A 121,896-nucleotide genomic window follows, 5' to 3' on the forward strand; every position below is an offset into this window, starting at 1 on the left:
GAGCTGTGAAGACTGTGGTCATCTAAATGAGATGTCCTCCATGTCCTCCACAATCTGACAATGTAGGACAGGACAGTAAGGACCTCCTCCTCCTCCTCCTCCTCCTCTTCCTCCTCCTCCTCCTCCTCCTCCTCCTTCTTCTTCTTCTTCTTTTTGAGACAGGGTTTCTCTGTATAGCCCTGGCTGTCGTGGAACTCCCACCAATGACCAGGCTGTCCTCAAACTCATAGAGACCCACCTGTGTCTAACTCCCTAGTGCTGGGACTAAAAGCATGCACCACTGCATCCTGAACAATGAGAACGTCTTAATCATTGGTGAATGACAGTTGACTTGAGGAAGAAAAGTGGATTTTGATGGTTGTGGTTTTGTGTGTGGCATTTATGTAACTTTTCAATGTCACTGATCCCTTACTGCTCTTTCTTTCTTTTGTTTTTTTGTTTTTGTTTTTGTTTTGTTTTGTTTTGTTTTTTCAAGACAGGGTTTCTATGTGTTACTTTGGAGCCTGTCCTGGAACTTGCTTTGTAGACCAGGCTGGTCTCAAACTCACAAAGATCTGCCTTCCTCTGCCTCCTGAGTGCTGGGATTAAAGGCATTAACTGCCACCACCTGGCCCTTCCTGTTCTTTCTAACATCACATCTCTCTTTATTTTCTCTTGTAGCTGTCACTACCTCTAAACAAAATTTTCCAATTTTTCGTCTATTTATTTGATTTTCTAACATCTATCCAGACTCTGAACTGTAATCACCATGATTTCAGGTCCCCCCCACTGTTCTGTTCACCATGTTCTCCAAAACCCAGCACAGGAAAGGTATTGTGTAAACACAAGTTGGACAAATAAAGACTTAAACCTCGTGATTTCATCTTACCAGGAGGTAGTAAATATTGAAATGAGAGTCAATGTCATGTTTCCTCAAGTCATGGTGCTTTCCCGTGGTTGGCTATGATGCTTGAGTGAACTCTATCTGGACTTCCATTTTCTCACCCATAAAGGAGAAAAGCAAAGGCTCCCTCCTAGAAGTGGGTCCATAAATGAATGCCAGCACCAACAGTGGAAACTTCTTAGGTGATTTCTATATAACGGCATGCATTCACTGCTCTTTTGTTTGTCTGCCACAGATTCCCCTCTCTGTCTGTTTTGTGAATTGGGTTTTCCTCCACCAAGAATGTCAACATTATTAAAGAGGATAAAATATCACATCGTTTCTGTTGAATGCGTTGTTAGGGAGGGAGTCCTTTTCACCTTCTAGACTCAGAGCTTAGGCCCAGATGAGCATCCTTGGCTGACAGCCTCTGAAGCAGCAGAACTGGTGGTCAAGAACAATTTACATTTCTCCTCCACTTTCAGCAGTGGCAAGATGATACTGAGCTCCAGCAGTTTGGACTTTTTCAGTCTATCAGGGATATTATCTGGGAGTAGGTGTGGGGATTTTGGACACTTAAAGAAAAGATTGTCTGCAAAGAATGTGAATTATAGAATGTGTGCAAAGAAGAGAAACAATATTTCAAGCCGAAAGGAATTTGTTCGTTGTAAGATTACAACTCAAATAACACAAGGGCAGGAAAGAACATGTATTTGAGTTCTACTTGAAAGTTGCATAAGTTTAATCTTGAAAGTTAGCTTTGGCTAGGAACGCAGGATCGAATTATAATCAGAGCAGCTTGCAGTCATTTATGTCCTATGCCTTGAGACTGAACCCATGCAGTGTGTGGAACAGATTCCAGAGATGGTGTGAGTAGCCAGGCAGCCTCTCTAGATGATTTTGTCAGAATTTCTGGCTTCTGGGCTTAGCTCTGCTACTTGTCTGTGTAACCTGGGGTTCACATCTCCACCCATGTTCACTGTCCTGAATGGACTGTGGACATTAAATGGGACTCACCCAAAAGACCCACAGAGAAGATTAAGTAGAGTCCATGGTGTTCAGTCATAGTAAGCTTTCAGTAAGTCTTAGCCACTGGTTATATTAAACTGTAAAGTCCATGAAAATATAAGAATATTGTATCTTCACTTTTGTCCTTCAGGGTTTTTATTTCAATGGGGAATTTTTACAAAACATGAAATAATTAAATTAATAACTATTCACTGCTGAACGTCTTTTCTTCCTGAGTTTGAGGGCTGGAGGAACATCTCAGCAGCGGAGAGCTTGCTTAGCATGTGCAAGGCTTTGGATTCAATTTCTAGCACTGGCAAAGAAAAACAAAACAAAACAACAACAACAAAAAAAAAACAAAGAAAGACGTTTTTGATGAAATCATGGAGATTACTTAATATTGTGAGACAAAGTAAAAAGCAATTCTAACTCATCCAGCACAACTATGGACAGTTTGTCGCCATGAGAAATGCATGTGTCTTGAAGCCACAGGTGTCTTAGAGCTGCTGGTATCTTGGCAAGGTGGGGAGAAAACACTGAGTCTCATTTCTAGTTACACTGTGGAAATTTTTCCTAGCCTTGAATGAAGAGTTGGGAAGATAAGGGAAAGAAAACCATCAACCCCTCCACACATCTTGTCTTTGACTGTAGAATTGTTTTCATTAAAGGTGTTTTATATTCTTGTATCTTGTATCTCAGTCTTCTTCTTTATTTAGTGTCCAAACACCAGCTAGCTGTGCCTGCCAGGCTGGAGGAGGAAGCAAGATGTGTGCCTATCCAGACTTCTGATAGGACTTCTGTAGGATCTCTGCATGAGGTCCTTCCAGGTTGGTGATGCTGTTCCACCCTGGCCGCTGATGCCAATCGGCAGTCTTTCCAGTATTTACAAAACCAGCTTTATCATGCTTCCAACCTCAGACATACTAAGGGCCCAGTATCTATCCTTAAGGGCTTTGGTCTCTGGCTCACAGGGCTCCTTATTCCAACCCAGAGGCAACAGCTCAAGCTAAGACATATCCCAGCAGCCCCTCTGTTTTCCCAGTACTGGAGACTGAAACTTGTACCTGCACATTCTAGGCAAGCGCTCTACCACTGATCTGTATTCCCTGCCCAGTTGTCACATCCCTATTATAAAGCCTTGGGTTTGGCCTCTCTGAAGCCCCTTCTCTAGTTATCTAAGCCCTAGTCTTTCAGCTGCTTCCTTCTGCCTCTCCAGACCCCACCATGGTGACTGCTTCTGGCAGTAGATAGCCACACGATATCTATGTGTTCTCTGACTTTTGTTTTTCATCCTTCAGTTTCCTGGTTATTGGCATTTCATGAAATTCTCTCTGTTAAGTGAACGCTGTGGCTTCCATCTCCTGTTACAGAACAAATAAATCCATTTTTCAAGAAAGCTTTAGATTTGCAAGTGCATTTTCTCAGCATGTACCTTTAGGCTTGTGAAAACAATCACATTTATGGATGACGCTAAAATATCAAATACAAGAAAGAGTAGCTGTTCCTAAGCAGCACTCTGTCTTGAATGATTCTATTCAATTTTATTTAAATATTGAAAAACAGAAAGTCCAACCTCACCAGTTCTAATCCAAGCAAATGCAGGTGGTTTTTTCCTCTGAGAAGTGCATTTTAAATTGAACCACATCTTGATCTGTTGTGCATGTGTGTGTGTTGGGGGGAGGCTGGCAGTGAGAGCAGGACCTATCCCAGGGGCATGAACTGGCTTTTTGGAGCCGATTCCTATGGTGGGATACTTAGCTCAACCTTGATACAGGGTTGGGGCTTGATCCTACCTCAACTTGGTATGCCAGACTTTGTTGACTCCTCAAGGAAGGCCTTACCCCCTCTGAGGAGTGGTTGGTGGTGGGAAGGGGGAAGAGGGGGGCAGGAGAAGGAGAGTGAGGGGGAACTGTGGTGGGTATGTAACATGAAAAAATAAATAAATAAATTGAACAACATGACTATGAGTTTGATGGGGTTTGGGGGCGGTGTGTGTGCATGCACCTGAGGGCCAGGTTAGTCCAGAAATTTCTCTCTGGCCCCACAGTTTCACTCCACTTTTTCACTGTATCACAGAACATTTCTCTGCTACTCCAATGGGGCAGAACTCCAAACTAATGGTGATCATACAAGGGGAATGAGGGGCAAAGGGCTGGGGTCAAGAACTAATGTCTGTGAAGTATTTTCTCCATTCTGGTGCTGCCTGTTGTATGCCTCCAAACGACCCCTGTTTATGTTACCCACATAATCATTTCACAGGTGAGTACACCAGGGTTCAGAGGCATTAAACAGCTAATCTGCTCTGAGAGCATTCTCAAAGTCAGATTCTGGTTCAGCCCCCCGAGGATTCAAATTGCCTCTTTCCTTCAGAAAACACTAAAGGGAGCCAGAGAGACAGCTTAAAAGTACCATGTAAGCCTAACAACTTGAGTTCCATTCAGAGAACTAATGCGGACAATCAGTTGTGGTGATGGGCATCTGTCACTCCAGATGGGAGATGGGAGACAATGAAGAAAATCACTCGGATATTCTGGAGCCAGCTAGCCTGGAGTACACAGTGTGGCAGAAATGAGGGGCACTCATCCCTACAAGAGGAAAGGCAAGGACTGGTTCCCGAAAGTTAGCCTCTGACTTCACATGTATATGATGGCATGTACACATGCGTGTGCATGCACAAACACACACACACACACACACACACACACACACACACACACACACACACACACACACACAAACAACTGCCTCTCAATTCTATCGACAAAGCATAGTGATAACGCTGTGAACGGGTATTATCTGTTGACCACGTAAATAGAAACCCAGTAGTTGTTTTATGCATTCGCATGGTCCTGCTCTCCCCATGCCCTTTATAGATGGTTCACTGCCTTCTGTCAGGAAAGCAGCTTTCAGAGCACAAGTCTCTGGGAACTTCAGAGAAAAATCAAGTACCTGCATGATACAACTTTCTAACATTTCTTCAGTGATGCTTGGCATACAAAGAAGCCTTCAGTAAAGACAGTCTGCTGAGCAAAATAAATATGGATCCAGGTGGAGATAAAGATGTCCCGGACATTTGGAAGAAGAACCACAGCTGAGAAGATGTCAGCACTAGAAACTATGATGATAAAAACAGAGAGATGGAAATAGCAAGGGCGGTGAGCAAGCCTTTGTCAGTCTCCAACCTGACAGTACTGCCTAGTAGAAGAAACACTGTTTCTTAATCTCTGCTTATTTCTCATCTTGAGCTTGACTGCGTCAGAGATTTTTCAGTAAAAGTGATTTTATGAATAATTTTACATTGATATGTGTGGGACAGATTTGAGGGAAAGGGGAACCAATAAGCGCTATGATACAATGCTCTATAATTCCTTATGACAGTTCCCAGAAGTGATTACTTGCTGCCAATGTGATTTCTTCTAAATATGATTTCTGTTTGGGGAAACTAGCCTGAATCGAAACTTTTGCTTATGTGTGTTTGTGGTGTACAAAATGTAAACACGTGTGTGCCAGTGTATTTGCCTGCAAGGGTGCAGATGAAGACCAGAGGTGAATATCAGAATGTCTTCTTCAGTCACTTCTTCAGCCTGTGTTTTTGAGACAAGGTTTCTCATTGAAGCTGCAGATCACTGTCTCAGCTAGCCTGGCTGGCTGGTGAGCTCCAGGGACCCTCCTGTCTTCACCATCCACCCCAAAGCGTGGGTGTTACTGATGCATATGGCCATGTTCAGCTCTCGTGCCAATGCTGGAGATCCAAATCCAGCTCCTAAGACTTACTCGGCAAGTGTGTTAACCACTGAGCTATCGCTACAGTGTAAGATTATTGAAATCAGCTAAGTGTGCCTCTAACACTACTTCTTACCATTGCTCTGCTTTTCAGGGAGCCCTGGCCATGTGCAGCCATCACCCACCCTATTCCTATCTCCTACTATGATAACTTGGACATTGGCTTCTGCTCCACACTTGGGCTTCTATCCCACCAGTTAACATATACTAAGAGTATAATGTACCCACGAAGTCACCAAGAAGGTGCCGAGATATGAGGGTGGCTAAAAGCTTATTGCTAAGTTATGAGAGCTTACAATGTTCTGTGCTCCTTTTTGTCACTTTCATCACTTTGAAGGATGATGAACAATAGTCAGTATTATGATATAAATGATACTAAACACCCTAAGGAATATCTGCTTCCCTAGAAAATCAAAATTCATCCCAATGGGAAAATTCCACTGATAGGTGGATATTTTAATAGACAGCAGGTAATGACAGAGAAATATGCTGGGATCATGATTTATATTTAAAATACCACAGAAGATTATTCATATATATTAATATCTATTTACACTTGTTAGTAATTGTTTATCCATGTTAACTGGATTCCACAAAACAGGGGAAACACCTGATACATTGCCAAGATTCACAGAAAGACAAGCAGAGAAGCAGATGGATAATAAGTAGACAGACAAATGCCATTGGGTATCTCGGGGACCTGAAAAGGAGGGTAATGGTAGACAGAGACACAAGACTTTGGGTTAACTTTAAGAATGAACAATTTTTATTTTCCCACTGCTGTTTACATATTGTTTAGCTAATTATAAGACATAACATTGCAAACATAACTTGAGCAAACAGACCCTTTGACCCCCTGGCCTTGTGGCCTTGTTTTGGCCAGAAGACATTCCTCCTAGGCTTTATCTCCTGCCTGAAGTTCTCCATGGTCACGGGGCCACATCAGGGTCAGGGTTTTGTGCTTGAGAAAAGAACTGCAGAGTATCTGGATCCCAACAGATGGATGGCCTACAATGATGGTAACATCTATAAAATCTTGTCACCTATGTACCTAAAAGTGTGAGAAGAATTGACAAGGTGAGTAGAGAAAACTAAAGCCAACCTTGCCAGAGATGCTGGAGGGCATTCTTGTAACTGCTGAGACTGGAAAAACAAAGGGATGATTTGAGATAAAATCCTAGACGTTTATTCTCATTGAGACAGCCAAGCATAGTGGTAAATGCTTTGAGGTCAGAGGGTCAGGTGTTCAAAGCCATCCTTATTACACAGAAAATTTAAAGGCCAGCTTGGCACCCACCCCCTCAATGTAAACATGTTTAATACCAGCAAGTATTGTAATACAGTCCTATCACTCATAAAAATCCCTGATGATATATCAAAATGATATTTATAGTTTAAAATGATAGAAAACTACACATATGGATGTAAAATGGAAATTAATGTACCCTCCTCAAATTGTTGTGTTGAAGAACTTAAGAGAACTGGCAATCAAACTGCAACATCTGTGGGTTTGGAGTCAAATTAATGATTTCAAAAAGATACTTATACTGTATTTAGGAGACTTAGAGCATTAGAATCAAATATTTGAAAGGAAATAAGCTAGGCTCAGAGATAAATAGTCCTTGATATCATATATATATATATATATTATATATATATATATATATATGTATATATATATATGTGTGTGTGTGTGTGTGTGTGTGTGTGTGTGTGTGTATGATATTTAAAAAGTTGTTCCCGTAAGATGGTGGTTATCAAAGATCAGTGGAGGGAGAGGCTGAAAATAGCACATGCTGTCCAGTGGATGCAATGATACAGTCAGGAAGAATTAATACTGGTGTTCAAGAGCAAAACGCAAATATGACATGCTTATATGTACTGTATTCCAGTTACATTTTTAACAGGAGACTTTATGTTAAATAATTGTCTTGTCCAATAGGTAGCCTCTGGGCACATATGGCTGCTTAAATTTGGATTTAAACCAAAATTTGAAAATCTTAAAAACGTTTCTTTGTTTGTCACACTGACTGCGACTCTCAAGAGCCACAGATAGCTAGCAGTTATAACAGAGAAACAGAATTCTTCCATTGCTGCAAAGTTCTATTAGAAAACACAAGGATTTGCACAGATGTGTCCACTGATGATTTTGTAGATTGGGATTTGCTGTAAAATCAACCAGTGGAGAGAGAAGTCGAGCAGGTAAGGATTTAAACAAAACAAGGTTGATCTTGAAGGACTGACCTTTGAAGTTCAGTATTGAGGAAGAAGGAATTATATAACCCTTTCTACTAACCATATATTTACATTTTTCCAGCCGAGAAAGTTAAGACATCTTCAACACTCTTGACACCAAACATTCAAGGTGTGGGGTACACCCTCCTATGAATAACCATTTTCTTTGGAATCTTTACAAAAAAATGATAAAATGGTCCACATGTGTATGTGACAACATTTTACATATTATTATTGATACTTTTAGCTTGTATGGTGTTCAGTACTTTGTGATTATTAAATAAAATATCTCAGAGAGCTTTTTATCACTCATATACATTCATTCTTTCTAAAGGCTACTTGATTTTACATTGTTTTGAAGTAGTCGGATGTGGATCAATGTAGAGAATGGATCGGGAGGCTCCTGAAACTTAAGTGGAGAAACCTCAAGTTACCTCCCTGAGAGCAAATGAATCTGAGTAAGTGGTTGACTGCAACTGAGAAGAGCGCATACCCACAAGCCTGCGGTTAATTGCGTTTTGGCAAAGCTATCAAGAACACACAATGAGAAAGGATTATCTTTTTAGGGGGATAATCTGTTCAGTAGATGGTGTTTGGGAAATGGAATATTCACACACAGAGAAGAATGAAAACAGACCCTTTTCTCACTCTTTATGCAAGAATAAGCTAAAAAAAAAGAGAGACTTAATCATAGGACCCCAAAATTAAGACTACTAAAGGAAAATGTATGGGGAAAGCTCTGAAAGATGGAAGAGATTTCTTAGCTATGACCCCAAGGCACCAACACTGTAAGCAACTATAGGCTAAGAGGATTACATCAAATGGAAAGGTTTCTGATGACAAGGAAAGAATTAATGATAGCACACAGATTTGAAGAGGATATATGTAAATAGTATTTCAGACAATGTTTATCACATCTAGAATATGCAAAGAACTCAAGAGCAAGAAAATAACCTTTAATATAGACAAAGGTCCTAAATGGCCATCTTGTAAGACAAAACATACAAATGGACAACAGTTATATGAAAAGCTACTCCACGTCTCTCATCACCAGAGGCAAGCGAATTTAAACCGCAGTGACTCTCGATGTATACTGGTTATTATTTTTTAAAAGATTATTAAAGATAATGTGGGAAAGGATGTGGAAAGGGGATTCTACACCGTTGCTGATCACATAAAACAGTGCCTTCATTCTGGAAAACATGAGAGCTCCTCAAAACACTAAAAGTAGAATTAACATATGACTCCGCTATCTCGTTATTTAGTGTGTCTCCAAAGTGAGTGGAACAGAAGGAATCTCCAGACTCAAATATTCACAGCAAAGTTATTCAGAATAGCTAATATACGGAAAACTTCAAGTACCCATTGATGGATGAATGGATTTATGTTTTAAAATGTTTTAAAAAGACATGCTTTCAAAATGGAATGGAATGCTATCATCTTTAAACAAATAAACAAAACAAATAGGACATTCTGTCATTTGTGGCATGGTGGACAAACCTAGATGATGTTATATTCAACTACACTGGGCATGGAGAGAAATCTGCATGATCTCACTTATATGAAAAATCTTAAGAAGCTACACTTATGTATTAAGTAGAGAGTAGAATGGTGGGTACCAAAGGCCAGTGGAGAGAGGAACTGAAAAGGGGTCACATTGATCACTGGGTACAAAGTTGGTTAGACAGGAAGAATTAATGCTGGTCACAGAGCAAAGCACTCTGGCTACAGTTAATAATGCAATAATATTTCAAATTGCTAAAAGTATATTTAAGTGTTTTCCCAAAGAAAGGATAAACGTTTGGGATGATGGATTGGACAGTTAGCCTGACTTGGCAATTCCATAATGCATATATATATATATATATATATATATATATATATATATCCAAATATCACATTTCATCTCATAAATGCATACAACTATTTGTCAATTAAAAATAAAATAAGTTTAAAAAGTTAAACTTAGGTGGTGTGGGGGAGTTGGTTCTCTCCCTATACATTTACATAGACTGCAGAGATTGAACTCAGGTCATCAGACTTACAGATCAAGCATTTTTACCCACTGAACCATCTTATTGTCCTAAAATACAACTTTGGAGATGGGAAAAAAAAAAAAAGCAGAAATACATCACCAGCTACAGTAGGTGAACGCTGCTGATTCTGCTCCTTAAGTATGAAGAATGAATGAGAGACAATGGGCGGGGGGGGGGGCGGGGGGGGCTGGGGGGGGAGAGACTTGTGTCTTTTCAGTTTGGATCAATCGCAATTCATAATGGGGCTAAAGGGAGTAAACCGATGACCACAGGCATCTAAAGTCAGCAGAAGGACGGAGGCAGAGACACTGGCAATACATTCTGTGATGGAAATGAAAAGACTGAGTGAAATGACCTCTGATTCTTCTGGACCTCTTCCCACCTCCATCTCTCCATCTCCGAGGAATACGCATATAGAATGGCACTGTTGCCAAGCCAATTCCATGATGTACTAGTGTGTGACGTGCCCAGTGCTTACACATGCATCCTTTGCAAACTCAGAGAGTGATGTGACTGGGGCTTCTGAAAGGTTATTTGGTGGAAGAGGGAAAGCCAGGAAGTTCTAATTGTTATTCTAATCAGCTACATCAGTGATAATGAAGGCCTAACCTGATTAGTGCAATGGGCATGAAAATGAGAGAACAGACTTGGGGGATACTTATGCTAATTAATTACTCTGACAAGATCCAAGGCACATAGGCCCACTCGGATTATCTCGCTGACAGATTGTAAAGGAGAGTGAGGAAATTTAAAAAATGAAACTAAGTATTTACAACAGAGAAATGGCTCGCTGTCAGGATGTTACACAACTCATGTATCCTGTTATTTCAATTTGCTTAGATTTCTGACTACACATGACTTCAATACCCCATGGCTTTTACTTTTAGATGTTCCCCACACCTGTTTCTGCATTCTTTAGCATCCGGATGCCTCTCAATCTGTCTTACATTTTAACTCCCTAAGAGGAAGTATGCTGGGTTAAAAGAAGTCATTAGCAAATATAGGATGGCCTTGCTTTTTTGTTTTTTGTTTTTTTGTTTTTTGTTTTTCGAGACAGGGTTTGTCTGTATAGCTTTGGAGCCTATCCTGGCACTCGCTCTGGAGACCAGGCTGGCCTCGAACTCACAGAGATCCGCCTGCCTCTGCCTCCCGAGTGCTGGGATTAAAGGCGTGTGCCACCAACGCCGGCTCAGGATGGCCTTGTTAAGGAGAAAATATTTCTACTCCCTTGTAGGATTCTTCTGAGTTGGATTCCAATCCTTCTTTAGCTTGGATTTTGTATTATGAGTAAAATTATAATCTGTTAAAGTTCAAAGTAACCTTTGGTTGGTTTCCACTGTTGCCAGGTGAAACTGCTAGGTGTCTATCTCCCAGAAAGTTTCCAGAATGATGGATTTATCACAATTTCTTCTTTACTCTTGAAGTCTAAAAAACTGAGTTTTAAAATGTGCCATGATCGTATACATCACTCAAGATGAACCACAAATATGCATCCACGGAGTCTAATATATGAAGGAGAGTGCCAATTTATCAATTTGCAATGAGTAATTTTAAGTTATAAGGACCTAAGTAATTGGCATGCAATTTACACCTTCTCTCCACTAGAAAGACTCATCGCATCTGCTACAAGAAGAAATATACAGTCAAGAATCCAAAAATTAAACTGAAAAGGTGGAAGCTAAATCCATTGTAAAAGAAAAGTAGAGATGGTCAAGACTGACAGTCGGTGACTGGAAGTCCCAGGATGAGAGTGTACAAAGCCTACAGAGAAACAGGTACACATGGGGTGAGAAACAATAGTTGACCCTCTCATGCAGCAGAAAAGTTTTTTGTGCTAACAGTAAGTATGCAGCTCTGGTAGAACTTGGCACTAGTTAATGAATAGTACAGAACATTGAGCAGTGAAAACAAAAGCAATTAGAGCTACAGGAGAAGAAACTTTTCAGTCATAGAAGACTATAGAGGCACTCAGGAAATGTGTGGAGCATACTTTTTTAATATCTTTAAGTCTCTGTTCAACAGCAACAACTGGTTGCCAGGTGGTGGTGGTACACACCTTTAATCTTAGCCCTTGGGAGGCAGAGGCAGGTGGATCCCTGTGAGTTTGAAGCCAGCCTGGTCTACAGAGCGAGTTCTAGGACAGCCAAGGGTACAGGAAAAAATCTTATCTTGAAAAAAAAAAACAAAAAAAAAAAAACAAGTGAACAAACAACTGGGACTGGAAAGGCAGCTCAGTTGGTAGGATGCTTATGCACAAGTTGGGCAACCTAAGTTCAATCCTTGGAACCCATACAGTAGAAGGAGAAAATGGACTCCTAAAAGTTGTCCCGAACATATACACACAACATGATATGCACATGTCTTCTCTCTCACACACACAGCCATAAAATAATAATAATAAGATAATAATATTATTAATAATAACATCAAAAGACATCATTTACAACATAATTGAATGATAAGTTATTCCCACAAACTCTAAAACACAAGTAAATGCAAAACTCCTAGAAGAAAATGCAGGAGAAAAATTCTGCAGTCTTTGGCATACACAAAGGTTCCTAATGATATAAAAAATCATGAACCATAAAAGATGGTTGTGAGCCACCAGGTGGTAGCTGAGAATTGAACTCAGGACCTCTGGAGGAATAGCCAGTGCTCTTAACCACTGAGCCATCTCTCCAGCCCCAACTTGACTTTTAATTAACAAAATACTTAACACTTGACAGAAAAAAATCAAAATATCCCTATGCCAGTAAGCATCTGAAAAAATATTCAGCATTATTAATAAAAAAAATTAACCTCAATAAGGTATGACTCTCCATTCATTAGAATGGCCACAATCCAACAGTCTGAAATGTTACTAGATGAAGCTCATTCCATTTTGGAAAAGTCAGTGTCTGAAGGTCAATGTTGGAGGAGAGAGAAAGGCTTTATTCAGAGGTCAATGGAGAGAGAACTAGAAGCTTTTGCTGACAACTCAACTTCTCGACTCCAGGGAGATGGGGGTTATAGACATGATAGGAACAATGAGAGAAAGGCAGGCCAGTAGAGAAAAGGGATACGCATGTCTTTTCGTGGATATTCCAGGAACTTGGGTGTCACATGCTGGCTGGTAGGTGTCTTTTATACTTGAAGGGTAAGGAGAAGAGACAAGGCAGGTCCAGGTCAAGTTAGCCTTGTATCACAGTTCTAGATGAAACATTGCTTAGTGGTCTACATGTCTATACACAGAAGTGACTAGACTCTGACCCAAACACAAAGGTATCTAATGAGTCAGACACAGTAAGAACGCAGAGATGCGAAGACTTTGCCTCTCACCTTAGTAAGCCCCAAATACCTGCAGGCCCAAGGAAAGAGCAGTTTCCTCAAAACTAGACTTCAAGTCCCTGAAAAACAACCTACATAATCTTTATCATCGTTACCTATGGTGTTACATCACAGCAAAGCTAGTGGGAAACCAATAACATATCCCCCTGCTGTGTAACACCCTTGTAGGGGAGGCTAAGCCAGAAAAGAGTAAAATTTTTCTTTTTTTTTTTTCATTTAAGTAAAGGGTAGCATCATTATTAAGCTGGGAGAGACAAGAAACTCTTCTGGTTGGGAATCTAAGAAGTATAGTATATCTATCTTGTGGGTAAAGACTGAGTTGGGTCTGTGTATACTGCTTTTGGAGCAGATGTGGAAACTATGGCAGGTGAATTTTCAGCAACTCATGAAAGGAGAATTCAGTCAGTGATAGAGAAGTCAAACCAAGATGGTGACCCTAGCATGTTACCATTCAAGAGGGAGGAATAGGAGTGTTATAAAAGAGAAGGTGAGAAAGAATAATCACAAAGATAGATGGGAAATTAGAAGGATGGTTAATGTAAATCAACGAAGCAAAGAGTTCCAAACCAGAGAATGGCAAGACAGGGTGTTCTGGGAACCACAATGAAGGAAGGAAGGCAGGACTTAAAATATCCATTGGATGTGGCCATTAGGTGGGTTCAAAAGACACAATGTGTTGTGTCAGAGCCTGCAGATTCAGATATGTGAAAATGTTTTATCTCAGTGACTGAAGTTCCTTAGGGCTGCTAAGGAATCCTACTCACAGATTCCATTTCCATATTGCCTAGTTTAATGACCTTTCTGCAATACGAAGGCTCTACTTTGGATTGTTGTGCTATGCATACTTGAATTCTAGAAGCTCAGCTATCAACCTGTTTTCCCTGATGTTCCTCACAGGCTGAAACATGAATAGAGTCTAGGATTCTCTGTTCAGAACAACAAACAAGTAAGATGATGCTGGGATGACAGTTTAAAGTCCACACTAATGCTTAAAAACTCATAACTGATGGCACATTATAAAAACTCAAAGTGTAAATTAACCCAACCTTCCCCCAAACTAGTGTGAGACTATATGTTTCTTCTTTTCTTTTTTCCGAAATAGTATATCTTTTCTAAAGTTTTCTTGTTGTTTGCTTCTTTACATTTATTTATTTTTGCATATAGGTCAGAGGATAACTTAGACAAGTTGGTTCTCTCTTTCCACTGTATATGTACTGGGACCAATCTCAGGTTAAGATTGGCAGCAGATTCCTTCACCCTCTGAGCCATTTCACTAGCCCCAACTATTTTCCAATTAACAATCAACAATTCTTGAGGTACCATTTCCTTGGACACCTTTTGAAAATTGTCTCTGAGGGACTAGATGGTTCTCAGCATATTCACGGCAGCTAACAACTGTCTCTAACTCCAGTTCTGGTAGATCTGATGTTCTTGCCTTCTTCTGGCTTCCTCAGGCACTGCATACACATGATGTGCATACATGCATACAAGCAAAACACTCATACATATAAAATAATTTTTTAATTCTGCACCTTGAGGGATGAGGATTATTTAATACTGGGACTGAGTAATAAATATCTGAATTGAATTTAAAGTGGGGCTGATTTGACTGGGGAAAAGGAGGAAGAAGTTATGAAGAAGGGAAAAGAGGAAGCCATGGTGTTGACATCAAAGGTTTCAAACCAGAGCAACTCTGTGTATGATGGGGATCTTACATGGAAGTCTTGAAGAATGTTTCTGGGAAGAAGAAGAAGAAAATGACACATGGCTTTGTGTAAGTTGAGGGGTCACATCGTGGGGAACATGGGGTCAAAAGGAACTGTTGTGTCTATGGGGTTAGTGTAGGTTGAGTCAGTTCATGTAGTGACTTTGTGACAGTCAGATGCTCTGGCTTGAATATGCTTTATCCTTTTTCAAATTCATGTTGAAATTTGGTTTTTGTTGTAACAATGTAGAGGGAAGATTGTATCATGGAGCCATGGCCCTCTTGAATGAATGAACACAGCTCTTACAGGACTAGATTATCTGCTGTAGGGATGAATAATTTGAAATGAAGCTGTGCTGGTTGGATTTTGTCAGCTTGACATGAGCCAGGGTCATCTAGGAAGTGGAAACTTCAGTTGAGAAAAATGCCTCCATCAGGTTGTCCTGTTAGTAAGACTGTGGTTCTTTTTTTTTTTTTTTTTTGATTAATTGACTGATTGATGTGGGAGGGCCAATCCACTGTGGATGGTGCCATCCTTGGCCAAGTGGTCCTGGATTATATATACATATATTAAAAAAAAAAAAAAAACAGGTTGAGCAAGCCGGTAATCAGTGTTCCTCCATGCACTGCTTGAGTTCTTTCCTCCAGGTTCAGGTTTTGAGTTCCTACCCTGTCTTCCCTCAGTGATGGACTGACCTGGGAGTTGTTAATGAAGTAAACACTTTCCTGTCCTTAGTTGTTTGGGGTCATGGCATTTATCACAGTAATAAAAGGCAAAGTAAGATACAAAGCCACCTCCTGTATTTATTGTTCCTCACACTCACTTGCATTTCTACTTTTCCACCCTGCAACACTGGATCAAAAAAGCCATGAATTTAGTAAACTTGCTCTCACTATAAATTATCCAGTCTCCATTAGCCCATCATAGCAAAGAAAACCCAGGTACACCAGATGCTAAGAAACCAGTGTTCTAATTGTTGTGTGATTATTGCAGAGGGGAATGTATAATGGCAAGAGAAGAGCTGATCTATGAGGAATAAAACTCCAATATCGGAATGTGATGGAGATAGTTAAATAAGCAATGAAAAATCTGAATGAGGGCTGGGAGATGCCAGTGTGGGTAAAAGTGCTTGCAACACAGCCTGACTTTGGATCCCTGGAACCCATGTAAAAATGGGACATAGTTCCTCTGACCTTTACATATAGGTTACAGCATGTGCACATCTTTATGCACCAACAGGTACAAACACATACACACAAATAAATGAGTACTCAAGAAAGACATAGAGGAGGGGTGTAATGATAAATCTTTCTGCCAAGCCGCCTGAGCCCCGCCGCCATGTGGGCGCCTGAAATAACATACAGAGTCTTATATTAGGTACAATACAGCTAGCCAATGACTAGGATTTCTCATCTGCTAGCTTAGTCTTAATTATCAACCATAATCATAAGACTTTATCTTATGGAGGACGCCGGCAGAATGTGTCCTGTCTTCCTGGGATCACATGGTAACTCCAGAGCAGAGAGCAGAAGGAAGAGGAAGAGAGCAACTTCCTCCTTGTCCCTGCTTATATCCTGAGTCTGCCTGTATGTCACTTCCTGCCTGGATCACTTTACTACATTTCCCAGAATCCTCCTTGACTCCTAGTCCCACCTAACTTGTTGCCTCATTGGCTGAACAACCAATAAGATAAACATATGCAGAATGACATTCCCCATTAGAGGGGGAGGAGGAGAGGAAGGGAGATGAGAGACAGACAGACAGACACACACACACAGAGAGAGACAGAGACAGTGACAGAGAGAGCTGAGCCATCTGGGACTCCTGGCCTCAGCTCTCAATCTCAGTGGGTCATTAATACCACTGACACTCATTTGATATCTCCTGGGTGAGATGGCCCGTCAGAGATATAACAGAAGTGACCACTTTCTGAGGAAGTCCTGGGTGAGCTGGTAGGGAACTTTAACAATGGATACCAGGATTGTAGGCCTGTATCTAGTTACTAGATTGGGAGAATACTCAAGACAGTTTGAAAGCAATATGTGAAAGTCAAAAAATCACCATTGCTAAGAAAAACTAAAACTCTTAATTAAGAGTGGAACCCAGCCTCTTTCAAAGGTCTAGGTCAATGCAGCAGCTGAGTTAATGGCCAAAGAAAGAAGAGAACAGGAAGCAGCAGACACAAGTAACAGATAGCAGGATAGGTTAGGACTGAATCTCTAAATGCCAGGCAAAGTTGGAGCCATGTGTGATCCCTTTCTATGATCACTTGGTTCCTGAAGCTTGGGGTAAGTCTGATGGAATTGTTCCAGCCAGCAGGAGAAAAGGAGGACAAAGGTGAAAGGAGGGAGACTTGGGAGTATCTCTAAGGAACTTGTGCCCCAAACGTCTGTCACCTCAAGAAGATGGAAGAAACCAAAAGGTACAACTAAGTCATCCATTAGGTTAGGCCCTCCTAGTGATACAGAAAGAGTAATTTCCTTGTGTTAGTCAGCTTCATCCTGGAATTTCTTTTAGGCATGGTCTGAACTCTGTTACATAGGAACAGAGAAGACAACTGACGCCACGTTCCAGGGTTGAGTCTGAAAAGTAAATGAGTCTCTGCACAGAAACAAGTCCATTTTAGACTTTATTGTGGCTTTTCAAAGCTGCACAGTCATTTAATTTTTTTTTTCATTTTTTACTGAAACAAAAGCAGACATGCAAATTTTCACTTGAAAAAAAAAATGTCAGCTGAGACACAATTGTGGTTCTAAACAATTCTAGAGAATGACTTCATGGAGGCATCAGATGTCCCAGAAGACCAATGTTTGGTTTCTGAGTCCCTATAAACTCAGAGTCGAGACCACCAGTGAGTTGTAATAAGGTTGTCAACTCAAACTTGGATCCTATTACTTGTCAGTCTTTCTGCTGGCAGGAACCTACTGGCATACTTTTTGAATTATCTAGCTTTCCTCTATGTCTGCCAAAAGGAAAATTTTAAAGGCTGAATTATGGTTATCCTGCACACAAAAAGTGAGAATGTGCCAAAAGACTAACTTTTTACCAAGGAACTGATAAATGTTTATACCCTTTTCAAAAGAGAACTCAAAGATACATACATACATGTGCCTAAGGAAACAATAGGAATACTGGAAACAATTGAAAATGACAGACACAAAACTAGATGAGAGTAAGTAAACAGATTGTCTCTCAGCTATCCAGAATTCACTTGCACATCATGAATTAGAATCACTTGAATTACTATTGGTTTTCTAAATTTAAAGCTACAAAGTAGTTCATAGACCATTTAGAGGCACAACCCTCATAGAATCCAATAACCTGGAAGGGGATATGCTAAGACTCCTAGTTGCTACAGTCTTCCATAATTCTTCCCTCCTTGACTTACCTTTGTGCATAGCTCTATTCTTTTTTTTTTAAAAAAAGATTTTATTTATTTATTTATTATGTATACAACATTCTGCTTCCAGAAGAGGGCACCAGATCTCATTACAGGTGGTGGTGAGCCACCGTGTGGTTGCTGGAAATTGAACTCAGGACCTCTGAAAGAGCAGCCGGTGCTCTTAACCTCTGAGCCATCTCTCCAGCCCACACAGCTCTGTTCTTATACCTTGTGATTTTAAGACTGTATCTTTGGCATTATTTTCCCATAACAGTGCCTCCTAGAAATTAACCCTTTTATGAATGTGGCTGTCCCAGTTTGCCAGATATTCTGCAAGATTGCTATTTTATTGATTGTTTTTTCCTTTTCTCTTCTCTTTGTGTGTTTGTTTGCAACATGGTTTCCTCATATAGCACAAGTTAGCTTGAACTCTGTGTGTGCTTCCTGCCTCAGCTTCCAGACTACTAGGGTTACAAATGTTTACCACCATACCCAGTATGATTTTTTTCTAAATCATTTGCCCCATATCTTCCTAGATATGATAAGACTGGTTGTGATGGTCCATGCACTGTTGCTGTACAACATCCTCTGGTTGCAAGCACTGTTAAAGAGGAAACTGTAGTAGACAATGGAATTATGTTGACAACAAATCTATTAGAAATAAGTAGCCATGCAATTCAGGAAGAGGGGAAGTACTGTGGCTGGGTGGAGTAAGTGAGGATTAGAGACTATTAAATAGGGTTAGCTACTTAGGAAATTATGATATGGTTGAAAGAGGAATAATGCCCTGGGAAAATAGGTATAGTATGACAGAGTAGTTTGACCCACTATGAAAAGATCAAGGGCTGCTGAGTACTCAGGGGAGGATATGGCCATCCTTAGTCATAGAATTCTACATTCTTTCCTTTGTCCATAGTCCAAACTAAACACAGAAGGTATGCGCTGTGGCACTTGGACCTGCTATAGAACAAAGAGTCTTTATAATGCATTACATGGCCTCTTGGCTTCAAGAATTCAGAAAAAAAAATGGGACTGGTATATCAAATTCCAATATTGTTTCCTTTAATGCCTCCAACTTTCAGCATCTGCCCTGGGATGGATTTCCTCATCATTTGTCTTACTGCACCGGATTTGGAATGAACTACAGCTAAACAAATAAAGCATCTCTCAGGAACACTGGAGCCAGCACAGAGGCCCAAGGCCCACCTATATATTGTCTCCAGTGTCTGGAGGACCACAGCACAAGTTCTTGAAAGTTGTAGAAGACCTGGAGTCAAGTCAAAACAACTAGTAACCAGATTTGTTTTACAGTCAAAAGCCTACCACTTGGACTTTGGGTTATAAGCAGAGGGAAAGGCAGTCATTTTACAATAAACCTTTTGTCCTAAGTATGTTCAGTGGAAGAAACTAAGTTCATTGGAGAGAATATAAAAAGTAGAAATAATAAAAAAAAGTCTAAAGTGATGGGGGATGTCCTTTTGCATATATATTTCTGTTATTGGTTGATGAATAAAACACTGATTGGCCAGTAGAGACAGGAAGAGAGGCAGGACTAGGAGACGAAGAGAATGCTGGGGAGAGAGGAGAGAGAGGCTACGAGGAGACACCTTGTAGAGACCGAAAACATAGGATGTGCCAGGCATTCTCCAGTAAGATAAGGCCATGTAGAAATACATAGATTCGTAGTTATGGGTTAATAATTAAGACAGAGCTAGCCAATACGAAGCCATAGCCATCAGCCAACACGAAAGTCCTAATAATTGCAAGGTTTGGCACTTGTAACAATTTCTAATTGTATTACTACCCTTAAAAGTGGTTCTGGGCTGGAGAGATAGCTCAAATGTGGAAAAATACTTCCTACACAAGCATGATCACTTGAGTTCAAATTCCCAGAACTTCACTATGTTTAAAAAAAAAAAAAAAAGCTAGACATATTGCCTGAGTGTTCACATCACAATGCTCCTCCAGGGAGATGGAAGACAGAGACTAGAGAGAACACACACACAATGGTTCTGATCTTCTCTCCCTCTCTCCCTCCCTCCCTCTCTCTCTCTCTCTCTCTCTCTCTCTCTCTCTCTCTCTCTCTCTCTCTCTCTCCTCCTCTCCTCCTCTCTCTCCTCTCTCCTCTCCTTCCCCCTCTCTCTGTGGGGTGTGTGTATGTGTGTAATGTTTTCCATTAACACGAAGCATTTTATTAAAATTCACTAAACTGGGAATGTAGTTCACCTAGTAGAGCACTTTCCTACAACGCACAGAGCCCCAGGTTCTCTCCCCAGCAGTATATAAATAGGCCTTGGTCACACATGCCTGTATAATCCCAGCACTTGAGAATTGTAGCCAGATGTATCAAAATCATAGATAGATTAAAATAGATAGATAGGATTAAAATCATAGAGATAGATAGATAGATAGATAGATAACTGCATAAATAAAGGTTAAAGACATCGTCTCTTTGGATACAGAACTCAAGACCAGCCTGGATAGAGATTCTGTAGAAAGAAACAAAGAAAGAAAGAAAGAAAGAAAGAAAGAAAGGAAACTATTTTTACTTTAAAAAATTACTAAAAATGGTATTTACATGAATAAATATTAGTCTGAACCCATATCTCATATAGCATTCACAAAATTTCATTCTATGTGGATCATAGCTATAATAAAAACTATGAGGCTAAACCATGAGGTCCAAGCACTTAAGCTAAAACTATGAAGACAATAAAATAATACCTTTGCAACTGAAACAAAGTATTTTTAGAACAAAAAAAGCCACTAATCATTAAAAAAAAAAAACAGGTTAGATTCACCAAGCTTTAAACATCCTCTTCACTGGAAAAGGGTCTTTTTAAAGATGAAAGAAAGAAATGCAAGTTGAGATGTAACGTTTTTCCATAGTAAAGTATTATAAGTACCCAAATGTGCTGAGTTATGTGGCAAATTGGAAGCTGACCTGCTATAGTGAAGTACACAAGAAAGGAAAACACGTTGTTCTATATAAACACTGTGTGGAAAATGCCATGTCTTGAACAAAACTATTTAAAGTTGGCTCCCTTACAAGCCCTCCAAGCCTGGAGGAACACCACTCCTGAGCCTGTGCGTGCCCCTAGACACTCCCCTTACACTGCCCTGCAAGATCTCTATTCTGTGGCTTCTCAGCGTCTTTCCCCAGCCATCCACCATGGTGGGTGGATGAAAGGCCCCAGCTAACATGGGGTTAGCTTGTTAAACAACTGCAATAAAGCCTCCTGCTGTTTGGGAAAAAAAGTTGGCTCCCTCAAAATAAAGGGAAGTAGCAGAATTGGAAGAATATAATATTTACAATTCATAGATCAAATGATTTGTATATAGAATGTATGGATGATTCTCTATAACAGTGGTTCTTACCCTTCCTTGTGCTGCAACCCTCTAATACAGTCCCTCATGTTGCAGTGACCCCCAACCATGAAGTTATTTTGTTGCTACTTCATAACTGTAATTTGCTATTGTTATAAATTGTATTGTAAGTATCTGATCTGCAACCCCAAAAGGGTCATGACCCGAAGGTTGAGAACCATTACCCTTGGGCTGGAATATGAAAAGGATAATCTAGTTTTGTCACTTGAATTCATTTCAGGGTGTGGTCAAGTAGTTGCAGATAGTTCTTAGATGAGAAGTGGAAGCCCGGCCTGGTCTATATATCACAAGCCTTAGGCCAGCCAAATGCTACATAGTAAAAGTCCCTATCTCAAACAAAACAGGAAAACAAAAACAGCAATCACAACAAAAGCCTGTCTTTTCTTTAAACTCTAATGAAAATGTCTTCAGGCTTTGAAGAAGAAAAGAGGGAAGGGGATGAGGCTGAGGAAGGGGAAGAGGAGAAGAATTGGGTGGATTAGTTTGCCATGAAGTAGAAGACCTTTGATGGGGGTGATGGGGGCGTCTACAGTCAAGGAAAAGAATAAAGAGAATGTCAAGGAAGAGTAAGATACTGGGAAAAATCAACTCAGTACACCTAAGAGTTGGATTTACTTTACTTTGGCTAAGGGGTCTCCACAGTGAGACCCTGTCTCAAAACAAAACAAGATGGAAAAACCACAAAACAAGCAAACAAACTACCTGTTTTGAGAGTAGTGGTTTTTGGTTGGAGGTGACAATGTCTCTCTCAGGACACTAATGATATCTTGAGCCATTTAGGTCTATAACAGTGTATTGTACAATGATGCGAAATGATTCTATCATATATCAGATGGAAACAGGGGGTGCTGTGAAATAAACATCCTACTGTGCTCAGGGATACCTTCCTACATAAACACACTTACCTGTCTCTGAAAGAATCACTCCGCCCAGTGTCAGCTATTCTGTCCTTGAGAAACCCTGAAGTTTTGAAAAATTGACCTTAGGCAATGATACAGGGAAAGATGTTGGATTTGGGCCATTTGTTGAATCCTAATAGAGCTTAAATACTCTTATTAGGATTCTTCATTGAAAAAAATTCATGAAAATATCACCTAAAATGTTGAAAAAGTGGAAGTTCTAGGCCTATAAGAGATAAAACTTATATGAACCTACTCTCTCAATTCTCTTTAAAAAATGTTTAGTTTCTGAATTATTTTCCCACACTTTGTGTAATGATTAAGTATTGTCAACAGAATCTAGAATCATCCTGAAGAAGGGTCTCAGGGCATGCCCATGGGGAATTATTTTGATTATGTTAAGTGGGATGAGAAGGTCCACTAATGTGGATGGCACCCATTCACAGGGCTGTGATTGTAGACTGTATGACATAAAAAAAGTGAGTTGAGTATAGGCGTCCATCCCTCTCCACCTCCTAGTCCTGGGTGGATGTGATGAGACTTCTGCTCCTGTGCCCCTGACTCCCCCACCATGATAGACTACACTTCAGAACTGTGAACTAGAATGACCCCTTTCTCCTCTAAGTGGTTTTGTCAGGGTTGTATTTGTCAGAGACATAGGAAGAGAAACTTAGACATTGGTACCAAGAAGTATGGCTGTTGCCGTGATAAATCTGACAACGTGGTTCTGAGGCCATTGACAGTTTTGTAGCTGGAATGTGGAAGAGTTTGAGATCCGGGGTTAGAAAACTACAGGATGTGGGAAGCTTTCATTGTTCTCTGTTTGCTGTAGACATAATAGGACCAGCTTAAAGCCCCTGCTGCCTTAAATTCATTGTCATTGTAGAGCTGTGAGCTAAAGTAAACCTTTCTTCCTTAAGTTCCTTTTTTCGGGGTATTTTAGTACAGTAACAGGAAAAGAAACCGAGACAGAAATAGAGATGGCATTGGGATGGTTGGTGTTAATTGTCCACCTGGCAGAATCTAGAATTCCCTGGGCACATCTGTGGGTGATTGTCTTGACTGTGTTGAGGTGGGAACACCTGCCACCTGAGGATCCGGAACTGCGTGAGATGGAGGAAGAGAGGTGAACACAAGCTCCCATCTCTGTTTCCTAACCACAGATCATGTGACCTCAACCTCCCGAGGTCATGACTTCTCCATCTCAAACTATGAAACCAAATAAACTCTTCCTTCCTTGGGTTACTTTTGGTCAGAGTACGTTTTTTTTTTTTTTTTTTTTTTTTTTTTTTTTTTTTTTTTTTTTTTTTTTTTTGCTTTGTTATTGTTTTGTTTTTCAAGACAGGGTTTCTCTGTGTAGCTCTGACTGTTTTGGAACTCACGCTGTAGGCCTGCCACTACTATGTGCCAGAGGTATTGAGGCACCCATGATGCTTAGGACACAGGGCCAGAGTTCATTTTCTGCCCGAGTCACACCAATCCTGCGGTCTCTGGCTCTCTCTTCACGATGCGTTTGAAGAAACTGGAGTCTCCCGTAGAATTGCAACAACCAATAATAATGGTTTTAATGAAGTAGAGATACGAAGGCAGCTGGTACCCAGTGGAATGGAAACCGAGCAGAGTCTTCTGATCTTGCTCAACTCGGTAGTGTTATCTACATCCTAAAGAGGATGGAGGAACGGACAGGATAAACAGATGGCATGCTTGTGTTCTCTTAAAAATTGTTCCACGAGACAAGGGAAAATCTCAGGTTCCTAGTGTAACTTCAAACATTTACTGAGCCTGAAATAGTTTGATGCATCTTGGCTCCATGATAGTGTCTTTGAACTTATACCCCGGTATCCATTCTTTCTCCCTGAGCCAAATACCAGTTTTTCACAGTTGCTTCCAGTCCCAGCTTTGTACTGGTACTTAAACTCGTTATAGTCTTTCAGGGATAAACCACAGTTTTCTATCTCTGGCACCTAACAGTCAAGATCATCTCAGGAGGGGTAAGCAAAGATCCATGCTATGCAGAGGCTACCCCCGCCCCCATTGATGTGATAGCACCTTCTAGAGCCCAAATGTGGTATAAAGCAAAGCCTCTCTGTTCACTGTCTCTCAGTCTGTCTTCCTTCTCCATCACAGTTCTAGGTGGCCAGATGGTGAAACTGAAACTTCTGGGCCCTGTAAATTGTGTCATCTTTATCCCAAACTCTTTATCTCTTGGCGGAACCTTAATGTTAAACAGAATGTGGAAGGGTAAATAAATATTCAGTTTTCCAATGAGATAATTTAACTGGCTATATTACTAATATTATTATGAATCATTTGCAGTTTAAAAGAAAATATATTGCTTCACCATTCATATTTTTTTTAATTAAGAGAATGGAGTACTGTGCATGTATTACATGCATTTATTGTGATTGTTATTTGGTCTTGTAAAATTAAAAATAGAAATACCTCCTTTATCTTATTCTGAAAAATCTTTTAAAATGGGGGTTTTTTGTGGAGCTGGAGAGATGGCTCAGTGGTTAAGAGCACTGGCTGCTCTTTCAGGGGACCCACGTTTGATGGTGACTCACAACTGTCTATAATTCCAGTTCTAGGGGATCTAATGTCTCTGTGGACATTTCATTCGCATGATCAACGCACATACATGTGGGCAAAACACCTACGCATATTGTTATGTTTTTATTTAAAAAGAAGGAAAAGAGAAAGCTTTAAGATGAGACATGTTGACTAGTTTATTTTATATGGACCCGGCAGAGTAGGGAGACTAAGAGAAGCGGAACAGGGGTAATGGCTGACCGCCATGGCCGGTCGCCATAGAGGCAGAGAGAGTGCATGGGTGAGAGAGAGCCAAGAAGAAACAGAGAAGGAGAGTAGAGAGGAAGCAGGAACCAGAGAAGCAGGAAAGTTGGGACTTTCAAAGGGAAGACTGGACATGCACACTGAGGTTCCACGCATGTCCAGAGTCGTCATGGGTGACCGGTGACATGGCGTTGACATAGCACGTTTTCTTGCGCATGCCCTAAGTATTGTCAGGGGGCGGGGTCTGTCTCTTAAAGAGGTAGAGCCGATCAGCGTCAAAGCCTGAACCTTTCACATATAACATTTTTTTAAAATTAGAAAAGGGAAAACAAGGATTTCTGAAGGACTTAAGAATTAACAAAGAAATAAAATAAGGAGACTTAGAAAAAAACAAACCTCTCACCCTAAGAACGGGGAGAACTAACTTAGAAACCTAACCAAGGTCACAATGACCCGAGTCCCTGGAATTTCCTACCTGGCAGCAATAACTCTCTTACAAGGCCACAAGACAACCTAACTAAATACCAAGCACTCTCAGAGGGCCACCCTGCTCTGGGTTCATGAAGATAAGAACAGACTATCCCACTGAGTCAGGAGACCATCCAGCCCCAAAGATAAGAGACCTCCAAAGGACATGTGACTCTGGTCACGTACCCAAACCCCTAAAAGCCTATGGTTTTCTCCTATAAAAGAAGCCTGCTTTTGAGGAACAGGGCTTCCTTTTTCTGTCGGACTGGGAGGCCCGTTTGCGCAAACGTCCCACAATAAACTTACCTCTTGTTTTTACTTCAGCTGGACTGGACATTGAGTGTTTTGGGGGGGACCATTCGATTTGTGAAGACTCCTCGATCTGAGGGTCTTTCATTTCCTGCATGCTAAGAAATGTCAGTTGAAACGTTTTTTTACCCCCTTGTAGTTAGAACACAAATGGAAACATTCATACGTTTTGAAGTAATTTTGTTATTGCTGCAAAAAAATTAAATTCCATGGATACATGTAAAAAGATGTTTCTCTCCCACCCACCAGTTTCCAAATAATCACTCAGAGGCTTATATTAATTACAAATGCTCTATCAATAGCTCAATCTTATTACTACTAGCTCTTACATTTTAAGTTAAGCCACAATCTTTATTTATGCTCTGCCACATGGCAGTACCGTTATTAGCGTGGCACGTTCATCCATGTACCGTTATTAGCGTGGCACGTTCATCTCCTGCTCCCTCTGCATCTGGCTAGTGATTCCTCAGACTCCACCCTTCTCATTCCCATCATCCTTAGTTTGGTCGCCCCACCTGTATTTCCTGCCTGGCTACTGGCCAATCAGCATTTCATTAAACCAATTTCAGTGACAAATCTTTACAGTGTACAAGAGGATTATTCTACAGCACATACATAGCCACAACCATCTTGGAAAAATCTTTTGTCAGCAGACATAAAACAGATTCCTTAAAGCAAATATCTTTAAATGAACTCCTGTTAATAAGAATAAACCAGCTAAGCCGTCTCTGTTTTAGCCATGACGAATTTACAATAGTAAAAGGAACATTGTCCCCCACTCCTTTGTGTGTCTACAATCTACAGCTTTTTGTCTTCCCTAACTCCAGATTCTCTGTTGACATTGTCACTCATCTCCTTACCTCAGATCCACCCCCAAACAAAAGAACGGAACAACTGAGACTTCATGAAAACCTCAGTTTTCCAAGCTAATACGGTGTGGAAAAGTAATTTTCTCAATGAAAAAAAAAATTAATCAAATTGAGGCTTGAGCAACATGACTCAGGACTACACATTCATTCGATTTATTCACTTCCTGTGACCCACGACTTCCTCTGTGTCAGTATTTATCCTTTCCTTCCTACTAACTCTGTGGTGTGTATTCTCACACGTTCAAGTTTGATCACCAGAAATTCAGCTCTTTGACATTGTTATCTTAAGTATACATCAATTTTATCCTGAATGAAAAGTTTCAGATATATACAAAAACATAGATTATACAAGAACCCTCTATTTATTTATCACCCCGCTTTGACAAGAGTCACTCAGAACTCTTACTTCATCTGTACCTCTGCCCACTTCCCTACCACCACCTTCTCCCCCCATTTTTTTTTTCAATAAAAGTTGGTGTTTGCAATTAGGTGTTGCTTTTGTCAATATAACCTACTTGGTGTTGTGTTGGTTCCTCTGTTTTCTATACCAGACCATACATCTTCGTTAGTGAACTTGCATTTTAACTGCTAGAAATTAGTAACTGTCACTTAGTATTTAAGAATACTGTAAGTTTATCCCATTATTCCTCCGACATCCGTGAATCCCCTTTATCGCTCGTCTCACTCTTAAAGCAAGGGTGTCACCTACTGGCCAGATTTAAAATGCGGTCTCCACACTGGTGATTTGAGAATGGCACCTATAGACTGGGATGTTTGAATGCTTGATTCTCAAACGCTGGAAATGTTTTGGGAAAGATTAGGAACTGTGTCACTGGAGGTGAGCTTTGAGGTTTCAAAAGGTCAGGCCATTTCCAGTTAGCTCTCTCTGCCTTCTGCTAGTGGATCAAAGCTATAACTCCTGTGCGGGTCTGCCTGTACCCTGTGATGCTCCCCCCGTGGTGGTTATGGACTCATCCTCTGAAACTGTAAGCCTCCAATAAACTCTTTCTTCTGTACGTTGCTTTTGCTCGTGGTGTTTTGTCATAGTAATAGAAACTAAGACATTGATTGAACTTAAAATTCTTAACCATATTGTCCCAGTTGGCTTTCTGTTACTATGATAAATACCATGACCAAAAGCAACTTGGGGAAGAAAGTGTTTATCTCATATTACAGTTTTGCAGAGGGATGCTAAGGCAGGGACTTGGGGCAGGGACCTGGAAGCAGGAACCGAGGCAGAGACCACAAAGAACTGCTGCTTACATACTTGCTTCCCCTGACTTGCTCAGCTACCTTTCTTATGCAACACAGGTCCACCTGCCCAGGGATGGACTCTCCTCCATCCATAAGCAATTGAGAAAATGTCCCACAGATGTGCCCACGGGCCAAGCAACAGAAGCAGTTCCTCAGTTTTGATTCCCTCTTCCCGGGCATGTCAGCTTCATCACTGACACTAACTATGACATGTGCCAAATAATTCCCCAGCGCACTGACTCCTTCTTAGATTAGTTTTAAGCACAGAGAAAGAGGGGGGAGGGAGAGTAGGAGGGAGAGGGGGAGCGAGTAGAATCACAAAGGAAACAAATTGTATGAAAACACTGTTGCAGCCAGGAGTCCATTGACTCCAGTTAAGAAGCCATAACTGCAAAGATATATTTATGGTTCCTGTAGAAACAACTCCTTTCTCTTATTTTGTGATTAAGAATTATTATTCCTGAAAGGTTTTGGGAATTACATTGTACATTGTCTTCACCATTGTAAATATTTTCATTTTTATAGATTTTTAAAAGGTTATTGAAGACATAAAAGAAGTTTCTATGCAATAAAAATTATCTACTTGGGCCCAGCAAGACAGCTCAGTAGGCAAAGGCATTTGCTGACAAAACTCATGACCTGAGTTCCATCCTTAGTACCTGCGTGGTAGAAGGAAAGAAATGACATCTTTCAGTTGTCTCGAAGTACACACACACACACACACACACACACACACACACACACACACTAATAATGTAGTTAACAGATTTGGAGAAAAATATTGGGTTATATTTCTAAATTCTTTGAATTCTAGAAATTGTGATGGTTTTGTCAAGGAGAAAAAGAAGACTCCATAGAGAAGCTGAGAAGGTTGCTCTGCAATGTTCCCGCTTCCCCTGCATGTTTTTGCCAGGCCTACAAAGGAGGGCAGAGTACAGATAAATGCTATTCTTTTACACCTCTGAACAAGGTCAGCAACTGAGGTTTCTGATAAAGTCCCCTAGGTGGACTCATCCCACTAGAGGGCACTGTGAGTGCAAGTCAGATGGTGCAGCAGGATAACCAGCCCTCTGGAATGAGGAGGACTTGAGCCCCTTCCTTATAAATAACCCCCTTGCTGGGCATTGGTGGTGCCCACCTTTAATCCCAGCACTTGGAAGGCAGAGGCACTGTGAGTTTGAGGCCAGCCTGGTCTACAGAGCGAGTTCCAGGACAGGCTCCAAAACAATACAGAAAAAATCCCGTCTTGAAAAACCAAAAATTAATAAATAAATAAATAACACTCAAGGAAAAGGTACACAAATGACCTCAGGAAGTGGAGAAGAGAAAACCAGAGGAGATAGCCACATTGCACAAAATTTTTCTACATTCTTATCCTCTCTCATTTAAATGCTACAAGTCCTAGTGGAGTAGGTTTTATTGTTCCCCATTTAAAACAAACAAAGAGGAATTTACTTTATAGATCTTCCTGAGTTCTTTAAGGACTAGCTGTGTTCAAGGTAGTTATTCTACAGCTTGAGACCTGGAGTTATTTTTTAAGGGGCAATGTCTGTCTGCTGAACGGTAGAAATATGTGACATCCTTGTGAAATAAATCTAATATTAAACCTGAGCTATTTGGGGATGAGTCATTATTACTCATTACTCCACCATAATATACTCATCTATCTACAGACCTGTTTAACTTCACTGAGAGCCAGGTGGGGTCACGTGACAAGGGCATCTATCTGGTCTGAGGTATTTTTCCAGAATCCAGGACTTCCCGGTATTAGTTCATTTTAGTATTCCACAAAACACTTCTCAGAAACTCCTCACATCCATCAAGTGCTCAATGTGCTTTTAAATGCAATTTAATTTAAGAAGTCAAATATTTGCACACTCATTCCCCCAAACTGCATTTCCTACCGATCAAAAAAGTATGTAATACCGCATGCCAGAGTTACAGACAAAATTCCCTGCCTTTGTGAAGCTTACATTCTAGAAAAGACAAATAATAAATATGATGTTAACGTGTGTGTGTGTGTGTGTGTGTGTGTGTGTGTGTGTGTGTGTTACAGTAGAAGATACAAACTAAGGAGATACAAGGAGATACACCAGACAGAGAGGGCAGGTAAGTTACTCCTCAAATGAGATATATGTATATTAAAGTTTGAGAAGTTCTGATATAAATGGAACAATGAAACATATAATGATACAGTGTGGGATAAAGAGTGGGAAGTGCCCATCTAATGCAAACCAGCTCTTCTGGTAAGCAAGGAAAGAGCCCCAAATCAGTTTAGGTGAGGGCTGGTAGAGCCTGACACTAACATACAGGTACAAGACCATAGCCCATCCTAAGCTTTGGGGGTTTTGTTTGTTTTTGTTTTTTGAGACAGGGTTTCTCTGTGTAGCCCTGGCTGTCCTGGAACTCACTGTGTAAACCAGGCTGGCCTCAAACTCACAGAGATCCACCTGCCTCTGTGTCCCAAGCACTGGGATTAAAGGGGTGCATCACCTGGCAGCATCCTAAACTTTTATTTATTTTTATTTTATTTATCATTCTATGTTTGTTTTTTGTTTTGTTTTGTTTTTGCTTTTTTTGTTTTGGGGGCTTTGTTTTGGGGGGGGCGGGTTCACGACAGGGTTTCTCTGTGTAACTTTGGAGCCTATCCTGGCACTCACTCTGTAGACCAGGTTGGCCTCGAACTCACAGAGATCCACCTGCCTCTGCCTCTTGAGTGCTGGAATTAAAAGGGTGTGCCACCAATGCCCAGTGTTTGTTTTTATTTTAAGGCAGATTCTCACTAAGCAACTCTGGCTGTCCTGGAACTTATTGTATAGACCAGGCTGGCCCAGAACTCACAAAGATCCCTCTGTGTCTGCCTCCCAGGTACTATGATTAAAGGCATGTAGCTCCACACTCAGTCCCAAGATTTTTTTAACCTTCTATTTTACACACGAGTGTGTATGTATTTGTATGTGAATGCTTATGTATATTAGTGTACAATTAGAAGCGACCTTGTAATTTTTAAAGTGCTTACAACGTAAGATATTTTGTTGCTATATCAAAAATAAACCATGGACCACAAAGGATATATCAGAAAGATTGCATTCACATTTAACCAAATTAAGCCTGTTTCTATTCCAAAAGTTTATGTATTACTTCTTAAGATAAAAATAAAAATCTAAAGCTCTCTCTGCCTCATATTCCTTAGTCATTACTAAGCTTTGCTTCCTGTGCCAAACACTGGGGCCCTTACGTCATTTCTTCTAAGCCTTGGCTCTGATTGCATCCATGGTTATAGATATTAAAGTTCCCTTCCAGGTTTCACTCTCTTTGCACTGGTGCCTCACCTCAGGCTTCTGTATGTAATTCCAGACACCTCCCATTCAACTTAGTTTTTTTGTGTCTGTGTGTGTGAGAGTGTTGTTTTGTTTTGTTTTAAAGTCCCAGGGGCCTTATCAAGAAAAAAGCAAGTCGAGAACTCTCTCTAGGCTTTGGTCACAAGATTCACCACTGAGATGCTCATTATTCAAAATCAAGTGGCCCCTTTGGAAGTAGGCAGCTGTCATACCACCTCATTTTGCACATACTGATATTTGCCATGGCTAGGAGCTTTGCAATTAGCAGCCAGTCCCACCTTTATAACATGAACGTGAGAGGACCCAGCTCTGAAAAGCATAATTCCCCATCCTTACAGAACCTCCTTCATCTCCATAAACCTGACAGAAATATCCACTCTGTCTACTCCGGATTCTTTCCCTAGAAGGGTACCCAGCATCCCCCCTGTTCTTTCTTCCCCACCTCACCCTTGACACAGTCTCCTTAATGAGCGGAAGCTCCTACAGAGCAGAGAAAACTATCTCCAGACAACTGCTCCTTTCTTATAAATGGTCCCCAAGGAAAAGGTACATAGATGACCTTGGGAAATGGAGAATAGAAGAAATAAACAGTCTCATATCAATTAATGTAAAGTTTTTCTGCATTCACACTTTCTCATATTTAGCTGCCACATTGACCCAGTGAAATAGATTTCATTGTTCCTCACTTAAAATGAACAATGGTCTGGGGAAGGGAGGGTGACTCAGTGCTTACAGCCTTGCTAGGCAACTGTGAGGACTGGAGTTGGAATCCCCAGAATTCACATAAAGACTAGGCATGCATGGCAGCCCACCTGTAATTCCAAACTCCAAAGGCAGAGATGGGGCCTTAGGGTAAACCTGATGGCCAGACTAGCCATATCTGACTTCTCTGAATTTGATTGACAGATCCTGCTGTGTAGAATAAGGTAGAGTGCAATCAAGGATTATTTCCTACAACAACGTTGGGCCTCCTCATGCAATGCAGTCACACACCGAACCCCTCCCCAACATACACACATGACAAATGGGGGAAAAGCATATCGATGTTAGATCGGAAGATAGATAGACATCCAGACAGACAGACAGACAGACAGACAGACATGGAACAAACTAGGTATCCAGCAAGATGGGTAAATACAAATACATGTGCTGCTACAAACCTGATGATTTGAGTTCAATTCCTAGAACCTCAAGGTAAGATCCATTCCTGCAAAATGTCTCCTGACCTCCATATGTGAACTTTGACACACACACACACACACACACACACACACACACACACACACACAATGGATGCCATTTATCAGTATTGAATTTCATTTTTACTCTTGGTCTTTTGTATTCAACTTCTGTGTCCATTATTAAGAGGATCTTATGTTCCCCGTGTTCTTTCATGTTAGAGGCATCTTCTCATTTACTTTCCTCTGCTGCGTTGATCCTTAAAGACTGAATTGAAGAATAATAATAGTTCAAGAAATCAATTAGTATGCTTTAAATTTTATGTTGAGAGCTGGGTGTTGTAGTGCACTCTTTAATCCCAACACCTTGGGAGGTGGGGGGCAGAGGCAGGCCCATCTCTGTTGACTTTGAGGTCTAACTGGTCTAAATAATGAGTTCCAGATAGTCAGAGCTACATGGTGAGATCCAGTACCAACACCTCCCCCAAAGATCTCTGTTGATACAAATTCAAATATAAGGAGGAATTCTGGGTCAGCCATAGAATTTCTGCTATTATCACTTGTCACAGGTGACAAAATAGGACTTGAAGTCCTCCACCATAGCTAGGAAATTATCTGTGGGGAGCTGTCGACATGTAGGCAAATATAATTGTTATGAGTCTTACAGATTTTTTCTGGTTGCAATGGCTTTTAATGGACAGAAGTAGGCACTGTGGTTCTTTGACCCTCCCAATCTAACAGCAGCTGACCCAGACATCACTGTCTTTTCAGGTCTGGCTCTGTTTTAAACTAAGTGACTTATGGGGCAGTTTCATGCTGTGCTGGAAGGAGCCATGCAGGAGGTTGATGGCTCTGAAACTCCAACTTTACCTAGACAGGTTCTGGATGCTCCCACTGGGGCAACGAAGACTCACACTCAAGTCAGGCACCAATTGTCCTGACTAGACCATTACTTCACATTCCCCATATTTTACACAAGTGTTGCAAAAACCTCATCACTCAAAAGATTCAACTGTACAAAAATATGTAGAATAAATAGGAGTGTCCTTTTGTTACTGGGGAAATTGGGGCTCTCTTTTCATGGTCCTTGGTCATCAGTGAAAGAATTTTAAAAGGGACTGAGAAAAAAACTCTTGCACAGCTTTATTGAAGCTTGAGAGAAGAACTAGGTGGGTCATCAGAAACTCTTGGTGGGTACCCAGAGGAGGAGAGTGGAGAAGAGGAAAGCCACACCTTTTGCAATGCGTGTTGGCAAGCAGCTGCATGGCTGCAAGGTGGGCTTTAGAGAGAGGGTAAGAAAGCCATGTGTGTCCAGGAAAGTATGCTTAGGCTTTCGGGAAGTGTAAGAAAGAAAAAGAAAAGAAGAAAAAGGTAGGCATTTTTACTTCTCCAGCTCTGTCATCTAAACACACATACAGCTTGTCTTGTTGGCTTGGGCTGGCTCTACTCCATATCTGCCACTGTCCTCACTGTTTGTTCAGTGGTCCTGGCATTTCAAATGTCTTGGAATCCCCTGTAGCACAAGTAATAAAAAACCCAGAGACAGATATTGGGGTTCAAGCTGAAGATCAGAAAAGCAAGCGGCCACCGCTAACTCTTATCTCTACTTTAGATTGAAGGGGCGATCCCATCTCCAAGAATCCTGTGTGGCTGGAGACTGAATGTCTTGAGACTGAATGCTGAAGACCGAATAACCGAATAAGCCCCTGAGCTCCTGTCTTATATACCTCTCTAGTGCTGGGATTAAAGGTGTGTACCACCACTGCCTGGCCTCTGTGGCTGTGGTTAGCTTTGCACTCTGATTTTTCAGGCAAGCTTTATTATATCATAAACCAAATATCACTACAGTCTCCAATGTAATTGGAGCTTCACATACATATACATACCTATTCATATACAGGCACACATCTTAAAATGTCAGGTGTATTATGTTGTATAATTTTAACAGTGGCCACAGGTCTTACTATTAATGATTCCCCTTAGGATACAGAGTAATGCATAAAGAAAGTTTAAACAAATAAAATATTTATGAACACAGTTAACAAATAGCTGCAGAATATAACCAAAATCACAAGACATTGAAATAACAAGATTATATCTAATCGCATATGACTGGCAGATAAAAAGGCAGTTTTTTGTTTTTTGTTCTGTTTTTTTTTTTTTTTTTTTCAATACAGGGTTTCTCTCTGTAGCTTTGGAGCCTATCCTGGTACTCGCTCTGGAGACCAGACTGGCCCTGAGCTCACAGAGATCAGCCTGCCTCTGCCCCCCAAGTGCTGGGATTAAAGGCATGCGCCACCAACGCCTCAACGCCTGGCTTGGCTTTGGTTTTTTGAGACAAGGTTTTTCTGTGTAGCTTTGGAGCCTGTCCTGGAACTCACAGAGACCCATAAAAAGGTGGTTTTTAAGGTAGAAAAAGGCTCTGGTATAGGAAATCTCTGACCACATACCAGTGCAATATATGAAGTTAACTAGAGTTTTGAGATTAATAGTGGCCAGACAGCATTAGAGTGCTTGATTTAATGAAACCCACGATGGGGCATAAGTCAATGAGTGGAGTGAAATAAGGGGAGCAAGGATCCTTGTGCCCTTGAATTTCCTCCTGGACAGGTGATCAGTGTCAAAACCAATGTGAGGATGGGTGGCCTACAGCAGAGATTTCCCCACTTTGTGGTAACCCACCAACTTGATGGTAGCACTGGTGTATTTGAAAAATGCTTTCATTTCTGATTTTCTTTGTTCTGTTACTATAAAAACTCAATGAAACTACTGCAATATCGGTACATGGAATTTGGAGTAACCTGAACCTGTATTCCCAAGCCACAGTTACTCTGGGCTGCTGAATAAACTATCAATTATTCCCTCAGAGGTGAGAGGTGTGTGTGTGTGTGTGTGTGTGTGTGTGTGTGTGTGTGTGTGTGTGTGTGTGTGTGTGTGTGTGTGTGTGTGTTTAAGGGCTGTAAGAGGCTGCTGCTTCCAGAAAGAAGGGCTATTGTTGAGGCAACCCAGAGAAAAACAGAAAGAACAAGAAACAATCCCTTTCCTGACCCTGCCTCTTTTGACATTGTCCAGTCTCTTGAGGTTCTTGTTGGCAGAAGCCAACAGAGATCCAGCTCTGAGTGGAGACACTTGTTAGACAAACCTAACCTTAGCATCAGAGAACAAATTATACAAATATAGATGGATATGAGCTTAAGACAACTGGCAAATGGCACTTTCAGTTTAAACAGAAAGTTTAAACAATGATTTCCATTGGCTTCGGCCTAAACTCCCTATTTAAAAGCTCCCAAGTAGGCTTCATCTAATGGTCTAATGCCTCTTGAGGATTACCTGGATCCATTGTTTCATTCAGTGCTGTTGCAGAATAGTTCTCTGACTGAGGCATTCTTTTTGCATTGATTAGGTGGAGTCTGTACAGAGAAACATTCCCTCACCAACTATTTGGTTGATTTAAATTACAATTTGTGCAGGAAAAGACAGGGGAAACTTGATTACTGCTCTTAGTCCATTTTCAGAGTTGCTGGCTTAGGAATCTAAAGATGATCAGTGGCTTAGCAAGTTTTGATATTAGAAATTTGTCACATTTGTTCATAATTTTGATTCTCTTTTAATCTATTGTAGGCATTTTTCTCTTTTATATTCAGGTTGTCTCATTTTAGGCCATTTAAAGTGTTCATGGCATTTTCATGACATTTTGTTTTGGTTTGTTTTCTGTATTTTTCTTATTTGTTCTGGATTATTCTTGAAAAAAAATATCATGCATGATCAACTTAATTCTATCCCTTTCATTTTACTCTAAATTTCTAAGTCCTTCAGTGAAATTAGTAACTTATCCTGACCTTTCCCTGACTTGGCAATAAACACCCTAATTGTCTGGTGTTGGGTTACTCTGGGGAAATGATCTTGAGATGCCCTCTCCACCAACACAACAAAGCTAGAGTTAATTACAGAATTTAAAATTGTTCAATTGTAACCAAATTGGCAAGCCAATTTAGGGTATTATGTACACTTCTCATATGGGGAAAGAGAAGGACAATAACAATAAAAAATTAACTACAAGGTAATTTATCCAAGAAGTCATAAACGATTGCCCTAAAACAGGTTCAATTTTGCTCCTACTGTTGAAATTACAAGTTGTTTTATCATGTGGGAAGCAGTGAGAGAACAAAATAGACCCCCCAAGATTCACCTTTTTAGGAAAAGCTTTTTCCTCCCAAATAGCAGTGTTTTTTTTTAAATATATATAAACACTGATTTTTATTATTTTAGAAATAAATAGACTGGCAAATAACAGCACCTCAAACCAGATGACCAGGGAAACTCTTGGGAAGATGTTTTAGTCTCCTTCTCGTATACTGTGCACTGCTTTGTTACCTCTCTGGTCTTTGCCTTCTTTCCCGCCATCAAATTCAGCTACTGAATTTAGACTTTCTGGTTAACCAAACTAGGTAATTGACCAACATAATGTCTCTATTCTTTATGCATCCGTTTTCCTGTTCATGCAAATTGCTCTAAAACTTGATTCATAGCACTTGATTAAAATCTTGTCACCTTTAGGGAAAGAACCCACGTTTCTTAGCATGGACTATGATACCCTTCATCATCTGGTCTCGACTTATCTCCCTGTCTTCCTCCTTGCTGACCCGGCCCTCTCAGGCCCCACACCTAATGCTTGACTCTGAAACATGGGCAGAGAGTTCTCACAGTTTGCTTCAAGGCCTCTGTATTTCAGCAAGTTGTTCTCACTTGTTCTCTCTCTCTCTCTCTCTGTCTCTATCTCTGTCTCTCTCTGTCTCTCTCTCCTCTCTCTCTCTCCTCTCTCTGTATCTGTCTCTCTCTCCTATCTCTCTCTCTCTCTCTCCCTCTCTCTCCTGTCTCTCTCTGTCTCTGTCTCTGTCTCTGTCTCTCTCTGTCTCTCTCTGTCTCTCTCTCTGTCTCTGTCTGTCTCTCTCTCTCTCTCTCTCTCTCTCTCTCTCTCTCTCTCTCTCTCTCTCTCTCTCTCTCTCTCCCCAAATGGTTAACTAAGAGTTCAGAAGCCAGTTCGGACGTCACCTCCATCTGAGATTCATGTCACCCACTCTGAACATGGACTAATAGGAATAATCAAGTTTCCCCTCTCTTTTCCTGCACAAATTGTAATTCAGGCCCACCAAATAATTGGTGAGGGGATGTTCTTCGGGGCAGACTCCCAGTTGATTTGCTCTAAACCTCAGTGTGTTAGGCGGTTCCTTAGTGCCATGGACAGAATTATTAGCACACTAATTCCTTATATGACATCTACTATGTCCCATAATCGTCTTCGTGAAGTTGCTCTTTGTGTGTGTACTGTATGATGGGCTTATGTGGGTGTGTGCACATTGTGGAAGTCAGAGGTCAACTTCCGGTGTCTTCCTAAATCACCTCATGTTATTAAGAAAGAGCCTCTGACCAAACTTTGTGTAGGCTGACACTGAGCTCTAGAGATCTTCCTGTCTCTTCCTGCCCTGTGCTGGGGTATACATGTGCAGTGGGGTTTTCCATGGGTATTGAGATCCAAACTCAAGTACTCGTCATGTTTACACAGCAGGAACTTTATCAACTGAGGCATTTCCCTAGCTTTTCTTGTATTTAATTTTTGGTGTCCAGCACTATGCTTGCTATAGCTCTGGTGAATATTTTCTGATGGAATAAATGTATGACTGAACAGTCTTAACAGCATTTCAACCATTTTTCACTTTGCACTAAGTTATTCATACTCCCAACATAATATCACTGCACCAACCTTGGCATTGTTAGTCATTTGCATTCCAAACACAGCAGGGGGTCTGCCATTGCATCTTGCTGTAGCTTTAATAAGCTCTTAGTATGCTAATGGTTGTAGCTGTAAGGAAAGCATTTCTCCCACATTCGTTAACATTTCCTAAAACTGCAGATGCAAAGCTTTTTGCAGCCAAACTTTTTCTAGGAGCAGTAAGAAAATCATTAAGTATGGTACGAGGTGAAGAACTACAGGTAAGATCTTAGGATCAGAACAAAAACTGATTTGATGCATAATTCTCAAATTTGGGTATTTATATGAAAACCTACTGTGCATATTCAAATTATATATGCTGGGATTACAGGTTTCAGAATGCTAGTTTAGTAGTTTGGAAGCTGGTCCTAAGTGATCTTGATATGGCCCACTATCAAGAAACACTATTCAGAGAATAGTTGCATATTACAAATTAATTTAAGAGACCATCTATTTGGTCTGTCATCTTGTTAATGTGAAAACTATCATTTCTCCATTTTGTGTGTACATGCAACAGAATTCCACGAAACTGAAATTCAGACTGCTTGGCAAAGTTTAAGACAGAAAACAATAATTGAAGGTCTTTGATGATGTTGCAAAAGCAAGAGTGGTTATGGGCGAGTTCTGTGGCGAAAAGGGTGCACTCTAAGGAAAGGTAGAATTTAGACTCAGTTGCTATCTTGGGCAAGTCCTTCAGTCTCCCCGGTTCTCCATTTCTCACCTACAGGTAGTACTATTTCTATCCTTATCAACCTCATAGAATTATATAAGGGCTAAAAATGAGTATAATAACTGCTAACACTAAGATCTGATCACAGACAGTTACACTTTATAATTAAGGTTTTAAATGACACACCTGCCTAAATTAAGACGCCTAGCCCCGGGGAATTTGTTCTGAGGGTAACTTTTGCAGCTTCCTATTAAAGGGTAATTAAGATTCCAATAACTGAACTCTGTCGTATTGCAGTTTAGAAACACATGTAAGGGAAATCTTGAGTGACAAAGACACAAAGTTAATAGAAGACCAGGATTGAAGAAGTTTATTACTCCACATCATTTCCACCATACTTACTTAGTTCTTCTTTTCTCATCTCTATTATAATCCACATTACTTCATTGGATGTGGTAGTGGGGAGGAAATCGTTATCCTTTAATTGAGCTTATTTTGCGAACAGCTTTATTGTGGTATCACTCATATACCCTGTTCACCAATTCAAATAATAGAACTCAGCATTTCTTAGTAAAATGGCATGGCACTGGGGAACCGTCCTCACTATCAATTACAGAACATTTTCATCAACCCTCAAAAAGAAATCCCGGGACAGCGGACCGCAGTTATACTCCATGCCTCCCCTACTCCATAGCATCGGCTAATTAAAGTCCGTGTAGACGGCCTATTTGAGATCTTTTATAAGAATCAGGGCATCGTACAGTATGTAGGCTCTTCGGGCGAGTTTCTCTCCTCCTATCTCCTTCCCGCCTCTGCAGGTGCACAGGGATCGGGAAACACGAGATACCCCCGGTATTCTCCCGGCTCCGTCATAACGGTAAAACCCCGATCCCACCCCCACCTCACCCCCCTTCACCCCCACCCCTACTCCCACCCCTTCCAGCGTTACCCCCGCGTCGGTCTGGGGAGCGCGCCCCGCCCATCCCCGCCGTCGCCTCGTTGACGTCACTGCTCCAGCCGCAGACTCCCTCCCTCCTTGCCGGTCGCGGTAGCTTTGACAGGGCGCGATGGCGGCGGCCGGGTCTGCAGGGTTGCCGGCGACCGTGTCGGAAAAGCAGGACTTTTACCAGCTTCTGAAGAACCTGATCAATCCAAGCTGTATGGTGCGGAGGCAAGCGGAGGAAGTCTACGAGAATATCCCGGGGCTGTGTAAGACTACGTTCCTCTTAGACGCCGTCCGAAATAGAAGAGCAGGTTATGAGGTGAGACAAATGGCTGCCGCACTGTTACGACGGCTTTTGTCCTCTGGGTTTGAGGAGGTCTATCCAAATCTGCCTTCTCATGTGCAGAGGGATGTCAAGATTGAACTGATACTGGCTGTTAAGTTGGAAACACACGCTAGCATGAGGAAAAAGCTTTGTGATATTTTTGCGGTGCTGGCCAGGAATTTGATAGATGAGGAGGGCACTAACCATTGGCCAGAAGGTCTGAAATTCCTCATTGATTCGATTCACTCTAAAAATGTGGTTCTGTGGGAAGTGGCACTTCACGTTTTCTGGCACTTTCCTGGGATTTTTGGGAACCAAGATCGCCACGATTTGGATATCATCAAGAGGTTGTTGGACCAGTGCATTCAAGATCAAGAGCATCCAGCAATCAGGACATTATCTGCTAGAGCTGCAGCTGCGTTTGTCCTTGCTAATGAAAACAATATTGCTCTTTTCAAAGACTTTGCGGACTTGCTTCCTGGAATCTTACAGGCTGTGAATGATTCCTGCTACCAGGATGATGATTCGGTGCTAGAATCCCTTGTCGAGATTGCAGATACCGTACCTAAGTATTTGGGTCCCTATTTAGAAGATACTCTGCAGTTGAGCCTGAAGTTATGCGGAGACTCGAGGCTTAGTAATCTGCAACGCCAGCTGGCTCTGGAAGTAATAGTGACCTTATCCGAAACTGCAACTCCGATGTTGAAAAAGCACACGAATATTATTGCACAGGCTGTGCCTCATATATTAGCGATGATGGTTGATCTACAAGATGATGAGGACTGGGTAAACGCCGATGAAATGGAAGAAGATGATTTCGACAGCAATGCAGTTGCTGCGGAGAGCGCACTAGACAGACTGGCTTGTGGACTTGGTGGAAAAGTTGTTTTGCCAATGACCAAGGAGCATATCATGCAGATGCTTCAGAGCCATGACTGGAAATGTCGACATGCTGGACTGATGGCCTTATCGGCCATCGGAGAAGGTTGCCATCAGCAAATGGAACCAATTCTGGATGAAACAGTTAACTCAGTTTTGCTTTTTCTTCAGGATCCCCATCCAAGGGTGAGGGCAGCTGCCTGCACTACACTTGGACAGATGGCCACAGATTTTGCACCTAGTTTCCAAAAGAAGTTCCATGAAATAGTGATTACGGCGTTGTTGCGAACCATGGAAAATCAAGGTAATCAGCGTGTGCAATGCCATGCGGCTTCTGCCCTTGTCATCTTTATTGAAGACTGCCCCAAATCGCTACTAGTTCTATATTTGGAAAATATGGTAAAAAGTCTACATTCCATCTTGGTAATTAAATTGCAAGAGCTGATTCGGAGTGGAACTAAGTTGGCCTTAGAACAGCTTGTGACAACCATTGCCTCAGTTGCAGATGCAATAGAAGAAAGCTTTGTTCCATATTATGATATATTTATGCCCTCCCTCAAACATGTTGTTGAGCTTGCAGTTCAAAAGGAACTCAAGCTTCTTCGAGGAAAAACTATTGAGTGCATTAGCCATGTTGGTCTTGCCGTTGGGAAGGAGAAATTTATGCAAGATGCATCGAATGTGATGCAGTTACTGTTGAAGACACAATCGGACTTAAATACTATGGAAGATGATGACCCTCAGACTTCTTACATGGTTTCAGCGTGGGCTAGAATGTGTAAAATTCTTGGAAAAGACTTTCAGCAGTATCTTCCACTGGTTATCGAGCCTCTTATTAAGACTGCCTCAGCTAAACCTGATGTTGCTCTCTTAGACACACAAGATGTGGAGAACATGAGTGATGATGATGGCTGGCAATTTGTAAATCTTGGAGACCAGCAAAGCTTTGGAATTAAAACCTCAGGACTTGAAGCAAAAGCAACTGCTTGTCAGATGTTGGTTTACTATGCTAAGGAGTTAAGAGAAGGATTTGTGGACTATACAGAACAAGTTGTGAAGCTGATGGTTCCTTTGTTGAAATTTTATTTTCACGACAATGTTCGAGTGGCAGCTGCGGAAGCCATGCCCTTTCTCTTGGAATGTGCAAGGATCCGTGGCACGGAGTATCTTTCACAGATGTGGCAGTATATATGTGATCCCTTAATCAAGGCCATTGGAACTGAACCTGATACAGATGTACTCTCAGAGATAATGAATTCTTTTGCAAAGTCCATTGAGGTGATGGGAGATGGTTGTCTCAATGATGAACACTTGGAAGAACTGGGAGGAATTTTGAAGGCAAAGCTTGAAGGGCACTTTAAAAACCAAGAGTTGCGGCAAGTAAAAAGGCAGGAAGAGAATTATGATCAACAGGTAGAAATGTCTCTTCAGGATGAAGATGAATGTGATGTTTATATTCTGACCAAAGTATCAGATATCTTGCACTCATTATTTAGCACTTACAAGGAGAAGATTTTGCCATGGTTTGAACAGCTACTTCCTTTAATTGTGAATCTAATTTGTTCAAGTAGGCCATGGCCAGATCGACAGTGGGGATTGTGCATATTTGATGATATCATAGAGCACTGCAGCCCAACCTCATTCAAATATGTTGAGTATTTTCGGTGGCCAATGCTACTCAATATGCGAGATAACAACCCCGAAGTCAGGCAAGCTGCTGCTTATGGACTGGGTGTTATGGCACAGTTTGGTGGAGACGATTATCGTTCTTTATGTTCAGAAGCTGTTCCACTGTTGGTAAAGGTTATTAAGTGTGCAAATTCCAAAACGAAAAAAAATGTCATTGCTACAGAGAACTGTATCTCAGCAATAGGAAAGATTATGAAGTTCAAGCCCAATTGTGTGAATGTAGATGAGGTTCTCCCACACTGGCTGTCATGGCTCCCGCTGCATGAAGATAAAGAAGAAGCTATTCAGACTTTGAATTTTCTCTGTGACCTAATTGAAAGTAACCACCCAGTTGTGATCGGTCCCAATAATTCCAATCTTCCCAAAATCATCAGTATAATTGCAGAAGGAAAAATTAACGAGACTATTAGCCACGAAGACCCCTGTGCCAAACGCCTAGCTAACGTTGTTCGACAGATACAGACTTCTGAAGAATTATGGTTGCAATGTATATCCCAACTTGATGAAGACCAGCAGGAAGCTTTACAAGAATTACTCAATTTTGCTTGAAGCACTTTACTATCACTTGAATATCAGCTATCATAAAAATAACTACAAAGTTTTGTGAGTGGATCCTTACAAATGAGAGATACCATTTCTCTCTGCTAAGCAGTTCATACTTCAGGATTAGTGTTAAGGTCTTCTGTTTATTTTGCATGTGTCATCTCTTAAAGAAACTGTGGTTGTAACTTGTGCTTCCAGTCAGTTGTCCTAAGAGTTCTCTGTCACCTTCCCCCTATTTAGTGTAAATGTATATAAATCATTGCTATTTGTCTGAACTTTTGATGCTGGGTAAACGGTATACTTGGTGCCAAGATGTCTGTGACTGTCACAAGATGTAAAAGAGCTCATAAAGAAAGGGAAACTTCCAGGATAAGCATCTTTGGAATTGAGGGTCGAGTATATTGGCAGACTTACTCTTCCTTGGTACTCTTCCTTGGTAATACTTCTGTTTGTTATGGTACTGGAAGGATGCTAGACCTGAAAAAGTTTCAAGGTACTGCAGTGGATGTAGGAGTTTTTTTTTCTATAATATAAATGAACCTTTTCATGTAGAACTCCTGTAAAGGGGTTGGAGCATGACTAAATTCCAATTTACAGGGTGTCCGGTTGAGAGGTACAAGAATTTAACCAAATTGGTCTTTAAAAAATTATCTAGAATTGAAATGGTGTGGAGGAGGAAGAGCTGATACATCTAACCCTGAAAGCATGGGATAGACTTGAACAGAGCTTAATAAATAATAGTCAATGTTTGTGGGAGTCCGTTATTGTTACATGTTTTAGCTGAGTGTTTATATGTAATACCCCCCTATCCCCCACACTAAACAAGAAAGGAAACCTTTATTCAGAATAAGGGAATAAATAGATTTCTGTTTTGAAGCAGTTCTTAACAGATTCTACAGAAACAGTGAAACAAACTTAATTTCATCTTTAAACATTTAAAAAATGAGCTTTAAGACTAGTCATGTATCAGTGTATTGTTTTACAAAACAACTCTGAATTTAGGGTTAATTGTATTAACTGAAATGTCTTTACTGTTGAAGGTGTTTTGTAGAGTAGAAAAAAGTTTCTACTTAACAAACTTCACTCAAAACTTACAAACAAGAATGTCTGTTGTGATTTCCTGAGCCTGTTGTGTTGTGTATGTAATGGAGCAAATATGTCAGACCCAGTAAGTGCTCAATAAAGTGTCAGTGTTACTACTGTTGGTTGTTCTTCTACTGTGTTCTTTTTCATGCTTTAGAATTTGGTTTACAAATTTCCCTCCCTACTAGGTCTATCTAGACTACTGTAGACAGGGATATAAAGTTAGATTTTTAGATAGTTCAGAATTTGATATATAGTATGGTTACAAGTGTATTTAAAATAAATAGCTAGCTACCTTGAAGTTTAATAGTTTTCTGTGGGTGGTGGGATTAAATGGCAACTTTTCTATAAATTAAAATTACATACAAACAACGTATTTCTCATATAATAAAGTGTTTTTTTTGTAAAGTTCAAGGACCTCATTTACTATCATTTTGACCTCTTCATGAACTGGAGTTAAGGTTCCTTCTACTTACTGAGCTCTTTCTCTGTGTGGCCTAAGAAATCTTTCATCAGTATGTTGCTTGCAGGTCATATAGTCTTGTGAAACTGGCAAATGATTTGTAATTGGGTACTTGGAGTTTTGAAGTAAGAGAGAGTTTAAATTTGAATTTTGATTTTTCTAAGTGTTTGTTTCCCTACCTGCAAGATGAGGATAATATGTTGTTTATGTGGTGGTTGTCTTAATGAAAGGAGACAATGAATATAAAGTGCTAAGCAGCAGAAGGGTCAGTAAATGGAAGCTATTGTGTGAGAATTTTGAAATAGGTCTGGTGGCTAAAAGGGAGTGGGCATTTGCTTGAGTTTGGTAGGCTTTTAGATGCTTGGGTTTTGTCAAAGGAAATGAAGGAAGCCCAACCAGACATATTTGCCAGTTGCTGTAGTAGAACTGGTCCTTACCTTTTTTCCTCATGAGCTGAAGTATGTCTGACAGAGAGAAAACCAAAAATGCCAGATGAGTACGTTATGTGTGAAGGAGAGTGTAACTACTCTAAAAACTCATGTTCTTGTTTCAGTATTTTTGCTACAAAAGATATATAGCTTTCTGAACTCCCTACAAAAAAAGTTTTAAGGCACTACATTTTATCAGTCCTTTAAACGTCTTTATGCAGAAGTAAACAATCTTGAAGGTGAGATCTCAACCATTTATAAATTTCATGTTCAAATTGCACTTCTATAGTTTCGATTTTATGTATCATTCCAAGTTTCAAACAAGTAAGTCTGAATATCACATGCATTAGAAAACAGTAATAACTATTTTGGGGCTCATTAATTTCCCCCTCATTTTATGCAACGTGAACTAATGTGAATGATGAGTCCACTTTTTTTAGTTACTTTAAAAATAAAAAAATGTAGCAAGATTGTTAAAGTCACACCAATGACAAGCTGTACAGCTTAGAGTAGAAATATTTGGAGTTTTTTTGTTTTTTTTGTTTTTTTTTCTTAAGCGAGATTGCGTTCTCTTTAGCCGAACTCAAGAATCCAGGTGTTTATCGGTTTTAACATTTCAATAGAACACAGGATTCGGTTTTTAAAAAACTGTTAACTGGGAGCTGGAGTTTCGAGAACTAGAGCTCTACAATCCTCCACTCTTGTGAAGTCCTTAAACTTCCTTTCTAATCTTTCCCAAACGCTAGTTTTATGAGAAAAAAAGACCGGCGGTCACAAGGGAGGACGGGTGCAAAGATGCTAGTTTACAACGGAGAGGTTTACTTTTGTGCATTCTCGTACCTAGGTCACCTAGCGGATGCTTTGAGAAAACTAATATTAAAATATTTTTTAGGACCAGTAAGGGTCTCCCAAAAGCAACCTTGATGGGCTACCCGAGTGTGTGCAGCGCGCGCAGGCGCTCTGCTACTCCCTCCGCCCCTCCCCTCGCAGAAGTCCGCATGTTGATGACATCATTGGCCCGCCTCCGGAGGCCGGCGGTGGAGCCAAGCCCTGGCTTTGGCGTCGCAGGGCGGGACGAAAGGGGGCGGGGCCACTTGGGCCACTACGCATGCGCGCCGCGAATGGCGACGGCGCTCCTTTCTTTGCCTCTCTACACAGCTCTCCCCGGCCGGGGGGGGGCTGAGTGCCCTCCCCCTTTCCTCTCTGCCCCTCCCCTTGCCCCCCCCCCGCCCAGCGGGGCTTCTAACTGACAGTTGTCGCCGGGCCCGGTCCGTGCGCCGCCTCCTCCTGCCCAGGTCCCCCGCAGGTAGACAGGGGCGGGAGGGGTGTGAGGAGAGGAGGAGCCGGAGCCGCGGCGGCCCGGTGCTGCGGCCCACTCGGGAAGGAGGAGAGCCCCTCTCACTCCTCCTCGCCCCCTCCCTGCGCCCCGTCGGCCCGGGAGGGGTGGGGCGCCAGGCCCCGCCGGCCCGGCCGGTGAGCGGGCGAGCGGGTGAGCGAGCGAGCGGGTGAGTGAGCGAGCGAGCGGGCGGCGGGCGGGCAGGGTGCGGAGGGCGAAGCCGGCGCGGGCCTCGCGCCGCCGGGGGGAGGGGAGGGGAGAGGAGGGCACCTAGGCTCTCCTCTCCCCCCTCCCCCGCGCGCCATGTAACCCCGCCCCGCGGGCGCGAGCCTGAGACCCCCGCGCGCGCGGGTCCCGGCCGGCGGCCGGAGAGCGAGGCCCGATGCGGCAGGGGCGGCGCGGCGCCTCGGAGCCCTGAGGCAGCGGCCCGCCGGTGCTCACGCTTCTCCCGGCGCCTCGAACGGTCGCTCCTCTCAGCCCAGCCTGGGCCTGCCGGGGGACATGAGCGGGCCGGAGACGCCGCCGGGAGAGATGGAGCGGGCCGCGGAGGAGGAGCGGCCGCCCCCGACGGCCGGGGACGGGGACGGGAACGAGGAGGAGGTGGCAGCGGCGGCCCGGGCCTCGGGGCTGGACCGCAGGAGGAGCGCCTCCTCGCTGGACGACGAGGAGGAAGAGGTGGCGGAGGCGACGGTGGTCGCGGGCGGTGGCTGCAAGGAGCAGGACCTGACCTACGAGCTGCAGCAGGGCTACCGCATCCTGGGCGAGTTCCTGCAGGAGAAGCACCGCGGCCTCACCGCCCCTTTCCTGCAGCCCTTGGGGGGCGTTGCCGCCGGGGAAGAAGACGGAGCCGAAGGGCGGCGCAACGGGGGCCGGGGCAGTCGCGTCCTCCCGCAGCAGCCCGGCCAGGGCATGTGTCTGTTGAAGATGGAGGAGAAGTTCTCCCGCGGCCAGTACAGGGGCATCACCGAGTTTGTGGCGGACTTCAGGCTCATGCTGGAGACGTGCTACCGCCTGCACGGAGTCGACCACTGGATCTCCAAACAGGGCCAGAAACTGGAGATGCTTCTGGAGCAGAAGTTGGCGCTTCTCTCTCGGTAAGCGAGCCGGGTCCCTGGTGGGACTGACAGACAGACACACACAAACACACACACACACAAACACACCCGCACACGTGTCCGAGGAGGGGCTGGGCCAGGGCCTGGGGGGCGGCGCTGATAGGTGCTGAGTTGGTGCTGGCACCTCGGGAGGAGGAGCAGCGCTGGGCGCGGGACCGGAGGGGTGTGATGGGCATGGCTGGAAGGGTGAGTGCATCCACGGAGAAGCCGAGAAGGGAGTCCAGCCCTAGGAACCCCAACTCTCGGGACCAGGTAGATAGGTTCCAGACGTCAGAGCTACGCGAGTGGGGAGAGGGAAAGCCTTTTGTAGCATGGAAGTTGAACCCGCCACTCGTATACTGTTTTAGCATAGCATTTAAAACAGCATGTAGGGCGAAATGCCTTTAGAAAAATAATTTTGGCTCGCGTGGAAAGATGGTTAAAATTTTTATCTTCTATCAGTTTCAGCCGTTGGAAATTTACTGTTATTAAATGTTTCCGTTTTATCTGAGAAAGTTAAATTTTTTTCAGTGACACGAAATGAATGCATCAACACAACGTATTTCATAAGTTTAGACTTGCATGGATGTGTGTGTCTGTCCGTCTGTCTTTTTCTTCTTCCAGTGCTAGGTAGAACAGAGGGTTTCAAACATATCAGATAAGCACTCTGCCACGGAGTTAAGCACCCAGCCTTAGAAATTTTTTTATTCTACTAGAAATTATAGGTAATTCAAATTGTGCCATGCTTTTAGTATACACCATCTGTATACTCCTCCCCTTTTAGGAAGAGAAAATAAGTTAACATAGGACACTAAGACTAAGGTATTTTATACAATAATCACTAGATAGTGGACATGAGCCCAGTTACAGTAATAGAAACATCTTTAAATATTAGGAATGTTAGTGAAGGTGGAATTTTTATTTTGTGTGTGTGAGAGAGTGTGTGTGTACACTTGCATGTGTGGGCAAATGCTCATGAAGCAGAAGCCAGAAGAAAGTGTCTGGTGTCTGCTGTCACTCTCCACCATGTCCTTTGAGGCATGGCCCCTCCATGAACATCATGCTTGCATTTTCCTATAGATTGGAAGCCAGCAAGCCCCAGAAAGCCTCCTGTCTTCCTCTCCTTTGGAGCTGAGGTTATGGGCTTTTTCCTTGGTAATGGGATCTAAACTTGAGTCCACTTGATTGGGCATTAAGGGCTGCTAATTGCTGAGCCATCTCTCCAGCCCCTGGAATAGGAGTTTGACTATTTATTAGTTGAATGAACTGACTGGCTTTTTTGACCTGTTTCCTTGCCTATAAATTGGGGACAGTATCATCTTCAGAAAATTGCTGTGAGGACTAAGTTTAAAAAATGAAGTCAATACTGTTGGTCGTGTCACTCAATGTATTAATCACAATAGTGCAAGAAAATGAATATTGCCTCAAATCTGAACCTGGGCATTGTATATATGTAAAATAATGTATCTTTCATTTGTCTTTGGATGCTCATTTACTATTTTCACATTTATTGCTGACTAATTTCACTAAAAGAGTAATATAGTGAGTGCTTAGCTCATTAGAAAGCAAATTCTCTTTAAACTAAAGTTTTTGCATTCTTCAGTAAAGTAGAATTATTTGGTAATAGGTTAGCTATTTACAAATTAGCTTTGTAGATTAATATTTTTATTGGGTGATTTATATTACTGTGCTTGTTACTCATCTTTACAGTGCATTGTGGCAAATGTAGTACATCTTAAAAAACAGTCTATTCACATGCCATCATTTTAAAAAGCTTTTTAAAAAAAAAGATTATTTTTAGTGTGTGTGTGTGTGTGTGTGTGTGTGTGTGTGTGTGTGTGTGTGTGTTCAGTTGTCCTTGGAGGCCAGAAGAGTTTGTCAGATCCACTGGAGCTCAAGTTACAGGTGGTTTGAGAGCCACCTGAAGTGAGTGGTAGGAATCAAACCTTGGTCCTCTGGGAGAGCAGGATGTGCTCTTAACCATCTGAGCCATCTCTCCAGTCCCACAGGTCATTATTTTTAAATAGCTAAATATACCCCAAACTGATGTCACAGGATTTTAAACACAGAAGGAACAGTAGAGTTCTTGTAGTCCATCTAGTTAGACAGATGGAGAAACAGGCATGTAGAATGAGATAGATAGCTGCACGGAAGTTCTAGAAAGTAACATAGAGATATAGCTAAACTGTAGCTATTTCCAAATTACTGTGCATATAACAAATCTTTGTCCTCCAAAAAAACAAGTTATTTTTTTCTCCTTTGTATAAAAATTTATAAATATCATTATGCTCAGTGGTTTGTGCTCAGAAATATTCCCTTGTGATCTAATAGTGTCTACTTTTAGAAATTAAACTTACAATGTTGTCAATTTATTAAATTATATATATCTGATTAATTAGCCAAAAGAAATAAAAGTCTTGCATTTTAGTAGCAAAGTAAAATGATAATCTCAAATAGATAAATATTTGAGTCTCTCATGTTTTTGTAACAGTATTTGATGTATGCAAATATTTTATAAGTGCTAGACTATATTTGTGGATACTAAAAAAATTTATATTAGCTTAAAATCTGAGTCATAACTGAATAAGTGTTTTGAGTGGGCAGAACTTGGTGAAAGCTACAGCTGCTTGGGATATAAGTTAGATATATAAATCTTTTCTAGAACAGTATTCTACAGACTGTGTGTGTGGTTATGATTTTCAGGAAATAGATGACTTTGTGAATATATTAATGTATGCTATGTTAGTAATTAAGCCAGTTTCACGTAGTACTTGTTTTCATTTGTCTTTTGATCTGTATTTCTCAGACATCTACTTAACTATTACTTTCAAATGGTAAAGATGACTTTAAAGTTGCTGCATATGAAGCTGGCAGAAAGGCTCAGTGGGTAAAGGCAGCTGCTGCCTGAGAACCTGAGTTTGATCCCTGGAACTCATGTGGTACAGGGAGGAAACTGATTCCTGAAGTTGTTCTGACTTTGGCTTGTGGGGATACATCTCCTTCCATAAATAATGTAAAAATTTTTTTCCTTGAGCTGCTACACATACTGTTGAGCTTTCCAGCAAGCATTTGGTGGGGTACAGTAGATAAAGAGGATATCTTATTATTATTAGAGAACAGCCTAGTAGTACAGGTGCTGTGAACATATAACAAATCTCAGTTTCTTCATCCATACAGTGAAAATGTTAGGCTACCTTAGTTAATGGTACAAATATTTCTCTAGTTAGTGGAGTTAGGCATTGTCCTTGAAAACATCAAAGCCAAGAGTGGTGGTAAACTCTTTTAATCCCAGCATCAGGAGGCAGAGGCAGGTAGATCTCTGTGAGTTGGAAGCCAGACTGGTCTGCAAAGCAAGTTGCAGAACAGACAGGACTACACTGAGAAACCCTGTCTCAAAAAGACCAATGGGGGTGGGGAGTGGAGGGTGGGGAGGAGGGCAAAGAAATGAAAACATCAGCTCTTTGTCCCTAAGTGGTATGGAAGCATTTAAAGTAATAATTGTATATGACTGTTATAATAATTATATAATGAATATACAGGCCAAAAATTTAGAGAAAGTTGGCTTAAAGTTAAGAGAGAGGGGAGAGTAGGGATGACAGGTGAGGGGAAAAAAGACGGGGAAAGAGTAATTTAAGCTTCAGGAGGGTGTATACTTCAAGTGATTCTTAAAGGAGTTGAATCATGTTCTTGGATTTTTCAGGAGAGTTATATAGGGACACTCCAGAATGGTAAACTTCAGTGAATGCAAAGTATGACAGTTCTAGAAAATACAAACAATTCTGTATGCTTTAGTATGGGTCTAAAATCATATCTATACCACAGGAAGGTATGTAGTGTGATCATCCAGGAAGGGAGGAAAATATTAGAACCTGAGTATATTCAATTGTTTTGGCTTGTGTCTTTTTGGCATTTATAATAGTGCTAAACATAGAAACCTATAAACAAAATTTATATGTTACTAAGTTGTTTCTTTCAGATGTAAGATTGAGACTCAGGTCTGTTCTTTTAATTTCTAAAACCTGATTTGAGAGAGAGAGAGAGAGAGAGAGAGAGAGAGAGAGAGAGAGAGAGAGAGAGAGAGAGACTTATTTTGAGTAGTTTAACCGCTCCTACCAAGTTCTGTTATCTTCTTTTATGAAAAAGTGGAAGGTTTATAGGCGCTCAAGAGAATCCAAAGTATAGAACTGTTTAGTAATAGAATTTGGACTTGTCTCTTGTTCAGAACTATAGAATATTAAGAGTTTGATATTGCATATAATTCTAGTTATAATTGCCATTTGTTTTAGAAAAGTCCCTAAAAATGTTTAAATGTGGGATGAAAATAGAAGAACTCAGTAAGACATGTATTGATCCCTATTTCCAAAAAATTAAAAAACACATACACAGGTGTGCACACATAAAAGGTAAAGCATACTCTGTGATTCTCAAAATAGCTCCATTGACAGAGCACTTAAATGGCATAATTCTATATAAACAGCACACTGAAATTTTGATGTAGTTATATGTCACTTGCTTTTTTTCTGAAGGATCTAAAAGGCTTAAGACAATTACAGAAAGAAGCCCCCTTATGGAAGAGAGTCTATCTAGACCTTAACTGTTTTTCTACTCCAAATTGAGAAAAGCAATTACTTGATGGAGGTTGATTGGCAAATCGTGGCTTAGTTTGTAAATTGTAAATAAAGTACTCTTGTGTGTTCCATGGGAGCATATTTCAGGAATACTGTGATGAGCTGTGTTCTAACGTGTTAGAGGTATGTAGAGTTGGTATAACTACTGCTGTTGGGGCAGGGATGAAGTTTAAACCTTACTGTATTTTATTCAATACATTGTAGTTTTGAGTTTGATGAAATTGATCTCATTGAATAAGTATTTGAGCAGTTGTATACTAGATCGTGCATAAAATCCTCAAGATAGGTTGGTAAACGTTGTCTGGTTTCTTCAGGTAGATAGGTGAAGAAAACACAGATCTAGAGACAGAAGAATACAGTGTTGGATGAGGGTACCAAAGCAGAATTTAATATGAGAATTGATTTTCTTTATCAGTCTTTTGGGAGAGAGAAAAATTATGAAAGATTGTGATTAAAATGAGTATACCATATATTAAAAGCTGGACAGCTTGATAGGAAGCAGTAGTGAGGCTAGAAAGAGTGTATTATGATACCAATAGAAGGTATTATTTTCAGTACTGTACACTGTATTGTCTAAAGTTTCTGTTTTAATCGAAAATACTTGAGAATATTGTAGATTTCATATAGCAAAATTGCCTTGGTAGAATACCGTATGTTTTCCTTTGTAACCTGTCAGTATGTTTGTAAGTTCCAGTACTATGGACAAATACCTAAGAAAAACAACTTCAGGAAGAAGTTTATTCCATTTTATATTTGTAGTTTAGCTTTCAGATCATTTTTAAGCTAGCTTCTTAAAATTAGAATCACTCAAATAATATAATTTTCATTGTCCATAATCTTGTATAATATTACAAGTCTTCAAAGTTCTTATTAAATTACCTGAGGTTTGTTTGTTTTGCTTTCATTGGGAAAGATTAATAAATCTCAGTGGTAGGTTATATTATCTACCCAAGCCTTTAACTATATGGTCTCCGACTTGAGACTAGTAAGTGTTCTAGAATTACTCATGCTTAGGTCTCAGGATATTGAGGAGTGTATATACTTTGAAACATGGAAAATCAACAAAAATAATAATTTCGGTTATTGCCAGGTAGAAAGTTGCTAGATTTCCCCACACACACCCTCTTTCTTTTTTCTTTCTCCAGAGTCTCCTAAGTGTTATAAGCTGACCTTGAATTCACTGTGTAGTCCTACAGCACATGCAGTTTATGCAGTGCTAGGAGTGAGCGCCAGGACAGGCTCCAAAGCTACACAGAGAAGCCCTGTCTCAAAAACCACATATATATGATATTTATAATTTTGAATAAACTATATAGGTAAAAAGTTGGGTTTGAATGAATAATCAGGGCGGTAATATGGCATGCTTAGAGTAGGTATTTGTAACTACACAGTAAGACTGGGTGTTTAATTTGTCTTTCTATTCTTAATTTTTCTGCAGAGGCATGTATATAGTTTTTTTGTCTAATTTCATGCTAAGAAAAAGGTTTTCTAGATGTAGTTTTAACGATTTAGAACTAGCTAGTAGGGCTAGAGAGATGGCTTAGCTGTTAAAGGCTAGACTTGCAACCAAAAACAGAATAGCTAGTACTAAGGATTGAATCCAAATTTTACTGTCTAAAGTTTTGAGTACAGACATCTGAAAGTATTTCCAGCTAGAAATAACTCTTCTGATAGTGTTTTTATGCCTTTATAAATGTTAGTGAGTCTTAGAGTTCACATTTTCTCATTTCATGTTGTGAAAATATTAAAAAGAGTGAGTATAGAAGACAAAACTGCTTTACCTTATAAATGTTGCTCATCTGTGAGGTTTGACTTTTGTGTTAAAATCAGTGAAAAGCAGTGCAGGGCGTGTTTGAACTAGTAATTTAGAACATGAAATGTGCTTGGGATCTTCTTTTCCCAAAGGATAGCCCTCTTCAGATACATCCCATTTGCTAAGGATGAAATTTCTTTCAAATGATAGCATCCTAATTTGTAAAATCTACAGCTTTAGTTTGCAAAGGCTTGAAGGTTAGCATGTTAGCAACTGAAAAAAATTTCTAATCTATGCCAGTCTCACAAAGACAAGTTATCATATGATTCTTTGTTTGTTTGTTTGTTTGTAGGATGGTGGGGGGCATATCATGAAAGTAAAAGTTGGATTACTAGGTGTGTGAAAGGCTGGAGTCAGAGGTGATAGGGCGAATATGATCAAGTTCACTATATTCCTGTTTGGAAATGTCACAACAAAACATTCTTGTACAAAAATAATATTTAAGAGGAAAAAATTGGGGTGGAGAGATGGCTCAGTCAGTAATACCTCCCCAGAAAGGAAGCATAAGGACCTGAGTTTGGAACTCCAAGGCTTTGTAAAACCTGGATTATGGTAGCTCTGGGAGAGAGGTGGGGAGATACAGAGACAGGCAGGTCCCCCGGGCTTTCTGGCAAGCCAGTGTAGCCAGATGGTGAGCTCTGGGTTCAGGGAGAGATCCTGCCTTAAAACAGAAGGTAAGAAAGGGTTGGAGAGATGGCTTGGTAGTTAAGAACACTTGTTGCCATTGCAGAGGACCCACGTTTGATCCCAAGCACCCACGTGGTGGCTCTGCAACCATCCATAACTCTAGTTCTAGAAGATCCAGTGTCCTTTTATGGTCTTCATGAGCACCAGGTATGCACCCTGTGCACATGCATACATGCAGGTAAAACACTTGCACACATAAAGTAAGTCTTGCCAAAATAGTAAGATGGAGAGATGGAGAAAGACACCCAGCCTTGATCTCTGGCCTGCATATGCATGTCTGCACTAACTTATACATACACACAAACATGCACACATGTACAAGTATTTTTTTTAAAGAAATTAAAATTTATTAGCATAGTAAATGACTTTTGTGGTAGCATATATTCTCATTTGGTTGACATTAAAAAAAAAAGCTTTTCCACTAAATATGCACTCAGAATACTATTTTCCAAGGAGCACTTCATATGTGTTGTGTTTATTTTTTATGTTTATTTCTTACTGTATTTATTTGTATGTTTATGTGTATGTGTGCATATATACACAATAACAAGCATGTGGAAGTCAGGGAAGTCAACTTTCCATCATGTGTGTCCTAGGAATCGAACTCAGGATGTCAGATTTACCTGCCAAGCACTCCTACTGGCTCATATTTTTGTTTTTAAATTGCTTTTCAGACAGGCATGAATACTCAAGCCCATAATTTCAGCACCTGGAAGATAGGGGTAGAATCAGCTGTTCAAAGCCTGCTAGGCTCTATGAGGCCCTGCCCTGAAAAACAAACAAACAAAAAACCTAAAATACTCTACCAGACTTGGTGGAGCATGCTTAGATCCTAGTGCTTGATTGTGGAGGCAGGTAAAAATCCAAAGGACTAGAAAACAACAAATATTTTCTTTTACTAAGTAAATAATTCCTAGTGAGACAGTTCAGAATATTTTCTCAGGTTTGTCCTAAAAAGAAAGAGCCCATTTCATTTACACAGAAGGCAACAGGCTATTTAATACTTTCTCCTGCAGTTACAAAAACATTTTTGATGTATCTGAATATTTTAAATTTGAAGATAAAAATGTTAGAAAATAACAAAACTGAAGACATGTTTAATATTTGCTTTGAATATTTGTGCTTGTATTTGGGAATATACTATAAATATATTTGCTCCTGACTCCCTTATTTTCTTATCTGATGCTACCCATATCTAGAATTTCCTGTTTTTCTTAAATAATTTTCCTCTTCTGGGTCATTATCAATTTAATGCACTTTGTTCTTAATAGATTTTTGTTTTGTTTTGCAACCTAGCACATAATGTCATTCAGTTTATGTTATATATAAATTTCTCTCCTCTCAGAATATAAATTATGAGCACAGGGACTTTTTCTGCTTGGTTTGCTATTTAATTTTGTGAACATTCACTTGAAATTAAAAAGTAGGTGGCTCTTTAAGAACAAAGGAATTCTGTAATTTACTTGTCAGGTTGAAAAGAAGCTCCATACTTTCTTCCTCAAGGAATGGATACAGTTTTAGAAACTTCAAGTTTGAAGTTAGGTCAGCCTGGGCAATTGAGTGAGACCCTCCCTACCTGGGGTGGGTGGGGTAGCAATTGCTTCTTTGTGATAGCTGGTGGGTTCAGCTGTCCATATTATAGAAAGAGGGAGGGAGCAATTAACAGACAGACATACAGAGACAGACAAGTGTGTATATGATAAAAAGTAGTATGGACTGGAGATGTTGGTATTTGCTTTTGATACCAACATTTGAGAGGTAGAAGCAGGGGGAATCTCAGGTTTGATACCAGTGTGAGCTATGTAGTGAGACCCTATCTAAAAAACAAAAAGAAAGAGAGAACGTAGTGTATGGTTAATGTGGGCTACAGTCTAGACTGAATAAAAAGGAGAAAGTGAGCTGAAGCAGCATTCATTTATTTCCCTCTGCTTCCTGACTGTGGATCCAGGGTGACTAGTTAGTTGTCTCATGTTCCTGCTGACATACTTTGCCTGCCATGATGGACTGTACCCTCAAATTGTGAGTCAAATATCCTCATTTCCTTAAGTTGCTTTGGTCAGGGATTTCTTCACATAAATAAGAAAATAGAGCTGCTAATAGAGCTGCTAAGAAAGAAAAAAACCATTTAACTAAATCAGCCTGACTCATTAAAAACTGAGTAGATGCTATCAACAATGCCATGATTTGTAAAGAACTATAAGTTAAAACCTTTAGTATACAAAATCCCAGTAAAAGTTTGAAGTTACATTTTGACATATTTTAACACTAGTTAACATTTGTCATCACTGCTACCTAGTTTGAAGAGCTTTATATACATTGCTATTCCCGTAGCTCTTAAGATAATTATGGAAAGGCCAGAGAGATGACTCAGGGATTAAACACTCTAGCTGCTTTTGTAGAGGATCCCAGTGCAGTCTGCAGCACTCACATCAGGTAGCTCCATACCATCTGGAACTCCAGTTCTGGAGGTCCAATTCTACCTCCTGGCTTCTTTGGGCACTGACACACATACGGTACACATGTGTACATGCAGGCACTCACACTAACACATAAAATCTTTTTTTAAAAAATGAGTAGTTTTACAAATGAAAAAAAAATGGGGCACTAAAAGATTAATTTGCCAGGCTAATTAGTGGCCTGTATATGACTGCAGGTGGTTTGGTTTAAAAGCTAGTGTTTAACCACTGCACTGTGTTGCCAAAAGAGGTAGGGATTGTGACAAAGGTGTCTTTCTACTTCTAGAAAGACTGGGGAGGAAAAGATTATAAGGAATTTCAAGGAACAGGGGCCAGTTAGTGACCTAGAGTTGTAATTGACAGTATTTGCAATATTCTTTAAAAAAATAAAAAAAAATAAAGACATAGGCAAGGCATGGTGGCACATGCTTTTAATCCTAGCACTTGGGAGGCCAAGGGAGATGATCTCTGAGTTCAAGAGCAGCCTTGTCTACATAGTGAGTTCCAGACTAGATAGAGTATACAAAACACATAAAATAACTAAGAACGTGATTTAAATGTATCTCATGTATGTTAAATAATTAGCAATCCAATGATTAATGTTTACATTGTTAATTGTTCATTAATTTAAGAAATGGTATGTGTATCTGCTAGCAAAAGCTAAATGACATAAGAACAAAGTAAAATTTTCTTAAGAAGTCTTGTTGACTAGGGAATTGACTTAGGGGATAAAGTATGAGCTAAGAATCTCAGCACCCAGATAAAAACTGGGTGTGACAGTGTATTCCTCTAATCCCAGTACTGGGAAGCAGAGATGGAGGATGCTGAGGAGTGCAACAGACCAACCAGTCTAGCCAGTTAGAGAGCTCCGGGTTCAGTGAGAGTCCTGTTTTAAAAAATAAGGTGGAGGCAATAAGAAAAACACACCAGATGTCAACTTCTGCCCTCCACTTTCCTTCACACAAGCAATGGCACTTGCACACATATGTGTGTTGCACACACGTACACACTTGAATAAGTAAGTAAATAGTATCTCTTTTCACCAGTCATAGGGTCTCTTACTGTTTTGAGGCCACAATTGTTTCCTAAATCTAATTGGTATCTAATAACCATTTCAGACATGTTCAAACCTGTACTTGTGGCTTGTTTTGTTGTGTTAGTGGTTATAGTTTTACTGTTGCTAAGCCTTTTTCAAGTTTCTTTCACTTCATTTATTTCCCTTATTAAAAATATCAATTATGAGATTGAGTGTTTGTCATGTTGCTTAAGTTCAAGCCATTGTCATTTCTAGCCAGTAGTTTCCTAATTTCTCTTCTTTCCTTTGAGTTCATTTTCTGTCCATCAGCCATTAAAATCAATAAGTACTCTTACAGATAAGTGCTTCACTGGCATTTTGGGTATATTAAAGAGTTTAACTATTCTTCCTACATACCTGCCAGACCACCTACACACCAACCCACCACTCTTTCCATTATTTGGTGTTTGGGTGAGTTTGCTGTGGCTCTAGAGTGAAGGTCAGGGGACAAGCTGGGGATGTCGATTCTCTCCACCACATGAGTTCTGGGGATCAAACTTGGGTCGTTAGGCTTGACAGCAAGCACTTTACATGCTGAGCCTTCTCACCACCCCTAAACTATTTTGCACCTCATGGACTTTGTACTTGGTCTTTTATTTTGAGCATATATTCCTAAGGTTTTTGTTTATTTTTGCTATGTTGATTTTGCTTTTTGCATGGTTGGCTCCCCTGTCACTTCCTCAGAGAAATTATTCTTGACTGAACTAAGAGTATATAACTTAGAACTTACATATATGTTTGTTTACTTTGATTGTATATGTCTTTACTATAGCAGTTGTACCAGTACCCAGCCACACTACATAAAGCATCTAACTAATGCTGAATGAAGGCATAAATAAAATGAAATAAAAATGAATGGATCTAAGATTTGTTAGTCAGGAAATGAATTTGAATTCCAGCTGTTTTGTTATTCTCATGTGCAGCCAATTGTTACATCACTTTTCTCCATTGATTTGAAATGCTATTTTTATGATAACATCTGTAGTGTAAGATCATCTGATGCTGATCTTTCTTCATTCGTTGATATATTTATTTTTGTGACTTTAATTTTATTTGTGTGTGTGTGTGTGAGAGAGAGAGAGAGAAAGAGAGAGAGAGAGAGAGAGAGACAGACAGACAGACAGACAGACAGACAGACAGAGACACAGAGACTATATACACATGTGCATTCTGCTCACATGTGTGTGGAGACCAGAGGACATTTTGGGTGTCATCCTCAGGAACTCTGCGCACCTCTTTTTGAGACAGGCCTAGAGTAGCTGACCAGCAAGCCCCAGGGACCCTCCTGTCTCCACAGTATTGGGATTACAGGTATATATCGCCCCACCCAGATTTTCTTACGTGGGTTTTCACATGGTCAAATTTAGGCCCTCATGTTTGCAAAGCAAGTGCTTTTTACTGATTGAGCCACTTCTTTGGCCCCTAAAATTCTGTACTATCTGGTAACATGAGTCTTCTGCCAAGACAAGTTGCCCACCCCCCAGTTAGTTGCTTTTCTTCTATTTTTCTATAACAAGTGTGTCTTTTAATAACTCAATGGATTCAACATTTGTAAAAACCCATATGTTGGCCCATTGGCACAAGAAATATATGAGAAAACCACATAAACTGCTGGTTTATAGAGAATAGAAATGGTATTATTCCCATTTGTGAAATGAAAGATGAAAAGAACAGTTGAAGCATTAGGTGTTTTCTGTAGATATCACAATATTCAATAGCCTCATCCTCTTTTTTTTTTTTTTCTCTCTCTTTTTTGTTTTTAGCTTTGCTAGGTTCCTATATCTTTGTTAGGACTTGTTACCTTGTTAGATGTTGGCAAAGGCAAAACTTGATGGGTTTTCCTGTGTGTCTTTGTGCTGTTATTATCTAAATCTGAAAGCTTCCTAAATTTATAATCTGTTTCAGAGCCTTGTTGAGAAGAGCCAGGGCCAGGAAGCTAAGGTATCTGCCTGCCTCAAGTATCTTTTGGATAGCACCAACATAATTGTACAATGAGTTATTAACTCCTTAGTAATGAGCTTGTTTATGTTCTGCCTGCACTGAGACCTCTTGAATTATTCTGTGTGGCAAGGAATAGCTCTAAGTAGTAGTAATATATTTGGAAGAGCTGCCTGCCCTAGCTAACTAAAAATTAAACTTGTTGAGGTTGGTAAGGCACTTTCCAAACACATTTTTATATAAAACTAGAGAACATTTTTACCAATGAATCTTAAATTCAAATAAACAAAATCAAGACATAGTTTTATTCTAAGCAAAATGTGTGTATAGTTTTAAAAGCTTACAGTGGCCAGTCTTCAGTTTTGAGTACTATTTTGTTTATCTGCTGCTGTTTCAGAAAATGCCCAAGGCACAGAAATGTTTAGCTTGAAGAGTCTTTGCAGTTAGTTCCTACTCAAGTTGTCTCAACTTTGACTAATGATTGAATGCTCTCTCAATCCCTGGATTTTACTTTGTTCTTTTTCAGTCTACTTAGAAAATTACGAGTTTAGGTCACTTAACAATTAAACTTTTGGTTCCTTTTTTGCATTTTTAAGTTATTCCTTAACCCATCTTTTCAGTGTTCTTTTGCTGGGTTTTTCCCTTGATTTTGTAGGTAATTCCTTCATTTATGCTTTTAGAGCTTATATTTCTTTATTTATTTCTCTAGCTACATTACCTATTTTCCATGGCATTACTTACCATAAGATTTCTAGATCAATATTTTAAGACCTTCCCTTTTAAAAGTTTGTTTCTGTCCATAGAACTTTTCTAGTTAGTTATACAACTGCCACTTCAAAAATGTTAACTATTTCTAACTCAAATTTCTTTGTTTTCCTTTTGGACTTTCCGGATATTTAGGTTTTTGTTGGCGTTGTCTCCATTGTTTCTATCTAAATATATCAATTATCTTTGATATATATACCTTTAATTGCATATATACAGATTGTCAGTATGTTCGTTGTTGAATCTTTATTGTTAAGCAGATATCTGAATGAATTTGAATTGTATGAATGGATATTCCCTCTACTTTTGTATCCCCAAAAGTCTTAATTGTGTTAAGTTACAGCTAATGATCTTGAGAAAAGAGTGACCATAATGATAGAGAGCTTGAGTAAAATGAAAACTGAAAAATAGCCCTTTAGTTTCAAAGCAGAAGCATTGGGAAGAATGGCTTAGTGGAGTATGTTCGGGCCTTTGCCATGTTCTAGTAGATTGAGGTGTAAACTAAAGGACTAGCAATTTAGGTTTGAATATTTTCAAGGGGAGTGGCTGTTTTTAATCAAACTTGGGCATGATTTTATGCTAAAGAAATGTATAGAAGAACTCATGAAATACAAATATTGAAAATCTGTACCTTGATTGGTTTTAGACCAGAGACATTTTTACTGAAACATTATGACATGCCTAAATTCATTTTGCTTTGCATTTTCAAAAGCAGAGATTAGTGGATATCTTACTTAGGAACTACCTTTCTAAATTCTAGTGGGTGATAGGGTGAAGCTTTTACATAATAATGGCATTAGAGGTGGCTGCTGTGGAGAATAAAAGAGGATGTGAACTACCTTCAAAAACGTAGTCTTAGTATAGGTTGACCCAGTTGTTTATAGCTAGATAATAAAATGCAAGGTTTTGTTCTGTTATTAACATCAGTGCTTTAGTAGTAGAAGTATATGAGCAGAGGGACTTTAGGCTAAGACTTAGAGATGCTAAATGAAAGAGAAAGATCATTGGCCAAGGGCATTTTGAGTTGCAGCTTTTTTCATGACTAGTGAAAAGAAGCTGAATTATCTTGTCTCGACTTTCATTTGCTCTGACATACTTTTCTGGATGAGCTGAGAATTTCAAGGGGAGTAAGAATAATAACCAAGGAAACAAAAGGGAAAGAACAGTAGAAAATAAGTAATAGTTTGTGGTTAGTGTTTTCTTGCAGATGATTTTTTTCTGAAAAAAAAAAAACCAAAAAACTTGGATATCAAGTAGTTTAAAGATGAAAGCAGTAATCTCCAAACTTTTTTTTTATTTTTAGCATATATTATTTGCATAAAATGATTGGTTTCACCAAAACATTTTCAGGTCTCTAAACTTTTATAGCCTGATCTTTGGAGGAGAGGGGGAAATGAATGTGTATACTATAGTATGCTTATATTTATTTATAAATGGCATGTAAGAATTTCTCTAAGCATTAATAGTACAAAAATTATTTTCATGAGAGCATTGTGATTTGTGTGTCAAGGTTTGGTTTAATACTTGGCTGTTGAGATACTTGAAAAACATCTTTTATGCTAGGTTTATTTGGATACTGGGTTTTAATGATTGGTGCAGTTCAGAGCTTATAAAGATACTCAAATTTAGAGTACACTGCCAGCTGCAATGACTACATTGCTTATCTATCAAATGTGCCTAAGTTTTTGTTGAAGTCCCTAGTAAATTCTGTCTTTTCTAATTTCATTCAGTTGTTCTTGAAAACTAATACTCAGGTTGTGCTATGCTGTTAGTCATCATATGCTTCTCCAAATGCATTCTCCACCCTTGTATACTCTGCTCTGTGCCCCAGGAGGCTGATTTCTAAGGACTGCATCAACTGGTCTGCCTTGTCCCCTGACTTCTGATTGGGTTCAGCCAATGGAAGGCACTGACAGGAGGACGGAGAGGTAGGAGTATTTACTTTAACATCTTCCTCTTTCCTGGTCTTCAGGTTGTCAGTAACTATGCTTAGTCATTGTGTGGCTCTCTTCTTTAGTTACAGCTCTCTTGGTCTAGTAACTATTCCCCGTTCCCTTCTCTTCCTATTTTAGGCTTAGAATGGGAATAACTCCTTGTTGTGGCTGATGCAGGAACACTTCATCATCTCTTCCTAGCTTTCTCTTAGCCTTGCCTGCACATTTGTAAATAGTCTTTGCGTTGTCACTCACTGTCTTTTTACATGTCCTTTCTTGCTAGGAACTTGGGGCTTAGTTATAGTTGAATTTTTAATGTTTTTTAAAATGAACTGAGTTAACAAAGTGAAACTTTCATATAGCATATGAAAGAAACATTAGATAATTTCATTTCTAGGTTATAATTACAGAGAGAGAGATTGTGTGTAGGTGTGTATGTGTGTGTGTGTATGTGTGTGTTGAGTAAACACAGGGCCTGTGCATGCTAAATATGTTCTCTACTTTTGAACTCTACTTCCATACAAATAGTTGTACTATTAATGACAATTCACAATGCTTTTAATAATAACAACCAAAAAACTCTCACATAATAATGGAAACATTCCTAAATATCTGTTTTTAAGAAGAGGCAGTATCTGTGTTGATTATTAGTAAATATCAAGCATATTAGTTTATATTAGTTTTAAGTATCAATTATTAAACATCAGTTTTCTTCTTGTTAATACTTGTTTCAGTAATTGTAAGTAGAATTAGTCTCTGAATTCTGAGATTCAGAATGTATTAGCATAAACATTTATGCTTTAAAGGAGAAAAAACAATAGAAATGATGTCACCTATAATTGTTGCCAAGGCTTTGTGTATAGTTGGCATTATATTGTTTTCAAACTACTGCCATTGATTTTGTGAAATAATTTTTCTCATATGAAGAAAAGAGTTTGGGTTGTTGTTTTATTTGTTTTTAAAGGGAAGACTCATTTTTAATGTGTTTATATAGTCCTTGATTATAGGACACTTGCTGTTTTGAGGTGAGGTGAGATTTTTTTTAATCTTAGTTTATGGCATTTTATTCTCTAATGAATAAAAACCAAATTACATGTTTAATCAGGACTCTTACCATGGGCAAAGACATTGATTGACGTTTTAAATTTTAAATATATTTGTAACTGAAAAATGTGAAAAAGTATGGCTTATATCATTGGGAAGATTTTTAAACATGTCTGTACACACATATGTACACATATATACATACTATGGTTGGGGGACAGAAGTACAGTGAATAAGGGGAGAAAAGTCCCTTATATTCCTGGACCCTTCCTTCTGGTTGGGGCTAGATAATTATTTTTTTAATTGAAAAAAATTTCATACAATATATTTTGATCATGTTTATCCCCTTTTAGATCCTCCCTACCTCCCCACAAACCCAATTTTATGTTCTTTTTCCTTCCTTTCTCTTTAAAAAAAAAAAGCAAAAATCAAGAAGCAGACACACACACAAAAACCCATACAAAAACAGAAACCAAATTATATAAGCAAAAGATCATAATACAAAAAAATGCCCAAACAAAGCAAAATGAGACAAAAAGGTCTAAAAAAAAAAAAATACTATTGAATCTGTTTTGTGTTGACCAACTTATCTTGGGCATGGGGCCTACCCTGAAGCACTAGCAGATATCAGTTGCAGAAAGCTTCTTGGTTGGGGGTGGGAGCCTGTAGTCCAGTTTTCTCCTCAGTGTTGGGATCCTGTCTGAATTGAGCCTGTACAGGTTTTGTGCATGCTGCCAGTTTCTTGTGAGTTCATGTATGCTTCAGTCTTGTGTTTCAAAGATACTGTTTTCTTGGAGTCATTATCCATCACCTCTGGCTCTTACAGTCTTTTTGCCTCCTATTTTGCATAGATCCTTGAGCTTTTTGAGGGGGTCAAGTGGGAGGGGGATAGACAATTATTAAATAAATGTTCATTAATACTGTGTGGTGATAAGTAAAATAAAGACAAACCAATATAAGAGCATAGAGCTGTTATTAAACATCATGATCAGAGAAAAACTTCTCAGATTTGGTGGCCTTTGAAACATGGTTGAAATGACAGACCTGCACACGAATATCTGCAGAAGAGTATATTCTTATGGGAGAATGGGGCACAAAGATTCTAGAGAAGTAGATGTGTTGGTGTGGCTTGAGAATAGATGGAAGTCTGACTGGAATGCAGAGAGCAGAAGACTTAGAAACACTGAAAGGGTAAGGGGCCTTGAGGTAAGGACCATATCACATTAGGTCTTAGAGGTTATAAGAATGTCAAATATATTCTAAGTATAACTGGAAGATTTTGGAGGAGACAGTAAGGTAATGACCTACTCCATGTAACTGTTAAAAGTATTGCACAGGTTTCTGTATCGATAGAGCAGAATGAAAGGAAAAAGCCTTGTCATGGGCATTTGTAGTAGCCTAGGTTAAGAGTTAGGATTCATGTATACACAAGCACACATACTTCTAGATGCTGTTTATATTTGTGATGTTTGTAAGTTAAATATATCTTACTCAAAAACTTTTTTACACTTAGCTACAATGATGTCTTTTTCAATGTATGTACATATACATACCTGGTCTTATTAGATGAATGGTTTATATTCTCTGGTACATTAGTTAATGTAATATGGGCCTTGGAGATGGGTCAGCAGCTAAAGGTACTTGCTACCAAGTCTAGTAACTAGAGTTTGTTCCTTGGCACCCCTGTGGGGGGAAGGAAAGAACCAACTTTCTGAAGTTGTCCTCTGACCTTCACATTATTTATTGCCTGTGTATACAGACAATAAATAAATGTAAAATTTTGTTTAACGGTAGAAAGAATATACTGACACTTGAAAGCAACCCTCTAATCTCTATAGGTGTAGTATGGCATGTGCCCCAGCAAACAATAAATTTAAAATTTTAATTTAAAAAATTAATTTTTTAGAAAGGTAACAACAGCTTGAAATAGCACACCAGATGAGCCCAAATTCTTCATTATTAGAAAACTAATGTTCTTATCCTATGAGAAGCTAAATCAGTTAGTGCCATCTCCTTGTAACAGAAAACAAAACAAAACAATAGTATGGTAATTTAGTAGACTCTATTCATGGGATCCAAATGTCAGTGAAGGTAAGAGTGATAAGTTATCCTAATTTATAATCGTAAACTGATGTGAACACAGTTTAAGAAGGGAAGGGGTTTGATTGTATCTCATAGCGTAAAGATTTATGTTTCAGTGAACTTTTTTACAGTTTTTAGGGAAACAAGGAACTATATCCACAGTCAACATTTAATTTATATAAATTTTTTTTTGGCGTGTGGTTTATGTGTGGTTTATTTAAATAGAGGGAATGTATATTTATGAAGGACAAGTAAGAAGAGAGCTTCCAAAAGTGGGAGGGGCTCCAAGGGAGGAAAATCCTCATATAAATTATTATGCAGTATTTTGAGTGGTTGATTTTAGAGCTGACTTGAGTTTGTCATTGTAGTAATAATGCATGAAATTTTCAGAGGATTTGGCATATTTTACAAAGGTAGAAGAGATGTTTTCCCTGAATTTTTTAATAATTACTGTTTATATAATGGATACAGGTCTAGAAATCAGTAGTTAGACTATCCTTTAAAACTTTGCAGGGTCAGTGTAGTGTTTCCTTTTCTAGTGTAAATATGTTTTTATTGACTTTTTTTTTTTTGTCGTACTGTAGATCATTCTTTTGGTCTTATGCTTGCTGCCTCTGAGCTACATCCCTAGGCCTATTATAATTTTTTTAAGTCAATCCAAATTCATTAAGGTGATTTGTGCACAATTAAGTGAACTGCTGGGATGCTATTTTTAACCAGTATCTCAATGAATTAATAAAAATATCATGAAGGACACATTTGATATTAAGATTGAAGGGAATTCTAGAGTTCTAAATTCTGAATTTTTTCAGTCAGAAGACAGATTGCATCACATTGTTCATTCATTTTTTATTAATATGTTCTCTTTCATTAGTATTGATAAGTAATTAATATTTGGTAAAAACACATTGAAATGAACCTCTACTTCATTTATTCAGGGTTTGTTATTGCTAGGCAGCTGTTTTCCTTGGGCCTTGTAATTCCTTACTCTCGGGACAAATGTAATATAATTGCTATATATTGTAATGCTGCACTTACGTATAATATCCCCAAAGTGTTTATTACCAAAATCTTCTTTCCCAAAACGTTTTTATGTCATTGTACATTTTTCTCATACATCAATAAACAGTATGATACCTTGCAAGCAAAAACTTTCTATTGATGTTTTTAATAGAATTAGTGTTTTAGTCCTTAATTTGAATGCTTCATGCTGATACTTTTTAAATGTAGAGGAGGGACTGTCCCTCAGTGACATTTATGTGAAAGAAGTTAGAATCTTGTGTGGAACAGATAAAACTCTGGAACAAGGCAAAGAAACTAAATATTTTGTAGAAGTCAGCAAAAGAGGTTCTACTTAAGGTACTGGTGAAAGGGTGCATTACTTGTCCGGAAGATTTGACCTTGTGAATTGACTTGTTCTTCTCCAAGGCACTTGAGAGAAAAGACAACGATAGCAGTTACATCTAGAGGCTATTATGGATTGGAGGAGGAGAAGGGAACTGCATGTACTTCAACAAGGCGCCGGTCAACACCTCGAAGTTTGACAGGTTTGACAAGTGGAGTGTTTGAGTCTATAATGGTTCAAGTTTTGAGACAGGAAGAACAGCTGAGAGCAAAAGAAGAAAAAAGGTAAATGTTAAAATGTTAACTGTTGAGATTTCCAAGAATTACTTTTGGAGAATAGCTGCATTTATATGCCAATATCACATTATGGTCCCATTTTAGTAGTAGTCAGCATTTAGTAGATTTAGTAGTAATACACTGTCAACAAAATATGAATTGTTAATGAGTCACAGAGAACTTTTCTCAAGGGAACCTCAGATTATAGCTATTTTTATATACACACCATTCAGTTATTACCAACTCCAGAAATAATGATGTTCAAGAATGACATAGGGACTGGAAGCACTTGCTGCTTCCACAGAAGATCCAGGTTCAATTCCCAGTACCCACTTGGTAGCTCACAACTGTCTAGCTCTAGTTCCAGGGAATCCAGTGCCCTCTTCTGGTCTCTGAGGGTACCAGGCATGCTCATGATGCACAGATAGAATACATGGAGTCAGAACACCCATACACATAAAATTAAGAATTAAATTTAGATTTAAAAATGACATAAATAAACCTCTGCCATTTCCTCCAGTAATATTTTTAACTTCATGAATAACTGCTTGTTTTAGATTCTTCAGAAAAGAGTCTTTCAGTTAGTGGTACCTTTTGTGCCCATGAACATAGAGTGATGACCTTATATATCATTTGGAAAGTAGAGCCCTAAGAGGTAAATGAAACTCAAGCTTCTGTAATTTGCTAGTGATTTTACACCAAATCAAATCTCAGACTATACATGGAATGTTTGCTGATAAAATTAAGATTTGCTAACGCTAGTGGAAGGCAACATTTTGTTGCTCTTATATTAATAAATGTAACATGCTTTGATAATTGTAGGGCTAAAACTCAGCCATGATACTTTCAGCAATCATAATTTTTATAGCAGGATTAATTTGCAAAACACACCCCCCCACCCTTGTTTAGTGCCCCAGAGTTTTTCTGCTATAGGAAATGGGAATTTTGGGGAAGAATTAAAATAAACCTGATAATAGTACATAAGGGATTAAATTAGAAGGAACCAAAAAAATCAAAGGCTGATGGAAGAAAACTAGTTACTAGTTACCAGAAATAGAGAGAGTGTGTTCTGGGAAGAGGTAACAGAACTTAATGCCTTCCTTGATACAAGTAGAGCAAAGGAAGAATAAAAAAAAAAAAAATGGAGCACAGCTGGGTGTAGTGGCACTTGCCTTTAATTCCAGTGTTCGGGAGGTGAGGCAGGTGGCTCTCTGTGATGTTTGAGGCCAGCTGTAGACAGTAGTAATAATACTGTGGTAACAAGGAAGAAAACTTTTGAGTATAGTATTTATTTACTGAGACAGACTTAGCTCTTAACATTTGTAATCGACTTGTATCATGAGTCACAGAGAAATAAAGTAGTTTGCCCAAAGTCACACAGTTTTTGAGTGACTCTTAAGCCTGTGCTGCTAAGCAGTAAACTACCCTGTGGTTTGCAAAACAGCCGAGATAGCAAAGAAGCTGTAAGTTTGGGAATTTGAGCTGAAAGGGAAGAAACAATGAATTTGTCTAAAAATAAAGGGATTAAGATGATAAATGTTGAAGTATTCAAGTGTGAATGTATAGTGGGAAGTTAGAATAGTTCCAAATCATCTTTTTTTTTTTCAGCCTTACATGTATTTATGTTACCCTTGCCAAAAATAAACATAGAAGTATAAGCCATAGGAGAACATTGTCCGTTAAATGTCCCCATGCACCACCACACCCAAATCCTATATGTTTTCTTACTTAAATGCAAGAACTCATTATATATTCAAGATATAAGTTCTTTGCCAGGTAAATATGACTTGCAGATGCTTCTTCAAATGTGTCCTTCAAAATGTGTCCTTCTGGGCAGTGGTGGCATACACATTTAACCCCAGCACTTGGGAGAGGCAGAGGAAGATGGATCTCTGTGAGTTTGAGGCCAGCCTGGTCTACAGGACAGTCAGAACTGTTTGTTACACAGAAACTGCGTCTCGAAAAACAAAAAAACTGTGTCGTACCTTTCTGTTTTCAGTGTTTTTCAAGAAGAAAATTTTACCTTTGACATTCAGTTGATTGAGTAAAAACAAAAACATATTATGGTTTTTGTAACCTGTATAAGAAACTGTAACATAACTGGGGTTATGAAATTTTTCCTTCAGTATTTCTTTTTTTTTTTTTTTTTTTCCGGTGTTTCTCTGTGTAGCTTTGGAGCCTATCCTGGCACTCGCTCTGGAGACCAGGCTGGCCTCCAACTCACAGAGATCCGCCTGCCTCTGCCTCCCGAGTGCTGGGATTAAAGGTGTGCGCCACCAACACCCGGCTGAAATTTTTCCTTCAGTATTTCTAAGTTTCCTTTTTTATGATTGTATTCAGTACCTAATTAAAATTAACTTTTGGCTGTAGTGTGATAAAAGGATAAAACTAGTTTTTCCATTACTGGTAGTCAGTTATGCTAATATCACATATTGTGGAAAAAAAACTATCCTTTTTATACTGAATTCTCTATGCATCTTTATTGAAGTTAATTGAATATATATTTGTGAGTCATTCTGAAGTCACTTATGTGTAGATAGATTTATACTACTACTGCTTTAATTTGATGACTGTTTTATTTGATACTGTTATTGAAGAGTGCTATTTATTTAAGGCTTTATATAGTAAGTTTTGAAATTAAGTAATGTTAGTCTTCTAACTGTATTTTTATTATTTTCAAATTTGTACTATGATCTTTTCTTTTCCATGTAATTTTAGAACACTGTAAATTTCTTTACAAAACAATAAGTCTGAGGAAATTTTGATTAATATTGCATGGGTATTACTGATTAATTTCTGGGTAACTATTTTCTTTCTCTCGGCAATATTTTGTATTATAAATCATTTAAACTTGTAGTTATGTAGAAATTTGTAGTCATGTAGTGTAGTGACCTTTTGTCTGTTTCTTAATTCTGTCAGATTGAGCTTCATGTAATGTAAGTTGTTACTACATACTTGTAATTTTTAACTATAAAATCAACTTATTATTGTACAAATGAGCTGAGCATGGTGGTGCGCACCTATAATCTCGCACTTGGAAGATCAGGAATTGACTATGTAGGGAGTTTAAGGGTCAACATGGTCTATATCAGATCCTATCTCATAAAACCAATTTGGGCTGGGGAAAAGGCTTAGTGGGTAAAGTACCTGCTGAGCAAGCATGTGTACCTGCATTTGATCCCTAGTGTCTACATAAGCATCTGGCTGTGGTAGCACACATCCAGAACCGGGAGGCAGAGACAGGGTTCCCAAGGCTGTGCCACTCAGCCAGTCTTAACCAGTCAGTCAGCTCTAAGCTCAGTAGGAGATCCTGCTTCAAAATAAGTTGGGAAGCTATAGAGGAAGACACAGGGCATCAACCTCTAGCCTCACCATGCACACCCCTCACACACTCACACAGGCATGCACACACACATACACACACTGTTTGGTTTTTCAAGACAGGGTTTCCCTGTGTAGCTTTGAAGCCTGTCCTGGAACTCATTCTGTAGACCAGGCTGGCCTTGAACTCACAGAGATCTGCCTGCCTCTGCTTCCTGAGTGCTGGGATTAAAGGCATGTACCACTACTGCCCAGCTTTAATTTTTAAAAAGGAAAAAAAGGAGGAAAATTGTAATATACTACCATACTATGTTGACTTAAGTGATAGTGTGCTGTCATCTGTTTGGATTGATATATATATAAAAAAAAAAGCTCTCCCACAAAATGTGTATTTAATAGACTATTATTTACTCACTAGCATTTCATGTTTTCATTAAGAGATGGCTTTCTCCACAAAGTAAGATAAAGTGTCTGGTGAGATGGCACATGTCTTTTAGTTTCAGTGCTTGGAAAGCAGAGGCAGGTGGATCTTTGGGTTCCAGCCCACACTAGTCCACATCGAGTTGCAGGACAGCAGGGCTGCAAAGTGAGGCCTCAGATCAAAAGGAGCATAATAGAAGAAAACAGCATTGACTTCTTGCCTCCAAATGCCACAGGCATATACCATACACACCTAAAATAAAAGTACATTGTACGTATTGTTCAGTTTGGTTTTTGAGTATTTTATTGAATACTGTTGTATGTGTGTCCATCAAGAATGTTGTCTTTTGTTTTCTTTTTGTTGTTTTGTTGTGCTTTTATCAGTTTTGATATCAGAGTAAGACTGGCTTTGTAAACATGAATTTGGAAGCATTTCTTCCTTGCTGTTTTATGACTGGTTTGAGAGAGTAGTTTCTGGTACTCAGGAGGGAGTTATGAAAAGGTTGTTTTGAAAGTACAACATTTCCTATTGAAGGGTTTCACTCAAGATAAGGATGGAGCCAAAAGAATAAAATAAATACTTTCTGATTAGTTCCCAGAGGTCTCCATTGATGAACTCAAGAGAACCTAGAGGATAAGGTTGCCTGTTGATAATCTGTACTGCAAAGGGTGGGTTAAGTGTAGAGGCTATCAAAACATATTTGGTATAGCATCTTTAAATTGTTTATATCTAAAATTAATTACAATTGTATGGACCTACTTCTTAAGACTCAGCATTACTACAGGGCCCCTTTTTGGTAAATGGTATTATCATCTATTAAATTATGCAGGTTAGAAATCTGGGGTTCATCGTGGAAATTTTTCTATTTTCTTACATACATTTCAAATACACCCCAAGATTCTGATAGTTTATTCCCCAAGTATCTTTTATATCAATATGTGTCGCTTGTTTCTGACTTCAGCTAGTTCTTTTATCTCTCACTTTAACTGATGAGATTGTTTCTTAATTGCTTTAACAGCATCCATGCTCTCCTCATTCTAGTATGTTTTGCAGATTAAACTACATTGTGGGCTGGGAATATAGCTAAGCTGATAAATTTATAGTTAGCTGTCTTTATGAAAATGCTGACAGGACAGCAGGAAGTCTGGGCTAGCTGGTGCAGTGAAGGCTTTTTGATTTAGGAAACATCAACACTATTAGAGACTTAGAAAATTGAGTTAGATCTAGTTAATTTATGGTTGCTAAACTAATCTTGACACTATCCCAACCACTTTATTTTATTTCTAATGGTGACTTTGATCCATTTAAAGAATATATTTTGTAGACCTCAGTTATTGAACAAAAAAGTATATAATTTTTTCAAAAAATAAAATTTGTTCAAAAGGACATGACTCTCCTTACATAAATTCTGTTAGTCTGTATTTTTATTATTTTTTGTGTGTGCTTGTTTGTTTAGTTTCTTTGTCTTATGGGATGCAGGTTGAGATCCCAGGCATGCACCATCTTACTCAGTACAGAAGATGACATTATCAGATAGTAGTTTTGATACCCTAATTGTATTAAAAATATTCTCACAATTGCTTTTTGTAAAATTTAATATTTGCATTACCAGAAACTATATCCTTTAAATATTCATTGTTTCCCATACCTTAATAAAATAACTCATATTTTGATTTGGAAATCGTAACTAAAACAGTAAGTGGTTTCTACATTTTTGTAAAATAAAAATCATGACTTTATAATCTATTTTCAAATTCTCTAACAAAAAATAGTAGTGCAATTTAGTCACCCTGTATTTGTTCTGTAGCTTTCCAGACTTTTACTAAATCCCCGTACAAATCTTGACTTTCCAGGAAAAAAGCCAAAGATGTTATATTCTCATACCCACTCACATCTGAGGTGAGGGTGTGGGATCAGGTATATATTTCTCACATGGAACTGTATAGACACAACATGAAGCAGCAGTCTGAGATAGGAGACTTTGTATCTTGGCAAAAGTGGTAGTAGGAGTTTTTGACTATCCTAGGTTCTTGTTTTCAGAAATGTGAAATACTACTGGAAGTCTTAATTCTTTGGAGAAGTATATAGATATAGTTGAGGTTACTTTGCGGCTCTTTTAAATTTGTGTCTCTGACCCTGCAAGGGCTTCTGTAAGTTCCCTACTAAATTTTTAGTTCCTTTTTAACTGTGAGACTCTGTTGTTTAGCATACAAGTTAAAAAACTTGGCTAATAAATTTGATATGAGTGACTAGTATTCCTAAAATACAATATATATTACTTATTTTAAAATGCAGATCTTTTAGCTTTCCTTTGTCATGCTGTCAGTTTACTTATATTGTAGTGTTTCCTAATGGATGATGTTTAATTGGAACTTCTATGTTTTTTTTTCTAGATTGCAAACTCTTGAGAAGGGGGGATTGATTTTTTTTTTCTTCCTTCATTTATAGTAAGCATTCACTAAAAGTTTGCAAAACTAGTGAGGATACTTTCAAATGTGATGGGGGTGAGGTAAAGCCATTCATCCTTAGCAGTGCTTTTTTTTTTTTTTTTTTTTAAGCAGTGCTTTTTCTAAGTCATGAATTCATGGTTAAAATAACACTAGTTAGAATTTCTGTTAGTATTTCATACAGTAGCAGGTAAATGTTCTCCAGGCCTATAAGGAACAACAACAAAAAGCTTTATCTAGAAAGAAGAAATAAGGGCCAGGTTTTGTTCATTTGATTTTTAATGAGTGATTGTCTTTTACTATTATGATCCTCCCTCAAACAGAAGGCTTAGTATCTTCAGTTAACATTCTAAAACCATGTACTACTTTTTTTTATTTATTTATATATGAGTGCTCTGTCTGCGTGTATGCCTGCATGCCAGAAGAGGGCATAAGATCCCATTACAGATGGTCGTGAGTTTCAGAAATTACCATGTCACTCACCTAATAACCAAAGGTTGCTTAACACTGCTTTAGGCAACTGCTTTATTTTTTTATCTGCTTAAATTTCCTTTTTTATTCTGCTCCTAAGCACTGGTTGCTTTTCTTTCCATCTCTTTAGAAACATGTAATTTTTCTCTATCAGAACAAAGAGTAATGCATTGATGTTAGTTATTTATGTATTGCCCCCGGGAGACTATGATGCTTTTTTGTTCCCTGTCTCTACTGGTTATCATCATCGTTGTTTTACTGTTTTGTTTTCTTATCCTCTATTCTGCTATTTAATGTTCCTCCCCTTCCCTTTCTACCCATCTCTTTCTCCTAATTCCCTCTCCCCTTCCCCCATGCTCCCAATTAGCTCAGGAGATCTTGTCCCTTTCCCCTTCTACAGGGTACCTTGTTTGTCCCTCTTAGAGTCCTCCTTTTTTCCTAGCATCTCTGGAGGTGTAGATTGTAGGCTGGTATGTCTACATGCTTCGCTCTATGTCTAAAATCCATATATGAGTGAGTACATACCCTATTTGCCTTTTTGTGACTGGGTTACCTCACTCAGGATGGTTTCTTCTAGTTCCATCCATTTGCCTGCCTATTTCAAGATTCCATTTTTTCCCACTGAGTAGTACTCCATTGTGTAACTGTACCACATTTTCTTTATCCATTCTTTAGTTGAGGGGCATCTAGGTTGCTTCCAGGTTCTGGCTATTAAAAATAATGCTGCTATGAACATAGATGAACAGATGTCCTTGTTGTGTGAATGTGCATCTTTTGGATATATGCCTAAGAGTGGAATTGCTAGATCTTGTGGTATTCTGATTCCCATTTTCCTGAGGAATCGCCATACTGATTTCTAAGGTGGCTGTACGAGTTTGCACTCCCACCAGCAGTAGAGGAGTGTTCCCCTTTCTCTACATCCTCTCCAGCATAAACAGTCATTGGTATTTTTTATTTTAGCCATTCTGATAAGAGTAATATGGTATCTCAGAGTTGTTTGATTTACATTTCCCTCATGGCTAAGGATGTTGAGCACTTTCTTATGTGTCTTTTAGCCATTTTAGATTTCTCTGTTGAGAATTCTCTATTTAGTTCTGTACCCCACTTTTTAATTGGATTATTTGGTGTTTTGGAAACTAGCTTCTTGAGTTCTTTGTAAGTTTTGGAGATTAGCACTCTGCCAGATATGGGGTTGGTGAATATCTTTTCCCATTCTGTGGTCTGTCATTTTGTCTTGCTGACTGTGTCCTTTGCCTTACAGAAGCTTCTCAGTTTCAGGAGGTCCCATTTATTAATTGTCGATCTCAGTGTCTGTGCTACAGGTGTAATGTTCAGGAAGCTGTCTCCCAAACCAATTCGTTCAAGAGTACTTCCCACTTTCTCTTCTAAGAGGTTCAGTGTGACTGGATTTATGTTGAGGTCTTTCATCCATTTGGACTTAAGTTTTGTGCATGGTGAATCTATCTGCATGGGTCTATCTGCAGTCTTCTACATGCCAGCATCCAGTTATGCCAGCACCATTTGTTGAAGATGCTTTCTTTATTCCATTGTATGTCTTTAGCTTCTTTGTAAAAAATCAGGTGTTCGTAAGTGTGTGGGTTAATATCAGGGTTTTCAATTCGATTCCATTGGTCTACCTGGCTATTTTTGTGCCATTACCAAGCTGATTTCAGGACTATGGCTCTATAATTGAGCTTGAAGTCAGGGTTGGTGATGCCTCCGGAAGTTCCTCTATTGTACAGGGTTGTTTTGGTTATCCTGGGTCTTTTGTTTCTCCATATAAAGTTGAATATTGTTCTTTCAAGGTCTGTGAAGAATTGTGTCGGTATTTTGATGGGGATTGCATTGAATTTGTAGATTGCTTTTGGCAAGATTGCCCATTTTTACTATGTTGATCCTACCTATCCATGAGCATGGGGAGATCTTTCCATTTTCTGGTATCTTCTTTAATTTCTTTCTTTAAAGACTCAAAGTTCTTGCTATACAGGTCTTTCACTTATTTGTGGTTAGTGTTACCCCAAGATATTTTATGTTGTTTGTGGTTATTGTAAAGGGTGATGTTTCTCTGATTTCTTTCTCAGCCCTCTTATCATCTGTATATAGTAGGGCTACTGATTTTTTTTTTAGTTAATCTTGCATTTTACCACTTTGCTGAATGTGTTTATCAGCTGTAGGAGCTCCCTGGTAGAGTTTTTCTGGGTCACTTATGTAAACTATCATATCATCTTCAAACAGTGAAAGTTTGACCTCTTCCTTTCCAATTTGTATTCCCTTGATCTCCTTTTGTTGTTTTAATGCTCTAGCTAGAACTTCAAGTACAATATTGAAGAGATATGGAGAGAGTGGACAACTTTGTCTTGTTCATGATTTTAGAGGAATCGCGTTGAGTTTCTTTCCATTTAGTTTGATGTTGGCTGTTGGTTTACTGTATGTTGTTTTTATTATGTTCAGGTATGCTCCTGTTATCCCTGATCTCTCCGGGACCTTTATCATAAAGGGGTGTTAGATTTTGTCAAAGGCTTTTTAGCATCTAGTGAGATGATCATGTGGTTTGTCTTTCTCAGTTTGTTTATATGGTGGATTACGTTGATGGATTTTCGTATGTTGAACCAACCTTGCATCCCAGGGATGAAACCTACTTGATCATGGTAGATGATATTTCTGATATGTTCTTGGATTTGATTTGCTAGTATTTTATTGAGTATTTTTGCATCGATATTCATGAGGGATGTTGGTCTGTAGTTCTCTTTTCTTAGTTGTGTCTTTGTATGGCTTGGGTACCAAGGTAATTGAAGCCTTGTAACAATAGTTTGGCAATGACCCTTTTGCTTCTATTGTGTGGAATACTTGGAGGAGAATTGGTATTAACTGTTCTTTGAATTCCTGGTAGAATTCTGCACTGAAACCATCTGGTTCTGGACTTTTTTTGGTTGGAAGACTTTTGATAACTGCTTCTATTTCATTAGGGGTTATATGTCTATTTAAATTGCTTATCTGTTCTTGATTTAATTTTGGTAGGTGATATCTATCCAGAAAATTGTCCATTTCCTTTAGATTTTCAAATTTTGTGGAGTACAGGTTTTCAGGGTACGACCTGATGATTCTCTGGATTTCCTCAGTGTCCATTGTTACGTCCCCCTTTTCATTTCTGATTTTGTTAGTCAGCATGCTCTCTCTCTCTCTCTGCCTTTTGGTAAGTTTGGATAAAGGTTTGTCTATCTTGTTGATTTTCTTGAAGAACCAACTGTTTGTTATGTTGATTCTTTGTATTGTTTTCTTTGTTTCTGCTTTATTGATTTCAGCCCTCAATTTGATTATTTCCTGGTGTCTACTCTTCCAGGGTGAGTTTGCTTCTTTTTGTTCTAGAGCTTTCAGTTGTGCTGTTAATTCTCTAGTGTGACTATTCTCCAGTTTCTTCATGTGTGCACTTAGTGCTATGAACTTTCCTCTTAGCACTGCTTTGAAAGTGTCCCATAAGGTTGGGTATGTTGTATCTTCATTGTCATTGAATTCTAGGAAGCTTTTAATTTCTTTTTTTATTTCTTCCTTGACCCAGGAATGGTGCGATTGGCATTGTTCAATTTCCATGAGTTTGTAGGCTTTCTGCAATCCTTGTTGTTGAATTCTAACTTTAAAGCATGATAGTCTGATAAAATACAGGGGGTTATTCCAATTTTTTTGTACCTGTTGAGGTTTGCTATATTGATGAGTCCGTGGTCAATTTTAGCGAAGGTTCCATGTGTCGCTGAGAAGAAGTTATTATATTCTTTTGCATTTGGATGGAATGTTCTCTAGATGTCTGTTAAACCCAATTGGGTCGTAACTTTTGTTAGTTCTTTTCTTTGTTAAGTTTCTGTCTGGTGGTCCTTTCTAGTGGTGAGAGTGGGGTATTGAAGTCTCCCACTATAAGTGTGTGAGGTTTTATGTGTGATTTGAGTTTTAGTAATGTTTCTTTTACGGATGTGGATGCCTTTGTATTTGGGGCATAGATGTTCAGAATTGAGACTTCAGCTTGATGGATTTTTCCTGTGATGAATATGAAATGACCTTCTTCATCTCTTTTGATTGATTTTAGTTTAAAGTCTAATTTGTTAAATATTAAAATTGCTACACCCACTTGTTTCTTGGGTCCATTTGATTGGAAAATCTTTTCCAACCCTTAACTCTGAGGTACTGTCAGTCTTTGAAGTTGAGGTGTGTTTCTTGTTTGCAGCAGAAGGATGGATTCTGTCTTCATATCCATTCTGTCAGCCTGTGTCTTTTTATAGGCAAGTTAAGACCATTAATATTGAGGGATATTAATAACCATTGATTGTTCATTCTTTTTTGGTTTTTCGAGACAGGGTTTCTCTGAGTAGCTTTGGAGCCTAACCTGGCACTGGCTCTGTAGACTAGGCTGGCCTCTAACTCACAGAGATCTGCCTGCCTCTGCCTCCCAAGTGCTGGGATTCAAGGCGTGTACCACCAACACCCGGCCCAATTGTTCATTCTTGTTTTGGATTTGTTGGCGGTGGTGGTATTGTGTGTAGATTTCCACCCCTTTTCTCTTTTGGATGTTGGTAAAGTGGGATTATCTATTGCCTATGTTTTTGTGGGTGTAGTTATCTTCCTTGGGTTGTAGTTTTCCTTCCAGAACTTTCTGTAGGACTGGATTAGTATATGTGTATTGTTTAAATCTGGTTTTGTCATGGAATATCTTGTTTTCTCCATCTATAGTGATTGAAAGCTTTGCTGGGTATAGTAGTCTGGGCTGGCATCCGTGGTCTCTTAGTGTAGGTAGAATATCTATCCAGGACCTGCTGGCTTTCAGAGTTTCCATGGAGAAGTCAGGTTTAATTCTAATAGGCTTGCCTTTATATGTTACTTGGCCTTTTTCCTTTGCTGCTCTTCTTTCTTTATTCTGTATGTTTGGTGTTTTGATTATTATGTGGTGAGGGACTTTGCTTTGTGGTCCACTCTGTTTGGTGTTCTGGAAGCTTCTTGTACTTTCATTGGCATGTCTTTCTTTAGGTTGGGAAAATTTTCTTCCATGATTTTGTTGAATATGTTTTCTGCACCTTTGAGGTCGGTTCTTAGGTTTGGTCTTTTCACGGTGTCTCATATTTCCTGGATATTTTGTGTTAGGGATTTGTTGCACTTAAAATTTTCTTTGATAAATGAATCTATTTCTCCTAGTGTATCTTCAATGCCTGAGATTCTCTCTTCCATCTCTTGTATTCTGTTGGCTATATTTGCATCTGTAGTTCCTGGTTGTTTACCCAGTTTTTCTATTTCCAGCATTTCCTCAGTTTGTGTTTTCTTTATTGTCTCTATTTCAGTTTTCAGGTCTTGCACTGTTTGAATTGTTTACTTCATCTGTTTGATTGGTTTTTTCTTGGCCTTTTTTAAGAGATTTGTTGATTTCTTGTATTTTTTGGTTTGTGTTTTCTTCCATTTCTTTAAGGGATTTTCTCATATTCTCATTGGGGACCTCTATTATTTTCATGAAGTTTTTTTAAAGGTCATTTTCTTCTGCTTCATCTGCGTTGGGATGTTCAGGTCTTGCTGGTGTAGAGTCCCTAGACTCTGGTGGTGTCATATTGGTTATTCTGTTGTTGAATGTATTTTTATATTGTTTTCTTCCCATCCCTTCTTCTAGTAGGTGCAGGTAGAGTCTCTTCCTGTCCTGGTGGATACGGGTCCAAGGTTCTCTTCTGGTGGGTGCAAGCAGGCCCAATACTCTTCCCGTGGTTGGAGGTGGAAGTAGTACAGGGACCTTGGCAGACTCTGGATAGGCTGTTTGGCCTGGACGGGGTCCCCGTGTACAGGCCCCAACCCTCAGGAGGCTCTGAGCAGGGCACCAGAAGGTGGTCAGAAACAAGCCCACACCTACCTCCTCCTGCGGGTGGAGGCAGGACTAGGACTCTGGCAGACTCTGGATGGGATGGTCCGCTGGGATGGGTTCCCCTGTGTGCTGTCTCCAGGCCTCAGGAGGCTCCAGCTGATTCGCTTAATCTTATATGGGTCCTGTGCCAGCAGCCACAGCTGCTGTGAGTTCATAAATGCAGCATTCCTGACATGTTCAGAAATTGTTTTTGCTCCTGTCCTTCCCTTAACTCTTGACTCTTACAACCCCTCTTCCACAGTGGTCTCTGAATATTGGGGTGGGGTTGTGATATAGCTGTCCTAATTATGGCTGAACATTCCACGGACACATACTCTCTACATTTTGACTAGTTAGGAGTTCCTGTGTTTGCCATCATCTGCTGTACATCTCTAATGAGGTCTGATAGCTGTACTCATCTGTGTGCAGAGAGAGATGGATTTAGAAGTCAGTTTGATATTCTGTCCATTTAGCAGAACAATTGTAGGCTCCTTCCAGGGGTCTGTGAGGTCCCCAACCATGGGTCCTAATTACCAGATGTGTGGTAGTTAGGGTTTTTATTACTGTGAAGAGACACCATGATCATGATGTCTTAAAAGGCAACCCTTATAAAGGAAAACATTTCATTAAGGCTAGCTTACAGTTTTTTAGTCCATTATCATGACAGGACATGGCAGCATGCAGGCATACATGGTGCTGGAGAAGGAGCTGAGAATTTTACATCTTGATCTGCAGGAAGCAGAAGCAACTGTGTGTCACACTGATTGTAGCTTGAACAAAGGAGACCTCAAAGCCCACCCCTCCAGTGACACACTTCCTCTAACAAGGCTGCACCTACTCCAACAAGGCCACATCTCCTAATAGTGGTCATTTTCTTTCAAACTACCCCACCAAGCATTCATTTTCTTCTGTGGAGCAGGCTTTAATAAACCATCCAGAAAGTGGTTGGTTATCCCCATAACTGGGTACTGCCATGGGTACTGCCATGCACCCATGAGCATATCTTGCCTTGGTGGTTATTATTGTAGCTCACAGGGTTTTCAGCTAGGTGAGACTCTTGACTTTTTACCTAGCAGCCTATATCACACCTTCCAACACTATAAAAGGCAGTGGGGAAGAAGCTTTCTGCTCAGTACCAACTTGATTTCACCATGTTCCATGACCTATATATGTGGTGTCTTTAGCAATAAGGTCTTTCCATTAAGTTCTAGTAGACAAGCAAGAGCAATGCCAATAGCCTGTATTACTTTGAGGGTCTCTGGGATACCTCTGACCAACTACTCAAGGGAAGGTAACACATACCTGGCACTGGGCTTTTTATTTGGCAATGTATGTCTTTGAGGAGAAGCAAAATTCCCTGTGTAGGGTAACTAATTAAATGCTTATAAAATGGGTTTCCATATGGCTTTTTAAAATATCCTTAAGTTAGTTGTAGAGAGTGTATGTCACTTGACAATCTATTCCTGACTTTTCATTCTCTTGGTCAAAATTTTAACATATTCTATAGCCTGATTTTTCTTGGTGTGTTGTTTCTTCAGGACAATACATAAACATTTATGTTGCAGGACATGTGGAATAACTAGACACTGAATCATGGGTACTTTGGTCCTGGGCTTCTGACCATTGTTAGGGCTTTCTGCCAACATAAAAGGAAGAAGCCAGATTCTACCAACATACTACTGTCACTCCCATGTAGTAAAAATTAAATTCTTCAAAATTATAAACATATTTTAGAGAGAGTAGCTTTTTGTACGTTCTGTTTTTGCTTTTGTGGCATAGTATCATGAAATTTTTTTTAAAAAAATGTTAATATATTCGTGTTTGTTCCTTACCTGCATATAGCAGGTATTTGGAACTCAAGAGGACAACTTGTGGGAGCTTATTCTTTCTTTCCATCCTGGAGGTCAAATTCAGGTCATCAGGCTTGGCAACAAGTGGCTTTGCCTCTGAGCCATCTTGCTAGCCCTCAGCTGAATTTTGTTAATAATACTTAACAGTGTTTGGATGGTCAAATACACGTACATACTAAAACACTAATAGAGGTATCTGTATCTTACTTTTTTAATAAAAGTGAGATGACAATGTGTACTCTCAGCCCAAACTGTAAATAGGGTTGTTCTGTAAAAGAAAAAAAAAAAAAAGCTCCTGATATTTGTCAATATGGTTTTCTTAGTGTGTATTTGCCTTAAAAGAGCACAGTTGCTGAAACCCAGAATTATTCTTGTCTGTGTTTTGGTATTTTCTGACTGCTGCATTCTGTGTTCTCCTTTTTCCTGGTCTTTTGAGAACATTATTTCACTTGGTTCTTCCATGAGATTGATTTTGTAGTTTCTACAAACGAGTGAAAACTTGTAGCTTTTGTCTTTGTGTATCTGGTTTGTTTCTCTTACATAACTATTTCCAGTTTTGTTCACATTGCAAATAACAAAAATTAATTCCTTTAATGGCTAAGTAATATGCCATTGAGTGTACATTACCACATTTTCCTTTTCCATTTATCTGTGATGGGTGTCTTGACTTATTTTATATATTGGCTAGTAATACAATTTTTTGTGTTTGTGATGTGTGTACATGTTTCTGAGATGTGTGTTCGTATATATGCAGGTGCCCGTGTGTTTAGAGACCTTAGCTCAGCATCAGATGTCTTCCTTTATCACTCTCCATCTTATTTTTTTCAGACAGGGTCTCTCACTAAACCTATACTTCGGTACTTGGCAGAACTGTGTAGTCAATGAGTTTCTGGGATCCACCTGTCTTTACTATTTGCACACACACCCCCAACACACACACACACACACACACACACACACACACACACACACACACACACACACACACACACACACACACACACACACACACATACGGGTTCACAGCTGCACATCACCATGCCTAGCTTTTGCATGGGTGCTGGGAGCTGAACTCACAACCTCATGCTTATGCAACAGGCACTTTACCAGTCAAGCCATCTCTCTATCCCCTGCAGTTTCTTTATAGTTCTGTTTTTTCTGTCTAATAAAGCACATAACTTTTTATTTAAGTTGTTGTTATTATTTACTATCTACGAAGTGCTAGATACCAAACCAGAGTTTCTTACATGCTAGACAGACATTCTACAAACTGTACACCATAAAACTGAGGATGCAGGAGAGTATGTATTTCCTTATGGGGATTGAGGCACAGCATACTGTTAAGGGCACACTTAGTACTGATGTGGAAATGAAAACACTTGTCTTAATTTCTGAAGATAAATATAACTTTAAATTTCAGTGTTTTATGCTGCTGTCTTTAAGTAATAGTAGTATAATTTAAATTTTGTTTAGGCTTCGGGAGCAAGAAAAAAAAGAAGCAGAAGAAGCTTGCCAGAAGGAAGTAGAAGAGTGGGAAAGAAAACTTCTTGCTCAAGCAGCGCCAGCCTGTATGGAGAACATGTGGGAAATTCCAGCCATTGGGCATTTCCTTTGTTTAGCCCAACAGATTCTAAACTTACCAGAAATTGTTTTTTATGAGCTGGAACGCTGTCTTCTGATGCCTCAGTGTAATGCCTTTCTGTCTAAAATAATGACTTCTTTACTAAGTCCTCCCCACCGCAGGCCGACCTTACATCGAAGACCTGCTTTGCCTTACAGGACTTGGGAAGCAGTGCTGAGACAGACAGTACAACAGTGGTACACTGCTGTAGGACAGACTGAAAATCCTGATGACTGTGCTGAAAAACTTGGCTTGTGTCCTCAGTTTTTCAAGGTTCTTGGAGAAGTTAATCCATTGGAAGAAAAACCTTTTCACGAGCTACCTTTCTACCAAAAGGTGTGGTTACTTAAAGGGCTCTGTGACTTTGTGTATGAAACACAGAAAGAAGTTCAGGATGCTGTGCTTGGGCAGCCCATTCATGAGTGTAGGGAAGTCATCCTTGGCTATGACTATCTAGAGAACGCTTATGTGCACTTTCCACAATTCTGCGGTGCAGATGTACGGATTTATAAACAAAGACCCTTTCAGGCCCCAGAATTTCCAGTTCCACCCATTAAAGTCAAAAGAGTTCCTCGAATTAAACTGGAGAAATTCAAGTGTGACTATGTAAGTACAAGTAATGGAGATCACAGATGTAATAGAGAAAGTCTGCCCTCAGCCTTCAAGAAAGAGCAGGAAATTGATTTTGGTCCAGCCCGTTGTCCTGCTAAAATGAACTTTGATAATCATGACATCTCTGTTGAAATGGAAGTAAAATCCAACTGTGACATTAAACTACACAGGCCCTGTGAAATTGAAAAAACTGATAGTTGTAAAGAAAATTTGGAGAAGCCCAGAAGTCCAGGAGAAGTTACTGGCTTTGGAGAGCCACTAAGTCCAGGTGAAATAAGGTTTATAGAAAATCAGGAAAAATATGGTGAAGCTTCCACAATAAAGACAGAACCCAGTCCACTAAAAGAAAACGCTCTGAAATCTTGCCAAATTCATATAAATGGGAGTCACATCGATCATCAAGACATTAACTGCCACAAAGTTGTGAGAGATCTTTTGTTAGAGCACTCATTGCAGAACCACAAAAAACTAAAACTAACTAAGATGAGGACGAAAAAGAAGAAAAAGAAAAAAAAGAAACTGAAAGATGTTTTAAATGAAAATTTACAAAGAAAGCGTGAAGGTCTTCATTCTCTTGCCTTCAAGTCTTACAAACCTGAGATCCAAAATAAGTTATTGATCATTAAAAAGAAAGGAAAACACAAGAAGCACAAATCTGGTAAGCTGACCTAATGGGCAAGACTTACATTTAAGTGTAATTACATTTTTCTTCAATTATGCATCATGGAAGCACTGATTGATAGAATGAAATGCTATGTGTATTTATGTGTATGTGGCAGGGGTCAAGTTTTATTTCACATGAATCGAAACCCAGGGCAGGAAAGATTTTTATATACTAACAAAAAATAACTGGTGTAATACATTTGAATGAATTGCAATTTGACATATTTGGAGATATAATTTGTTTTGTTTTTTTGAGACAGGGTTTCTCTTTGTAGCTTTGTAGACCAGGCTGGCCTCAAACCACAGAGATCTGCCTGCCTCTGCCTCCCAAGTGCTAGGATCAAAGGCATGCACCACCACTACTTGGCTATTTTGGGATATTATATTTTTATATTTTTCCCTGTAAATGATGTGCCTCCATCACTTAAAGTGATTTTTTTTTCTTCCAAGCTAAGGACAGCACATATATAGCAACTTATTTCTTTATCTAGAGTAATCATATTATTTATTGAGTCTGAACTTACTCGCCTTAGCACTTTCTTTCCAGTATGGATTTTCATATCTAGAAAAAAAAACAACCTGGGAATTATGTCAATTAATAAAACACCAAGATTGAAGCATATACTTATAAAAGGTGGTGGTGGCTCACACCCTTAATTCCACCCAACACTAGGGAGGCAGAGGCAGGCAGCCAGCTTGTTTTACAAAGCAAGTTCCAAGAACATCAGAGCTGATACACAGAGAAACCCTGTCTCAAAAAGAAAGGAAAAAAAAAACAAAAAACAAAAAAAAACAGGAATTTCTAAGTCTGTCTTAAATACTCTATATATTTGCCAGTAGCCTATTTGAACAACAGAAGTTCTTCTATTCTGGTTGATTGCTCTTTTTTTTTTTTTTTTTTCTTTTCTAAAAGGATTCTGTTGCTTTTGTGTGTCCTATGATCTATCTTAATCATTTTATATCTCATCTACCACAGGATAGGTGAGACAAAAACATATGGTCAGTTATATAACCTGTATAAAAAAAAATTGCTTGATGGAAGAAAAAAATAAGAATTGCTTACCAAAATGAGTTGTGGTTCCAGTCATCATTGTGTGTTTCATTTTCATTCCTTCTCACAGCAACATAGTTAAATTGGTAGAAATTTGCTACTGAGTTGACAAATGAAGGAGTGAGATTTTAGTTACTTAAATCATTACATAGAACTCAGTATGTTCTAAAACGTGTGTGATGAATGAATCATGATAAAGTATAGGGCCAGAGAGATGATTGAGCAGGTAAAAGCTCTTGCCACCAAACTTGATAACCTGACTTCTAACAAACAGGGGTCAGGGGTTAGGTACACACAATAAATAAATAAATAAATAAATAAATAAATAAATAAATAAATAAATAAATAAAGTTTTTAGAGTAGTAGTATAATGTTAACTACCAAAACCAGGCCTAGATTTGTTTGACTAAAACTTTTAAAGTGGTCCATATTGACCTAACTTTTTAAAGTAACTTTCAGAAAAACTTAACAATGACTATGTGAAGGTCTTCATTCTCTTGTTTTCAAGTCTTACAAGTCTGAGATGTAATGGTATTGCATCCAATGTTATAAGAATAAACATTTGTTTTACATCATTTCAGACCACTTGTTTTGTAAATTTTTATTAGGTTTTGAGGCAGCATGATCTTTTTTGGTTGAGTTTCCATCATGTTTGAGTCCAGTGCTTCCTTTTTTTATACTTTTTAGAAAGTAAGCTCCATGATAATATGTTGACAAGGGTTCCCTTACTGTGTCTTAGTATAGGTTCATGGTGCATTCTGGGAAACTCCTACCACATTTGTTTTGAAATTTAGAAATCTTGGGATTTTAAAGGAAGATTATGATATATCTTGTATTTATTGAATAACATCCCTTAGAAGGACTTGTGAGTGGTTAGAGCAGATGAAATTTTTTTTTGAAATCTTACAACAGTTCAGGGCTGAATTTGTTATTTTAAAACTTTTAGTTTTCAGAGCCATTTTAGACTTAAAATTTTAGGTAAATGATTTGGGGCCTATGTATTAAGAATTCTGGAAGACTTCAAAGGAAAGAAAACTTTGTTTTGATTACTCTAGTATTCTCTTCAAGTTTATTTTTACACATAACTTTCCCATGTAATGGTTAGCTCGTGTGCCTTATAGAACTGTTTTGGGTTAAGCTATGTTATCCACGACTGGTTTATCAACTTAGACTTAGAGCAAACTAAATTTTACATGTGGTTGGTTATCTGGTTCACAATATGTTGTAGACTACAGGCTTTAAATTTTTAGGTGTTTCTGATTTTTAGTTAAATTTATGGTTGTGATGGGAGATGATTTTTTTTAAATAGAAGGTACAAATGCAAATCAGTTTGAATGATTTAATAATTTTAGTACACTGTGATCCACTTTTGTAATTTTTAAGCATAATATATGCATCATTTCCACTCTACACTTCCTCAGCTACAGCTCTTCTCATGTCTCCCCAATCCCTTTCAACCTCACAACCTACTCTTTAATTGTCGTTTTATACACATACACACACACACGCACGCACGCACGCACGCACGCATGCACACGCATGTGTACACACACATAAAAATACAACCTGCAAATTCCATTAATATCTCCCAAGGCCCCACCACTAGATGAAAGAGTTGCAAGCAATTAATGGCCGCTAAGAGGGAAAATCAGTCTTTTCTAGACATGAGCTCAACCTCCACCCCTGCTGTTAGATTATCCAGTCATAAATGGTCATCTGTAAACATGTATACATATAAGCTACACTACAACTTTTTCAGAGGAAAAATACCAAAGTTTAAAAAAATTACAGGTTCTCTTTACATTTACTGTTGCTATTGGTGGAAAAGCAAAAGCAGTGTATTTTCCTTCTGCTCTTAAGCAAAAAAAAAAGTAATAATATTTTTTTTAAAAATGTCCTTTCCTCATTACCTCATTCTTTTATCACTTAAAGAAACTTCCCATTATTTTTCTAAGTAAGTTTTTCTCATTTGTATGTATTTAGAGTATCAGGCACTTCTTTATAATACTTAACTAATAGTGGCATTTATTTTTGGTATAGTTTGACAGAGTGTTTCCCTTCTACTCTAGCATTCTTGAGGACTGAAGGATTATTTCTGGTTTTGTATCCCTAGCACTTAGTGCCATGTCTAAGAATCTATTAAATAAATGGATATATATATATATATATAGTATGGTTTTCCAGATATATCTAAGATTAGCCTCTTCCTATATATCTTTTTTTTTTTTTTTTCTGGTTTTTCAAGACAGGGTTTCTCTGTGAAACAGTCCTGGCTTTCCTGGAACTCACTCTGTAGATCATGCTGGCCTCAAACTCACAGAGATTCACCTGTCCCTTCCTCCCAAGTGTTGGAATTAAAGGCATGCGCCACCACCTGGCTTTACTGTGCATTTTAATATCATTTTAAGACATATGTTTTAATAGGATCATATTATATATACTTTTTAAAATATACTTTGCACAACTCTGATATAAATCGATCTTTGCCGAATCATTTTAAATGGCTGTATAGGATTCTATATTTTGTAGTTTATTGAATCACCCTCCTTAGTGGATGTTTTGGTTGCTTTAGTATTTGTTACAGGCTGTGTGAAGCAAATAGCTCAAACTAATTCAAAATATAAAGATGCATTTGTAGTAATAAAAGACATCTTAAGTTATCCATTTTAAACTAGTTTTAGTATAAAGGTGTTTTCTTCTCTCAGCAGTCATTCTTTTCAACTAGATCATTTTGTGATACTTATAAATTGATGTAAATAGATAAGGCAAGCAGTTTAATTTTCTTATAGGTTAAGAAACTTTGATCAGATGCAAGATAGCCTGGTTGAGTAAAGAAAGGCTCTTGCTGCCACACCTGATGATCTGTGGTCATTCTTGGGACCCATATGGTAGAAAGAAAGAACCAGCTCTTCCAAATTGCGTGTGCACGCACGTGTGTGTGTGTGTGTGTGTGTGTGTGTGTGTGTGTGTGTGTGTGTAATTAATTTTTTTTTTCATTTGAAGCAGAGTCTCACTGTATAGCTCTGGCTAGCTGGAACTCTTTATAGAGCAGGCAACCCTTGAAGTTTAAGAGATCCACCTACTTCTGCCTACCAAGTACTGTAGTTAAAGGCATTTTTGGCTAATTAAAAAAAGAAAGAGAAAATTAAGTTCAAAACTGGTAAATATGGGTCTGTAGAGGTGGCTCAGCTATTAAGAATACTTGATGCTTTTGCAGAAGACCCGAGTTCAGTTCCTAGCTCTAAAAGGAGGCTCAGCCATCTGCATGCAACTCTACTTCCAGGGAATCTGACACTCTACTGGCACCTGTGGCACACATACATACAGGTAGACAAACACTTCTAAGACTATATAAATCTTAAAAGAAAAAAACCTAATAAATAGCCTTCTCAATTTAATAATCATGACCATACAATAAAAAGAGGAAGCAAACAGGAAATCTCAGTGTATACGAGGGGAAGATTTCACAAAGAACGAAGGACTTTGAAGAATAATTAGGCTTGAACAGATAAAACATGATTAAATCATCAACAGAGCATACTTATGATTAATCAAGTTGTTAAAAAATAGCACAATAAAAATCTTTGAAGTAAAAGTTGAGGGGTTAGAATCTATTTCAGTGTATGCCATACTATGGTAGTTTAAATAATTGAATCAAGATCCCAAGAGCAAATGAATGAGCTTTATATGAGATATGTCAGATACATAAAAAGCAGTTTATAGAAAATAATACAAATAATATAATACAAACTACTTGGTTATTTTCAAGGCCAAATTTGTCAAAAGTTTGTAGAATTCTATATTGATGGCACCTAGAACCTAACTATATGTGTCTTCATGGAAAATATTTTTAGAGTACCAACTAGAGACTGCAAGATTATGTGAGGATGAAAGAATTCACTGTACATCTTGTCAGTTTATTTTTATTTTTATTATTTTGCAGTGCTAGGAATGAAATCCAGGTCTGTATGCATGCCAGGCATATGTTCAACCACTAAGTTATACCCTCAACCCTATGTCTTTTCTTTTTTTTCAGGACCTTCTGTTTTTTTCCTTAGGAGAATTAATAATTAATTCATGTAACACTATTGTATACATTTGTACATATTATTTCATTTAATCATAGAACCCTAAAAATAGATGACTACTCTTAGCCTCATTTATTTATTAAATTTTTTGAGGACTTATTTTATGTATGTAAGTGTTTTGCCTTCATTTGTATATGTACATCACTTGGGTGCCTGTGCTGGGTGAGGCCAGAAGAGCTATTAGATCCACTGGAACTGGAATTAAGAGATGTTTGTGAGCTAATACGTGGGCCCTGGGAACTGCACCCTACTTCTCTACAACAGTAGCGAGTGCTCTTAACTGCTGCATCATCTCCAGCCCCAAGATTTTATAGATATTTTTTTAAAATGAGGAACACGATCTATTTACTTGCCCAATGTTACACAGCTAATAAATGGTGGGATTCGAAGAAAAATATCTTAAAAGATAATTTGGGTGCCATTAAGTAGCTGTGAAAAGAAGCTGGTAGAGTTTGGGTGAAGAGCTGGAAAATGACTTTGAAGGGAAAATTAATCACAAATAAGGATGCAATGTAACTTTCTATTACTTTGGCAGAAAAAATACTGTCTAATAAGAGAGGTGTACAGAAAGTAGACAAACATGGCGCCTAATTTTTAATTTTCAGTTCTCTCTTTTTTCCCCCCTCCATAACTAATATTCATGTAACACTAAGTTAAAGAGGATGTTGGATGTTCAGGAGTTACCATATTGTGTAATTAGGTAAAAGAATTGCCATCATGATAAGAACATTCCTCATGAGCAGGGAGAACAATAAGAAAATCAATTGTTTAAGATCAAATTGTTCATTTACAACTTCTATAGACTAAATATTAGCTTGACATACATATATAGTAAGTAAAACACAAGTTAAACTCCATTTCTGTGGCTTGACATCTCAAGCACTTCCCAGATCCACTATTTAATATCATACAATGTCCTTGGATTCTTACTTTAACAGTAACTTACGCCTTTTACCAATTCACTTGATATAATATTCCTAAACTGAAAAAACTGAGGAGCGAATGTGTTGGGAGAATTTTACACCATGAAAAGGTTAGATTCAGAAAAGATTTGTTGAAATCTTTTAGTAGCCCAGTGTGGCTAAGGGATGAAAACAGACATGGGAAAAACAGGTGAAAGACAGAAATAGGGAAAAGGAATGAAGGAAAGGAGAATTGGATTTCCAATTCCAGATTATACAGGATAAAGGAGCATTTGTGCCTCAGTTAGGAGATAATATATTTTTTAGTTATGATTTCCTCTTAGGTGGAGTATGCGTTTCATAAGCTGTTCTGAACATGGTGAAAACCTTCATTAGGTATGCTATTGTAACATTAATTGCGAAGTTTTATTATTAGGACTATTCAGATAGTCTTATACATTTTCAAAGCACAATTTAACTTTTCACATATAACAATGTTTTAAACTCAGTGGTGAGAGATTAAAATACCATTTTTTATATTCTGCTTGTATTTTAAACTGACTTTTTATTCACACAATCCTGGATCTAGATTATGGTTGGTTTTATGGGGCCAGGTGATTTGGGGGCTCTGGGAGTAAAAACCTTGAGTATGCTCAGGCCATGAGAACGTCCTACTGGTGGCAGCTAGTATATGTCTTGCCCTGAAACAAAAATAAAGTACCAAATCAATGGAATATGAAGGTGATCTGGCTCTGGCATCTTTCACTCCATTAATCAGCCAGAGTTGATTTGGCTTACCTGGCAAGCCAGACAGGTACCCCCTCCTCACACTGTTACATGTTCCTTGCAAAGCTGCCTGCTCAGTGAATGAGGACAGCTTTTTCCTCAAAGAAAAGGAGCACTCTTCAGTTGAAGCTATAGATGTCTGTACTTCAGTGCTAGCTTCTCCAAATAACCCCAAATAATAGCTGTTTGGTTTTTGTACCAACCTATGCTTCATATAAAAAATAATGTTTAATTTTAAAATCCTGGATTTTAGAAAACAAAATATCCAGGGGAAGCAAATATCCAGGCTATCTTTTGAAGTTACACAAGGTGTTAAGTAATAGTGAATGTGCAAATCTTTTAATCCGAACAAAAGAGATTAGTGTGATGTCAATCAAAAGCATATTTCATCCCTGCAAAAAGTCTAAAAGGAAGCTGTGTTATGTCATCAAACATCACAGTTTTGAAGTGAGAGAAATGTAGCTGATAATATCTGCTTCAGTACATAGCAGCTAAAAAGTCTCCATTGTTTATAGTCTGTTCATTAATATAAATGAGCTAATATAGTCTCTAGCTTGCTAATTTGCTATAAAGATAAATTAGAGTAGCAAATTCATAAAGCCTATCATGCTTATCACTTGGTTCATAGTAAGAATCAACAAATGGGAACTGAGTTTTGTGAAATAGAATTACACAGTGGGAGGAAATTGGACTTTGGAGTTAGAATTCCTGGGTGTGGTGCTTACTTACTGCCACTTGAGTAAGTTAACTAACACTTTTGATCTTTAGTTATTGCTAGTAAAATTTTTGTTTCAACAGTTGTTTTGAGAACTAAGTAAGATAATTTATATAAAATTCATTTTAGTAAGTATATGGCATATAGTATTTGGCAATATCCCAATAAGTATTTGTCCTCTTTTTACCACTATAGACATTAGTCCTCCTATATCCACAATAAATAGTATAAATTAAACCAGGACTGATCATGCCCACCTATAATCTCAGGTGCTACAGAGGATGAGGCCAAAGGATCTCAAGTTCAAGGACAACCTATGCAACTTACCAAGACTCTGTCTCAAGATAAGAAAGAATTGGGGATATAACTCAGTGGCAGAGTATTGTCCAAGAAAGCATGGTGCTCTTGGATTCAATTCTCAGTCCTGAAAAAAGTCTTAATTATTTAAAAGTAATTTCAGTGTGGTCTTCAACACAAAATGGACTCAAATGAATGCATAGTAGTTAAGATATAACTTACCTCTCTTTTTCCCTACCACTACACTGTCAAAATTTCTGATGAAAAGTGGGATTCTAGTATTTAAGGATCGCTTCCTGGAAGCTATGCATGTGTGTTGAGATTAATATAATTTCTATCATCAGTAACTCACAACATAGTAGGGGAAAAATATTTAGTTATGATGCCCTGATGGGTGTTACATTAGTGACTTAATGTAAAAATAAATAAATAAATAATAGCAGGGAACAGGAACACAAGAACAAAAGCTATGAAGAAGAAACAAGGGGGAAAAAAAGATTAAAAAGTAAGATTTACAGGGCCTAGGGAAATGGCTCATCACATTAGGTTAAAGATACTTGCTGCCAAGCTTGATAACCTGAGTTCAATCCCCAGAACCCACATTGTGGATGGAGAAAACATGCTCCCAGTAGTTGCCCTCTGACCTCCACAAGTGTGCCATGATATGTGGCTACTCACTCACATGGACATACATGCACACTAAATAAGTAATTATTTTTAAAGTGATTGGGCAGTTGGAGGTAGTATCAGAAATTCAAGATTGTCTATGACTCTAAGATCCAGGCTTGCCTGGGATTCAAAAAACAGTGTCTAAATAAATAAAGCAAGCTTGTTAGAGCAATAAAAGAGAAAGGATTGAGGGAGAGTTTCCTTTTGTTCAAATTGTGTTTTAAAAGTCTCCCACACAATGTAAGGCAAACTTAACAAATCTTTTCCTATGAACTATATATAAATATATATGTGTGTATATATCACATTATCATATATACATATATGATAATTATGAGAACAATTATATATACATACATACATACATACATACATACATATATGATAATTGTGAGATGGCTCATCAGTTAAAACCCTTGTTCTTCAGAGGATCTGAGACCTACATGGTGATTCACAGTATTCTGGAACTTCATTGCCAGGGGATTCAGTCGCCTCTTCTGAGCTCCTTGGGTACTAGGCATGCATGCAGTACACAAACATACATGCAGGCAAACTACTCATACACATAAAAATAAATATACCCCAAAAACTTTAAAATGATAAATAGAAACAGCATCGTGGCATTCAGATTTCTAAGGCTCCTTGAGCTAACTATATTTTTACAGACACTAAGAATTTAATCATTTCTGCTTGAGTATTGCTTGTTTTAGCAGCTCACTCTGGTTTCCTAGATTTAGTACTGTCATAGTGTTAAGCACAGAAGCAGATAATGGTGATGAGAAAGGAAATGTATGTTGAGTAATTATATTATCATTTAATTAAAGCAAGAGCCAAATTACAGCATTGGTAATTTGTTTAAAACAAATAGTGAAATCTATATGAATTTAAGCACCTCAAAATTCACATAGTTCAGCCATTATATACACACATTTTGAGTCAAATATTAGGAACTATCCAAGTTACAATTTTGTGATTTCATTGAAAGGGAATACAGAAAATAATTGTATTGTAATTGGAAATTATTTTACTTGAGCTTAGTAAAATGTTACAACAAAATTATCATCTTTTGTGTGAGATCTTACCAATTTAGAAAAATTTTTAAAAAGGGATGTTAGAATTATATAATTTTATTTATTTTCTCTGTTGATTTTATTTCTCTGTTGATTTTCTCAGTTGATTTTAGCCTAGAAATAATTAGGACTCAGAATTAATAGAGGACTGCAGATGTAGCTCTGAGGTAGAGTACTTCCCTAACATGCACAAGACTCTGTGTTTACTCTCCAGCACTCACCAAAAAAATTAACAGAAATATTTTCATGCTCTTAAAAACTCCCATAAGACAAGGTCTCTATTTAATAATTTCTTATTGTCCTCATAAGCTAGTGTCCTATGTGTAACATTTGTTGAACAATTAAGTAAGTATATTTATTTTTCATTGTTTATTTTGTGTATGCATGTTTTTGCCTGCATGTATGTCTGTACACACACCATGTGCATGCACAGCCAGTCAGGGCCAGAAGAAAATCTCAACAAACTATAGAGTTGTAAGCCACCATCTGGTTGCTGGGAATGGAACCCTGATCCTCTGGAAGAGCAGCCAATGCTTTTAAAACCCTGAGCCATTCCTCTAGCCCACAATTAAATACGTTTATTATTTGATAATTACACATAAGGGGAAGACATGGTAGTCACACACATAATACCAGCTCTTGGGGACCTAAGGCAAGAGAATTTTTGTGACCTTGAGCCCAGCCAGCCTTGGTTACATTGTGAGATCTTCAACATTAAAACAAAGTAAGGAAAATTTTTAGCATGTTCCTTGCCAAAAGTGCATTTATGTATGTTTTATTTTGTGACATTAAATGCAAAGAAATAGATATATACTTCAGATGTGTTCTTGAAATTGGATTCTTTAAGGATGAGGTTTATTTTTCACCATGATTTCTGAGTACACAAAGTACTAATTGTACATTAAAGGGATATGTTAATTACATTTTTAAAAATTTGGGTATCAAATACTGCCAAAAGCAGTCCATTAAACAAATGGCAAAGCTAAAGGAAGGCATCCTTATGTTACTAAGGTTTCCACTTTTTGTTGAGGGTCCATAATCTTCAGATAACATACTTAGTCAGGTTCCTGACTGCAGAAGTCATTGTTAAGGTAAGGTTCTTTTCAGTCTCTTGTGAGTTGCAAATGTAGATTTTTAACTGAGCAGTAGTTTTGTGTGTGACATTTATGCCTATTCCTTTTAATAAATGCCACTATTATTGTGTCACCTTGAACAGTATAATAGTTTTGGATCTTATATAAAGAAGCAGCACTGTTAATGTGTCTGTCACGGTTAGTTACAGTTTAATATTTGCTTTCCCTGAGGCTTGTTTGATTCACTATTTTCACTTGACTTACTAGCAGCCATCTGTTAGTTACAGTTTAACTTTCAAGGCTCTGTGTAATTGGGTTTCTGTTAATGAGGTGCTGTAAACAGCATTATGAAGTTTTTCTCTTTTAATCTTGAAAGGAAAAAAATCCGTATCTAAAAAAGCAATCACAAAGAAGAGGAAAACTGTCGCAAAGTCACCTGCTGTGCCGGAGTTTCAGGTAAATGTTTCAACATTGTCACCAAATTCTTCCGTTTAATTTTTGTTTCAGTGTCATTCCTTGAGAGAATGGCTGAATACTTTAATGACTGTTTTCGACAATGTACTTTCCTTTAAAGTAGGCAAAAAATGTAATTTTTTTTAATCTTTGGTAAAATTTGATAAATTTTTAGTTTCTAATCTATACTAAGTTTTGCAGATGTAGTTTAATGGAAATGTATGTATACATATTTCTCTTCTTAAATATAAATATGTAAATGAAAATCTTCTAAATAAAAAAGTCATGGCTTATACACAGTAATGTTTTCTGGTAAGCCTCATGTTACTCTGGTGTATTACTCTGGTAAGTCATTCTTACATATTTAACCAATATAAAAGTGGTGGACTGATTAACTTGAAAAACAGGTATTTTAACTCTCCGCTATAAATAAACTTAGAAGAGAATATTCAGTAAAGGCTAAATATAAGTCTTTAAACATTTTTGCAAAGAAATTTGTTGCCATATGTGAAGGGCTAATATTGAAAGTAAGCAACCTCATTATAAGGAAGTATGCTTTTATTTTCTACTTACCCAGTTAAGTGTTTTCTTCAACAATGACACTTTCCTAAAAAAATTTTCTTTGTAATATTGTGGCCAGTCCATTTCCAGAAAGTTTTATAAGCTCATAAAATAAAAGTGATACTTTTGAATTTGTAGGTCTCAAGTAGTTATGAAAATAAAGGAGCAAGTAAAATACAATGTAGCAGTGTCATAAATCTGTTTTCAGTAAAAATCCTATTTGGGGGAAGTTGAAAATTAATAAAAAAACAGGTATCTTTAAATAGTCAAAGGAAATATATATATATATATATATATATATATGTATGTATGTATATGTGTGTATATATATACACACATATACATATAATAGTTGACAACTTTAATGACATTATGATAAATTATATTCTTTAGAATTTTTTGCATAACCTTTTTACAAAATATCCAATAAAAATGTAACTTACTGTTTGGTTGGATGCCATCCTGCCATTTATTGCTTGTAACATGTAATGGTATAATAATATATTTTTATGCTTCCACTGGTAACCATGCTAGCTTTTGTTATTTCTCCCACTCATTTTTCCCTCAATTTCTTACTACAGAAAATAACCATTTTTAGTATTTTCCTTTCTTCTATATTAATGAATAGACTTTTGTATTTAATAGTAACACAGACTGCATAAATAGTGCTTTGTACAGTTGCAGATAGTATTAGTAATATATGAAATCCATACTTTCTTTTTTAAGTTATCAATATTAAAAAAATTTATTAGTACATCATATATTCAGTATGTCACAATATCATGAATATGTATAATTGAATATATTGTTTTATGAAACTGGTGTTATCTCTGTGTATATGTGTTGATATGCTTGCATGTCAACATGTAAAATGTATTTTTGACTCTGGCTCATGGAAAAAAGTTGGAAAACATTGTAAGTGATACTTCTAGTCAGTTATTGACCATTTGCTTATCACTCAGAAATTTAAGGTCAAAAGTACATGTTTTGTTAGATTGAGCTGTTCAAAATAAATAAAATCCTTTTCCTGGTTCTTAAGGCATGGGGGTAGTGGAACTCCCCCCCCCCGCCCCGTGTGTGTGTGGGGTATAGCTGTCTTGCTTGTGAGTCTATATTGGGCTAAGGTAGCTCTTGTTTCTAGTTTGCAATGTGAATACTATGTTGTGATTCATGAACAGAACTTGAAACAGTCTTCTAAAATAGAGATTAAAGGGGCTGGAGAGGTAGCTCAGCTATGAGGACTTTCGCTGTACTTTCAAAGAAACCAGATTTGGTTCCTAGCATCTACATAGTGGCTCACAACCATCTGTAACTCCACTTCCTAGGGACCCAACACCCTCTTCTAGCCTCCAAGGACAGTAGGAACATGTGTGATATACATACATGTAGGCAATCGCTCATACACATAAAATAAGAATAGGTGAACCTTAAAATACCAATTATTATCTAATAAATGAATTTTTTTCTTCCCCAAAGTACTGGTAGTATATTTAGCATCTCATTTATTAGTATTGAACATAAAAAATACTTTGTAGAAATAGTAAGATTTTAATAGTAGCCATTTTAAACTAAAATACCCATTCTTATTACTGAAAATAAAACTTTGATGCATAAATATTAAATTGCTTTTATAAAACCTGACCTACTTACCAAAAAGCTGATCTTTGATAGAAAATATGCTTAGAGAGAAACAGTTTAAAGGATTAAATTTTTTAAGTCTTAATGACCTAAGAAAAGGTGAAGCCTGTTTGACCTCAATTTCTTTGACAGTGTTTTTGTTTGTTGACTTGTTAAACACTGGAAGTTAAATTTGCCTCCTTTAGCTGCTTCATGAGAATACATGTTTATATGTACACTATAAAATTCTGTATCAGAAAATATCTTCCCATTCATATTTAGAGTATGCACTAGGGACTCTGAAGTGATGGCTTTGGTTTCATTTTGTGTGTATATTGTAAGGAAACTAAGAGGCAGGGAAGCCTCTCAGAGTGTCAGCTGTCTTCTCTTTCACCCAGGAGGCCCTGTGTCTTGGAAGCACATTCTAAATTAATACTAACAAGAAAGGGATTTAATGAGATGCTTTTCTTTGTTCTTACTAAATGTATCTGTCCTCTTACTAAAGTGAATTTTGACTGTGTTGATTCTAGTTTCCATAGAATCACCATCTGAAATTGAAGACTTTCCTTTTTTAAAAAGTAGGAATTGAATTGTATGTGACATATAGTTGGCATAAATTAAACTATGTTTTTACTCCAAAATTTTGTAGTAGCTTAGCATGATTTAATATATTGTATATATTATGTATATAGAGATATAAAGAATATATTTGCATATTAAGAGTATAAGCTAAGCTGGGCCTAGTTGTGATAGCACATATCTGTGACCCCAGCACTTGGAAGACTGAGACTAAGCTAGGCTACATAAGTTTGAGGGCATCTTGCTCTATGTAGCGAGATTCTATCTCCACAACAGCAGCAAAGGTTGTAAATTATTATGTAGATGTTAAGTTATTTTAATATACCTTCAAGATAAATATCATTAAAAAATCTTCTGAGCCTCAAACTTAGAAAAATTACACTCGGAACTTAGATAAGGTAATTTATTTTAAGATCATTATCCTAAAAATCCCTGCCCCCTAAATTCAGAAATTAGTTATTTTGAATTTTTATGTTCATTAACTACATAGCAGAATATTTTAGTGTCTGAGTAGCTGTGCTGGTTTGCAGTTCACAGCCATTAAGTACATGTGATCCACTGACTATACCTATAAACTTGTCAAGTGTGAGACATACTAAATCCAAAACTAGCAAGGCTCTCCTGCAATTCTTACGCACACAGAATTTGAGAAGAGTTAATTTAACACAGCTTACTAACTAGGTAAGCCCTTAGAAGAGTTACTTCATATAGCTTTTAATGCTTTGGCCTCAGCTATATTCCAGCAAATGAAATATAATTATTTGCCAATGTCATGACTGATAATTAAAGAGCTTTAAAGATTTTAGGATGTGTTTAGTTTGTTGGATATATCCCTTCATTGTTCCTCTAAATTTCTACATGCTACATATAAAGCTTCCTCTTGCCATCTTAAGTGATATACCTAAAATATAAGGAAAATTGCTCTGAGCCTTGCCATATAAATAAGTGAAAAATCTATGCTGTGATATTAGCCAATACACCAAGTTCAGTGAAAAAAAAGACAAATCTGACACAGCAGTAGTAACTACACACTGCAGTGAGTGCTCACTAAAACCTACTGGAAAGAGGCTGTCGCCCTATAGATTCATAGATGCAATAGAAGCTGAAGATGTTTCCTAGTTGTAGAACTACTTGCCGAGTTGGCTAGTCTACTGCTTGACAACCGTTTCTTTCATAACCAAATTTAGCAAATTGAATGTGTGATTTCCAATAACTAGCATTTACACTCTCCCATTACAATACTGTGTAGTGTTTTTTACTCTGAAATTACTTTTATTTTTTGTATTTAATACAAAAATACCATTGAGCACATCCCCAGTCCTGAAATTGTTAAATTTGAATTACTTAAGTATATACTTCCCCTGCTTTATTCAGTGCATTTGAAGTTTTATAGATATTTCTAGAAGGTAATTGTTAATACTAATTATGGTATATATCTGTGATAATTTTTCTTAATCACTTAGGTTGAACCATATTGCCATTTTTTTTAGATAAATGTATTTAGGAATTTCTGATAGTTTTAGCCAAATTTAAAGCATTTCCTATCTTCTGTTTTAGTCACTCAATAACAACTAGCATGTATCTTGTTGTGTGACCCACTTTTGTTTGTTACTTTTGTCCAATTTTCTAATAAAAGAAAGTGTATGCGTTTTAAGAAACCAGTAACTTTACATTAATGAGTGTAATTAGCACAGTGGTTGAGAGCACTGACTGTTCTTTCAAAGGTCTTAAGTTCAATTCCCAGCAACCACATGGTGGCTCACAACCACCTGGAATGAGATCCGGTGCCCTCTACTGGCACACAGGCAGAAGACTGTATAGACTGTATATGTAATAAATAAATAAAATCTTTTTTAAAAAAAGATAAAGGTTGGTGATAAGTTATAAATATATGGCATATTTTAAGTTATATGGTATAAACATCAAGATTTTCTTGAGTCTGAAATTTTTTGTCTATGTAGATGCAATTTTGTTTCCGAATTTTCTGTTACTTTAGATGTTCTTAAATTGCTTAAATTATTTTAGGAAAAGGGTTAAATATATTAAACTCATTGGAAAATTTCAATATAATTTTACAGGAACCAAATGGAGTAACAAATATTTTTCTTAGTATTTCTGATGCTTCAGTGTATAAAACTGTAGTTAAGCCTAGCTAGGTCAGTTAATAACTAAGAATTCATTGTTTGGGTTATTTGCCAGAGTTAACCAAGTAAAATAAAACGAGCCACACAATTACAGAAGGAAATAGATACCCTTTGTAAAGATGGTTTTATTAAAAATCTATTAAGCTCATTTGGGCAGGGTGGCACATGTCTGACTAGCACCTGGTGGCTGAGCAGGAATGTCATACATTTGAGGCCAGTCAGGGATACATGGTAAAACCCTTTCTCAAAAAAACAAAAACAAAAAACAGCAACAGCAAAAGCTATTAAACTCATGAAAAGATGGTGTACTTAGTTTTGTTCATATCTTTATATTACACGTGGTTCTGGATCTTTAGTCCCACTGCCAGCAGCAATAACTCAAGTTTGTTGAAATATATAGTTAGCAAACCAAAGCAAAGGGATAATGGCCACTCTCAGGGGACTACAATTCACCTGCTCAAACTGCCTGGTGCAAGGATTTCTTACAGATGATTAAATAACCTTAAAATCTAATGAGTTTCCAGATCTTTGTCATTCTGGGGTCAAAGTTAATAATACTAAAAAAGTAATGGGATTATAATGCCAACTTTGAGGTGTAGAATGAGACTACCAATGTTGTAATTTTAGTTTATTTTATATGAAGCTTGGAGTTCATACATCATAACAAGTAAATAACTCAGTAACTGGAGCTTTCCTTGCTTTTATTACTGCAGAGAAGTAGTCTTAATTTCAGTGTATGTTAAACAATTTCTGTTACCACATTTTTGGTGTTTTATATTATGTGTTATCAAGCTGTGTTTTTGTGTTTTGTTTTAGCTTATTTGCACTAATCTTGATGAACTCAGGGAATTAATCACAAAAATCGAGAATGAACTCAAAGATCTGGAAAACAGTAGAAAAAAATCGGTAGGTGTTTATCAAAAAGTTCTATCTATTATTGTCAGCATTAAAATTTATACCTGCTTTTTTCCAAAGTTTTTAAAAATCTTGTTCTCCTAATTACATGAAAATTTACAGCTAAAGATAGAAGCATTGTTTCTTTCATTTCTCCCATGTGTCTAATTTCACTTTTGATACAAAAAGATGGTATCGGGGCAAGAAGATTAATTTTCTCTGCCTGGTTTATAACAAGTATAGTGTTATACATTACTCAGTATGCTGATTGTCTTCTAACTGGTAGTTTTTTGGCATATTCTTCATTACATATCTTTAGTGGAAGTCTATTGCATAGTAACAGACTTTTAATTATGTGTAGTATAAAACATATACCAGACCCGAATTCTCTTTAGTCTTACCAAGACTCCTAAAAGAACTGTTATCAGACTATAGATTTTTAAGGTTAAGTTTTACTATATATCCTAACAATAATTGATCAACTAATTTTCTGGATTTTTCATTATTAAGAAGACAATGCAACATGAGAGTGTTACATATATGCTCTCACTTGGTAAAGTCCTACATGTTGTTCTTTATTAAATAGATAATCTCCTACTTAACTGGCATTTATAATTGGATTATGGCATAATGGAAACATAATTATATGCCAATAGATCAATGGGGAAGGTATCAAATATTTAAGAAAATTAATCATTAAAAAAAAAACTTTGGTTTTATCATGAAACCATTTGCTTTGTACTTAAAACTGTTAATATAAATGTGTATAAATAATGATGACTGATTCAGCAGGTAGCCATTTTACATGCTGTTAGGAATGATATGTTGGAAGTATCAGAAAACTTCAGACCTCTGAAGTTGTTTAATGCAAGAGTGAAAGTATTTCAGAACTCTGTCACATGATACCTCTGAGAAGATCACTGTGACCTAAAAGGTGAAATAATGTTCCGAATAGTACTCAGCCACATGTGGTGGCTCACACCTTTAGTACCAGCACTCAGGGAGGCAGTGCCTACAGGATCTGTATGAGTTCAGAGCCAGCCTGGTCTGTGTAATGAGTTCCAACTCTACTATAGAGCCAGCCAACACTACTGAGACCCTGTCTCAAAACAAAACAAAAACAATCTTTTTTTTTTTTCTTTTTGGTTTTTCGAGACAGGGTTTCTCTGTGTAGCTTTGGAGCCTATCCTGGCACTCGCTCTCGAGACCAGGCTGGCCTCGAACTCACAGAGATCCGCCTGCCTCTGCCTCCCAAGTGCTGGGATTAAACGCGTGTGCCACCAACACCCGGCTTAAACAAAACAAAAACAATCTTAATAGTCCTCAGTTAACGAAAAAGACCTTATGGTGAATATACCATCAGAGGGTGGGGAAACATATTTCAGAAATACTTCCATTTAAAAATAGTTGAGACCTTTGTATTTTCATATGTACTTTAGGTATCTGGGAAGTCTCTTTATGTGGAAGAATGTTTTATTAAAATTTACTGCACTAGTATGTTTTGCAAAAAAAAAAAATCATGTGAAAATATTTTCAGCCAAAAGTTCTGTTTTATCTTATTTAATATTTTATGTTCATAAAAGGCTGATTCTTTAGTAGGAAAGGATATTTTCTTTAAAATCAGGGGCATAACTTAGTTTTACAGAAGCTATTGCTTCTGGTTATTGTCTCAGAAGCTATTGTTTTCATCTTTCACAACTGAACAGAAGTCTTCACTTACTTCACTTAAACTTAACTTTATCCTGTTTTTATAAAAAAGTTTTGTTCCTATTGCATAGTTTTAAGCATAGTTGATTTAAGTACTCACAGCACATATTACAGGAGGAAAACTTTTACAAGCATTCGGGATTTTCTGCAAAGCCATCCTCCACACTTTCTTAGTGAATCGAACTTCGGTAAGCATATAGGATCAAGTAGAAGAAAAAGTGAAGGAAACAAACTGAAGGTACTTGACAGTATAGTCTTTGAGAATATGTTCATTAGAAGCTTCAGATTTTATATAGAGTTTGATGGATTACCTTTTGTGTCTCCAAATGACGTCCTTTGGTATTTGCAAGTTCTTGGAACTCTACTAGGAATAATTTTACTGAAGTACTAACATAGGGTATAAACTATTTTCCCTTGACTGAAACTGCCTAAACAATTATTACATAGACAATTGTCTCAGCCAACAAAAATGATCACCACAGAGCATAAAAGAAATAGGAAAGTTTTCATTTTAGAATTCTCTCTCTCCCCAACACACCTTTTTTCTTTACAAAATCTGATGATGAATGTGATCTCTGTAAATTGCAGAAAGTAACAAATTGGGTATTTGTTACTATTTAATTCCAGCTTGTATTTGTTTGATATCATTTAAGAGTAATATGCTCTCCTTAACATAATTTTTACATAAACTAGAACTCTTAAACATTAGTAAGCATAAATAATATCAAAATCCAGGCAGTGGTGGTGCATGTCTTTAATCCCAACACTTGGGAGGCAGAGGCAGGTGGATCTCTGTGAGTTCAAGACCAGCCCAGTCTACAAGAGCTAGTTCCAGGACAGGCTCCAAAGCTACACAGAGAAACCCTGTCTCGAAAAACAAAAAAACAAAAAAAGGAAAAAAAAAAAAAAACAAAAACAAATTCAAAATCCTTACCTTAACCATTTAATGAAGAACTTTTTTTTGCAGCATACCATGTTTGTGCAATTTAAGCCTTTGTAATTGACTACAGGATCCCTGTTGTGAATATCAGTTGTCTTATTGTAAAAATCTGTTGCTATCACTTGTTCTTATTAGAGATTTATCCATATATTTTGAATGATTATTTTGCTTTGGTATGTTTGCTTCAGGTCTTTTTTTTTCCCACATTGCCAGCTTGTTTGCCAGTTATCACTTCTTAATTGTGTTCATTTATCTGCTAGTTGGATACTGTGATTAAGAAACCATACTTACTAGCGTTGAGCTTACAGTGAAGACTATTACAAGAAGGCTTTTTCATACAAATAAAATGTATGAATTTCACAATAGAGATCGATGTCTTATTCCTTATCTTCTGATAAATGATGGATTAATATTTATCCCAAGGATTAATGTCAAAACTAAAATAGTATTTAGAATCAAAACATGTTTTCATTTAATAATAATTTGCATTATTTCAGTAACAATGCATAACAAAAAAGATGTAAATTTTCATTCCCCGTGTCACTACTAAAGTTAGAGATTTCACATGGGATGTTGATTTAGTAACGATTCATACAATGCTTAGCTGTTTTGGAGAGTGTCTTCTCTCTGGGGTCTGTCCAGATTCTGTTTCGTACCCAACAACAAGCAGAACCAGGCATCCTGTGCATTCCTGTTATCATCTTCTTATCCAGGGAACATTGCATTAAAAAGGTTGTTTTTGTTTTCTAATGTAACAGACTTCATACTGTAGAGCACTTTATAGTTAGAAGGCTTTTTAAAAATACCTCAGGTTTTGCCATTGAACTGTTTGTTACAAAGGAAGGAAGATTGTAGTTTCTTAAAATCTATCTAGTGGTTCCCTTTGGGCTCTATAATGCTACACTTCATCACTGCCTCAGCTATGTCTAAAGTGAGACTCTGGTTAAGATGTAGTTTGACAAAACCTTTTAATTTTTCTTTTCATAATTTAGGTCACAGAAAATTTTAGTGTTCTCAAGGAGGAATCCCATTTTTACTGCTTGTGTTTGTGTGGCTTTAGTTGAGATATTTCCATTTCTGCTTAACTATTTGGAAAACATTCTTTCTACTCTTAAGATTTTTTTTTTTTTTTAGTTTTCCTGAATGTTAGAGTATGAATGTTTTAATAAATTTACTCAGTCTTACTATATTTGAAATTTGTTAGGCATACTGTATTCTAGGTAGTTTGTTTACTCAAGTTGTGCTTTATTACAGTTTATTCAAAGAGGCATCTGCCTTCAAGCAAAGATTTGCATAAATATTGAACATAAGAAAAAATAAAAAATGTTGATGGTCTGTTTTTTTCCTTAGTGAAGAGTGAGCTGCCTCACTAGGAATGTGATCTCTGTATAAAGCAGCGATGTTATCACAGTGGTAATTGTGTGCCTTTGTACTTGACTTTAATGCTAATTTAGAAAGATAATGAAATGTGATATATACTGTTCAATGTGAGAATTAATCATAAATAAAAATTGGTGAAAGTATCAAGAGAAAATTTTACTCTGGCATTGTTAAAACACTACAAAAATGTCAAGCAGTTTATTAAAATAGTTTGTGTTGGGATTTCTGTTTGTTTGTTTTTAAGACAAAATTTCTCTGGGTAGCCCTGGTTGTCTTGGAACTCAGAGATATACCTCCTCCTGCCTCCCCAGTGCTGGGATTAAAGGAGTGCACCACTACACCTGGCTAAAATGGTTACATTTTATTTGTGCTATTTTCATTTCATAGGAGTTTACATTCTTTACAAGCCACCTTTGGATTGGATTTGGTTTTAAATTAGCCACCATTGATCATCAGGGATCACTGACACTTTAACAGTTTATTTTAATTTTTCTTGAAAATTACAATCCAACCATATTAATAAATTGACAGTCCTTTCCAACATAGGATTTCTGTTTGTAGGAAGAATCAGGCCAATAATATAAGTACTTTGCTTTGTAATGGATGTTTCTTTCTATGTACTAGTGTTTGTAAGCAGAAGTATTTTTAAAAGTAGGATTTAAAAAGTAATTCTTATGCATTTTATATATGACTTTACTTCCTTATTATATGGTTCCTAGTCACCTTTTGTGATTACATACGTTACAAGATAATCTACATATGAAATTGGATGGTTTGTAAAAGTGAGTTTGCCATCCAAAGCATCTGAATTTGTTAATATGTAAACATATCCATACAATGAGATACTTTGTTTCCTTTTTTTCTCTTAGGATTCCAATGTCCCCAGCATTAGTAGATTGCCAACTCCCTCTTTACAGCACCCTAGCCAGTGTGAAGCTGGCATTGTCAAACCCATCCCAGATTACTGCAGCAGGATGGAGTTGTACTTTAGCTATGAGGTAAGTTCCCCCATGCTCATTTGACACTCACTGAGATGCAGTTTTTCATTTTACAATATTGTATAGTTTTGTAAGTTCATTTCTTTCCTCATATGATTCCTTAGGTTATTGGTGCATTATACTCAAACACTTAGAAAACTGCATAATATAATAAAGGATTTACCTTATGGCCATAGATAGCTTCTTTTAATAATATTCCCTATAGGGTCATTTAAAAATTCCATGGTTTGGTAGTTGAACATATAATACAAAGGGAGCTGGCAATCTGCAGATGCTGTGGACATTGGATGAGAAGCAATAAAAGGTAAGCTGCAAATTTAGACTGTTGGCTATTGTTTTTCTGTTGCATGCTTGAAATTCATTGTTCATGTTGAAGTTATAATCTGTTGTAATTTAAAAATACATATTACTCTTTGGGCTGGAAAGATGGCTCAGTGGTTAAGAGCAGTTGCTCTTGCAGAGAATCAGGTTCAATTCCCAGCATCCACATGGTGCTTGACAGCCACTGTAACTAGTTCCATGGGATCTGATGCCCTCTTCTGACCTTCTTGGGTATGAAATACATACATGGTGCACATATATACAAGCAAACAAAACACACATCAAATAAAATGAATAAATTCTTTTTAGAACTCCTCTATTTTCAGTAAAGTGCCCTTTAATGATAATATTAAATGTATATAATGCATTTAAATTTTATTTTAAAATTTTTTAATTCCTAAAAATGATCAGAATTGTGATGATAAAAAAGGTTAAAATTTCCTTGTGTTCACTTAACTTGTTTTAAAGTAATCAGAGTATATGCATAATTTATATTAAATATTAAACTAAATAGTTTTATTAATGATTTAGCACACTGTAGCATATAAGTGGTTGCCCCAAATACCAATCCTGTCTGTTGATCCATCTATCTGCCAGTTTGATTTTTAGTTCTGTAATCAGTACACATGAAGATTTTGCCTTTCTTAAAAATCAGTGAATTTTACATTAGTAAAGGTAAGGGAATGCACTGGTTTTACTCTTATTTTCCTTGTAAATACACTCTGTAGCCCAGGCTCACCTCAAACTTGCAGCAGTCCTCTTGCCTCTGACTCCAGAGTGCTAGGAATACAGCCTTGCGCCACCATGCCAGTTGTTGTTTTCCTTTGTTTTAATTTAGTTTTAAAATATGTCACTATTTTAATTACTATTATACTTTAAATTAACACAGTCTTTGGAGATTGTAACTTTTAACATTACAAGGGTATCTGCACAATGTAATCTATTTATATTTGTTTAGGAATTGGCTTTGTGGGGACCAGGAGAGACAGCATAGTGTTTGAGAAGGAGAGTAGATTTTAACATTTATGAGATCCAGAATTTTAGCCTGAAGTCAGTTCCATTTTACAAGTATTTCCTGAGAGTGATTTTAAGCCAGCTTTCTTCTAGAAAATTATGCCCTTTTAAGTTTTAATAAATTCATCTTGGAAGAAATAACAAAAATTGTTTTTTCTCATATCTGTGTTTTAATCAATGAAGTTGATTAGTTAGAAAAGCTGTTTCTGGCTTGTGATTACTTACTTATTTTAAACATCAATAAATATTTGTTGATTTGAAGTAAATTTTTATATTGAACCAAAGGTAAAGCAGATTGTTATTAACTCTAATTGCTTATTAAAAATGGATAACTTTTATGCTTTTTGTAATAGTTCCTCTGTACATTGTGAAAATGAGGTCACTAGTCAGTAGAAAGCAACAGTGTTAGGACTAAAGAGTTAGTTTGGGGGTAGAGTGCAAGGCTCAGGATTCAGTCCTTAGCACTGGTGGTGTGGGCCACAAGATGTCCTTATTGCATATTGATTGTAAGCATCATGTTTCATCCAGCTGGCACAGGAAGCTAAGTTCCCTCCCTGTTAAGTAGTTGAGTGAAAAGCCTTGCTTTAAACACCAATACAAGCAGTGATTCTGCCCTCTTAATCACTTCAAGACTATAGATTCGAATTCCCATGGCGGTGTATAAGGTTCCTTTCGCTGGAGTCATTATATTTTTTATACTTTTATACATTTTATTAATCTTCTATGATAGAAAACCATAGATATTTCAAAACATGTTAATGGGTAAGACAGGTATATGAAACTTATAAATCTGTTCTCTGATTAAACATTTGAGTTCCCTTGTGTATAGTCATAACAAGTCAAAGTGAGATCCTGTCTAAAACCAAGAGAAGTGTGGTTGCCCTACATGAATACTATTTCTTAATCCATTTCCTAGTTTTGTTTCATGGCTTAGAATAAGCACTTCATACTGTCTCACCAATTCTTTTGAGAAAAGTTTTAAATTTTGAGATACAACTCACTGCTTACTTTGGTCTGACTTGTGCTTTTCTTAGAATACATTTGGAAAGAAATAAGACTCTTTAATATGTTAGAGCAGTGTCTCTCAGTCTGTAGGTTATAAAACCTTGGGGTTCAAACAACCCTTTCATGGGGGTCACCTAAGACCATCTGCATATCAAACATTTACACTAGGAGTTATGAAATAGCAATGAAAATAATTTTATGGCTGGGGAGTCACCACAACATGAGGAACTAACTGTATTAAAGGGTCACGGCATTGGTACGTTTGAGAACCATTGTTTGGTAGGAAATAAAATTTTTCTTAAGTTGGGTGGTGGTGGAGCTCAGGAGGCAGAGACAGGTGGATCTTTGAGTTCAAGGCCAACCAGGACAGCCAGGGCTATACAAAGAAACCCTGCCTTGGGAGAGAGGTAGAGTTTTTCTGAAAATTTTCCTTAATACCATGATCTGACATCTTATTAAGATGCAAATTAAGGATGGAGAAATGGCCACAGTTGTTAATATGTGCTGCTCTTGCAGAAGACTGGATTCAGTTACCAGCACCTACATGGAAGTGCATAATTCCAGAACATTCAGCTCCTTCTTCAGGCTTTGTGTGCATTACATATGTGTGGTGCACTTACATTCATGTAGGCAAAAATACTCATACACATAAAATTAACCTTTTTTAAGACATGAATTAGCATAGGGTTAATATTTGGTGTGTCCACAGCATATAATCCTACATTTCTTACTCTTCTAATAAACAGTTCCCCTTTAAGATTAAAAAATCTCAGAAGAAATATAGCTCTTTGTGTTTATGTAAATACACATTCTGTGGCTTCCAAGTACTCTTTTGGTAAAGTATGCTATTAAGACTTTGGTGCTGGGTGGTGGTGGCACACACCTTTAATCCCAGCACTCGGGAGGCAGCGGCAGACTGATGTCTTTGAGTTCAAGGCCAGCTTGGTCTACAAAACTACACAGAGAAAATCTAAAAAAGAACCAACAGAAACAAAAAAAGACTTTGGGTTATAGAATTGTCATTTAAAATAGCAAAAGTTTTATGTGTATGTATGTAAAAAATTGGCAACTCTGTGTATAGCTCTAGGATATACTTTTGCTATAAATAGTAGCCTTACTAGTCTACATATGGGCAGACTGACTCAACAGCTGCTTATAGGATGAAGTCTGATTTTATGTGTGTTAAATGTGAACAATAATAAATGTGTGTCTTTTGTTAGAAATAATACATATGGACTATATGATACAAGATATTTCCTCCTTTTGTAAATTCCTGTTTTAGTTGCTTCTTTGTGCTAGAAACTGTTAAAATAATTATAACACCTCATTTATGGATGGATGGATGGACGGACGGACAGACGGACGGACGGATGGATGGATGGTAGACAGACAGAAAGTACCTGTAATACTAGCAAATGGGAGGGACACCAGTAATAATTATAGTGTAGTATAGGTTTTAAAAAGCCATAGTATGTAGGTTTTAAAAAGCCGTAGATTGGGCTTGGGAAGGTAACTCATTGGTACAAATGCTTGCTATAGAAGCAGGAGAGCTTGTGTCCTAATATCCTCTGGTTTCTACATCCTCATGCCTATACAGTCACACTTATATCACCACACAGAAAATAAAACAGTTAACTGTTTTAATTTTTTTCTATGCTAGAAACTGCTAAAATTATTGTAACAATTCTTAAGGAAGTTTGTTAAGAGTCTTTTTTTTTTTTTTTACCCCCCTCTCTTAGAAGTTGCAAAAAACTTTACTTCATGAGCTATGTCTACTTATTTGGTGAATTTATTTAAATATCTGTACCTTTACATGATTTTGTTTGTTTGTTTGTGGGTGTGTCTGTCCGTCTCCTATCGTGCCCCCCCCACTGGACATCAAACCCAAGACTACATACATTTGGTAAATGATTTATTAAGATATTTACAATTGACAATTAGACTATTTTTAATATGTATTTCCTACTTAGATGGTAAACATTGGGATTTCTCCTGTAGAACTGAGATCACTAAACATACTCAGATTTCTTACAAGATATTTCCTTCTTTTGTAAACTCCTGTGAAAGAAATACTTTTGATGATACTGGCATTTTGTTACTTTTTTATTAGAGGCTAAAACTTGGTTGATACTGATTTTAGGTTAAGTCTTAGAAATTTATTTTTTGAAACTTATGTTTCTAGGGCAAATGGTACCATCGGAGGCAAGCTGTAAAAGAATTGCATAGTACACTGGTACGCCTTTTAAATGAATTGCTGCCATGGGAACCAAAGTTAATGAAGGCTTTTCAGAGAAACAGGTAACAAGCTTTATGATGTATTTATTTAACTTATTCTAAGACCCCTATTTTATGATTTGGGGTTTTTCCATTCATTTGTAATTCAGCAAATACAAAACCATATTCTCTGTGATTTGCTTTCTAATGGAAGAAGCATATGGATTCAAATATGATAACTGCTAGTGGGCAGGATCCTGATGGAGGGGATGTGACATTCCTGTTTGAGACTGTGGAGGCTACTCCTAAAAAAAATGAAGTGCATACTGGCGGGAAAATGAAATAGAAGGGCACACTCTAAGTGTATTTGGCATTTGGAGGAAGCACTAAGAGTCAGTTAAAATCAAAGAAAAATGATTGATGAAGACTGAGGTAGGACATAAAGATCAGAGGTCCAGGTAGCCATATCAGGTAGGACTTAATCTTTTAAGAATTTACATGGACCAGGATAAAAAGCTTTTGAAAGGTTTTACAGAGACAGGATGTTATCTACCGTGTTTCTGTTGTTTGCTTGCTTGTGTGCTTACAATGCTGAGGCTTGAATCCAGAGTTTTATGCATGGCTAAGTAAATACCACTGAGCTATTTCTCTAACCTTAATGTTTTGTTTTGTCTTGTTAATTTTTTCTGGTTATAATTGATTTATACTTATGTTTACCGTGAAGCACATGTGGAGGTCAGGAACAATCTGCAGGAAACTGGTTCTTTCCTTTTTCTGTGTGGGTCTTGGTAGCAGGCACTATTATCCATTTGAACCATCACTGAGGCCATCTGGCCTGAAGTTTTAAAGTGCTTGCTCTAGCTGCCATGTTGAAATCGCTGTAAAGATGAAAGAAGATAAATTACACTGTGGTAGTTACACTGAAAAAAGTGGGAGTAGATTGTAGTATTGCACATGACATGAAGTGGTTGGATTTTAGATATAGCTTCACAATAGGCTTCGTAAAATTTATGGAGTATGTGGTGGGTTAATCCTATCTCCAGCTTGATAAGATTTAAAAACAGTATGGGGCGTGTCTCTATGGCATTTCTTAGATTAGTTTATGGAGGGAGGAAGGCCTGGGGCCCTGGACTGAACAAAAAAGAGAAGGTAGCTGAGCTGCAGCATTTGTCTGTTTCCTGACTGCATGCATTGAAAACAGTCACTTAACCCATAATGTACCCTCAGACTAAAATAAATATACCCCTACCATCCGTCAGTTGCTTCTGTCGAGGTATTTTATACCAGCAGTTAATGAAGTAGCTAATATGTGATAGAAATTAATGAGTAAAAATTAATTTTTGGTCTAAACAGTTATCATCATAGATTTCCATTAATGGAGACAGGAGTGACTGAAAGAGAATCAGGTTTGAGGAATACCAGGGATTGAATAGTTTGGATTTAAACATGTTAAGTTTGATATACTTTCTAGACACCTAATTGGTGGTGTTGAGTAGGCATTGTGTGAGTTATATAAGTAATTCAGTAGCTTTCTAGACTTGATGTACAAATTTAGGAGTTATCAACATTGATGATATTTAAAGCCGTAAGATTAGTAGAAATTGTGTGGACAGTGGACATTCCAACATTCAGAAGTGAGGTAGCAGTACTTGGGAGGTGGAGGCAGGCAGATCTCTGTGAGTGTGCCAGCCTGGTCTACAGCGTGAGAGCCAGGTCACCTTTTTTTTTTTTTTTTTTTTTTTTTTTTTTTTAAGTCAAGCATGTGTGTGACATGCAGATTCCTGAGACTTACTGGCCAGTGTACTTAGTGAGCCCCAGGCCATCAACTCAGGACTCATTTTTCAATTCAAATAGAGAATTTTAGTTATTTGTTTTCCTTAATAATTATAACTAACTACAACCCTCAGAAAGACAAATGGATGGTGTATTCAATTTTAATTCACATTTTTTTTTTCTGAGACAGGTTTCACGGTATAGCTTTGGCTGTCCTGGAACTTGATTTGCAGACCAGGCTGGCCTCGAACTCACAGAATCCTCCCGTCTCTGCCTCCCGAGTGTTGGGATTAAAGGCGTGTACTACCACCACCCAGCTTATTCACAAATTTTAAGATATAACCTTTAATTTCTTAAGCATATATCGTAAGTTTTGTCTTCTTGGGCAATTAATAATTGGCAAGACTAAATTAGTAGGCATTTTAAATACACTTAAAACATAATTTAATGACAATTGAAAATATTTCAACATTTAACTTAGTATGCTAACTAACTTAGCTTCCAAAAAGTTCCACATTACATTGGTTATTTCAGAAGCCGCCTGAAGAAAGACTATGATGATTTCCGAAGACAACCTGATCATGGTCAGTTCACTAGAGAGCTATGGACTACTGAAGAATGTGAAGGGAACCCTGAGAGAGAGCCTCCTACAGCAGAAATCAGTAAGTCTGTAGATGCCGCAGAACCTCTAGACAACCTGGAGAAAGAACACGTGGATTCTGGTAGGCATTCAAACTTTTCAAATATAAGCACAAAGAGAACTTTCTGTTTGTTGTGAAGGCAAAAGGTAATTGGGTCAGTGAATGTTGATTAAGGAAACTGATAATTTACAGAAATACTGTCCATATTCTTGTATACAATTTCTTGGCAGTCATTATTAAATTTCTAAGAGGTTTTGAAGCCAGTGCTTAACCCTAAATTATATATGTATTGCAGACCATACACTGCTTATCAGTTACGCATTTGGAATTCACTGATTATCTTTTTATTGTTACTACTTTTAAAGCTCTGTTGGTAAAGTTTGCTGCAAATGAATATGAGAAACCCTTAAGATTGTGAAAGGTTTTTAAAGTGAGGTGTGACTGAGGTTGATGGCTGACTGAGAGCAAAATAAACACATCATTCTAATAAGTATGGGTAGCTAGACCAAGTTACATGCGATTCATTTCTGCTCATCAGTGGCATTCGTTAGTTATATAAGAAGTTAATCTGAACACTTGTGGTTAGTAATATGTTAACAGATTTCATATCTCTTGTGAATTGTAAGAGTGAACTTCCTTTGACCAGATATGACGACAATTGTTTAAGGATAAAAAAAAAACAGGAAAGGCTGAACATTGGTTTTCATTTTCAGTCTCTAAAGATCAAAATATAGAATAGTAACCATTCCTCTATGGCGTAAAGGTTTCCCTATCTAGAGAAAGAAAACTAGCCAGATTAAGCTGTGTATCTTTTTAGAAACTGAGTTTTTCCTCAGCACTTATGCCTTGGCAGCAGTCTTAGTCCAGGATTGATTTCAGTAATAGGTTGATCTTAAGCATAGCTGGGATGTGGGAAGTGAGCATGTCAGAGGTCACTGCTACCTTCATCGGTAGTGCTGAAGCTTTGGGATGACTGTGCAGTAGATTTTTTAAATTGCCTGTTCAGAAATTGACTTTAATTTTTATAATTGGTGTTACTCAAAAACTGTTTTCTATAAACAAAATGCTTGTTTTTATAATTTTCAGATGATATGAAATTGTCAGAAATAGGCTATCCTTTGGCCAGAAGCAAGTTGTTGAAAAAAGAATTGTCTTCTAAAGATGTAGTGAAGACACTGCCTAAAACACTTAAACGACAGTCTAAACAAAGCAGTTATCTGGATGATAGCACAAAGGAGCTTTCCCCAAGGAAGAAAGCAAAGCTAAGCACAAATGAGACATCAGTTGAGAACTTGGAAGTTGATATGCAGATTGACTGTTTGAATGAGTCAAAACATACAGAACTGCCATTTTTGGAGTCATTTGCCTCAAAGGATTCAGTACCAGTGTCTACTCTCCAGAAAGGGACCAAACCTATTCAGGCCTTGCTTGCAAAGAATATTGGGAACAAAGTGACCTTAACAAATCAACTGCCCCCTTCCACAGGTAGAAGTGTTCCTGCTGTGGAAAAGCCAGCTCTGTCTCCTTCAGAAACAAGCCCCATAAAGCCAGCATTGAGCTGCCTTGCCGGTACAAAAGGACCTTTACAGATGGTATACAAAATGCCCTGTGGTCAGTGGCTGCCAGTAGACCTTCACAATAGTTCTGTCAAGATTCAGATGCAGCCTGTGGTGGATTCTAAAACAGGAGAAAAGATCATGCAGCAAGTCCTAATTCTGCCTAAGAATTTTGTGATTCAGCACAAAGAGGGAAAAGCAGTTGCAAAAGAGCTAGCAGCACCTCAGCAGAAGGGTGCAGAGCAATGTTCCTTAGTGTCTGTTCCTGTCACCTCAGGAGGGACAGTTTCTACCCAACTGCCTAATACAGTTTTTAGTAAGACAATTACACCTTCATCAAATATGAGTGCTAGATCACAGCCTTTGTCACCTGTAACCTCTGTAAATAATGTATTAGCATCACCCGTTAAGACTAGCCAAAGTGAAGCAGGGAAAGTCAAGAATGCAGTTTCGTCAGCCACATTCCCCCAGCCTATTACTTCACCCACCATTTCCTCAACAGTTCAGCCTCTGTTACCAGCAACAACACTAAATGAATCTACAGATCCTGGCACTTCCCTCACCTGTTTTTCACAGCAAACTGTTGATTCTTCTGAGGCAAAGCAAGAACTAAAAACTGTATGTATAAGAGATTCACAGTCGATTCTTGTTAGGACTCGAGGTGGGAACACTGGAGTTGTAAAGGTACAAACTAATCCAGAACAAAATTCACCCAACAGTTTATCTTCAAGTTCTGCTTTCACCTTTGCACCTCAACTTCAGGCATTTCTGGTGCCGAAATCAACATCATCCCCTGCTTTTTCACAAGGAGCTGGAATGACTACTACATCTACTCCCCCATCTTTCAGCCAAACACCTACTTGTGTTTCTATTTCATGTGGCTTTCATCCATCCGTGGGGAAAAATCTCAAACCTATGTTAGGCCAACCCTCCAGCAGTGGCTATGTGGGCCCAATAATAGAAAAAGCCTCATGCATGCCCTCTTCACCCATGAAACCCTCCATTTCTTCCAGCTCAATGCTACCATCAACAACAAATAGTTCAGTTAGTGTAATTAGCTTATCAACAGGAAATTTCGGACAAACCAATACAAATGTTATTCAGACATCAAGCAAAGCGCAACAAGTAGATTATTTCACAAAAAGTTACCAAGTTACAAGATCAGAAGCAACGACAGCAATAAATGGAGATGTACTCAGTGAGACTCCTGTTCAGAAACTCATGCTAGTGCCAAGTCCATCTGTTCTTCCTAGCAGTGCTCCTTCAGTTAATATGGCGCCAGTACCAACATCTACAAGTGTTTCTACCCAGAAAGTTGTTTTTATTAACGCTCCTGTTCCTAGTGGCACTGCAGCCTCAGCTATTGTTGCAGAATCATTAAAACAGACACTTCCTCCTCCCTTGAATAAAACTTATGTTAAGACTCCAGAGCAACCCCAAATAGTACTAATTCCGTCTACATTGGGAGCACCAATAAAAATCAATTCTTCACCAACTGTGTCTCAGATTAAAGATGTGAAAATCGGGCTAAACATAGGTCAAGCAATTATAAACCCTCCAGGAAATCTGCCAGCTATATCATCAGTTAATATATTGCAAAGTGTAATGCCAAAAGAAGACAAAAGTAGTAAGGGCTATGTTTCGCCCATGTCAACAAGTGGTAACTCAGTCCTAGCAAGCTCAAGTATTGTGAGTCAAAATCTTCCTTCTGTTAATGAGTCAGTGGTTTCTACAACAAGAGCTGCAAACATGTTTTCAGGAACAGGAACAAATGTACCTTTGAGTTCCCTTTCAGTGACCTCATCCTCAGCTTCATCTGTGACTCGACCTCCTGTTTTAGTCAGTGGAACTGACTCCTCTTCAAGAATTATGCCTGTTTTGTCAAATAGACTTTGCACATCAAATCTTGGAAACACTGTAGCTATATCAACTGTGAAAACAGGACACCTTGCATCATCTGTTCTCATTTCAACTACACAACCAACAGTGTCTCCTAAACCTTTGACATCAGCATTGCAAATCCCTGTTACTGTTGCCCTGCCTACACCTGTGACTACATCTCCAAAAATAATCAACACAGCTACACATTCAGCAACAGTACCAGGAGCCACACACCCTGTATCTCTTTCCAAAAGACAGTCTCGGACTTCTCTCCAGTTTCAGTCGCCAGGGACTTCAACTACAGTGCCAACAAATGCAAACACAAATAAACCTCAAACTGAATTATCATCTCTCTCACCAAGTCCAGGTAAAATAATTAATACTTCCAACGTTACTTCTATACCAAACCAGCTTATGTCCCCTTCATTAGTAAAAACAACTTCTGGTAACAATTCTACTGCAGGTGGCTCTGCCATTCACACTGGTACACCACCATTAAATATAACTAGTGTGGCAGGTGCTTCGTTCAGTGAACCTTGTGTTCAGCAAAAAATAGTTATCAATACCAGTACACCTTTGGCACCAGGTACTCAAATCATGATGAATGGAGCCCGGTTTATTGTTCCACCACAAGGTCTTGGAGCAGGTAGCCACATCCTCCTTATCTCTACTAATCCAAAATATGGACCTCCCTTAGTACTTAACAATGCCCAAGGTTTACCGGCAACACCAGTAGATAATCCTGTCCAGAAGATCATACAGACATCAAATCATTCTCTAAGTGGTCAGCCTTTAAAGCCTTCTGTAAGAAACTCTACAAAGATTGTAAACTGTCTGGGAAGTCCAAGTTCTCTCTCTGCAGTATATTCAACACCACAGATGGTAAACACACCTGCTAAAGTTTATGTCCCACCCGCACCAACGGTGCCATTGACTTCAGTGATTAAATCCTCTCCAGCTACTCTTTTGGCAAAGACATCATTGGTTTCTGCCATTTCTTCCAATAATCCTCCACTGCCAAGTAGCACATCGGTATTTCATTTAGATACCTCTGTCAAAAAGTTACTGGTTAGCCCAGAAGGAGCCATTTTAAATACCATAAATACTCCAGCATCTAAGGTATCTTCATTGTCTCCATCTCTTCCTCAAGTTGTTGTATCTGCTAGTCAAAATCCTGCCTCTGTCTTCCCTGCTTTTCAATCATCTGGTTCAGAGAAACCTGACAAAGCTGCATCTTGAATTTAGACTAAATGAGCCAGTTTTTAAATAATGGGGCATTGTTTTAACTCCCATAAAAATTTTAACTGTTTATTATACTGTTGAAAACATATTGTTCATACTGTGTGTCTGTGTGTGTGTCTGTGTGTGTGTCTGTGTGTGTGTGTGTGTGTGTGTGTGTGTGTGTGTGTGTGTGTGTGTGTAGGTGTGTAGGTGTGTAGGTGTGTGTGTATCTTCATTAGCTTGCACAAGACTTTGTTTTCTTGGGGAGGGCAAAATATACCATTTCACTCATTGTTGTGAAGATGTTTTCCAAGATTCTTTGTTCAAAATATGTCATCAAAATTTACCTGTCTATATAACATAAATTGAACAAAGTCGTTTGACTAGTTTAAGTAAGCTAGCCTTTTCATAATTATATTGATGTTTCTTCTTAAATTTGGACTGTTGTGGTGTATCTACAGTATAGTATTCTGTGTCATTAGTGACATCTTATTTTTGTTTCTGTAAAAATATATATAGATATATATATTTATGCATTAAGAAAATGCAGTCCATGGTGTAAAATTGTACATATTCCTTAAATCCCTAATAATCTGTACTAAATATATGTACAAAGAACAATACTGTCTTATTTATGTTTTGTTTACATAATGTATAGTTTTTTAAGTATTTTAGTAATTTTGGACCAGTGAACTGTTAGCAACAATGCAGAAGAATCTGCATATAATAAAACTGAGTTGCTGTATTTCTTTGTTTGAATACCATTTTTAAAATGTGTTCTTGTCTATTGGAAGAATACATGATACAAATGAAAACAATCCTTTAAAAATGTGTTAAAATTGGGAAGTATATGGAAATAATAGCACTTGCACAGGCTTTATACTTACCAGAGCTTCCTTTCATGTATCTCATTTGATTTCCACAGTAATCTTGGGAGCTGAGTGGTCCGTCCACACTTACCTGGTTCATGGGGAGCAGAGCCAGGGCATGAATCTGATGCTTCACACACTCTCCTTAGTTGTGCTTTACTTTTGTTTTGAAGTTTTCATTCAAAATTTTATGGTTCCAGACATTAAAGAAAAAAAAATAGGAAAAAAAAACAAAACACCAAATTCTGTATTGACCAGAACAAATGTGTGTTGTTTTCAGATAAGAATATTTGGTTTATGTCTATACATCCAAAACATGTTTCTTAAAATTTTTTTAAGTTTCTTTATGACCCTAAGTAGGCCTGGAACTTTCCATATAGCCCAAGCTGGCCTTGCCTCAGCCTCCTGAGTGTACCAGGATTATAGACAAATACTGCCATGCCTTGCAAGACTTACTTTGTAATAATCTGGGTTCATAAGAGGTTGCAAAAGCAATGAAGAGTGGTGGTGTTACCCTTCACCTTCCTTCTCCACATTTCTATTTAAATTGAGGTCTTGGTTCACTGTTACTGATCTTCCAAAATTATGTTTAAGTACATGAATTTTTGTCATTTGAAATTAAAAGTGAGCAAAAATATTAGTGCTCTTTCTCCTTTTACTCAGATTATAGAGCAACTGCATAAATTGTAATAAGCCGATTCTGTTGCTCAGTTGGTTTGACTCAGGGCTTGACTTTGTAGAGCTTGAGAATGTGCCTCGTTGTAAATAAAAGGTAGCTTTGTACTTACTGGAGCTTTATTATCTTCTTATCTTATTAAGATACTGATATATACATTCAACTTAAAATATTAAGCCTCATCACAGCGTTCCTCTCTAAAATTTAAAATATTAGAAAGAGTAGGCTTAGGCCTATTCGATAGCTCAGTGGATAAGGGTGTTTGCCACCAAACCAGAAGACCTGAGTTCAGTCCCCATGTCCCACTTGATCAAAGGAAAGAACAGGCTTAAGCAAGTTGCTCACTGACCTCTACACACACACACACACACACACACACACACACACACACACACACACACACACACACTAAATACTATCTTAAGATATTTTTCATTATTTAAAAAACAAAGGAAAGAGCTAGAGAGATGACTCAGTGGTTGAGAGCACTTGCTCTTCCAGAGAACCTGGGTTCACTTCTACCCATACCCAACAGCTCACAACTGCCTGTAACTCTAGCTCCAGGGGATCCAATAACCTCCTGTGGCCTCTGTAGGTACTCCCACAGCATGCACACCCACATACATAAATAGAAGAGAAAAAGAGGAGGCCTAAAGATTTCCATTCAGATTATATCAAAATGATGTGATTAAAGTGGAAAGAGTAATGAATGTTCCTAAAATGTTGCTCAGATTTCTCAAACAATTGTTTTATATTGAAGACCTAACTCAATGGTAGTGTGTTTGCCTAATTTGTACAAGGTAATGGGTTCTACCCCTGGTAGCACAAAAGAGGGGGAGTCGAGTGAGAGAGGAAAGGGTTGGAAGAAAAAAAGATTATTTGGTTTGGAAGGGGAAATAATGGAACTGTGTTTGTCAGTGTAGGTTAGGCTGGCTCCAAACCCGCCATCTATACTACCTCAGTGCAATGATACAGACACACACCGCTACTCCCACCATCTCAAAATCTGTATTCATGCTCTAAGACAGTGCCTTCACCAGTGTGCCTCTGGTCTACTCAATCACCCACTCCTCCCCTTCCCCATTTCCCTATCAGTATTTAAAAAACAAAACTTGGTTTTTAAGAGATGTGCTGTGGGTGATGTTTAAAATGTATTGTAGGGGGCTGGAGAGATGGCTCAGTGGTGAAGAGCACTAGCTTCTCTTACAGAGGACCTGGGTTCAGTTCCAAGCACTCACATGGCAGCTCACAACTGTCATGTGACACTCTCACACAGGAAAACACCAATGCGTAAAAAATTGTGTGTGTGTGTGTCATTTAGATGAATAAAACTGAGGTACATGAAGCTTGTCTCTAAAAAATAAAAAGCAGCCTGACTCAGTCCTCAGTTTCGGAAATTTTCTCAGACTCTGATCTTCACAGTCTCTGAT

At 38.1% G+C, this 121,896-nt stretch overlaps 2 protein-coding genes across 8 annotated transcripts; both read left to right on the forward strand.

The window, feature by feature from the left end:
* The first annotated feature begins 40,301 nt into the window (after positions 1-40,301).
* Positions 40,302-44,860, forward strand: Ranbp6 (RAN binding protein 6). Of its 2 annotated transcripts, XM_035441892.1 has the most exons (2): positions 40,303-40,539; positions 41,596-44,860. In XM_035441892.1, exons 1-2 carry the CDS (start codon positions 40,345-40,347, stop codon positions 43,660-43,662), a joined length of 2,262 nt encoding a protein of 753 aa, XP_035297783.1. In that variant the 5' UTR covers positions 40,303-40,344; the 3' UTR covers positions 43,663-44,860. The 2 variants fall into 2 exon arrangements, with proteins under 2 accessions (XP_027262221.1, XP_035297783.1); XM_027406420.2 differs by having other exon boundaries at positions 40,302-44,860.
* A 2,488-nt stretch (positions 44,861-47,348) lies between these two features.
* On the forward strand, positions 47,349-120,577 carry Kiaa2026 (KIAA2026 ortholog). 6 transcript variants are annotated; one of them, XM_027406426.2, is made up of 10 exons: positions 47,923-48,060; positions 63,254-63,350; positions 67,911-68,111; positions 83,949-85,366; positions 96,399-96,478; positions 102,193-102,282; positions 107,167-107,295; positions 111,818-111,933; positions 114,157-114,344; positions 115,350-120,577. In XM_027406426.2, the coding sequence occupies exons 2-10, from the start codon at positions 63,322-63,324 to the stop codon at positions 118,937-118,939; spliced, it is 5,841 nt and encodes a 1,946-aa protein (XP_027262227.1). In that variant the 5' UTR covers positions 47,923-48,060; positions 63,254-63,321; the 3' UTR covers positions 118,940-120,577. The 6 variants fall into 6 exon arrangements, with proteins under 6 accessions (XP_027262223.1, XP_027262225.1, XP_027262222.1 ...); XM_027406422.2 differs by lacking the exon at positions 63,254-63,350 and having other exon boundaries at positions 47,349-48,060; positions 114,157-114,284; XM_027406421.2 differs by lacking the exon at positions 63,254-63,350 and having other exon boundaries at positions 47,350-48,060.
* The last annotated feature ends 1,319 nt before the right edge of the window (positions 120,578-121,896 follow it).

Source organism: Cricetulus griseus, chromosome 3 (genome assembly GCF_003668045.3).
Source record: "Cricetulus griseus strain 17A/GY chromosome 3, alternate assembly CriGri-PICRH-1.0, whole genome shotgun sequence".
Lineage (NCBI taxonomy): Eukaryota > Metazoa > Chordata > Mammalia > Rodentia > Cricetidae > Cricetulus > Cricetulus griseus.

Coding starts and splice junctions, on each gene's coding strand:
- Ranbp6 (XM_027406420.2), top strand. CDS start 40,345: ATGGCGGCGGCCGGGTCTGCAGGGTTGCCGGCGACCGTGTCGGAAAAG.
- Kiaa2026 (XM_027406421.2), top strand. CDS start 47,468: ATGAGCGGGCCGGAGACGCCGCCGGGAGAGATGGAGCGGGCCGCGGAG. Junction 68,112..83,948: donor AGAGCAAAAGAAGAAAAAAG/GTAAATGTTAAA, acceptor AATTTTGTTTAG/GCTTCGGGAGCAAGAAAAAA. Junction 107,296..111,817: donor AGTTGTACTTTAGCTATGAG/GTAAGTTCCCCC, acceptor TTATGTTTCTAG/GGCAAATGGTACCATCGGAG.